We start from the raw sequence: 144,179 nt of genomic DNA, 5'->3' as shown, positions 1-144,179 counted from the left end.
CGGGTATGTTTGAATATCAGGAATCCGATAAAACATCAAATCTCCGACATCTCTGTAAGAACGGGATAAACGACGACTATACAGAATCGTTTAACGTGACAGAAGCGCAACCCGTCCACAAATTCTGCAGATTTCGGTGCTGTGCCATCAACAAGTGTCATTCAACTAAACATCATTGATATGGGCTTTCGGAGCCAAAGGCCCACTCGTGTACCCTTGGTGACTGCACGACACAAAGCTTTAAGCCTCGCCTAGGCCCGTCAACGCTGACATTGGACTGTTGACTGGAAACATGCCTCCTGGTCGGACGAGTCTCCTTTCAAATTGTATCGAGCGGATGGACGTGTACGGGTATGCAGACAACCTCTTAAATCCAAGGACCCTGCATGTCAGTAAGTGACTGTTCAAGCTGCTAGAGGCTATGTAATGGTGTGGTGCATGTGCAGGGGGAGCATATGGATCCCCTGATACGTCTAGATACGATTCTGACTGGTGACACGTACGTAAGCATCCTGCCAGATCATCTGCATCCATTCATGTCCATTGTGCATTCCGACGGACTTGGGCAATTCAAGCAGGACATTGCGACACTCCACACGTGCATAAGACGTGGCTCCAGGAACACTCTTCTGAGGTTTAACACTTCCGCTGGCCACCAAACGTCTCATACATGAACATAAATGAGCATATCTGGGCAGAAGAGATCTTAACCCCCTCGTACTCTTACAGACTTATGGACAGCCCTGGAGGATTCATAGTGTCAGTGCCCTCTAGCGCTACTTCAAACATCAGTCGAGTGCATGCCACGTCGTGTTGCGGCACTGCGTGCCCCTGTGGGCCCTACACGATATTAGGCAGATGTACCAATTTCTTTGGCTCTTCAGTGTACATCCGTGTGAGAAGTGGTACCCACACTTTCATGCTTAATGGATTCTTGGAGGCAAGATAGCACCACAAAGAAGTACATGTATTAGTGACAACTTTTAAATAATTGCAGAAGTTTCTGGATTTGAACCACTCAGCCTGGTCATGGCCTTCTAGATGCCATAAACACAATGCTAGTGCCAGAAGACATAAACACAACGGTATCTGTTTTTGAAGTATGTACAGCTGAAGTCTTAATTATTAAGAAGTGTGCAATTAGCACATTAATAAATTTAGTTAATAAGTAATGCTATCTTAGTAATAAAGTAATTAGCTGGAAACTAGTTCCCAAATACAATTGTAGAGTGATATTTATTATTCACAGTAGAAAGTTACAGGCTGCTTTATTTTCTTGGTATCAAATCCCTGCCTGAACCACCTACACATAAACGCATCATGGCCTGTATTAGTTAACACTGCTGTGAGTGTGTGTGTCTTCCGTACAAGAGATTTAGGCAATAACGCTTAATACATGACCCATTCTGCCGTTCACTGACAGTCCAACACAGACTTAACTTGTCAGTTGCAAGTGACTGACAAAAGTGAAGGTGAGTGATGTTGCTGAATCCTTGTTAAGGACTAGGTCCCGCCAAGAAAACTGCTTTGCTTCGTTTTTGGCACAATTTTTATTGCAACTGTAAATGCAGCTTTCTAAAAGAACTAAGTTTCAATAGTAATAGTAGTAGTAGTAGAAGAAGATTTATTCATAATGGGTCACTATTACAAGGCCATTTGATATGTTATGTTATTAAAATTAGAAAAACAAAAATAATACAGTTCACACCTACATGTCTAGTTTATGTGAGTTTGTACAGGTAGTAGACCATCACCGTGGCCATCCTGGAATTCGCCTAAAGTAATTTCGGGGACCTACAGAAAATCTAAATCAGAGTGTCGGATTGAAAATTGGGATCTCCATCGACCAGAGTAAAAAAACAATCTGTTTAAAATAGTGCTGTCTCCCTTGGTTTACCCCTAATGTACGAAACTGTTTTGCAAATACGTTATTTAATAATGTGAACAGTTAGTGCTACACCGTTCATTTATACTCTCAGCTGACATCGGGATCATTACGATTATGTTTGTTTGTATTTTGTGTACGGCTACATTTCATTTGCTAACTTGATAAAATTTTGTCAATACCATTCCACAAGAAGTGAGTCGCTGAGCATAATAAATGGATAAGGTTTTAGTGTTACACATTTGGAGTAAGATTTTCCAGAATAAAAAAAGACAGTGTGAAAGCGTTATGTGGAATGATACGTGCTCTATTTTTAATGTTATTATTCACTTCTATAACATCTTTTTAGCAAACCCATACTTTGTGTTTTCTAAGCAGTCTTTCGCTGCATAGAATATACTGCTCAAAAGATACTCTTTAACTGCATTTTTAAATAAGTTCGTTGTAGTAATCCCCTTAATCTCTTTTGTCAGTTTATTATAGTTTCATTCGTTGGTAGAAAACTCTGTTTTCAATGCTATATTTCTCCTTTATTGGCAAACTTAAGCTTAGTCTAAATCTTGTTGCGTGGTTATGGACAGAGTTGTGTATGCAGTAATTAACATAGTTGTTTTTATGTGCGTAACATATTGGTAGATAAGCTCGCATGATGTAGTTACAACCCCCAAAGTCTCCCTGTTACATCTTTTAGACTTCCATTACCTGCGCGCTCCTAACAACCACCTCCAGGATAGGTAATCTTGCACTGACTCCATCCTCCTTCATGCATGGAGACCTGTCTAGCAGTAATCACCGTCTTCCTGAGCATCAATAATGTCATCATTGAAGACATGATGACTGATGGCACTGTGACCTATTTAATGTGATGAAGAAAGACAGACACGGGCTGGGTCACTTTCCACGTTTATTCAAATTGCTAGTTTCGATCATTGAGACAGGTCATCCTTAGCTCCAGTGTCTAATTTCTGCAAAGAGCAGCTCATCAGTTGGGCGAAGATCTAATTGAAACTGATCTAACCCCGCTGACGAGCTGCGCTTCGTAGTAATTAGACACTGGAGCTAACGAAGACCTTCCATAAAGGTCGAAACTGATAATCCGAATAGACATAAGAAGTGAAAACGTGAGCTATAGACCTTCATGTCCGTCCGTCTTCATTAAAATTAATGACTATAACTTGAAAAGAGTTACATCACAATTAAAATCATCCTTACAGCCTTCCGTGTAAAACGAATAACGTGATCGAATCTCCATTTCCCTTTCGTACCGGCAACACATAGAAAATTGTTACGCAGATTTTAGCACTTGTTAATAAATAACTTACTCGTTAAGGAAAGTCTCGCATTTTAATTTAATTCCAATGTCTTTGAATTTCGGGAAAACATTTATATCAAAATCTGCACCGCTTTGAGTGTCACGCTACATTCTCATTCACTTTTGGCCTCTCTACGCTCGGAACACACGTGATTTCTATTAAAATCTTACTCTACGACTGCTCTTATAACAAGCCATGTAAAAAAGGTTAATGTTATCCATAATGGATACAAGGACGTGGTTGTTAAAATCAGTGTTGAAATGTAGGCCTTTTCAACGTGAAAACGTGACTGAATCTATATTTTAATATTATTATGAGCTGTATTAATAACGATTATTAAAACTGGGAATTAATTGTTCGAAACAAAACAAAAAATTCCATTAGCCTCCAAAAGTGTCTCTTTACTTGTCAGCTGATATCTGTAATATTCGTTCACATGCAACATGAGATGACTTTCACACTTCAGTCGTTTGCCAGAGGCCAATAATCACAAGAAATACTTCGCGCAAAAACGGGGTCGTTTTACTCGACGACCGATTGTTCCGTTCAGCATTCGATGCGAGCATGGTTTTTAAGTGGCTTTCCACTCTCATATTCCCCTCAGAAACACTACGTAAAAACAGATAAATACAAATGTCGACAGAAAAAAGTTACGTGCATCTTAGATATGTGGTGCCTACGCCTTTCATCCTCTTGTGTAGCAGACTATCGCGGCAGTGGGAACGGCACCTGGTAACAGGGTTAAAAACACCTTCCAAATAATGGATAACATTTTCCATCATTAGCGACCTTCCAACACTGTGATAACTGTAAAAAAGTAACATGAAGCTTCCCTTCCAAAATTCTGACACCAATATAGAATTGGGTGTTTTCTGTATCCGTACACATTATTACGCTGTCCGCTAAGCGGAGACTGCTGCGTCGTGGTTCAAAGAAAATTACCTGGATCTACCTGATTGTCCGAGCTAAGCCCTGGAACGTCTGCAGGTAATTTATAAATACGCGGGTCTGCAAAACTTCTGATTTCTCAACGTAGGTAGTTTCTAACATATGCAGTGGTGTTTCAAAATGGTGTTGAGTCTCAAATACAGATCACAAAACAAATATTTTCGTGATTCCTGCGAGAGTCTGTGATTTCGTCGAAAGAAGGTTACGGTTTAACGTCCCGTCGACGAAGACGTCATATCAGAAGGAGTTTCATCTCAATGAACAAGTGAGCTGTAACGGAAATCAGCATGTAACTTGGCAATTTTCTTTGTATTTTACACCTAAAATCTGCGATATCAGGAGACGTACCGAAGTGATTGAGACAGTTTATTCATATATTGTGGGATCGAGATGCGATTTTTAATTCTGCCGTTTAGACTTCCGTTTTCCCTCAATCACCACAGCTGAACACCCGGATGTCCCCTTTAAATAAATGTACAGTCGATATCCTCTGCAAACTTATCCAGCTGACAAAGGAGTTCTTCACTAACTTCGATTCTGATGGGGTGTCACTCAAGTAAATGTTCTTTCTATCTTCATAATTAGAATACAAAAATTTAAAATGTAGAATTGTAAAGGCACAAATACATAGTACATTCATACAGAGAGTATTTCAACAAATTTAATTAAATAGTTTTCGGTTTATGCTCGATTACAGTCACTCAGAAGTCATTATAAATGAATTTATTGTACACTCAAAGCATATACCGAACAATAGCGATACCTGTCTTCTGTTGGAAACATAAATTAATTAGAAACATAACCAATACCTTCAAACAGAGACTTATGTCGATACGCTGATTTTAAATACTTAAAGCTACTTTGTGTTCGAATAAATACCATGACGTTTTCTTGTGCAATTACAGTATTTTCCTTTCCTTTTGTTGGAACGCAGACGAGGTGTACTGCTTAACGCGAACACAATGACAGCCTTGGAAACAAAATGTTTCATTGCACATTTTCAACTTCGCATCACACAAATGGTGCTACAAATCCTTACCACTACTTAGAAAGCCATCATCATTGATTCGTATACGTTACATAATGACTCGTTACAACACGACTGCGACAGGTTACTGTTTAACGTAATCAAGACATATGACCATTTCTAAGAAGTCAAAACCTATTTCGATACCATTTGTGTGGCCTGAGGCTGAAAAACCAACCAAATAATTTTTTAAGACCAAATTATTGGGAACGTGGGCCTTTTCCCTAGTCTGACACTGCTATTTTTTGGGTTCCTGTGACATTAACAGAATTTTGACAAAGCGAACACTGGAATCAGGACCTTCCACGCACGACACTCATGATGCGGCAATCAACAGCTGTGTCATTAATCATCCCGCAGTGAAAGGCTAAACTGCAGTGCATTATAAATGCAAACCGCAACTTTTTTAATATCTGTCGCTGGAACGAAAATAAAACCCAGGACAAATCGTTCTCACCAGAACATGAAACAAAACACCGGAAAAAAAGTGATATCGCGGATTTATGTCCAACGCAGCAGACATGAATTACAATAGAGAAAGTAATTACAATTGAAAAGGGTCGACTCCCATTTAAAAACTAATTAACTCGCCATGCGACGCGTCCCCGGCTGAGTGACAGTATAGAATTGGTTACAGCCTAAACTGTCCATTGTCTCGTTGAACAACACTGATGAGGTCCTCAGTAGCGAAGTACGATTCTACTCTATTAATTCGTATGAAACATATAATTGCAATCGCAGTAAACCTCTTAAGAGCTTATTTTAGTACGTCGTAACTCGGACACTCTGATTATTGACACACATTCCTACGTGAATTTTTTCCCCAGAACTTTACTGTAGAAATGTTTCGATACATCCAGAAATATAACAAAAATGAAGTAGCTGTCAAAGCGACAATGCTTTTAGCATCAGTTAATCACAAGGCGTTCTTATAGCCAAGAAGAAATCTCTTTCCAATCATAATTTGTTACACGATCGGTTAATTACCATGGAACAAGAACCGTATGCAGATTAGTGTTTTCTCTCGCATTTCACAGAGTCTGTGTCCTAGGACTGATTCAAATCTTGCAAGTAATCCGGAAACTTCTGACATCAACAAAGAGCTGATTCTCAGTTTACTGTCTTGGCACTAAGAGCTTCTTTCAGTCTTCTCAGTCAATTATGGAGCACGTTATTTCTTCAATGAGCATTAACGTTTCCCCAGTTGCCACATCTTTCTCTATTCAGCATCCATCCGTCCTTTGTTCCATGTGTTGGATATGATTTTTTAATGGTTATAGATATTTGGGTGTAAACTCTGATATCCAACAGATTCCAACACTTTACGATGTGGCCTCCCTTACTCTGTCTCGTAGCCTTCCTTTTCACTGGGCCTGCAGTCCATGCTACTGGGTACGAAGTCCCGACAGTATATAACTGTGAAGTAATGTTTCAGGTTGCTCTTGAAGAAAAACAATACTTCTTTTATTATTTATTTTATTTATTTACTGATTTAATTATACTGGAAAGATCAAGGCCATCACACGTCCTCTTATATCTAAGCAGACATCCTGCAAGTCTTACATTATATTCGTTATGACAATTACGTTATAAGAAGTTTAGAAAAACTCGTGACACGTAGCTGCGTTAGAGCAATTTATTCATTACTGGTTTCGATCAAAGACCATTGTCTGATACTTACATCAACGTTTAGAAGACAAAAGTGACTACAGAACCACAAAATACAAAATGTTATATACACAACGATAACACAAAAGCACTACTTACGGAAAACTGGTCAATATAAATCACATGCCATTCATGTAGAAACGTAAAATCACGTTAACTAGCGGGCTCATGAACAATAGTAAGGTAGACAATGATTTTCGTACATCAGCAATTATCGTCATACACAAAAAAGTAGCGACACATATGTAGTCAGACATAACATGGGTATCATAGCACTTGTAAGCCCTAAGAAAGAACCAATAAGATGTCTTCGTTAATCCATTATGGACCATGGGACAATGGTTGGTATGTATTTCTTGGTGCAATAATTTACCAACAGCCGTATGTATTGTAGAAATTTATTTTATGAACTTCTTATGTGCTACGAGTTTCGGCATTACATTGATGCCATCTTCAGGCCCCATACGTCATAGTCGTAAAATCTCTATACACGGAAGGAGCCGTATAACTGTTTCCGTGAATCAAATCGTTATGCAACAGCTCTTGGTGGCCAGGCGACACAAGTTATATGGCTCCTTCCGGGTACAGCGATTTTACGACTATGACGTGTGGGGCCTGAAGATGGCATAAATGTAATAAGTTCATAAAATAAATTTCTACAGTACATACGGCTGTTGGTAAATTATTGTATGAAGAAAAACTAAGATGTCTAGTCGATATGAGCATTAGAACACAAGGGTCATTTTAAGATAAACAGCAACCCTTACAGTACAGTCATAAATAATATTGGTACCAAAACATAATAACTAGATGTCAAAATAATCACAGTTATCACAATAAAATTGTATGTATAAAATCGTGTTATATACATATAACAGTTTATTATCTGCCTAATAAAAGACTAACCGACAGGAAGATAAACCGTGACAAATGACTCTGAAGTATAATTAAAGCTAAGGTGTTAATAGTATTATTATACACAGTTATACATTAGATACAATTATACATGATTTTTATATATAAAAATATATTACGATAACTGTGATTAATGTGATATTTTATTATTCTGCTTTGGTACAATTATGACTGCACTGTAATAGTTGTTATTATGATTGTTTTATCTTAAAATTACCCTCGTGTGCTACTGCTCATATCGACTAGACATCTTCGTGGTTTTATTTTTGGTCTTACGAGTCCTATGGTACTATCTGACTACATATATTCAATTACTCCTTTGTGTATGGCGATGACTGCTGATATAGGAAAATGATTGTCTGCCTTACTACTGTCCGTGAGCTTGATAGTTAACGTTATTTTATGTTTCTATATGAATGAGATGTGATTTACATTGACCAATTTTTCGTGTGTAGTGCCTTTGTATTATCGTTGTTACATGACATTTTGTATTTTGACGTTCTGTAGTCACTTCTGTCTTCTTAACGTTGATATAAGTATTAGACGAACATCTTAATGCGAAACAGGCAGCAAATAAATTGATCTAACGAAGGTTTGTGTCGTAATCTTTCTGTAACATTGTCTGCTGATGATGATAGCCTGGAAGAAAATATTTGTTGTAAGACATATTACATTTACTGTCGAATCCAAGAGTTGGAAATAACTACGACAGGTATAAAGGAAACGGTAGTAAATGAATTAGAAAAACACAGTTTATATTCGTTCATGAAAAGTAGACAAACAAAGATAATTTATGTGGGGTGGACAAAAATATCGAAACACCAAAAACGAAACACATTTCAGTGCCTAATACAGTGTAGGAAACCCGTTGTAATTCAGAACATCAAAATATCATCCATTCGCTTCGGAATGGATAAATACAGGTCCTGTAGTGTTTTCAAGGGAATCTTACACTATTATTTCTGGGAAATATTGGCAAGTTAAGGTAATGATGATGGAGGTGGACAGCAATAACGCACTGTTCTCTCCAAGGTAGACCAAAAAGGTTCTATTATATTCAGATATGATGTCTATGATGGAAAAGGGATGTGCGAAAATTCATCCTCGAGCTCATAAAACAAGTCATCGAGGATGCGAGCTGTGGGAATAAGGGCCTTGTCGTCTTGGAACTCAGTATCACCAGTGAGGAACAAACATCGTACCATAGGATGGACCTGATCACCCAAAATGGTCACATAATCCTTGGCAATAATGCGACCTAGCAGAGTTCCCATGGGACCCAAGGAATACTACGATGTGGCTGCCCAAATCATCAGCAATTCCCCGCTCGCAAGTTGGAAACAGTGTGAAGCAAGACACTTCTAAACAAGTGACTTCCTTCCATTGTTCCGTAGTCGAAATTTAATGGCTTTAGCACCAAATTCTTCTTTAACCGGTATTTGCATCACTGACGAGAGGTCTTGTAATTTTAGATCACCCTGCAATTCCCTACTTTAGGAGCTCCTTTCGTGTCGTATTGGTGCTGACAGGGTTCGCACGTGCGACATTCAGTTCTGCAGTGATTCTAGCACCTGTCATTTTCTTATTTTTCGCCACAATGCTCTTCACTGACCGTCTGCCACAATCAATCGACACACTTAGCCGAAGACGTTTTTCCCCTTTTCCTGTATGCAGCATAAATCTTCTATACGTTGTCTCTTGAAACATCAAATATTTCGGTTGCCTTGGTTACGGAAGTACCCACCACACGTCCATCAACAATTTCCCCTTGCTAGAATTCACTTAGACACAGTGCACTTACATCTACACAGAACACTGTACTGTCCATGACTGTCACTTGCAACGTGTTGAGGACATTTTACAGGTGCCGTTCGTGGTCAAATACAACACCGCAACTGCAGGCCTGACTACCATCTGTATTTATGTTCAAGCCAGCATTTCTTCCGATGTTCCTGTATTTTTGCCCAACTCCTATACGTCAGAATTAAGTTGAGTGCGTTGAAGCGATAGACAGGTTTGATCAGTTGGTATGCCATTTGTGTCAAGTTACGACACGGATTAAGGTATCACTTTTTCATGTATACACTGCCGGAAAAAGCAAGGCAACGCCCTGAAGGAGTACGTTCAGTGGTTGCAGGGTATGGTAAGTGCACACTGTGTGTTATCGTGTTTGTGATTCTTTTGTTACGGTCACCGGCAGTCAGAGTACTCAGGAGGCCCCCCTGTGTTCCCTCTGTTTCGACTCTGCAGGCAGTAACTGTGCTGAATTTAAATGTGAACAGTTTGCAACATTCATACCACGGTACAACCGTGCCCCAGCGATGAATATGTACTCCTGCTAAACAGCTTCAGCTGTTTCAACAGGATCGGATTGTGGCCCTGCAGGAAGCTGGTTATATGTATCGACCAGCTGTTGCACATATTGAGCACGTTGTCTGGATGATATGTCGTCTCTTTCAGCAGTGATTTGTGGAACATTCAACACTTGTAGGCCAGGTTCAGGTTCTGAAAGTCTGCGTAGTACAGACGCACGTCAAGATCGAAGCACTGTGCAAGCAGCGGTGGCCGACCGAACACCATTCAAGGATGAAATTCGGGCACATCTTCGTCCTCCCGTGTCATCAGGGACCATTGGGTACCATCTACTATCTAGACTAAGACCAAATTTTCCTCTGGCCAGACTACCATTGACATCACGATACCGCCAAAAATGACTACTCTAGTGTCATGAAGGAGTTGACTGTTGTCTTCAGTGATGAAACAGGTTTTGTCCGCAGGTGTGTGACGAACATACACGTGTATGGCGTAGACCAGGTCATCAGCCTATTCCAGGAGCGCACTCGTCCCACGACACACAGGTTCCACACCAGGTTTCATGGTGTGGGAGGACATCAGTTCAAACTCGCGATCAGATTTGGTATTTCTGCAGGGTGAAGTAAACAGAGCCCTATATACTTCGCGTCCTTCTATTATTTGTTCGACAGGAAAGTGATGCGTTTTTTCAGCTGAACATTTCACGTGCACATACGGTTGCTGCGACCCAACGTGCTCTTCGTGGCACAAAACTACTGCGTTGGCTAGCAAGATCACCAGATCTCTCACCAATCTCCTGCCAATTGAATCCATATAGGACGTGGTGTAGCTAGAACTTACTCGTTCTCCAGGGCCTGTAAGAACCACTGCGAACTACAACAATAGGTGCAAGATGCTTGAGAAAATCTATCGCAGTATGGCATTCGGTACTTTTATGATCGCTTGCATAAGAATATAGACGCTTGCGTTGCCATCAGAGACGGGCATACATAGTGTTTTGAGGCTAGTGTATGAGCCTGCTTCACTGTGTTACGTGTATCGTTTGGTCTTAATTTGTTATCATGCACTCCTACAATGATGAACTACTTGTTACCTCTCTTGTCAATGCAATGACCTTGTCCTTGAGGGTGTTACATTTTTGTTTTCCAGCATTGTATTTTTTTAAGCGAATTTCATTGGCAAGTTGTCTTTTTTTGGCCGCTCAAAATGGAGGTAATTTCTTTTCTGTACCTTAATGAAATGTAATGGAAGTGAAATGCCTTAAACTATATAGGACGGAATGGAGTAGAAGTTAACATGAGTTTTATTTCGTTTTCATGCGGTAAACATTGGAGAGAGGGAGAGAAAAATACTCTTTAACCGATGAGAGTATTGCCAACCGTTGAGAATCGTGAGAAACTGATTAAGAGATCGTGGAACGAAGACGGGAGTGGCTTCTGTGACCGAGTGTATAACACGACATAGAACTGGAACAAAGAGATCTGAATGTGTGGCGGCAGCGGCGTAATTACGTAGAGGTACAATACGGGTATAATAAGAGGAGATGGCTCCACCAGCTTGCGCTATACATTGATTTGAAACACGCGTCACCAGTTGGATATCTCAAAACATTAGCTGATTACTGCTTATAGTTGTTTCTTGTTCTTAACTTCAATCATGTGCACGCAACAATTGCTTTAAATAGAAAATGTTACAGCACTTACGTGGATAACATGGTGTCAGGAGGGGATTTTCAGAAGTTTTGTCGTCTTAAATGCACTTTTGATCCAGTAATATGACGTATTTCAACTCTTTAATGTAACTTTCTTTTTGTTATATGTTTCGAATAACCCAAGAAGAGAATTGTGTGATGTGAAAAGATTGTTTTCCTAAGTCAACATTTTCCCTGATACCGACTGATGAGACCGATGTTCAGCCTGCCTGAAAATGTTGAAAACATCCTTCGTATGTTTGGTCGGTTTCCAGTTTCTTCATTTCTCAGCGGTCACCCCCCCCCCCCCCCCCCCAGAACATTTTGAGTTTGATCGATAAAAAGTAAACATTGATATAAAAATTCATGTGTATAAAAGAAAATATCGCCAGAATGAAACGATTTACAAATGAAGTAAGACTCCTTTATAGTTCAGAGTTTAGATTGTAATCAGAATGATTAGTACACCCGTAAATGACGCGAACTGGCAATTTTTATTACAACACTTCCACCAGAAGCTAATATTTTGGGGCGATTAACGTGCCGGATGTCCGGTTTAAGTTTATGACGTCATGACAACTTCTCGCATTAGATATCCTTGGCAATTATGAAAATTATAATTATTCGTTGCTTTAGCGACGGAACAATAGATGTAATTAAATTTTCGTGCTTTTGAGACTTGCGAAAGATTGTGGAATAGAGACGCTGGTCTGTGGACATCGAAGTGATTTTTATTACAACACTTCCACCAGAAGCTAATGTTTTGGGGCGATTAACGTGCCGGATGTCCGGTTTAAGTTTATGACGTCATGACAACTTCTCGCATTAGATATCCTTGGCAATTATGAAAATTATAATTATTCGTTGCTTTAGCGACGGAACAATAGATGTAATTAAATTTTCGTGCTTTTGAGAGTTGCGAAAGATTGTGGAATAGAGACGCTGGTCTGTGGACATCGAAGTGATTCTGGAATAAGTTGAGATATTAAAAACGGAAGTAATGCAAGAAAAGTTTTTTCAGATTATAAAGAGAGGACGACTTACAACTGTGAAACTCCTGTAATCGACTGGTTATTATAACGTAGTGAAATCTGAAATGTTTATATTCTTCCTCATTATTCAGGTTGCAGCCTGCATTTGCTTAAAAGATATCAATTACATCTTTTAGCGAGTGATAATTACGATACTTTGCTGTTGATGTAAGTCATTATTTTCTGATTTTATTTTCTGACATTATTTTCTGATTATACTACATTGCACATGACATGGGGGGTAGGTAGGTTGCAACCTTTTTTCACAGCGCTGCGTGACTCGACGTCTTATTCTCCAGTTACGTAAAAATGTAAAGCCATTTCACAAAAGTAACTTGCATTTTGGCATTTGGTGTCTGGTTTTCTTCTAAGATAACAGAAGTGAGAGTGTGCTAGCGGAATGATCTTCGTTAGATATCTCCTATCTCTTCTGTACATATGCAGTAGTTCTGGCCTCCCAGCGCATAACGCGGGAGATACAACACCACATTTTACTTCCGGATACAGGATTTTGACCCTGTATCCTGGCGATCGATTTTTTAAAATATTTATTACTTTAAATACTTCGCTTCACGGACGAAGTCCGAAACACGGTTTTTTGCGTTCTAGCAACAACGGCTCGAGTGTATCGTCCAATAGCCTGCGAAACGGAATTAAGTTTGGGTGTGCAAATAGAATCACGCAATTTGATAGCTCATCTGTTTAACTTGTTAAGTTCATTTCGAACAGCTAAAATCTACAGAATGCATCAAAATGACCAACTTACTTAAAAATAAAGAGAACTGTGAAGATATATTTTGATTTGCTAGATAAATTGGAGTAAGAATACATTCGTTGTTAGCCTGTGTAAGCATACAGCATACAACAGCAGATCAGGACGTTCTAAATGCAGTTTATTAGAAGCCCAGTGCACAGGTTCAATAATCCACACCAAAGGTTTCGAAATCTAGGATCTAAAGTACTGAGGTTGTTAAGGCACAAACTAGAGGTACTGAATAAACAGGGAGAAAGCTATTTCGGCTTTGATTAGAATCATTGCTCTGGTCTTCAGTTTATTTTACTGAAACCTACATAATGATTGTAGCGTAATCCGCTTGGAGCATAAATAATGTTTTACTTTCAAATTTTATCGTGTGAGAATTTCATTTTGATGCCTATAAATTCAAGACATCCAAGTCAAGCCAATCTTAAATACAGCTTAATTTTGTAAGGAAATAACTGGCTGGAAACAAATGTTTAAACTTTGTAAGTGTTGGTACTGTAGGCTACCACGGAAGTGGCATCAGTCACGTGGTGTACCAAGGAGAAGTGTGTTGCAAGCTGGCAGTCGTAGAAAACATGTAAACGAATTGGAAAATGCGTATGTTACACTGTGCACCTTGTCACCGCACGTCACGTACCTCCGTGTGTTTCACACATATTCATCATTCTCACGTTGCATTTTACGGCTACATTATTTACGGCGTGATTCTCTTCCCAGTTCCAACGATGATGTGATCCTCTTAACGTGGAAAACTTATAGCAGTATTGCCTCTTACATAGTGAGGGCAACTTGTAAACAATGATTATCACTTTACACTCTTCTCTCAGCATATATTTGTAAGATATCATGGATTAAGAAAATTACCATGAACATAAACGTCCACTCCCTATAACGAAGGGGAGGGAAAAAATAGAAATGAGTTACTCAAAGAGTGTATGCAAAGTATGCGTAAATTGTTGATAATATTAAAAACAGCAACTGTTTTATAGCAGAGGGTACATGAAATAAAATATATGACACGAAATCTACTTCGTGCGAGCGAGAGTTACAACCAGTAATTATGAAGATAAATAAATAAACACCGAGTGAATCACAGCTAACATATTTGAGATCCAGACGGCGTTTGTTAATTTTTTATTAAATACAGTAATAATAAAACTAAAAGTAGTAGAAGTTTTCAGGAGAGGTGAAGGTAAAATAATTAACTACCCACTCGATACATGCAGGAAATAAGATCAATTATTTTAGACTAGCTGAAGCCACCGGCGTTGCTGCATCCAACAACTCGTAGACGTGGAATTTATTTTAGGATGTCATTGATACTTTTCAAGTATTATGGTTTGGGACATGAATGAAGAGCTTGTCTGCTTTACTAACACCGGCGGGGCCACACCAGTGCTGGCTGTGCAAAAAGCAAACTGACACAGAGGTCCACCACGCCTGCAGCATGCAGCGTCTGACCTCGTGCTTGGTTTGTGCTCATGGCATAACATAAGCTCGCCAGCAATTGTACACATTCAAAGCAAAATGGCACGTTGTTAGGAATAGACGACATTCGGTTTATAAAAACTCGCTAGCCTGCACTGCTTCCTATCGAAATTACCGCTTCTACGATGATACGTTGGAGAGAAGTAACTTCAAGCCCCTGGGAGCGAAAGTTTCAGACGAGCGAGATAATGCATCACTTTCGCTATCAGAGTTACTTCGCATCTCGCTTTTGGCACGAGTTTCCAAAGAGCGAATTAGAGTCATGTTTTCGAGCTACAGCTAGTTTCGCCTCACGGTCTTCATTTCAATCCTGAGAGCGCATAGTCCTAGGTCGATTACAGTTTTTTTTCTATTCAGAAAGATTCGACCGTTTTCTAGGCATTTTTGTTCGTAAAGGAAACGAAATCAAAATGTAGACACCCTGATCACAAAACTAACTTATCAAATTCGTTTTGCCTAGCAGAGAATATAAATATAACCTATCGAAATAAGGAATGCAGTGTCGTTGAATTTTCACTACACGAAGCGGAATCAGAAAAATTCCTATATCCTAGTCAAGTAAATTCCCTTAGTTTGTATTCATAAAGATAAGATTGTGGCATTTAGCTCTGTCACTGACGTAAGCTTCCGAAAGAACACCTGCACGGAGTTAAAAATCTACCAGGGACAACGCCATATTTTGGTTCTTTGATGTACTGCGCCGTGGTGATAAACATACGAGATACTAGGCTGAGCAGGCGTTTTTAGATAAAACTCTAACCTACGAAATTTTTTGTGTTCCAATTTTGATCAAAAAAGCCTTTATGTTGTCCTAGGTACGCTCAAGTTACTTGTAAAATTCGTCGAGTAGTTTTGCAGATCAGTGTGTTCAAACGGACAAGCACGACGGCTTCAGCTGGTTCAACTGTACTATGGGACTTAACTTCTGAGGTCATCAGTCCCCTAGAACTTAGAACTACTTAAACTTTACTAACCTAATGACATCACACACATCCATGCCCGAGGCAGGATTCGAACCTGCGACCGTAGCAGTTGCGCGGTTCCGGACTGAAGCACCTACAACCTCTCGGCCTCCGTGGCCGGCACGACGGCTTCAGACAAAATTTTAGATCACGATTTTTTTTGTTGTTGTATGATTTTGATGAATTCAAGCCTATACAGGGTCTATCAAAAAGAATCATCAGATTTTTAAAAAATCGTAACTATTATGTTATTTGAAATATGTGTATGAACAACGTACTGTTGGAGAGAGCAAGGTATCAGAAGCTATTCCAGGTAATGATGAACCCTCAGCGCGAGTCGCAGCGCTGTTGGAACGTATGCAACAAACGAACGAGCTCATTATTCAGCGTTTACAGCCGATGTCCACCTTCCCCGTTGAGGTGCCTATGCAGGCGTCCCGCCCAACTTCCCCGCTTCTGGGCCTCCGTGCCACTCCCCCTGCGTTTCCCAAGTTCGACAAATCCGTTGAGCCTTGGGGCAACTACGTGGCTCCTCTGGAGCAACACTTTATTGCTGATGATGTCACTGGCGGCGTTCAGCGTCGCGCCCTTTTACTCGCCTATGTGGGCCCGGAAGTTTATCACCTTCTGCAACAGTTGCATTCCGATACAGAACCTCATGCTCTCTCCTACGAGGCGTTGACTCCTAGCCTATTGGATTAAATGGTTCAAATGGCTCTGAGCACTATGGGACTTAACATCTAAGGTCATTAGTCCCCTAGAACTTAGAACTACTTAAACCATACTAACCTAAGGACATCACACACATCCATGCCCGAGGCAGGATTCGAACCTGCGACCGTTGCGGTCGCGCGGTTCCAGACTGAAGTGCCTAGAACCGCTCGGCCACTCCGGCCTGCCCTATTGGATTATTTTGACTCTCAGGTCCACGTGGCGGCGGCACGTCACAAGTTCTCATGTTGTCAGAAGCTTCCCGCACAGTCATACAGGGAATGGATTGCTACGCTGCAAGGTTTCTCCCGTGACTGTCGTTTTTCTGTGGCAACCCCTATTGCAAGCGCTCTTATGGTTCGGCACTCATTCGTGATATGATTCTTGTCCACGCCGTCGATGATACCTTATTGACTGATCTTATGAAGCTGAAAGATCCCTCTTTAGACGCCTGTTTATCCTTATCAGGGCTCATGAGCAGTGCTTTCGCTCTGTTTCCACGCTGCAGTCCCCGGCGCAGGTCTTCACCACCCCCGTGTCGCCGATTCCCATCACCGCAGCCGCCACAGCGGCGCCAGGGGCCCCTCCTGAGGCCGCACCCGCCCTCCAGAACCAGGGCGCCGGTCTCCACCTACTCCAACGGCGGCCTCAGCGGCAGCAGCAACAGTGAAAATGGCTGCCCTCCTGTAGTCAGTGCTTTGTCACACATCAGAAGCAAGATTGCCGTTTACAGAGGGTGACCTGTTCGGCCTGCAGAATGCAGGGACACAGAGCCGAGATCTGTCTGTCGTCTTCGTTTATGCCCGTGGATCACACTGCTGTCGACGTCTCCGACTCCGTGGTGGATGAGACGGACCCGCTGCCGCCAATTCCCTTCGTGCAGTCGGTTTTTCCGTCCACGACGGTGGCGATAACTCTGACTGTGAGGTTGAATGGCGCTCCTCTCTCCTTTCAATTGGATACGGGGCCCTCTGTGGCCATTATTGATGGGGATTCCCACCATCAGTTGGGTTCACCGCCGCTTCGTCCATTCCATTCTTCTCTGAAGAGTTACAGCAAAGACGTCGTCCAACTACAGGAGTGGTTCTTGGCTTGGGTCCAGTACCTCACTCACGATGTCACAACCCAGGTTTTCGTCGTGGCCGCCCCCAAGGCCACCGACTTATTGGGAATGGATCTTTTTCCCTTACTGGGCCTCAAGATACAAGACTCGGGCCCAGCTATCCAGTCGTTGTTGACAAACAATCACTTCCAGCAACTTATGGGTGATTTCCGAGACGTGTTCTCTGACACATCTCCGGGGGTCTCCAGGTTCGAAGCCCATATTGAACTCCTCCCCTCAGCAATCCTGAAGTTCCAAAAGACTCGCTGAGTACCATTTGCCCTACATGACAAACTATAGGAGGAACTTCGTCACCTGGAGGCTGAGGGCATCCTGACCTGGTCCACCGTAGTCGTTGGGCTGTGCCTATTGTGGTGCTTGAGAAATCAAATAGATTTCTTCATGTTTGTGTGGATTTTAAGGCCATTGTCAATGCTCAGTCTGTTATTGACTCATATCCCACACCCAAGGTTGATGACATCCTGTCTCGATTGGCTGGCGGCAAAATGTTTGCCAAAATTGACCTGCTGGATGCCTAACTCCAGTCGCCTTTGGATGAGTCATTGAATATGATCTTGGTAATCAATACCCCTTTTGGGTTCAAAATGGTCCAAATGGCTCTGAGCACTATGGGACTTAATTTTTGAGGCCATCAGTCCCCTAGAACTGAAAACTACTTAAACCTAACTAACCTAAGAACGTCACACACATCCATGCTTGAGGCAGGATTCGAACCTGCGACCGTAGCAGTCATGTGGCTCCAGACTGTAGAGCCTAGAACTGCTCGGCCACTCCGGCCAGCCCCCTTTTGGGGTGTTCTGTTACAACTGCCTCCCATTCAGGGTCTCCAGTGTCCCAGCCCTCTTCCAGTGATATTTGGAAACACTGACAAGAGACATTCTGGGAATGGCTAACTACCTTGATGACATTTTAGTCACTGGCGTCTCAACTCCAGACTTGGCTCGGAACCTCCAGCGCCTCTTCCAGGTTCTTCAGGGTGCTGGCTTACGTTGCAACAAGGGGAAATGTCTTTTGTTTGTTCCTCAGGTGACCTACCTCAGCCATGCCTCGGGCATGGATGTGTGTGATGTCCTTAGGTTAGTTAGGTTTAAGTAGTTCTAAGTTCCAGGGGACTGATGACCTCAGAAGTTAAGTCCCATAGTGCTCAGAGCCATTTGAACCATTTTATTTGACCCAAAGTTCAATGCTGACCCAGTTGCCTGTTTCTACCTGAATGACGCCACTACCGATGCAGAAGCTGATTTGCCACTGGATGCCAATATAGTCATGTCACATCACAGACAATCTGACACTCCAGCTGCTGATGCATCACATTCAGCATGGGTGGCTGTCAGACCATCATCTGCTGCTGCAGCTGGAGGTCCAGGTGTACTGGTATCACTACCAGGACCTGTCTGTCAGAGATGGGGTCCTCCTTATCAAGCCGGCGGTGTGGCTGTGCGGTTCTAGGCGCTTCAGTCCGGAACCGCGTGACCGCTACGGTCGCAGGTTCGAATCCTGCCTCGGGAATGAATGTGTGTGATGTCCTTAGGTTAGTTAGGTTTAAGTAGTTCTAAGTTCTAGGGGACTGATGACCACAGATAGTCCCATAGTGCTCAGAGCCATTTGAACCATTTTTGAACCTCCTCATCATGGGTCATAATGATCGCTAGCAGGTGGTGCTGCCACCCTCCTTCCACCAGTGGGCCTTGGAGCTCCTGCGTGTTGGTCACTGGGGAATTGTCCTGACGAAATGGCATGTCTACTGGAGGGGGATGGACGCCGCCATCACCCGCATAGTGGCCGCATGTCCCTCTTGTAAACAGCACCACTCAGTGCCTTTTCGCCACCTGTTCCCATGGTCTCCTGCTCTTCTCCTTGGTCCCGTTTGCACTTGGATTTCGCGGGCCAGTTCCTCGACATCTCCTGGCTTATCCTTGTGAACGCCAGCAGTGGGTTTCCTTATGTCTCCCGCATGTCTTCCACGACCTCCACCCATACCATCCAAGCCCTTTTCCGCATATTTGCCATTAAGGGCCTTCCAGAGACATTGGTGGCCCTTTCACCGTACACTAACGGATTAGCTGAACAGTTTGTCCAGTCATTCAAAGTACACAGGTAGAAATTGCGTCCCCAGCACTCCCTAGACAACGCCCTTACCATCTTTCCTTCCTCCTACCGATCCACTGTTCAGGATGGATCATCTCCAGTTGAAAACCTTCACAGCTGTCCTCATCGGCCCTCTTGTCTCTCCTGTTTCTGTCTTCTCCCCACCCAGCTCCTCTGCATTTGACATGGCCCCATTATTCTCTACAGGATCCGGTCTGGGCGCTAGGGTTTACGCAGAATCATCCCCGGTGGGACCCCACCAGGGTCTCTCGTCACTCATTGGCTGCCCTATGGTGGCAGTCATCCTCAATGACGGCGTAGTGTGCTGGAAGTCTACCAACCAGTTTTTCCCCAGGTGTGGTCGACCACCACCACCTCTGCCGTCTCCTGGGCTGTCGGCCATTGGGGATGATGGTGCGCCTTTCCCCACCCGACCGCCACCTCCACCGCCTGCGCCGTTCACACCTCAGGCGAACCCTCCTGCAGAGGGCCCTATGCCCATGGAGGTGGATCCTGCACCTGCGACTGCCCCCAGTCTCCTGTTGCCCATGGCTCCAGGCCACGACATCAAGACTGGGGGGGAGGGGGTTGTGGTGGAGGCCTTCTGTGGTCGCAGACTTTGGACATAGTAGCGTCTACTGCATCGGCATCCTACTTTACGTCCAACCATCATGCAATGCCTGCATCACAGGTTTTATATTCACCAGGAAAACATACGTCGTATGTCTTTTCAAAACAAAGACTTACCGTCGTCCACAACACAGCCCACCACCAGGTATCCACCAAGGGACCGCTACCAGTTCCTAGACCCTGCAGAACAGCTTCACCAGAGGTGGCAGTTAGCCTAGGAACTACTTTGCTACGCCAGGCACGTTGACGCAAATAGTTTCGGCAGCTACATCCGCCAACGGACTTTATAATGCGGCGCACTGCCGGCAAAATGCAGTTCGACGCACCACTCGGAAGGATACAGAGCTGTCGCCCCGGCAGCCACGGCCGGACGCCTCTTCTAGCTGGCGATCACTTGGTTTAGTCTACAAACCTCTTGACGTTGTAGAACTGTGTCTGTTCGCTCCCCGTGAAGAGGTCCATGGACAAGACGTTTTCAATTGGTGAGAGATCTGGAGAATGTGTTGGCCAGGGCAGCATTCGAACATTTTCTGTATCCAGAAAGGCCCGCACAGGACCTGCAACATGCGGTCGTGCATTATCATGCTGAAATGTAGGGTTTCGCAGGGATCGAATGAAGGGTAGAGCCACGGGTCGTAACACATCTGAAATGTAACGTCCACTGTTCAAAGTGCCGTCAATGCGAACAAGAGGTGACCGAGACATGTAACCAATGGCACCCCATACCATTACGCCGGGTGATGACAACTACACGCTTCCAATGTGCGTTCACTGCGATGTCGCCAAACACGGATGCGACCATCATGATGCTGTAAACAGAACCTGGATTCATACGAAAAAATGACGTTTTGCCATTCCTTCACCCAGGTACGTCGTTGAGTACACCATCGCGGGCGCTCCTGTCTGTGATGCAGCGTCAAGGGTAACCGCAGCCATGGTCTCCGAGCTGATAGTCCATGTTGCTGCAAACGTCGTCGAACTGTTCGTGCAGATGGTTGTTGTCTTGCAAACGTCCCCATCTGTTGACTCAGGGATCGAGACGTGGCTGCACGATCCGTTACAGCCATGCTGATAAGATGCCTGTCATCTCGACTGCTAGTGATACGAGGCCGTTGGGATCCAGCACGGCGTTCCGTATTACCCTCCTGAACCCACCGATTCCATATTCTGCTAACAGTCATTGGATCTCAACCAACGCGAGCAGCAATGTCGCGATACGATAAACCGCAATCGCGATAGGCTACAATCCGACCTTTATCAAAGTCGGAAACGTGATGGTACGCATTTCTCCTCCTTACACGAGGCATCACAACAACGTTTCACCAGGCAACGCCGGTCAACTGCTGTTTGTGTGTGAGAAATCGGTTGGAAACTTTCCTCATCTCAGCACGTTGTAGGTGTCGCCACCGGCGCCAGCGTTGTGTGACTGCTCTGAAAAGCTAATCATTTGCATATTACTGCACCTTCGCATCTGTAGCACGTTATCTTCGTGGTGTAGCAATTTTAATGGCCAGTAGTGTATTATTATTTTTTATTTTTTGTTTGTGTAGGTCCGCAGATGGAATCGAGTCGGTTGTTCTTTTGGATATTACATTATTGTTTCGTTTTGGTGAGTCCAATAAATTATTTTCGGACTTTTGCTTTCCGCATTTCTATTCTGCTAGCGCAGATACTTCACACTAGGTCCATGTTTGTGTCCAGATACGCCATCATCCGGACAAAGGACTGTTCAAAACATACACCATGCCATGTGTCGAGGGTGGGGGAGGGAGGGACATTCACCACGGCTTTCGCGGGACTTCTGGTTGTAATTGAACGTACCGTACAACACAACCTGAAGCCCTTCGTGCGTGAGTCTTCATCAACGGCGATGTCATCTTCCAGCAGGATAATTGTCCGAGCACGGAATCGTGTTATAGTGCTGTGAGGATTGAGACAGTGAACTCCCGTTGATGTCTTAGTCACCAAATTCTCCTGATCTTAACCCCACAGAATACATATGGGATGTTGTGGGAAACAGATTCTCACCCACAAACCAATGGTCCTTGACTTACGGTAATTGCGTGACCTGTGCATAAATATGTGGTTTCACTTACCTCTGGAAAGCGTCTAAGGACTTTTTGAATACGTGCCGCGCAGAGTGGCTGCTGCAGTGCATACCAAAGGTGGGCCAACACACCGTTAAGTAGGCGGTAGTAAAGTTTTGAAGTTTTGTCAGAGTTTCTTCTTTCCATTTTGGCGACAGGTGTCTTTATTTCCGATGCAACAACGTACAGTTTCATCATATAGAAGCCAACTCGGTTTAGTTTGTGTTAACAATTCATTTACTTAGCTATTTTCTGGCACCTTTAAAATAATATACAGACGTAACGACACACTATTTCCTGAAAGAATTGTTTCGCACATCCTACTGAAACTCCACAAGTGTCACACATTTTTCACCTGATGATGTTCAATAAACACGACCGGTAGAGAAACTTTCTTTACAAATATCTTAAAGCATCAACAGCTGTGACAGCACAGGCTGACATTATTAAAGGTCACAATGCTCCACTCTTACTCGCTCAGTTTCGATGTTGCTGACTCCACAGTTAAAGTACTTTCATCTGCACTGGCATGAACAGGACACACACTGCATACTTCTGCCAATCTAGTCCACCTGTTTACACAATGAGTTGCGCAACTGCTACACGTAGAGCTGGTTGTGTCGCACACTTCGTTGGATATTATTCCATAGAGTAGAACAAATGTAATGGTAACCTTAGACTTGTACCAGATGATGCTGTTGAAACGGGATAGGATGCGAGGATCCGGGGAGTGGTTAGCGGGTGAGGCCACTCTTAGACAAAATTTCACAATTTTATTCGACACAAAAATTGACATAAGACACACGCTGGTAGACTGAACACGTTTAATTATCCAGTTAATCAATTGCAAATTATTATCAGACTGTCTAACGTACAACAAATGCCATTAATTTGAAAACACGCGAGCGGTTCTAGGCGCTTCAGTCCGGAACCGCGCTGCTGCTACGGTCGCAAGGTTCGAATCCTGCCTCGGGCATGGATGTGTGGGATGTCCTTAGGTTAGTTAGGTTTAAGTAGTTCTAAGTCTAGGGGACTGATGTCCTCAGATGTTAAGTCCCATAGGGCTTAGAGCCAATTGAACCATTTATTTTGAAAACGCTCGAACAAAAGATCGGATAGGGTGACAAAAAAAACAGTATTTAAAGCACCACTGATTAAAGTATCAACATCTAAACTCATTTAAGACTCCAAATATTTAATCATTCAGTTTAACTTCAAAATTACTTAACACGACGCAAGTAATTGGATCAAAAGTCGCTATTAACAAAATACTTTCAGACAACAATAAAAAGACAGTATGGCCTCAAAAAACATAAAAAGACGCCAAAGATAAAATTAGACAATGTACGAGTACTTTCAAAAAGTTATTTTAAAAAGCGCAATTAGCATCAAAGGACCTGGAAGGCGAAATTAAACAATGTAATATCGAAACTTATTTTACAGCTGCTAATAATTGCAATAAACGCTGCACCGTTTTGATTTCAACTTAGTACAGTGTCCCAATGACGCGGGTTAAATTACAAACCATGTTTTATGCCGATAAACAACGCGAGGGCCTCGCTCAGAAAGGTTGCCCAGCTGGCATTTACATTCAACACCAGTCGCAACCGGTCGTCACTGCAGTTTTACCCAGGTAGAATAAGAACAGTTAAGTTTTAGAGCCCTAAAACCGTTATTACACATACAATAGCATGTTAAAAAGAATCACATATCATTTGAAATAAGGAAATCGTTTTCCATATTTAGCATCCCTGAACTAGCCAGTACACTCAGCCATGAATAAAAAGTTACTGCACGGCCTCATTGGCCTAACAGAGCACATTTAAGCCAGTGCCAAAAGTCGTTTGTGAAAAAATACCGCGCGGGTGGTGTAATAGTTACGGGCACATTAAAAACATCCGAAACATATCGTTTCCGTGAAGTGTAACATAAATAAGGGTGGAAAAATTATTAATGATGTTTAATAATTTGCACGGCCCAGGAATGGAATGCAGGGCCTCTACATTCCATGCAAAGCAATCTACCAGAGAGTCGCACTGCCTATCAAAACTGTGGTCTTACTTTTGAGCGTTAAAGACGCTCGGAGAACTTCCACGTCGACTTTCTCGCGAATTTCTGAGAGTTGCATCCTACTGCTCCAATCGATTGATTTATTGAATTATGAACTTCACGTATCATAAAATGCAAAAGTCTGATTGCCGTGTGGTCCTTCTTCTCAGAGATGCTTAGTGCGGCGGTACGACAGGTCGAGCAACCGCAATGTCACCGTACGCATATTTGCAGCGTGAGTGTAGTGGGAGGACGCACGTTGATTGAGAGACAACAAGAGTGTAGCCACTGTCTTCTAATCAAGCAGCCTGTATACGGGACCACAGTAAATACGGCGGGGCGCGTGCCAGACCGCGTCCAAGCAACAGCCCTCTGAAGAAGCCCACCCAGCCACAGGTGGCCTTTTTGTTGTCTGTCGCTAAGGGGACATCTATTTCTTGCTATCGGTGTTTAACGACCTGTCGACAACCAAGATGAATTACTTCTGCATCGATTTAGCAAGGACAGGGTAGGAGACGGCAGAGGACTTGATGGAAAAATGCATGTAGGCTGCAGCTAAGTACCTACGTTCATATCAGAACACTACACCGACGTCGTCACCAAAAAAAACGTTTAAGCATACGGAGCGTCGAAAGCAAACTAACAGCTCAATGAGGATGCATCAGATAATAAATGCGTTTTCTGCCACCAGCCAGATGCAGATCTGAGGTCCGTGTCCTGGCACCTCTGACCGCCAGCTAGCCTAGTTTTTATGCCATTTCCATCTAGTTTAAACGTAGGCTTCCTTTGTAAGATTCATTTCAACACAATATGTAAAGGGTTTATTTGCCGCAGTGTGGATCTATTTCTAGCACACCAGTTGGTCATGGTTTGCAGCACTGGTGATGTTTTCGTTTCAGGCTGCTCTCTCCAATTGGGCGCTAGCACAAGGAGGTGGTCAGTATATGCAACTACTCCATCTGTCCAATCGCCTCCTTCCATTAATGGATCAGGTCGGGTTCAATAGTAATGTTCCAGTAAACAGTGCCACAAATCGATCCCTCTGGACATCACTTGGTGATGTATTTCATCACCTTGCGATTCGCCACTTACCACTTACCACTGTTTCTGCAGTATTCAAGAAGACTATTGCATACAGCCACCGGGAGCTGCAGGAAACACGTTTGCATGATTCCTGTCATATACATGGGCCAGAAATGAAACGTTAATCAACATATGAAAAGAGTTACAGAAAGTTCATGCAAGTTACTACATAAAATTGCAGTGAACAACAGATAACCGATGACTGTAATAAGAACGTATCACTGCACTGTCTTCGAGTCAACAATATGTTTTGCTGCCAGCATGTGACCGCATCGATTCTGCACCAAGGCTAATACCATGGTGGTAATACGCGGGCAGAGTAGTGGCTCCTGTGGCTATCGGGGACTTTTGGTACCACGTCGATGGGCACACAATGCGTGGTGCTCAGGATGTACCCCATAGACATAACCGTAAGCATGGGACGGCAATATATTGGCTGAAAACGGGCAGACCATACACACTAAGAGGCCTCTTAGGGAAGGAATTACAGACCTTGAGCGAGTTCAAAATATGGAGAGTTAATTCATGGCAAATGGAGAGGGACAACTGTGAAAAGGCCATCTTCTCCTCCGACGGAATCCTGTAGCCCAACGTAAAGGACCGACTGAGGATGAAACATGTCATTCCCAGCAGGGACATGCTTCATTTCTTAACTGGCCATAAACCACATCCTAAGCATTTGCTGCATGCAAACCTCGGTCAGCAAGCTGATTGTCCCTGTGGTGAGAGAGAGGAACCCCAGATCACATACTTGTATACTGTGACCATTGGTTGCAGGATAGACGACAAGCACACTGACATGAGCCACCACGGTGCTACGCAGACCACGTAATGCAGCACAGTGCCACATCTCCTGAGCCACCGTGCTCGCGGAACACAGACGACGTGGATCGACTGCCTCACATAACGAAGGCGCGCACCTGAAGCCGCTCTCAGCTTGTTGGAACAGAAATTTTTCATGAACGCCGTCTGTCTTAAGCAGCCACCTTCTCCTCCGACGGAATCCTGTAGCCTCGTCAACCCATCCAACTGACAACAGCTGGGTGGCAGAACCGAATGCCATCCTGCCAACCCGAAGAATGGCTCTTCCATCCTCCTTAGAAGTCACTGATCATCAGGCCGAAACAGTATGGAAAGGCACGCCAGGTGCTGGCTGGCCTGTACGCATTGACAACTGCAATCTATCGATGTTTGTCGACTCAGAGCGTCCGCACACAGTTGTGTTATAGTGCTTCTGCCTCTCTCTCTCTCTCTCTCTCTCTCTCTCTCTCTCTCTCTCTCTCTGCAACTTTTGTCATGCAGCAAGTTCAATAACCGTTTCTTTGAAGAGGGGTCTGCGCGGTCCATTCACATTAATGTGACCGCCACCTCTGTTCGTCGTAAGGCGGAAACAGCAATTTTCCTGAGATCCACAACGCATGATCATTGCCTTTCGAACCAAGAGCGAAAGCATTTCCGAAATGTCTAGGTTTGTAAATTGTTCGCGTGCCACCGTGGTTAAAGTATAACGCGCAGGGCAAATGGTGCTATCCAAAACCAATGACGAGACAACTGTGGTGCAAAACAGGCTATAGATGACAGAGGTAAACGACGGATGTATAGGTGTGTACGGGCGAGCAGATGTGCAACTGTTGAGCAACTGATCGCCCAGATGAACAAGGGGCTACCTATGGTGTCTCCTCAACTACTGTGCAGCGAGTGTTGCTGCATATGGGCCCCTGCAGCAGTTGCCTGGTTCATACACCCCCGTTCACTGCTGTTCATCAGCGACGACGGCTGGAATTTGCACGCAAATACCGCAAATACACGTCCACCCTGGCGAGAGGTGGCCGTTTTCAGACTAATCATGTTTTATGCTCCATTGGACACATGGTCGACACCCTGCAACAATCGTCAGTAGTGTCCAGGCTGGAGAAGGGAGCTTCATGGTCTGTGGAATGTTTCCCTGGCATTGCCTGAGTGATCTCATCATTGTGGAAGGCACAATGAATCAGCACAAGTATACCTATATTCTTCTGGATGATGTCCACTCCTACATGCAGTTCGTTTTTCATCGCCACGAAGGCAACTACCAGCAGGACAATACAACGTGTTACACAGCTCACTGTGTGCGTGTATGGTTCGAAGCGCCCCAGGGTGAGTTTAGCGTACTACTATGACTACCAATCTCCGCGGATTTAAACTCAATCGAGAATGTGTGTGACCATATCGATCGAGATGTTCGCGCCATGGACCGTTAACCGAAAAAAATCTAGTGCAGCTGGCCATGACACTGGAACCGGCATGGTTCCACGTCCTTGTCAGTACCTTTCAAAACCTCACTGACCTGTGCTGCACATCTCGCAGCTGTTCGCGCTTCAAAAGGTGGTTATTCGGGCTTTTGACAAGTGGTCACATTAATGTGACTGGATAGCGTAATTCAAAAAAAGTTAAACGCAGTTCTTTTTTAATCACTATTGTAAAATGCCCTCCAGTTTTTGCTAATACACCACTGGCCATTAAAATTGCTACACCACGAATATGACGTGCTACAGACGCGAAATTTAACCGACAGGAAGAAGATGCTATGATATGCAACTGATTAGCTTTTCAGAGCATTCACACAAGGTTGGCGCCGGTGGCGACACCTACAACGTGCTGAGATGAGGAAAGTTTCCAACCGATTTCTCATACACAAACAGCAGTTGACCGGCGTTGCCTGGTGAAACGTTGTGATGCCTCGTGTAAGGAGGAGAAATGCGTACCATCACGTTTCCGACTCTGATAAAGGTCGGATTGTAGCCTATCGCGATTGCGGTTTATCGTATCGCGACATTGCTGATCGCGTTGGTCGAGATCTAATGACTGTTAGCAGAATATGGAATCTGTGGGTTCAGGAGGGTAATACGGAACGCCGTGCTGGATACCGACGGCCTCGTATCACTAGCAGTCGAGATGACAGGCATCTTATCCGCATGGCTGTAACGGATCGTGCAGCACGTCTCGATCCCTGAGTCAACAGATGGAGACGTTTGTAAGACAACAATCATCTGCACGAACAGTTCGACGACGTTTGCAGCAGCATCGGCTATCAGCTCGGAGACCATCGCTGCGGTTACCCTTGACGCTGCATCACAGACAGGAGCGCCTGCGATGATGTACTCAACGACGAACCTGGGTGCACGAATGGCAAAACGACATTTTTTCGGATGAATCCAGGTTCTGTTTACAGCATCATGATGGTCGCATCCGTGTTTGGCGACATCGCGGTGATCGCACATTGGAAGCGTCTATTCGTCATCGCCATACCGGCGAATCACCCGGGTTGATGGTATGGGGTGCCATTGGTTACAAGTCTCGGTCGCCTCTTGTTCGCATTGACGGCACTTTGAACAGTGGACGTTACATTTCAGATGTGTTACGACCCGTGGCTCTACCTTTCATTCGATCCCTGCGAAACCCTACATTTCAGCAGGATAATGCACGACCGCATGTTGCAGGTCCTGTACGGGTCTTTCTGGATACAGAAAATGTTCGACTCCTGCTCTGGCCAACACTTTCTCCAAATCTCTCATCAACTGAAAACGTCTGGTCGATGGTGGCCAAGCAACTGGCTCGTCACAATACGCCAGTCACTACTCTTGATGAACTGTGGTATCGTGTTGAAGCTGCATGGGCAGCTGTACCTGTACACGCCATCCGAGCTCTGTTGGACTCAGTGCACAGGCGTATCAAGGCCGTTATTACGGCCAGAGGTGGTTGTTCTGGGTACTGATTTCTCAGGATCTATGCACCCAAATTGCGTGAAAATATTATCACATGTCGGTTCTAGTATAATATATTTTTCCAACGAATATCCCTTTATCATTTGCATTTCTTCTTGGTGTAACAATTTTAATGGCCAGTAGTGCATAAGTAAATATATTTTCTTCGTCTTCACTATGTAACGCGAGTTGCTCCGTATTCGTCTTTCACACTGCACACGATACGTGTTCAAATTGATTTGGTGGCGAAACACGAAAGAGGTCGGGAGGAGAGCGCGACAAGTGTTTGGGACACCACCGCCAAGGGCCGACAGGTAGCCGCGGCGGAGTGGGGAAAGTTGGGAGTTGGCCAATGGACGGAACACAACCAGCGGCTTGGAGTGCAAAGATTGCCTCCTGCAGAGATGAAGCAGAAAAGATGTGACGGAGCAGCCCAGCAGCCTGGCGTGCTGCCAAGGCTGATAGGCGTTTGTTGTCGACACGGGGCATCATTCCAGCTGGCGCAGCAGACGGTGCTGGGCTTCGTGGATAGAAAGAATGCAGCGCAGCCGTTTGTGAAGAGCAGGTTGCTGCGGCATGTTTTCGAATACGACGGTTAGAGGACTGAGTGCTTGCTGTAATGCAAACGATTTAGGCAGGGCAGGTCACTCAAACAGCCTATCGATTGCACAGTGAAAACAAGGACATTACTGTTCGGTCTAGCGTATTCGGCTGAAAGTGCGATAACTGAAAGGAGTGTGCCTAGTAAAATTAACTTGCCATTGCAGTTGGATTTCATTGCTTACCGTTCTGATATTCTGTGTGCAACAGAATGTACAGATAGTGGGTTCTACTGTGAATTTTGTCTCTCATGGTAGCCTGTTTTGCATGAAATAGGTGCTGGATTCGGTTGTGTATTTTTGGAATTCGGCTTTGCGATGAGAACAGATACTGAGTGTCGAGTATTCTTTCACTGTGCCTTGTTATTTATGCATCTTAATTCATGTCCTTGTGTATGGCCTGAATGAACTCAGAAGCTCTTATTTACGGGCATGTGCCTACTCCATTAGGTACCAGTGTGTTTGTATAGTCATTCGTGCCCCCATATTATAACATTGATTGATTCTAATGGGTCAAGTTAAAAGTTAACTCATAATTTTCTCGCCGGCCGGGGTGACCGAGCGGCTCTAGGCGCTACAGTCTGGAACCGCGCGACCGCTACGGTCGCAGGTTCGAATCCTGACTAGGGCATGAATGTGTGTGATGTCTTTAGGTTAGTTAGGTTTAATTAATTCTAAGTTCTAGGGGACTGATGACCTCAGAAGTTAAGTCCCATAATGCTCAGAGCCATTTGAACCATTTGAACCATAATTTTCTCCTTAAGCGCTGAGTTCTTTGGTCGTTGCTCATTCTGCATTCGCTCTGGATTGTTTGTACTTATTAATAAACTGATTTACATTTGCTTAAGAAGTTGCACCTAAATAATCTCAGCCACTTACCGCTCCCATTAATTGCCGCGCTACAGCTACAATGCTCATGGAGTTGCTGTATGCAACACCAGGATACTTCTGACAAAATGCCGTGGCTCCACTCCAGTATCAAGTGTTGTCATTAGGAGCACACTGTCAGAATACTTCTCTGTTTCTATATCATGGGAAGTTGCAACAGTTGTTGCATTTCTGAAAGTTCATCATGTACTGCCTATACAGATACTTATCTTCCTGCAAACATACCCATTTCTTGGCTTAAGGTATGTGTCATGGCTTTACACTCCTGCATAATAAGCTAACAATATTTCTGTCTTCTCATGCACTAACCACGCTGGTTCATTGAGATCATTCATGGTACAGAGCAGGGGCGGCCACGAATTCGGCTCACGAGCCATGTCCTGGCATGAGTGCCATAGCGGTCAGCCTTGGTGCACACTGCATTGTCTGAGCGCGAGGAGGGGGAAGAGGGGGAAACTGTGAATGCACTATATTTAGATGACGATGTGGTCATATTTCACATTTCTCAACAATACAGAACGCAAACAAAATCAGTTTTCATTGTTATTTAATTAATTTTGGTGCGCTGAAGACGTATTTTTTTCTGATGAAAACTGTTGGAGTATCAACAGATACAGGCAATTTCATAGCTTTTCGCACTCAGTTTGCCACGTGATCATGACTTATATAGTTTGATAATCGAAAAATATCTCTCACACGCTATGCTGATCGAAATATTGTAGCACTTTTGCAACCTCATTATGAAGATGTGGAAACTTTACCTGAAGGTTCAAATGTCTCTGGGCACTATTGGACTTAACATCTGAGGTCATCAGTCCCCTAGAACTTAGAAGTACTTAAACCTAACTAACCTAAGGACATCACACACATCGATGCCCGAGGCAGGATTCGAACCTGCGACTGTAGCGGTCGCTCGGCTCCAGACTGAAGCGCCTAGGGCCACTCGGCCACTCCGGCCGGCCTTACCAGAAGAAAGCAATGTAGAAGTCCTGGCCAGTTTCGATGCAAAAGGATTTGGCTTTAAAGCTGGAATAACTTTGGAGATGGGACCGTTACATCTACACATGCACAAGGGTGCTTTCAACTGAAACGGCAAACGGTCTTGAAAACAACTCTAAAACAGATGTAAGACTGGCAGTCTGCTCAAAAAGTTCATGAAATTAACCCTGTATTTTTTTTTTTCAAGATATCAATGAAGTCTTCAATCCTCGCGTTTTCTTTAACGCCAGTCAACTTAGGGAACTAGACTGTGTTTGTCAGAATGAGTCCATTCTACAACGCGATATTCGTATTAAATGCATCCCCATCAATTTATTTCCCACCTTGCAGTGTCTTACTGTGGGCAGTGTGCAGTCACGTCTATTCAAAATGCGAGGCCTGTAATCAATTTCGAATGTTCTAATTTACGTTCCTGCATTCCTTTTCCCTTTATAAATTCAAACTAGCGACTTTAAAAGAAAAACTGTTGCACGCATGCCCCTTTTCTTAACCAACGAACGTTGCACTAATGTATAAATTTCTCCATACTCTTCGTTCATTTTCTTCGAAAACAGTTGCAACTAACAGTAGAATAATACATGCGACTTCACAAATTTTGCTGTGCGTATCACCACTTTCGTCACAAACTTTACTGTGCGTACCACCACTTTCTTCTCGTGTTGCCTGCCTGCAAATCTGGCGCAAAGTGCTTCTTTATTTACAGAGAAATGAATCCCGTCTATTGATCGATGTAATTTTTGCCCTTTCGTTTTCAATTAAAGCTTTAAATTGTTTCTTTATGGTATTTTAATGCCATTTCGTAGCAAATTTCCAGTATCCGTAGCTTACGCCACTGCATAACATACACTGAGAATTCTCATCCTCATGTCATTCCAACTCATTTTTAAAGATTTGTGATGATAGATCGCTAGACTGCCTCTTTCTGTACAAACAGCCACTGAACCTGTGACCGTCCTTCATACCACGAATAAATAGCGAAGGATAAACAGCCCTGATACTGTGATTCTGCCGACCTGAAGCAAGATGGGCAGACCGTAAAATGCCGTGCCACAATACTAAATGAAGTCTCCTGTTGCACCGGATACTTCCGAGAAGTACCGAGAAAAGCTGAGACAGGCCCTCAAGCAGCATGCACACTTGGCCCACGTAAAGTCTGGCATGCCGTGGCTGGCCATGGGGTAAATTATGACCCTCTTGAAACTGTTGTTGTTGTTGTCTTCAGTCCTGAGACTGGTTTGATGCAGCTCTCCATGCTACTCTATCCTGTGCAAGTTTCTTCATCTTCCAGTACTTACTGCAACCTACATCCTTCTGAATCTGCTTAGTGTATTCATCTCTTGGTCTCCCTCTACGATTTTTACCCTCCACGCTGCCCTCCAACGCTAAATTTGTGATCCCTTGATGCCTCAGAACATGTCCTACCAACCGATCCCTTCTTCTTGTCAAGTTGTGCCACAAATTCCTCTTCTCCCCAATTCTATTCAATACCTCCTCATTAGTTATGTGATCTGTCCATCTAATCTTCAACATTCTTCTGTAGCACCACATTTCGAAAGCTTCTATTCTCTTCTTGTCCAAACTATTTATCGTCCATGTTTCACTTCCATACATGCCTACACTCCACACAAATACTTTCAGAAACGACTTCCTGACACGTAAATCTATACTCGATGTTAACAAGTCTCTCTTCTTCAGAAACGCTTTCCTTGCCATTTCCAGTCTCCATTTTATATCCTCTCTACTTCGACCATCATCAGTTATTTTGTTCCCCAAATAGCAAAATTCCTTTACTACTTTAAGTGTCTCATTTTCTACTCTAATTCCCTCGACATCACCCAACTTAATTCGACTACATTCCATGATCCTTGTTTTGCTTTTGTTGATGTTCATCTTATATCCTCCTTTCAAGACACTGTCCATTCCGTTCAGCTGCTATTCCAAGTCCTTTGCTGTCTCTGACAGAATTACAATGTCATCGGCGAACCTCAACGTTTTTATTTCTTCTCCATGGACTTTAATACCTACTCCGAATTTTTCTTTACTGCTTGCTCAATATACAGATTGAATAACATCGGGGACAGGCTACAACCCTGTCTCACTCCCTTCCCAACCACTGCTTCCCTTTCGTGCCTCTCTACTCTTATAACTGCCATCTGGTTTCCGTACAAATTGTAAATAGCCTTTCGCTCCCTGTATTTTACCCCCGCCGCCTTTAGAATTTGAAAGAGAGTATTCCAGTCAACATTGTCAAAAGCTTTCTCTAAGACTACAAATACTAGAAATGTAGATTTGTTTTTCCTTAATCTATTTTCTAAGATAAGTCGTAGAGTCAGTATTGCCTCACGTGTTCCAACATTTCTGCGGAATCCAAACTGATCTTCGCCGAGGTTGGCTTCTATCAGTTTTTCCATTCGTCTATAAAGAATTCGCGTTAGTATTTTGCAGCTGTGACTTATTAAACTGATAGTTCGGTAATTTTCACATCTGTCAACACCTGCTTTCTTTGGGATTGGAATTATTAAAATTATTCTTGAAGTCTGAGGGTATTTCACCTGTCTCATATATCTTGCTCACCAGATAGTAGAGTTATGTCAGGACTGGCTCTCCCAAGGCCATCAGTAGTTCCAATGGAATGTTGTCTACTCCGGGGGCCTTGTTTCGACTTAGGTCTTTCAGTGCTCTGTCAAACTCTTCACGCAGTATCTTATCTCCCATTTCATCTTCATCTACATCCTCTTCCATTTCCATAATATTGTCCTCAAGTACATCGCCCTTATATAGACCCTCTATATACTCCTTTCACCTTTCTGCCTTCTCTTCTTTGCTTAGAACTGGGTCTCCATCTGAGCTCTTGATATTCATAAAAGTGGCTCGCTTTTCTCCAAAGGTCTCTTTAATTTTCCTGTAGGCAGTATCTATCTTACCCCTAGTGAGATAAGCCTCTACATCCTTACATTTGTCCTCTAGCCATCCCTGCTTAGCCATTTTGCACTTCCTGTCGATCTCATTTTTGAGACGTTTTTATTCCTTTTTGCCTGCTTCGTTTACTGCGTTTTTATATTTTCTCCTTTCATTTATTAAATTCAATATTTCTTCTGTTACCCAAGGATTTCTACTAGCCCTCGCCTTTTTATCTACTTGATCCTCTGCTGCCTTCACTACTTCATCCCTCAGAGCTACCCATTCTTCTTCTACTGTATTTCTTTCCCCCATTCCTGTCAATTGTTCCCTTATGCTCTCCCTGAAACTCTGTACAACCTCTGGTTTAGTCAGTTTATTCAGGTCCCATCTCCTTAAATCCCCACCTTTTTGCAGTTTCTTCAGTTTTAATCTACAGTTCATAACCAATAGATTGTGGTCAGAGTCCACATCTGCCCTGGAAATGTCTTACAGTTTAAAACCTGGTTCCTAAATCTCTGTCTTACCATTATATAATCTATCTGATACCTTCTAGTATCTCCAGTGTTCTTCCATTTATACAACCTTCTTTCATGATTCTTGAACCAGGTGTTAGCTATGATTAAGTTATGCTCTGTGCAAAATTCTACCAGACGGCTTCCTCTTTCATTTCTCTCCCCCAAACCATATTCACCCACTATGTTTCCTTCTCTCCTTTTTCCTACTCTCGAATTCCAGTCACCCATGACTATTAAATTTTCGTCTCCCTTCACTACCTGAATAATTTCCTTTATCTCATCATACATTTCATCAATTTCTTCATCATCTGCAGAGCTAGTTGGCATATAAACTTGTACTACTGTAGTAGGCATGGGCTTCGTGTCTATCTTGGCCACAATAATACGTTCACTATGCTGTTTGTAGTGGCTTACCCGCACTCCTATTTTTTTATTCATTATTAAACCTACTCCTGCATTACCCCTATTTGATTTTGTATTTATAACCCTGTATTCACCTGACCAAAAGTCTTGTTCCTCCTGCCACTGAACTTCACTAATTCCCACTATATCTAACTTCAACCTATCCATTTCCCTTTTTAAATTTTCTAACCTACCTGCCCGATTAAGGGATCTGACATTCCACGCTCCGATCCGTAGAACGCCAGTTTTCTTTCTCCTGATAACGACGTCCTCCTGAGTAGTCCCAGCCCGGAGATCCGAATGGGGGACTATTTTACCTCCGGAATATTTTACCCAAGAGGACGCCATCATCATTTAACCATACAGTAAAACTGCATGCCCTCGGGAAAAATTACGGCTGTAGTTTCCCCTTGCTTTCAGCCGTTCGCAGTACCAGCACAGCAAGGCCGTTTTGGTTAGTGTTGCAAGGCCAGATCAGTCAATCATCCAGACTGTTGCCCCTGCAACTACTGAAAAGGCTGCTGCCCCTCTTAAGGAACCACACGTTTGTCTGGCCTCTCAACAGATACCCCTCCGTTGTGGTTGCACCTGCGGTACGGCCATCTGTATCGCTGAGGCACGCAAGCCTCCCCACCTTCGGCAAGGTCCATGGTTCACCTCTTGAAACTATAGTTTCCATATGCGCATGTTACTCGTGCGATCCCAAACAGTGTCATGATCAACATAGAGTATCGATAACTGTAGTGTCGATAGACAACAATCCTGCTACTGGCAAAATCCTACACATACTAGCAGACGCTTTTCTATTACCATGAAGGCACCAGCTTGATGTTTGTTGCATGTTGCCTTCACAACTTCGCAAGTTTGACGGCTATCCGAGTACATTTTCTTTTCACGTTCCAGTCATGCTTTTTTTAGGAAGTGCATGACACATTTTTCTATGTTATTATTACAACCGGTTTCGGTTATCAGAAATCTTCGTGGTATGAAATCTCATGTATTAATTACGTGTCATGCCAATCTTCGACATCTCAAGGTTATTAAAACAGTTTTCTATCTCATCGGAACTGAATAAGATGGATATCTCACAGCGAATCAGGTATAAAGAGGAATTACAATCACTGTTGTAATAACAACATTGTAGGAAAAATACGATAAATGTAGGCAGCTGCATGTCATCACCTCCCAAAATATGTAGCGGCTGTTCACAATCGCTTACAGAAAACGTTTAACCTTCCCTTCCTTGCTTAGTGCTGACTTTCATATGAGCTCGTCGCATTCACACAGCTCTTCTCTTTTTCAAAGACAGAGGTCTATTTATTGTCGGCAGCTCAGACGTAAGGTGAATAATTGTAACCCTTAGGAAAACGGCAGTAAGGGATGCGCTGATTGTGTATGCATGGAGGCCTCATTTAACATGTTGAAAAGTCTATTCCGGCAGCCATTGAGAAAACAGGTTGGAACCAACTGCAGATTCTGGCGAACAATGGCATAAACGGTACCTGTTGTCTGGAGTCTGAGGTCATACCTGGATCATTTCAGCGACTGGCACAGAGATTGAGAATACCAGCCTTGTTCACGTAGTTTCAATGACGCTCGCGATCTATAGCATTGTCCCCAGAACAGATTGTGGCCCCCAGGTTAAGAGTGAAGTGCAAGGCCAGAACTACAGATTTGACGTTTCTGTGACGAGGTAGGCTGTGACTTTGTAGACATACGCCGTAGGGTTGAGAACAGTAGGATCCCTCTATATCGGACAGACGTACACTACTTTTGAAATGCTCCTAAAAAGCGGTGAAGCTCATAGAATACTAGGTACAGAACGCTGGTTAAAACCTGATGTTGACAGCAGTGAGATTTTTGGGGAAATTTGCGTATATTTCGACAGGATGAGCTAATTGGAAATGAAGGAGTGTCACAGTAGACAAGAAACTCAAATCGACGGAGACAGAAATTAAAGTGGCATGCGAGACTGTTTGGTCAAGACTCAATATTAGTTGTGGGCATAAAATAATAGCTGGATCCTTCTGTAGAGCCATCAGACTAACCTTCTGACGTAACTGAAAACTGGGATAATCACAATTTTGTTAGTGGTGGTCAAAGACAAGACAGCCTATGAAACATTACTGTATGCCTTCTCTGAAAGCTACCTAGACCAGATAGTTCACAAGCTCACTCATCATGGAAATATGTTAGATCTAACAGCAAACGATAGAACTGACATTTTTGAGGAAGTTTATACTGAAACTGGTATCAGTAACCATAAGGTAGTTGCAGGAACAATGCACGAAGCACAAAGGGCAACTAAAACTAGTAGAAGGCTTTAAACGGCCAGTAGACTAGATAGAGAAGCAGCAGTTTCGTATCTTCGTGAAGAACAGCAATCTTTTAGCTCAGGACAGTAGCATATAGAGAAACTATGGCTCCAGTTGAAAGAATAATTCTATAGATATGTACCTAGTAGAACAAATCATGAAGGGACACAACGCCCACGGTATAAAGTCTGTTGTCCCCCCACGCTACTACTCCTGCCGGGTAGGCCTCCCCTTCATCTTATCGGTGTTCAGTGAGCATACATCGCAGTTAGACCAGGAGAGGTGCGATCTTCAGTGGTCGTCCAGAGGGCCATCGGCAGTGATGGAACTACACTCCTGGAAATTGAAATAAGAACACCGTGAATTCATTGTCCCAGGAAGGGGAAACTTTATTGACACATTCCTGGGGTCAGATACATCACATGATCACACTGACAGAACCACAGGCACATAGACACAGGCAACAGAGCATGCACAATGTCGGCACTAGTACAGTGTATATCCACCTTTCGCAGCAATGCAGGCTGCTATTCTCCCATGGAGACGATCGTAGAGATGCTGGATGTAGTCCTGTGGAACGGCTTGCCATGCCATTTCCACCTGGCGCCTCAGTTGGACCAGCGTTCGTGCTGGATGTGCAGACCGCGTGAGACGACGCTTCATCCAGTCCCAAACATGCTCAATGGGGGACAGATCCGGAGATCTTGCTGGCCAGGGTAGTTGACTTACACCTTCTAGAGCACGTTGGGTGGCACGGGATACATGCGGACGTGCATTGTCCTGTTGGAACAGCAAGTTCCCTTGCCGGTCTAGGAATGGTAGAACGATGGGTTCGATGACGGTTTGGATGTACCGTGAACTATTCAGTGTCCCCTCGACGATCACCAGTGGTGTACGGCCAGTGTAGGAGATCGCTCCCCACACCATGATGCCGGGTGTTGGCCCTGTGTGCCTCGGTCGTATGCAGTCCTGATTGTGGCGCTCACCTGCACGGCGCCAAACACGCATACGACCATCATTGGCACCAAGGCAGAAGCGACTCTCATCGCTGAAGACGACACGTCTCCATTCGTCCCTCCATTCACGCCTGTCGCGACACCACTGGAGGCGGGCTGCACGATGTTGGGGCGTGAGCGGAAGACGGCCTAACGGTGTGCGGGACCGTAGCCCAGCTTCATGGAGACGGTTGCGAATGGTCCTCGCCGATACCCCAGGAGCAACAGTGTCCCTAATTTGCTGGGAAGTGGCGGTGCGGTCCCCTACGGCACTGCGTAGGATCCTACGGTCTTGGCGTGCATCCGTGCGTCGCTGCAGTCCGGTCCCAGGTCGACGGGCACGTGCACCTTCCGCCGACCACTGGCGACAACATCGATGTACTGTGGAGACCTCACGCCCCACGTGTTGAGCAATTCGGCGGTACGTCCACCCGGCCTCCCGCATGCCCACTATACGCCCTCGCTCAAAGTCCGTCAACTGCACATACGGTTCACGTCCACGCTGTCGCGGCATGCTACCAGTGTTAAAGACTGCGATGGAGCTCCGTATGCCACGGCAAACTGGCTGACACTGACGGCGGCGGTGCACAAATGCTGCGCAGCTAGCGCCATTCGACGGCCAACACCGCGGTTCCTGGTGTGTCCGCTGTGCCGTGCGTGTGATCATTGCTTGTACAGCCCTCTCGCAGTGTCCGGAGCAAGTATGGTGGGTCTGACACACCGGTGTCAATGTGTTCTTTTTTCCATTTCCAGGAGTGTATTTTGCCATGCCCATCACGGGCTCCAACTAGACGCAGCAGTGACGTCATTCCGCTTGGAGAGCCAATGGCCGGGTAGCACATGATCTCCAGCACCGGCAGCGGCTGCCCGAGACCCGGCAGTCGGCAACACAGTCCTCAGCAAGAAATCTCTAGGAAGTTCTGTCTATGGCGATCAGCCAGTTCTCTTCAACGCGTTCCTTCGGAAGAGTTCATCTGAAATATTCAATCGTCATACAGGAATTATCTCTACCGTAAACAGCCCACAAGAACTGCAACGACCACAACCCATAGTGTAGCAAAATGTAGAATCAAAACATCTTTAGCCGTCTAAATTTCCAGCCTTATTTTATGTGTGCAGCCAGTTTCAACGTTACATTATTTCATCTTCAGGCCCTCTGACCGACGTGTAGGAAGAATTCCACCTCTTGTACAGTCGAAATAAAGGTGTGATTCCGTCTACACTCGGCCAGGAGCTTGAAGATGGCGTAATGTAACGCTGAAACTGTTTGTACAAATAAAATAAGACTGGAAATTTAGACAGCTGAAGGTGTTTTAATTCAACATTTTATACTGAACAGCCGATGTCCCGCAACCATATTATACAAGATGGGCTTACGGAGACTAGGTGCAGATATGTGACTAAGGACTTAGTTTCTGGGAAAGTTTTTACTACTTGAGTGATAATCAGTTCTCAGTCTGTACAGGTTAAATGAGTTGTATGTTGTTGTATGTTGACGTATTTGTGAGTTACAATAGACAATAAATAATTCACTTGTTGCGGTTGTAGACCTCTTGTACCGGCGCGGTCACTGGAACCAACCACATCTTTTGTACGATCGATAGTTTGATCGTTACAACACAGTCACTGTAAAGAATCATCTAAAGAAACAGACACTATTGCATAACTGATGTAAAACAAACACAGGATTGTAAATAGGGAGACGCTTCACGAAACGTGTTCAGCTGTCAGGAGAACAATGCGTAAAGACTTCGATGACTACTGTAGCAGAATACCGTTGAAAGGTTTTAACAAAACCCAAATACCTTCTGGTCAAATGTAAAGGCATCAAAGTTATTGTGCAGACACTCATGGACGAAACAGGAACTGAAATTTTACATAACAAAGCGAAATCAGAAATGCTTAACTAAGTTTTCAGAAGTTTCTTTACAAAGAAACACTCGTTCTACTGAAAAGATGGGCAAAATGGTTATGGGTGTCAGTGGCGTTCAGAAACAGCTGCAATCGTTAACACTGAATAAAGCTTACGGAATATCGGACCAGGTTTGTGATTGGATTCAGGATTTCCTAGAAGAAAGAACACAACATGTCATTCTTAACGGTTCAAAATCTGCAGATGTAGAGGTAATTTCGGGAGTACCGCAAGGAAGCGTGATAGGACCTTTATTGTTTACAATATACATAAATGACTTAGTTGACAACATCGGTAGCTCCGTGAGGCTATTTGCAGATGACACGGTTGTCTACAAGAAAGTAGCAACATCAGAAGACTCGTACGTACTCCAGGAAGACCTGCAGAGGATTAATGAATGGTGCGACAGCTGGCAGCTTTCCCTAAACGTAGATAAATGTAATATAATGCGCATACATAGGGGCAGAAATCCATTCCAGTACGATTATGCCATAGGTGGTAAATCATTGGAAGCGGTAACGACCGTAAAATACTTAGGAGTTACTATCCGGAGCGATCTGAAGTGGAATGATCACATAAAACAAATAGTGGGAAAAGCAGGCGCCAGGTTGAGATTCAAAGGAAGAATTCTAAGAAAATGTGACTCATCGACGAAAGAAGTAGCTTACAAAACGCTTGTTCGTCCGATTCTTGAGTATTGCTCATCAGTATGGGACCCTTACCAGGTTGGATTAATAGAAGAGATAGACATGATCCAGCGAAAAGCAGCGCGATTCGTCATGGGGACATTTAGTCAGCGCGAGAGCGTTACGGAGATGCTGAACAAGCTCCAGTGGCGGACACTTCAAGAAAGGCGTTACGCAATACGGAGAGGTTTATTATCGAAATTACGAGAGAGCACATTCCGGGAAGAGATGGGCAACATATTACTACCGCCCACATATATCTCGCGTAATGATCACAACGAAAAGATCCGAGAAATTAGAGCAAATACGGAGACTTACAAGCAGTCGTTCTTCCCACGCACAATTCGTGAATGGAACAGGGAAGGGGGATCAGATAGTGGTACAATAAGTACCCTCCGCCACACACCGTAAGGTGGCTCGCGGAGTGTAGATGTAGATGTAGATGTAGAAGCTCCAGGGGGAATCCCTATCAGATAATGTGCCGAAAACGAGGCTGAGTTAGCACCTCTTTTAACTACAACCTACCGTAGGTCATTAGAACAAGAAACTGTGCCTAGTAATTGGAAAGTCACATCTGCCTATAAGAAAGATAGCAAAAGTGATTTACAAAATTACTATCCACTGTCCTTGACATCCAGTTGTGAATCTTCGAACGTAATCTGAGTTCGAATGTAATGAGGTATCTGGAATAGAATGACCTCCTTCATGCCAACAAGCATGGATTCAAGTAACATCGATCATGTGAAACCCGGCTTGAACTTTTCTCATATGATATACTGAAATCTTAGGATCAAGGCTGTCAGGTAGATGCAGTATTTCTTGATTCGCAAGAAGCATTTGACTCAGTATCACATCTACGCTTATTATCAAAAGTATGATCGTATGGAGCATCAAGCAAACTTTCTGAATGAACTGATGCTTTTTTGGCAAGATGAACTCAGCAAATTATCTTAGACGGAGAGTCGTAACCTATGTGGAGGTAACTACAGATGTGACTCAGGAAAGTGTGTCGGGACGCCTATATCCTTTTCCGTGTTCAGTAGGAGGCAACAGTGCCTTAAAACACGCACGGATTTGTTACGCAAATTTCCTGTCTAAAGTTGTGTTCATTTCAAGGTGTGTGTCCTCTAACCGTGCACGGGTTTCAAAGGCAAACTATTCTTCCCAACACATGGTTGAGGCGATACTTGGAACTTATCCAAGATTCGTTAGTCAGTCACGTTTGTTTTCCATTGTGCAACGTTTGCGTTTTTGGTGTCGGTTAATATGGAACTTTTGAAGGACATATTTGGCGGTACTGTGGACAATTTTGATGGAGACAATGGTAGTTACCAACGTAAAATTCGATGCTCTTTATCTTGTAAAGGTAATTACGACGCAAAGTGCGGTATTTCTTCGGAGTGAACTCAAACAAATTTTATTACGATGAGACGTTGTCGCAGCAGGTACGACATGATTTTAGAAAAGTATATAACTGTCAACTTTCGGAACGAAACTAAAACAAAGACAAAAAGGAAGGTTCAAATAGATACTTTAATAGTAAAGCAAGAATAGAAATCAAGTTTTTAAAAGTAACTAAGAGTACCATAAAAAAGTCACCATTAAAGAGACGGGAACTGAATGTCCCAATAGAAAATAGCAATAATCTTTCCCATCGAGTCAGCGTCGCCCAACTATTGAACCTACTTCGTCGTTCTAAAGACGCTATAAAGCAATTTGAATCGTATTTTGAAGGAGGCGTGATGGCTGAAGCAGCTAAAGCTTATCATTAAATGGCTGTCATTAAGAAATGAGAGGAATTCGCTTACATTACGTTGTGTAATGCGCAAAAAATCCGTTTGACTGTCAAGCTACATATCCATACGAGCAATGGGATCATTGAACCTCCATACGAACAATGGGATCATTGAACCTACGGGACGCGAGAGATCATAATATTATCAACGTTTCAAAGCGGAAGAAGACTAAGTTATCGAACATAATGTATACAATTCTGTCAAAGAAGAACTAGCTGCGTTATAATAACACTTATACAATGAATGTTTATGGCTGGGTTGCCTGGTGAAATGATGTTTATTGATACAAGTGTATCCTGATGTCAAAGCAATGCCTGTGTTACATTAATATTTGCTGTAACGAAAAATTGTTTCGCCTTCGTCGCAAAAAAAGAGGTCTTCCACGAGGCCAAGTCTGAACTGATGAAAAGAAAACGTGTTCAGAAAATTACATCAAATAGTGATGACAAAGAAACTCTTGCTAAAAAATAGTCATTTTATACAAATACATTCTTGCAGTTTTATATGTACCTAGTTATGTAGATTGCGTGACATATTGTGTACATCTTAGAACATAGTTTTATTTCTATCCTATATAAAGACTTTGTGTTTTATTGCCCGTTCACCAAACACAAAACATGCCCCAACAAGGATTTGTAGTGCTCAATCAATGCGCATGATAATTATAATTCCGTGCACGATTGGAGGACGCGAGCCTCCATTTGAACACAAGTTTAGAAAGGGAATCAGCATTACCAACCCTAGCGTGTTTCGAGACACTGCTGCCTCCTATTGTGCACGAAAAGAAACTTCTCTGTCGAGACCCTAGCTGTTCATGCTGTATATTAATGATCTAGCGGACATTATTAATAGTAACATCAGACATTACGCATACGATGCAATTGTCTACACTGAAGTACTGTGCGAAAGAAGTTGCGCAAACATTTACTTAGATCTTGATAGATTTCAAAGATTGGCAACTTGCATTAAATGTTCAAAAAAGTAAAAGTGTGCCCTTCACAAAACGAAAACGCGTAATCTCCTATGACTATGATACCAGTGAGTCACAATCGGATCGGTCAATTCATACAATTTGCAAGCAAATTAAATGTAACGATCACATAGGCTTACTAGGAGGTAAAGCAGGAAACAGACTACTGTTCATTGTTAGGATATTACGGAAACGCAATCAATCTACAAAGGAGATTGCATACAAGTAACTAGTGCGACCCGTCTCGAATATTTCTCAAGTGTATGGGAGACGTACCAGAAAGGACTGACAGGGGATATTGAACGGATACACAGAGGTCCAGTACGAATGGTCACAGATTTGTTTGACCCGTGGGAGAGTGTCGCAGAGATTCTGAATGAACTGGACTGGGCAGGCGCTTGAAGATAGACGCAAACTGTCTTGTGAAAAGTTGTCAGGACCAACTTTGACGTTGATTCTAGGATTGTATTACTGACTGAAATGGGGCTGAAAGATAAGAATTTAAAGATATGTTACTTGGATAAAACAATACTGCACGCGCCCTATGTTTTTCGTTTTAAATATTGGAAGTATTTTCATAGTCACTAAAAACTGGCAATCACAAATTTTCAGAACTATCTGTATGCGGTTAGGAATTTAACTGGGGCTAAGAGAAATTATTCCATACTTTTTGTCCGATTTAAAAACATGATGTATTAAAAATCGACTTTTACTTACCGAATTATTTTCTACATTTTAGTCCTGTATGTGCGAAATTTTTCTGTCGATTTCAAACATTTTGATAAGATTACAACACACGCATTTGGTAAATTTCATATTTATTTCAGTTTCTCTTTGCCTGATTCAACCAATATATTGCTTCCTCCTGGGTATATCTCGTGCGAAGACCTTGAAAATAAAGGTTAGAAATATTCGAGTTCAAACGAAGGCTTATCAGCAATCGTTCTTCCCGCGAACCGTTCGCGACTGGGACAGGAAAAGGGGGAAATGTCAGGGCACACAAAGTAGCCCCCCTCTCACACCAGACACGAGTTAATATTGCATTATCATCCAGTTCTGACCTATGTTTAAAATTTGAAGTCTCTAGGTCATTGGGAATCCAGTTTAAAATCAATTGCAAAATTCGTACCGCACAGACAAGAAAACGAACTAATAAAACGTGGTAAAAATCACTGCAATAAGATAATCTGTCGATATGTGGCAGTGTACGGTGCAATATCACTAAAAATTAAATCTAAAGGCCACGTTAAAATGTTTAAATGTGTGTGAAATCTTGTGGGATCTAATCTGCTAAGGTCATCAGTCCCTAAGCTTACATACTACTTAACCTAAATTATCCTAAGGACAAAGACACACACCCATACCCGAGGGAGGACTCGAACCTCCACCGGGACCAGCCGCACAGTCCATGACTGCAGCGCCCTAGACCGCTCGGCTAACTAAAAGCCACGTGTTTTAATTTTTGCTGATCTACAGAAAGCACGAATAAACTGTAGATCTAACAGATATAGTACATCAGGAAATCTAAACTCAGGCACTGGCGAAAAAGGAAGCAGAAATTAAATTTTAAACATTCTTTCCATTCTCAAATCACATTTCTTCTAGCAATGCTCGAAATTACTGCCCCCCCCCCCCCCCCCGCCCCAAATGGCTAGAAGATTCTCATCGTGGAAGAAATTATTGGAACAGTGAGGCACAACAACTACATCTTACACTGTAGCGCCATAGTCGTACAAAACCGCACTGCTAGACACAGTCTGACAGATTCGCTTACCGGATTGGCTGTTGTTCAATGCTCATAACTCCGCAACGGTCCATTTACGACCTTTCGCTATTTGGGAAATTTTGCTCTATTCGATTTTTGATCGTTTGCTCAATAACATAAAATATCTAGCAGATAGGAAAGCAAGTTTTAAATCTAGATTAAAATCATTTGTCCAAAACTTGTTCTTAAGTATATTTGCATGAATAGGACTAATGCGTTAATTATTTTTATAACTAATCATATATACAAATCCTGTGAACTGACTCGTTCCACATCATTTCTATGAAGGAACCGTTCAGATGATCTATGGAACATGTAGATAACCATATATCTACCCTGCTAGAAGATTATCAAGTTGTTTTTCTCAACCCGTGTATTGGTGCGGCTATGGTGCTGAGCTGGGAGGAATTCCTGAACACAAATACAAAAATCACACTGAATGCAGATCACCCCTACTGCCGTTCCAACTACATCCCCATCTCTCACGCTGGGCCACAGTCTTGATGGAACGAAATGAGAATACAAACACCTCCCTCACCACTACTCTCCTTTATCATTACCGTTGTAACTTCTGTTGCTCGAGAGTGCTCTGTCTGCAGCTCTCGTGTCCAAGATTCATTGACAATGTAACCACAGTCTATGTTGAGCATACAGGCGCAACTACAAATTTCTACCGTGCTTTTTACTCTGGTATCCAAAAAGACGAAGCGTGGGATACGGATTTCGTATCTTCAAAACTGATGGAATGGTAAGGCTACGTTCCTCCATGGCTGAAATAGATGTGCTGTGTACTTTCAGCTCAGCGCTTGGATTGTCGGATGTGGTACAGATTTTATGCCCTTTGTAATTTTCGCTGCATCCAAATGTCACGCTGTTATAAAATTAAATTAAAAACATAAGGTCAAAGAGGAGTGGTGGCGCTGGGGGCAGTCTCTGTTTCCCTTCCATCCGTTATTTCAGCTTGGCGGCGAAGGGAAGAAGGGAGGATGAAATGTGCTGATTTCGTTGCCGATTTCCCGTCTTTGTGCATGAGGAATCTGCCGCTTATCTGGCGTCACTCCACCTTCAACAGGGCAAACTGTGGCAATGTAAGAAATATTCACCGGTCTTGACTGTCAGCTGTCTCCCAACGACGGTGGTACGTAAATCTTCGACAGCTCGAGGTTCTATTCAATTCTGAAATGGCTTGAACACCGAAAAAATTTTCTGAGAGCATATTCTCACGGAAAATCTCGACGTCATGTCGTTACGTGTGCAGCAGTCTGAAAACTGAATTTTCAACAGGCTTCAGTAGAAGTTAAGTGCTGATAGCTACAAAAAGATGTTCAATCACAGGTTGAAGCCATTGTTTTAAAACAGATTCCGTCTGTTCCTTACAAGAATGCTTTAGGTCCATATGATTCTGTTACATACATACGAGGGTTATTCGGAAAGTAAGGACTGATCAGTCACGAAACGGAAAATACAGAAAATCTGATGAAGCTTTGCAAAGATGCGTTGGGCGCTGTGTCTAGTACACCCATCGATCGCATCATGTCACTCTTTTCAGTTCTGAGCTCACAGTGAGCACGTAAAGATGGCTAGAGATTAGCGTCTCCCGCCAATTATGAGGGCCTGGCGAAAGATTTCACCTGAAGCTATGCAATCCACATAACGTAACTGTCATGCGGTTCGTTCTACACGACAATTCTCGGCCGCACTCTGCAGTGACAATGAAGATACTCCTGCAGCGTTTTCGATGGGAAGTGTTTCATCACCCACAATACAGCCCGTAATTGGCTACCCCTAAGTTTCATCTCTGCTCAAATGAACCGCTGGCTATGAAGACAATATTTTGACACAGACAATGAGCTGCAGTCCAGAGTAGAAAATTGTCGAAAAGCACTGGCGTCTGTCTTCTATAACGAGGGAATTGACAAGTTGGTACAACGCTACGGCATATGTCTAAGCCTGAGCGTCGACTGTGTACAAAAGTAGCTGGAAGGTGTAGCTAACCGTTGCAAATAAAACAGTTTTGATTTTCACTGTGGTTTCCATTTCGCTGTCTATTTTTCCTTACTTTCCGAATAGCCTTCGCATAATTTATAGACTTCAATTTAAAAACAGAAAATACTGTCAATGAATGAGTACTTCACGTTTGATCGACTATGTTGAAGCAATTGCAACTCTCAAAGCGTAATTGGAAAGCAGGAAACCCCGATCATTTCAAGAGTCTTCAGGTTTTTCTCCAAACCCATCCATTCCGATTAGGGTTTCCAAGATTTTCCTAAACAATTCCAGAGATGAATGCTGATGTGGTTCGTTGTGTACCGTTAACTTGCTCAAATAAAATAACTTGAAAAACATTAATTTTAAGGACGTAGATGTGTCCGTTGCCGCAATGAAAACAACACTTCAATTCCGCAAACTAGGGGCATATAATAATCAAAATACAGATATATTCCTCCGTTTTCACTGTGATTTTAGAAGAAAAAAAGTAACGTTACATTTATATGTTTAAATTAGTTCATTGTGCGATACGAACGTTAGCAGTGTTGCGTTTAACTTATCTTTAATGTATATTTGACGCTATAAGAGAGTGTTATAGGTCATTATTTTTCACTGAATATGGCCTAGTGGATAACGTCAAAAGTTCCATGAGGCTTTCCATGGATGATGATGTTATGTAGAGAGAAGTCGCAGTACCAGAAAATTGTAACGAAATGTTGGAGACACTGGAAAGGATCGACGCTTGCTGCAGGGTCTGGCAATTGACGCTCAAATACATGTAAAGCATTGCGCTTAAATAGGCAGAAATATCCACTGTTGTATGATTACGTGACAGCAGATCAGTCACTGGAAGCATTCACGTCCATAAAACATCTTGGGGTATGCGCACGGAGCGATTTAAAATGGATCAACCACACAAACCTGATCGCCGATAAGGCATCTGTCGGACTGAAACTCATTATCTTGGGTATTAATAACCGCTTCAGCTATATTTTGGTTCTTTATTACTGTACCACTACCGGTTTCGTGGCGTTAAAGCTACATCTTCAGGTGACATATGATTAAAACATTAGACCGGGAAAGCTCGGAATCTTTCTTTCAAACTTTCGTTGTCCATCAATACAAAACATCGCTAAAAGGCGGTACGTCATGGATTAAAAACTCCCAAATTCCAATATAATGGATGAGTCCAAAACAAATCGTATCATAGTGATCGCCTCTCCGATCTATATGGAACCGCGCAAAGGGGACGGGGCTGCGTGCTCTGTCACACTGACGGCAAGAAAGTAAACAGCTCCATTAGACGAATCCTCAGGCAGTGGAGACCATCTACAAAAGAGAACCGAGCGAGGTGGCGCAGTGGTTAGCACACTGGACTCGCATTCGGGAGGACGACGGTTCAATCCCGTCTCCGGCCATCCTGATTTAGGTTTTCCGTGATTTCCCTAAATCGTTTCAGGCAAATGCCGGGATGGTTCCTTTGAAAGGGCACGGCCGATTTCCTTCCCCATCCCTCCCTAACCTGAGCTTGCGCTCTGTCTCTAATGACCTCGTTGTCGACGGGACGTTAAACACCACTAACCTAACCTACAAAAGAGATAACTTACGAAATCACTTGTTCGATGTTCGCCAGTCTGTGATCCGTACCGGGTAGGGTTCATAGAGGGAATACAGAAGACTAAAAGAAGAGCAGCGCGTTTCTTACAGATTCATTTAGTAAGCGTAAGAATCCCGGAGGTACTCAGCGAACTTCCGTGGTAGACACTGTGACATTACAGCCTTTATCACTGCGATTTTTAACATGTAAAAGTTTTTTTTTTTTTTTTTTTTTGTATTCGCGTCAGTATGTGCGAACTTTTAACATATACCAATGAATGTTGTAACCAGATATCTTTGCCGCGCTCCTGAAAAGCGCAGAATATCACGATAGCTATAAACTGTTATACGCTGCTATCGATCAGTAAAAAAAAAAAATGATGCACCTATGTTTCAAAATAACAATTGCCAATTTTTACTTCTGCAGGGAGCCGCGCCGCTCTCTAGCTGTTCTTCTGTGAATGTGTTGCGAGTCGGACGCAAAAGTATTGTGCTCCATACTGATATAATCATTTTATTGTAAATTTAAGAGTTTAAGTGATTAAAAATATATGTAGCCACAAACAAGCGAGAATGTGTATCATGAAAATTCGCTCCACCGCCACATTGGGTGGCCATGTTAATGTAAGTTTCCGTTTCATAATATAATACTTGAAGCCATGAAGTTTATTTAATTTCAAAGAAAATCTCTCAACCTTATTTTCATTAATTATACTTGTGATAATCTTTTCTGTTTAAAAGATTTATGCAGCTTATGATCCAGCGTGTGTTCTGTCGGAACAGGAGGCTGTCGTGACGACATCGTTATAGTATTTATTCCAAGTTCTTTCAGTTCCGTTTATATGTTCGTACAAATCCAATTAGTTGGTCCCTTAGGTTTCTTTCATGTAACTTCTGTCTGTTTTCTCCGCGCGATCTTCCTCCGAAAAAAAATGTCTGTTCATTTTTTAGTAATTTTCGATATCGCGAATGAGAAAAGACAGCCGCCTCCTGCTCCGAACGGAACACCACGACTTTTCTAACGTCGGAGAGTACCGCACGAATTTTCCGCTAAAAGGTAATAGAATTTCTTAAAGCTGGATCAATTACACATGTTGCTGCTGTTCTCCGACAAATCTGGTGTGATTAATAGTAATTTATTCTGTCACGACAAAAAGAACCAATTTTATTTTTACCAAAGCAACGAAGCTTTCAATTAAATTACTAAAAAAAAAATCATACCAGAACACCAGAAGAGAGACATCCTCCATCACGATGTGGTCTACTGTTAAAGGTCCGAGACGGTACGCCCTTGGAAGTATCAATCAATATATTGCTTCCTCCAAAACATATCTCGCGGAAACGTCATGAAGGAAAAAGTAGAGAGATTCGAACCAACACGGAAGCTTACCAGCAAGCGTTCTTCTCGCGAACCATTCGAGATTGCAGCAGGAAAAGCGGGAAGTGACGTTGGCACACAAAGTACTCTCCACCACACACCCTAAGGTGACTTGCGGACTACAGATGTTGATTTAGACATAGGTGCGGGCATGCGTGTGGCACAGAGAGGAGCACTCATCATCTAAATTCGACATTTAGTCGCACAGACAGACTGCTCTTCAGCCTTGATCGAGCGAAAATGGAGTGAGACCTCAAATAATGAACAGAAACGATATAAGTGGTATTTGAATCGATTATTAATCTCTCATGGCACAAGAGGGCAGCAGTATTATTATCTCTGAACTTACTGCCTCTAACCATAGTCAGTCCTCCAGCCACAGTAACCCAAAGGGACCAAATGCTGAACTTAATAACAGGCTCTGCTGCTCCTTACTTTTCAGTAATGTCTCTATGTTTATGATCACGTTGTCGTGTGCAGTAAACGTGAATGTCCATCCATCCGACAGTACACTTGGCATTCACAGTTACGTTCTGTCACCAATGTATCCTGAGATAACTTATTACATACACCAGACAATGTAGTGAAGGAGATATGTGTGCAGTAATAGCACAATATATGATGCAGTCAGATTCATTAAACCTCTTAAAGTTTTGTGACCGCTTCAGTATTGAGAACTTGTTAGCCAAGAGTGGTATTTCTTTGTGTAACTGAAATTAGTTTCTGCAGAATAAATACCCTTAACAACAGAAACATCCGTTTTTCACCTTCCCGGATCGGAACTAGAGAATCTTAGATATAAAACAATTAGGGTTCAGCTGTGTGTGAGTGCTGTAACAGCGCTATTTCGCTGCCATTTCCAATACCGTGTAAATGTCCCATGACAGAGCTAGGATCCGCGTTGGCTCCTTGTACTATGTATATTCTCAGTTTCATTACAAACGTTAACCTGTTACAAGCTCACCAAAAAAATTAGTCATCTTCTTAAAAGAGCACACTGATACCTTTTGAAAACAGTAGATGAGTGTGAAAAGATATCAGGTGCTCATCACGCCCTACGGCTAACGTAAGTCACGGAGTAAGTTACGTAGTATTGTGTATGTGCCAGTCGGTTAAGTGGAATAAGAGTAGCAAAGTGAGGGACCATGTTGTTCGATTCGCTAGCATATCATTGCGGACTGTCCATCGGGTCTACATCGAATGCTGTAATATAGCTGAGCCGTGCGTGGCTCGTGTTCGCGCCATCTCTTATTTTACGTCCTGTTTGTTTTGTTTTTTTTACCGTACTGCCATCTCGTTATGTTAGTATCAATTTCTGTTGTCACTGAGTTGCTGCTTTGCCTGCTCGTGAGCGGCAGCAACAGCGCTTATCGATAAAGCCCTGCCGCATTATCTTTGCTGACTGCTATTACTTCCGGGTTGACGTCAGTCGTGTGTGTGTGGAGGGGGGGGGGGGGGTTGGAACGCGCCTGCAGTGCAGTTCGGACCTGGCAGTCGCACAGTTGGGATGCGGCGGAAGTCGATTGGGTTGGAGCAGTAGTGAAGCTTGGATAGCCATGACTCTCCCGACCGTCTCCGGCGCACATGACTTGAACTGGGGATGGTCTTGGTTGATCGTCAGTTGGTCGCATTACCGGACGACGTGTCTTTGCCCGCCGGTCGCTTATGGGTTGGCGGTGTGTGTCTCAACTCTACATCTACATCCATACTCCGCAAGCCACCTGACGGCGTGTGGCGGAGGGTACCTTCAGTACCTCTATCGGTTCTCCCTTCTATTCCAGTCTCGTATTGTTCGTGGAAAGAAAGATTGTCGGTATGCCTCTGTGTGGGCTCTAATCTCTCTGATTTTATCCTCATAGTCTCTTCGCGAGATATACGTAGGAGGGAGCAATATACTGCTTGACTCTTCGGTTAAGGTATGTTCTCGAAACTTCAACAAAAGCCCGTACCGAGCTACTGAGCGTCTCTCCTGCAGAGTCTCCCACTGGAGTTTATCTGTCATTTCCGTAACACTTTCGCGATTACTAAATGATCCTGTAACGAAGCGCGTTGCTCTCCGTTGGATCTTCTCTATCTTTTCTATCAACTCATGGTTCAGTCGTGTCATTGCTCGGTCACTGCTTGGTTGCGTTCTTCGTCCTAGTGTTTCTGAAATTGTGTGTAGCTTGTGATGTCGACTGCTCAGTTATTTTAGTGCCGTCTCCGTGCTGATGTGTGAGGAGTCGGTCGGTTGGCGTGGAGCAGCGAGGAAATCTCCGCGGGGCTTAGTTTGGCCGGGCCCGCTGGCGGTCTCTACACAGTGTCGGAGTGTGAGGCTGTTCCCATTGCTACGAGGTCCGTGGCTCACCGACCCTGGACACGAAAGTTGAGTTTGGATTTAATTTATCAGCAAGTCAAGACTGTTCACATTGTGCCATCTGGTTCTCGTTGTTGGCTGTTGGGACTATACCGCGAGCAACAACGTGTGTGTTCGAGATGGCGAAGGTTTAGCACACCGTCCAGTGGAGTCTAACTGTATTTGGTTATTTGCAATTGAAGTGCACCAGCGGAATTTTCTGCCTTGTGGCCGTTAACGTTCCGGTTATCTGTCCTGGCCGTTGACGTAAATTCAGGCAGTGTCCTTTCTTCGCAGTGTTGTCGCTGTCAAGCACGGTGTGTAGTTCGGCAGCTTAATGTATGATTCGTTGTGGGCGTCCATGCCTTCTACGTTTTGCATTGAACTCCCGGTTGTGTGCTGGTCGAGTGGAGCGCAAGTCACCTTGTCGGTTGGTCTGTTGACTGTCTGTTGGTTGGGTTGTCGTCGGATCGAGAATGGTTGGGCCGACTACCTGTCTCGCCTAAGTGATCGTTAGTATTTCAAGTGCTGGGCGACCCCCCGAAACTTCTGAGCGCCGTTAGCTGCACTGCCTTTTCTTATTTTCTGTTGTGTGTATGTATATGGCTCATAGCCGATGATTTTGAATTACAGTTGAATTGTTTTTAGTGGTGTTTTAAGTCATGTGCCTTCAGCCACTTTAATACTAAAATTCCTTGCTTGTCAAGTGTTAGATTGTTTGGGGCCTTCAGCCTAATTTAAGATAAGGCTTTGTTGTTTAAATTTATTTTACCTTGACTTTTAAGTCATGGGACCTTCGACCGTTTTTAAATTAAGGATCTTTTCTTTCGAGCATCAGACTGTTGGGGGCCTTCAGCATAATTGAAGATAAGGCCTTCTGCCTTGTGTTTTTTATTTAATTTTACCTTGATCCTTAAATCATCGGCCTTCAGCCGTTTTTAATTAAGGTTGTTGCTTTTCAAGTGTTAGATTTTTTGGACCATCAGCCAAATTATAGAACTTACTTAACGTGAGGCCTTCTGCCTTCTAAATATTTTCTTTGGCGTCTGAATGTTGAGTTAATGGCTTTTAACGTTTTTTTTCTTAATTAAAGTGGTTGTGCCCTTAAGGCATAAGATAGTGTGGCGTATTCAGTCGATATCTAAGTTGAAGAATTTGTACTGTAATGTTTGGTCAAATAAATAACGTTATATGTGTTCAGGTGTAACTGACAGCCGCTCATTTTGGCCCCTTTCCACATTTCCAACTACCTGTCCTGTCCTGCGGGCTCACTGGCAGCAGAGCGTGGTTATGCTTGTGCTTGCCATTCTAGTTGCTGTCAGTTTCACTCTTGTTTCTGTTTCTGTTTCTGTTTGGTGGTATCATATTGTTTTGGCTGTTGCTTGTTTCAGGTGCTTACCGTAATGGCAGTCAAACAGTGTCTGGGGATCAGCCTGCTCGGTAACGGCCATCTTGTTTATGAGTTGGCAACAAGGCACCAACCGGTTGAAGGAAGTGTTCCGGAACTGATAGCCCATTTGTGCACTGCCGTGCTTCAGCAGGTTGAGATCACGTCGGTGGTGGTGGGTGAGACAGGAGCGGCAACTGATTTTTTGTTTGAGGCTATTAAAGGCTGTAAGGACACTGTTCATGTTTTGGAAACGCACTCAACCTGCTGACAGTCAGTTGAATAGAGTGCGGGCAAAGTTAGTCCATTCTGAGTAGGTGGTCAACCTTCGATGCCCTTTAAATTCTTGTAGCTCCTTTTGGTTGTTCAGCTTCGAATTGTTCATCAGATTGGTCATCTTGTGACGCTTAGCTCGGTCCCTTCTTCAGTGTAGGGATGTCGGGTTGCCTGGGGCCATGATTCCTCATCATTGTTGAAGTCCGAGCGGGAATCTCGATATTTTTGTTGCTGACTTAGCAGTGGATTTGAATTCGTCGTCTTGAGGGACTTAGGTCGGTCCCTTTCCAGGGCAGGGATTTCGGGTAGCCAGTGGACGCGTTCCCTCTGCAGGAGGGGTCGGGGGGAGAGGGGTCCGAACGAGTGTTGCTAGTTGATTTCATTTCGCTTTGTGACCCCAGGTCTAATGCTTATGGGGAGGGGGGGAGGGGGGGAGGCCGGCTGTGTGTGGCTCATGTTCGCACCATCTCTTATTTTACATTGTGTCTTTTTTTTCCATACTGCCACCTCATTATGTAAGACCCAATTTCTGTTGTCAACGGGTTGCTGCTCTGCCAGCCCGTGAGCGGCAGCAGCAGCACTTATCGATATAGCCCTGCCATATTATCTTCGATGACTGCTGTTACTTCCCACTTGACGTCTGTCGTGGGGAGGGGGGGAGGGGGAGGTTGAAACGCGCCTAAAGAGCAGTTCGCGGACCTGGTTGGAGCACTAGTGAAGCTTGGATAGTCATGACTCGCCCGATCGTCGCCAGCACACATGACCTGAACCGATGACCTCGCTGTTTGGTCTCTTCCCCCAAACAACCCAATCTTTCAAGGCAGCCAGTAACATACCTAGTAATGTACGATGGATCACTTGGAACTTAATTCGCATACCTAGTAATGTGCGATAGATCACTTGGAACTTAATTCGCTTTATTTATGTTAATTTTTATACTGATTATTATTTTTCAAATATCCTGTTTTATTTCTACAGTAATATTACCAATGTTTTTTGTTAAAATGATTTACTAATATATACATATATAAAATATTGTATGTCATCATGATTAACGAGTATGTACGACGTGTTTAGAATTTCCAGATAACAGGTCTAAAATTCGTAGCAATATATTAGTCTGAAATTGAAACTGAAAAGTTTGGCTGGAAAGAGACACCTGAAGAAACTCGCAGACTCTTTTCTTCGCCGATTTGAGGCCATTTATGAATGCTAGACGCGCTCGACAGTACCAGCGTGATGAATCCTAGGGGGATTAATTTTTGGCCGGTGTGCTTATATTGTTCTACTAACTTAATCAAGCGCTCTCAAATGCAGTTGAGAACATACATATGTAATTTGAAAGTTTCTTCTACCACATATGGGACTTGTGATTATGCTACGATGTGGTCAGTAAAGATTATGTTTCACCAGTGGATCTGGATCAACTGACTGCAGTACTGGACTTGTGAAAGTGTTCTAATAAGTGGCATCAGCTTTAGTCTGGGCTCTGACGTAAGATCAATTAGTCTCTTCCCCTGTACTGCTAACTCGAGCCGTGTTTCTCTCTGATGGCACTCACAAAATATACTGCTCCATTTGTTAAACAGGATAATTCAAACAAATATAAATGCTGTCAGTTCAACTAAATACCTAGGAATTACAACTGTGAGCAACTTAAATTGGAACTATCACATAGATGACGTTGTGGGGAAGACCAATCAATGACTGTATTTAATTGGTAGAACACTTAGAAGATGCTACAGATCTACAAAAGAGACTACATACATTAAGCTTGTTCGTCCACTGCTAGAGTATTGCTGTGCTATCTTTAGCAGACAGCATTGACGGAAAATATCAGAAAGGTCCAAAGTAGGGCAGCGCGTTTGATTATCGTGAAATAGGGGAGAGAGTGTCACGAACATGCGAATATGATAAGCGATCTGCTGTGACAATCATTAAAACAAAGGTATTTCTCATTACAGTGAGATCTTTTCCAGAAAATTGAATAATCAGCTTCCTCCTCTGAATGTGAAAATATCTTACAGTTGCCAACCTACATAGGGAGAGGCAATCATCACAATGAAATAAGAGAAATCAGAGCTCGTACATAAAGATTTAAGTGTTTATTTCTTCCACTCACCTATACAGAGTTGAACGGTAGAGAAATAATCTGAAGATGGTTCAAAGAACCCATGGCCACTCATTTCAGTGTGAATAGCAGCCTAATCATGTAACTGTAGACCTACATGTATATAATGACTAAAACATTTGTCTACTATCATGAAAGTTAAACACATTAATTTCCATAGAAACTACACATTTTATCGTCACTCTAATCAAGTCTAGCTGTTGTGTACATAGCTCAAGAGATACACAGCAGTGCCACGGGAGGCCGCCATCAGCGAGTTCACCACTCGCCAGGCTCCTCCTCAGTTCGGAGGAACAGCGTCCAGATGGCGCTCGCCAACCGCAACTGCCTTCTGCTTCCGCAACACGTCCACCTGTGCGTCATATCCATCCGCCGATAGTGTTACCACGTGACACAGAGAGCGCTGTCGACCGTGGACTGCTTTGGCAAGTATTACACTATCATATATCTTTGTCAAAGTTGATACCGTATGTGAAATATTTATGTCAAAGAAATTGGGACCTTTGTCAAATCTTGCCTGTCGTCAAATAAACATGATCAAATCTAGGACCTCGCCATAGATTTGATCATAAAAGTCGTTCGTCTTCTGTTCACTGCAATCTTTTGGGGGGCGGGGGGGAGGGGGGGTGAGCAAGGGGCACAGTGCATACTATTAATTGTGTGTTGATGGGCAGGTGGAATATACTGCAGGCGACATATGTCCACAATGACAGCTACAGCCATCCTCCTCTACACCTGGAAACGTCCAGGCAGCTTTTCAGCAAGCCGGAATAGAGGAGGTGGTCACACTCCAAAATAAAAAAATTCTTTCTTAGCTTTCCATTCTACTTTGTCTATTTTTGAACTCTGGATGCCACAAGTTAAAATGCCCTTCATCTGTTACGTACTTTTTGTTAATTTTGTAGTTATTTGTTGGAATACTAATTCCATAAATTAACTTATTCGAAAATAAAAGTAGATCTTATTGGATATAGTGTACTAAACATTTATTTACGTTTACATATTTCCCCTACAGTGCTTCATAAATCGCTTCACACGTTTCTGGAATTAATTTCGTTGACATGCAATTTGATATTCGAGTGCTGTGTTGTAAACTAGAGTAGCTCTCTCCTATATCAAGAATTCCCGGTCTCACAGTTTTCCTGTCTTCTGGAAGTATAGCATTTCTCAGGAGAACATTCGGTTTTGTGATATGAGAAGCCACTTTACTGAGCAAATACTGAAATTCGTATATATATATATATATATATATATATATATATATATATATATATATATATATATATATATATATATATCAAATTTTGCTGAACGCTTTTATCATCTCGACGTAATACTTATGGCTTCATTCAAGTACGTTTCCTTTCTTCCGCCGCTTTTCTTCCAAATACAAACACAGTGAAACTGTAGTACTAGCAAATTCAGCGAATAACCACAAGCTGTTATCCGTCATCTTGAAATCTGACGAAAAATATGACGACATTGTAATATCTCTTTTTAGCGCCGCATTAGGGAACTTCGTCGAAGAAATTTGACGAATTTTTGCTCATATTCTTTGTCAAAGAAATACGATAGTGTAATACCGGCCTTTGTTTCAGCGAAATGCATGCACAGATGAAGATCCTTCTGCCAACAGGGACAAAAATCGACGCGCCATCGACAGTCACTCAGTTTCGTCACAGCTCCACCGCAGTTCCTGCAGTTACGATACGGAGCATAGTTCCGACAGTTCCATTCAGAAGCTACTACGGTTCCATGTATCTACAGACAGTCCCGAGGTTCTACAGTGGTACTAATTCCGACATAGCAGCCACTACTTACAGAGCAATAGGAACAGTTAACTACGAGTGTCCGAAAGTTAATTTCAGTCCAGGTGACTAGATTATAAATTGCCAGAGACAACAGAGTTTAACGGAACTTAATTCTCTGTTGCATTAGGCATAGAATTTCAAGTGCCACGCATAGAGCTACCGAACAATTAAGAACATTTATTTTAAATATTCCGTGTTAAAAATCATACTTCCACTGTTAAGTTTTATTGCCATATTTATGTTCTAGAGCTACCCTGTCACACCAGTGAACTTTAAGTATTGATAGAGAGCATATACTATCACTTTATAGAGAACAATAGTAGAAAATTCATTTTATGTTACTGTGGATATTTAGTTACACCAGCCCAACATGAGCTATAAAAATTGACACAGTGCTGCCGACGGGAAGTACCGCACAGATACAATAAGGTCAGATGAGTGTAGGGAACGTATAACTCTAGCAAAATCTCTCAGATGACCATAGGTAACAAACGCAACGCTCTAGAGCTGTGGCCAGGAAATGGTAGATAGTCAGCCACCAGGGCAGAGAAGTTAGAACCGCAAAAGAGCGGCTCGCAACGATTTTTGAGGCCGCAACACTCGTTCAGAAAACGGCAGCAATTGTCTAGTGTTTGTGCCAATCATATCTTTGATGGTATCAACTTTGTAGCGATGCCAGATAAAGAAATTTCAATCAGTTATTATAAAATAAATGTTAATTAAAACTAGCTGAGTACCTAGCCTTCACAGGTATGCATTTATTCCAATCTTCTATTATCTCACATCCTTCTTCCCCATCTCTCCGTCCATCTCTCCCTCTCCCTGTCCACCTCCTTCTCCCTCTCTCTCTCTCTCTCTGTCCACTTCCTACATCCACCCATTACTGTCTGCTCATTTCCTCCTGCTTCTCTCTCTTTCCATCTCCTCATTCTCCTCTCGCTGTTCATTTGCTTCTTCCCCTCTCTCTGTCCATCTGTTCCTTCCCCTCAATATGCTCCTCCCCATTGTATCCATCTGCTCCCCCCCTCCCCATCTCATTTTTCCCCTCTGTCATTTCCTCTCCCTTCTATCTCCTTCTCACTCCCTCCATGTCCACATACCCTATCTCTCTATTCATCTGCTCCTAACCCCTCTCTCTGTCCATCTACTCCTCGTCCCTCTCTGTGTCCATCTCCACCTCTTAGCTTTCCTTGCCCATCTCCTTCTCTCTCCTCTTTATGTTCATCTCTTCCTCGTCCCTTTCTGTCCGTTTTCTCTGTGTCCCTTACCTGTGTCCAACTTCTCCTTCCCCTTCTTCGTCTGTCCACCTCCTCCTCCCTTCTCTCCCACATTCTCATCAGCAACTCCAATAGAAGGCTACTGGTTGTCACGCCACAGCATTTCTTTTCAGACAGTAAGCACGATGGATATTCGGAAAGTAAGGTCCGATCGGTTGCGAAATGGAAACCACTGTGAAATTCAAAAATATTTTATCTGAAACAGTTTGCTAGACCTTCCATCTACTTCTCTACATGGTCGCCGCTCAGTCTTCGACGTTTGTCGTAGAATTGCATCAACTTTCCAATGCCGTCGTCGTAAAAGGCAGCCGCCTGTGCTTTCCGCCAGATCTCTACGCTGGTCTACAGCTCGTTGTCTATGCCAAAATGTTGTCTTCGTAGCCAGCGGTTCATGTGAGCAGAAACGAAACTCAGTGGGAGCCAATTACGGGCTGTATTGTTGGTAATCAAACACTTCCCATCGAAAAAATTGCAGGAGCATCTTCATTGCCCCTGCAGAGTGCGGGAGAGAATTGTCATGAAGAAGGAAACGCATGACAGTCATGTTATGTGGGTTGAATAGCTTCAGGCGAAATGTCTCACCAGACCCTCACACTTAGGGGAGACACTTTTTTCTAGGCACCTTCACGTGCTCAGTGTGCGCTCAAAATTGAAAAGCAACACATATGTGCGAAGTCTCACCGGATTTTCAGTGTCATTTCCATTTCGCGACTGATCGGACCTTACTTTCCGAATGGCCCTCGTAACAATTGTTCCAAGTTTGACTGAAATCGATTGAGTGGTATAGGAGGAGATAATTAGCTGCAGCTTTGATTATGTACACTCTTGTCACACATTTCGCGCATATTTAACACATTTTACTCAAATTTGTACACATATTTCGCTTCTATCTCTTGAGAATTTCGTCCTACAATTTTGCTTTCCTGCAGCTCGATGTTTATGACCTCATATCTCCTAAATTATGTGTCGTACAATGATGTAATTTTGCAAGTACATCAGTTGTATTTTTGAATACTGTCTGCAAAATGTGATGTGAATAGAATTAGCAATAAAGAAGTAATAAATTAAAACGTCATGCAGGCTGTGGCAGTTTTACTGCATGAAAAGCGGAAGTGCAGTAAGTGATACACTTACGGGGTGTCTGCGGGAAATAGTAGAAATAGTCTCGTAAAAGTTTGAAATATTGTGCAAAAATGCTGCGCAAAGTTTGTTGCAAGATGTAAGGGTCCGCCTATTGCCGACGTGTTATTACCTTTCACTTATCATTCTAGTGAAAGGATTGATTGAATGATTTAAGTCGCAAATGGACAACCAGTTGTATGTACATGGTCCAAGAGGCGGAATTTCCTTCTTTGAAATACGTTACAGAGTGGTAGCATACTTGTGGGCAACCACGATTGAGGGACTGAGTACTTGGCCATTGTCGGCGTATAACCAACAGCCGGTCGAGGATGCTACGACACCTAAATAAGGTTTATCGACGGCCGTCACGACATAGCAATTTCGAGATTTGCTTAACTGAACTTGGATTGAGGTTAACGATTTTCAGAGTAGTCAGGGATCTGACGGCGTACTTGTATGACTTACGTCAAAACATAACTGTGTTCTTACGAATTTCCTTTGAACATACTTTATAGTCTGAACAGTACTGATGTGATTCGATGAGCTGCGTGATTTCCTAAGTTAGGATTTTTCATTGCGGATCTAATTAATTTACCCATGAAAACTGAACTGGTGATTATCTTACAAATTATATTTGATTTATTCTGAGAAGGTGAATTATTTCTTGACTTCCGTAAATTTTTCGTCAAGTGTGGTTAAAATAGTATTACACCGGACTTCCTCTGATTAATCAGTGATAGTTAGTGCCTGTTCACAACTAGTAAAAATAATCGTTTGTGCGCAGTTGAACACAGTTTTGTTAGTGAGCCCCTGATTTGTGTAGGTTCCTCCTGAGGCGGCAATCGCTACTAGAAGCCCCCGGGTTTCAAGAAGGTCGGACTACTTCCGAATCAAATACAAAACCGACTGATAAAATGTGCCGTCATAAGACGTCACGCAGCCACAGCCCTTTAAACCAGCGCCACCAGTTCGGCGTGGATGGTCGAGTACCTCAGTGGCGGCACTGCGCCACTTCTAATGCGACACAGACGTCGTCGCGAGAACCTTCTGGAGAAGAGGAAGCAGTGGTGGAATCTTGTTTTGGAGAGCGAGCGAGTAACAAGCAGCGGACAGATACCAGTAGAGGAAACGGCCGTTGGATTTGACTGCACGCCGTTGCTATCGGGGCGGGATAGCGGCAACAAGGAAGAGCCTGCTGCCCGGATATTAGCGATACGACGAGACTGGGCGAAGTTCGCTTCAGGTTTATCTGGCTGGTCGTTTCCGAAGAAGAACTTGGAGATAGAGTTTTCCTGTGAGTGGTTGGATGTCTGTAAATGTTACAAGTTAGTGTGGGCTACTGTATATAATATGTGTAATTCAGCCTTGATCAGCACACGTTATATTACTAGTACTCGCTGCGACGCTTGGGTTGTTTTGTAAACTTTTTTCTATTAATTGATGCAGATTTGATCATTATTTCATCTTGTACTAGTTCTTCTTCTGGAAGGTAAAACTCTCTTAAAAAAATGCTTAAAATTGTACTGGATATACGAGCAAATCAATGTTGGGAACTTGTTTAAATAAAACAAAAATAATTTTATTAAGGGCAAGAACCACTCTCAGCTAATTTAGTCCTACCACTTCTTCTGCCGGCCGGTGTGGCCGAGCGGTTCTAGGCGCTATAGTCTGGAACCGCGCGACCGCTGCGGTCGCAGGTTCGAATCCTGCCTCGGGCATGGTGTGTGATGTCCTTAGGTTAGTTAGGTTTAAGTAGTTCTAAGTTCTAGGGGACTGATGATCTTAGAAGTTAAATCCCATAGTGCTCAGAGCCATTTGAACCACTCCCTCTAGCGGTATATAAAGGAATCTCCAAGAAATGATTAAGTGCTCGATACTGGATGAATATAGTCTTTCTATATGCCCGTCGTGAGCTACGACACTTCTTCATCCCCACCCCGTTCAACGGCAGGTGGTTCTTATCCACACAGTTCAAATGGCTCTGAGCACTATGGGACTCAACTGCTGTGGTCATCAGTCCCCTAGAACTTAGAACTACTTAAACCTAACTAACCTAAGGACATCACACACATCCATGCCCGAGGCAGGATTCGAACCTGCGATCGTAGCAGTCGCACGGTTCCGGACTGCGCGCCTAGATATCCACACAGTGGTTCGTTCCAGACATTAAATAGAAGTTTGGTTGAAATCGGTCCACCATCCCCTTTTATAATACAATCTACGACAAAAAAAAAGAAGAGCGACGCACGACGAAGGAATTATCTGAATGGGACGGTCATCGGTAGATGTGAAGTACACGTACAGACATACAAATGATTTCAGTTTCAGAAAAGTTGGATGGTTTAATCAGAGAAAGAGCTTCACAAACTGAGAGAGTCAACAAAGCGCTGGTACACCTCTGGTCCTTATACAAGGCGGGAGGACGACGGTTCAACCCCGCATCCGGCCATCCTGATTTAGGTTTTCCGTGATTTACCTAAATCGCTCCAGGCAAATGCCAGGATGGTTCCTTTGAAAGGGCATGGCCGTCTTCCTTCCCCATCCTTCCCTAATTCGATGAGACCGATGACCTCGCTGTTTGGTCTCCTCCCCCCAAACAAGCCAACCCAACCTTATACAAGGAGATTCGGCTTGACATTGATTGATAGAGTTGTTGGATGTCCTCCTGAAGGATATCGTGCCAAATTCTGTCCAATAGGAGCATTAGACCATTAAAATCCTGAGCTAACTGGAGGACCCTGTCCAAAATGCTGCAAAAGTTAGGGATAGGTCCGGCGACCTTGCTGGCAAAGGTAGGGTTTGGCAAGCACGAAGACAACCAGTAGAAACTCTCGCCTTGTGTGGGTGGGCGTACCTTGCTGAAATGTGAGCCCAGGATGGCTTGCCACAAGGGGCAACAAAACGAGGCGTAGAATATCGATGACGTACCGCTGGGGTGCCGCAGACGACAAACAAAGGGGTCCTGCTGTGAAGTAAAATGCCCCCCCCCCCCCCCAGGCTATCTTACCTTGTTATTGGGTCATATGGAGAGCTACAGTCAATCTGATATCCCACAGCTGTTTGGGGCGTCTCCAGACACGTCTTCGCTGGTCTTCGGCGCTCAGTTCGAAGCAGGACTCATCACTGAAGACATTTCTATTACAGTCAATGAGATTCCGGACCAAAGACGTGTAAGTAGAGGAAGCTGAAAGGTGGAAGGAATGTGTAGAAAGACTACAAGAGGGTAATGAATGTGAAAGCGTCTTATAGAAATGGAATGGGAAGTAGAAGCAGAATTACAGCAAGAAAAACAGGAATTTGTTAACGTTCACGGGGGTAGCCTCGTACGGAAGTGAAGTATGGATGAAAGCAGTTCAGAAAAGAATAGAACAGAAGTTTAGAAATTTACTGTTGCAGATGAATGCTGGTTAGTTCAAATAACCAATGAGGAGGTTCTGTATCGAATTGGGGAAAAAAGGAATTTATGGCACTATTTGACTAACGGAACTAATTGGTTGATAGGAAATTTCCCGAGTGACCAAGGAACCGTCAATCTGGTAGTCGAAGGAAGTGTAGAGGGATATCAACCACTCCATAAGTACATGGCTTGCCCTTCTCCAAAGAGTAGAAATAGTATCCCGTTATGGGCCAGGAGCCGGTTCGTCATTCATCAAAAGATATATTAAACTTTCTGGCAGATTAAAACTGTGTGCTGGACCGAGACTCGAACTCGGGACCTTTGCCTTTCGCGAGCAAGTGCTCTACCAACTGAGCTACCCAAGCACGACTCATGCCCCGTCCTCACAGCTTTACTTCTGCCAGTACCTCGTCTCCTACCTTCCAACTTAACAGAAGCTCTCCAGCGAACCTTGCAGAACTAGCACTCCTGAAATAAAGGATATTGCGGAGACATGGCTTAGCCACAACCTGGGGAATTCCAAACTGCATCAGGATCCACTGCAGGTACTATGATAGTTAGGCATGAGGTGAGAAAACTTGGATTTCATGGTCAAGCGGCTGCTCATAAGCCACACATCACGCCGGTGAATGCCAAGCGACGCCTCGCTTGGTAAGGAGCGTAAACATTCGACGAGCGAACAGTGAAAAAACGTTGTGTGGAGTGACGAATCACGGTACAAAATGTGGCGATCCGATGGCAACGTGTGGGAATGGCGAATGCCAGGTGAACGTCATCTGCCAGGGTGTGTAGTGCCAAGAGTAAAATTCGAGGCGGTGGTGTTATGGTGTGATCGTGTTTTTCATGGAGGGGGCTTGCACCCTTGTTGTTTTGCGCGGCATTATCACAGCACAATCCTACATTTATGTTTTAAGCACCTTCGCACTGCTGAGGTGCAATTCGGGGATGGCGATTACATCTTTCAACACTATCGAGCACGGCCTGTGGCCGTTACACGACATTAACATCCCTGTAATGGACTGGCCTGCGTAGAGTCCTGACCTGAATCCTGTAGAACACCTTTGGGATGTTTTGGAACGTCAACTTCCTGCCAGGCCTCGCCGACCGACATTGATACCTCTCCTCATTGTAACACTCCGTGAAGAATGAGCTGCCATTCCTCAAGAAACCTTCCAGCAGATGATTGAACGTATGCCTGCGAGGATGGAAGCTGTCATCAAGGCAAAGGGTGGGCCAACATCGTATTGAATCCCATCATTACCGATGGAGGGCGCCACGAACTTGCAAGTCGTTTTCAGCCAGATGTCCGGATACTTTTGATCACATAGTGAACATCTCCCACCACAGCCACAGGTGCTGCACATCTCCCCCGGTTGTAATTACAGTCTTGTTGCTTAGGAGCAAGAAAAATATTTCTCCTGGATCTCTCATATCTCTGCCTCAGACTTCCGGGTTTGGCGCTCTCAGTTAGAAGATAATCGAGTGTCTAAAAATTGCTCAGAGGGGTATTAACATCAAGTAGAGCATTAAATTGTCTATGGTAGTTGTATGGATACCGTGGCAGGCGGTATTAAACGACAAACTTAACTAAGTCAAAGAATGGTCTCACCTTTTCTCGGCCTCAAAGTGCTAAATCATCAGCGCCGGTTTCAGATTGCAGTTTACCAGTTCTTAAGATGAGGGTTGGTGAGAGTAAGGCGTTGTGTTCACATGCCAGAACCCAATACTTAAACAGAAACCCCAAAACACCCGTTACGTGAATATGCGAACATTATTATTGACCCCTCCTATAGGAAGCCAGAAATTTGCAAATCTCATAGGTAAATGTTAAATGCTCCACTCCACAGTAATAGCTTTTCTCGGCAGGAACCAAACAAATCTGGCAAATGCGTCCACTGCAACAAAGGCATATCCGTTGCCGTTCTTAGTGTGCGGATGGGGGCCCAGTTAGTCGATGAACAATTTTTCCATTGGCTTAAATCTATAGTGGAATACAAAAATCCCTTTTTAGCACTTGAATCGGGTTTGCACAACTTGCACTCTCGGCATTTGACTACTAATGCCGGATATCAGGAACCATTCCTTTCCAATTATTCTTTAATTTTCATTTTAGTCTTGTGCACACTCAGGTGTCAACCGCACAAGGATTGGTTTAAACAGGCTAAGGCCACAGGCGCATCGTACTTAGTTCAATAAAACAAAAGTCCCCATTCCAAGGAGTACCTTTCCACAAAACGGCCTTCCTCCAAGTTCATCAAGACCTCGCCCAACTCCTCGGTTCTGCGCTGCTCCTCCGCCAGTTACAACAATGGGCTGGAATCTCAGTTATTATGGCATCGGCCAAGCCGCCACGCGACCCCTTACCTACCGCAGCGCGTTGGTGCCACAGGTACATTCTCATTCGTCTCCTCCACCATCTCCTCACGCAAATATGTTGAGCTGCTATTGGTTAAGTTAAATAAGTCATTCACAGGCAAGTAAGAAATGAATTTTAGCGAGTGACGCCCAGCGGGAAGTCGCCAGCTTCCAAACAAATTTAACAAACATTGTGTTTAGCATGATGGTAAGAAACTCAATAAAATCAGAACGTATTACAGAATGAGCTTTTCCAACCCCTCACTAAATACGCACGTACATAAGTTGATAGCAACTGTTCTGAAGCTGGGTAAGGGCTTAAAGCACCGTTAAGGTAAGTTTCCGCAGCACCGACGGGCTACAGGGGCCCCACTGATACGTACGACCTCAGCACTCAATCTTTGCCTGTTTCCTCACACCCTTACATCGTGCCCCCGCTTAATACTAAGCAGTTTTCACAGGATTCTACAACAGAGGAAAAGACGCATACTCTAATAATTTCACCTTGTTCAAATGGCACTCACATCCCCTTTTTAAAAACACCACACAATTGGGTACGTTCAATTCGAAATCATAACGAAGTCCAGTGCACAAGTTCATGGGTGAATCCCGTCATTTCAGTCACGAGCAGACAGCAGCGCAACAACCTGCCCATTCACGAGCGACCTTACACACCAACGACCCATTCCAGAACTGTGCGTGATGACTGGGTGTTGTGTGATGTCCTTAGGTTAGTTAGGTTTAAGTAGTTCTAAGTTATAGGGGACTGATGACCATAGATGTTAAGTCCCATAGTGCTCAGAGCCATTTTGAACCAGAACTGTGCCTGCTTGAAAACACGGGCCCAGAGATCCACCATGTGAACTCAGAAACACCAAACTGCTTGCTGCCGAACTTACGATCAACGCAGGCTGTGTCCTGCTGCTGCTCTTGCTTGATCGGCGACGCCTTAAGAAGTTTTCGCGGGGATGTGCAAGCATACCAACTGGCAGGAGGCTAAAATCTGTGCATTAGCGACGCGCTACTGGCAGGTATCAGTACGGCTATATTGGTTTTTGTCCTTTAAATTAATAAATATATGAAACTTATGTTTTCTTTTAGTTTTTCTCTCCACACTTTTACAGTTAAACCTATCATAATGAATAGCACTGTATCAGCTGTCAAGAAGACATTTCAAGTTGATGAATTTGTAAAAATTTTATATGTGAAAGGCTGGGATGTACCCCAGACAGACGCAAACACGGAGACGGCGGGGAGGTAGAGCTATGACATTAATGCACAAGTTGGAACAGTTGTTATTGACTCTCGACAGGACGGAAGAATGCAAGCGGCAGAGCTTTCATGGCCTGACAGCATATTCTCCGGCGATCAGGTAAGCAACACAAAATAGCGTGCTTGGTATTTAGCTAAATTCTTGTGGAAGAAGAAGTTTGGCGTCGTCATATCGCTGGAGGGCTGGTTTTTGGCGCACTTTCTGCCCTATGCGAGGTTGAATCTGGTTGGATCTTCCCTCTTGGACATGCAGTTCGGAGCTTAAACTTTGTTGCAAATTATTTTGATTGGGAGCTGCACCTTGCTTCAGCCCAGCTATTGGTCGGGGATGTGGTGAGACGGGTCTGCGCTGAAGCTGGTTGGAGAGCAGCAGATTTGAAGTAGCATCCAAATGGTTCAAATGGCTCTGAGCACTATGGGACATCAGTCTATGGGAGGTCATCAGTCCCCTACAACTTAGAACTACTTAAACCTAACTAACCTAAGGACATGACACACATCCATGCGCGAGGCAGGATTCGAACCTGCGACCGTAGCGGTCACGCGGGTCCAAACTCAAGCGCCTAGAACCGCTCAGCCACTTCGGCCGGCAGTGGCATACATTCGGCGAATAGTTATATTAGACATCGTACTCAAGTGTTCGAAGTTCGGTAACTATTCGGTGCACGTTTTTCGAAGAGGACGGACTCGGTGTTCGATCCCCGATCGACTCCGGTATGGATACTTTTGGTGGACGAAGGAAACAGACTGAAGGAGCACGAAATTTGCGTTAGTTACAGGCACGTGAGTCGAAGGCGAGAGTCGCAGCCGCACCCCGACGCCTACTGCCACAACCAGCAAGCCTACCATGGTAAATACTGCGCCGTTCGACGGTTTGGGTGCACGTTGGAAGGAATAGAGAGGTGTTCCAGGTTAGACAACGTCGGACAATTAACTGTAATATGGTAACGTGGGAACCCGAACCCAGACAAGTGGCGTTAATCTCTTTCTTTCATTTCTTGCTCTTTCAGCTAATTGGTCGCTCATTTAATGAATTAGACTTGCAAGATTGTGTCCCATGATGTTTGAAGCGACAATACTGTTTCACTTCCTTCATTCATCCACAGTGTTTTCTCCGCTAGTTTCGAATCAATGTCAATTTGTAGCTGTTTCTCTCCATTATTAAGTATATATGATTTCTTGTATTAAGGCTTTGAGATTGATTCTTCATTCAAGCTTGTGACGCTTGTGGCGATCTCAAATTTTGTACAACGTGACAGAATAAGAATAATAATCTGGATCATGCTTCTTCGTTCAGTATTTTTCGTATCACCTATATTACCGCAGCTTCGTTACCATCTACCATAACCTATTCGTTACGGCCATTACGAATTAATAATTAATTTGCACAGTACTAACTTGGTAGCGTTTTCTCTTGAATAACAGACCTGTGACCACTAAGTTCATGGCAGACCCCTGTATCACTGGCTCTAGAGTGACAAAGATTGAGACTAATACATTGTCTTATGTCGTGGTCCCAAGGCTAGCGCCTCTCTCCTTTCTATATCTGAGCTTAAATGTTGTAAGACTTTACAAGTGTCACTGTGGCAGGCACAGCATTGCTGGTGATGCAGCATGTGTTTTCTCCTTCGCCAATCTACAGTAACAGTATAATACAGCTCTTCCTTTGTAAGTTGTACAGAGTTTCAGATTTTCGCATTGCCTAATATCGCATAATATGAACCCAACATGCATGCAACCGTTTAACGTTCCTGGCACGACTGCTCCGCAACGCGGCAAGTTTGCCGTTTCCCAAATTTCCAGTTAATAGGGGGGAAACTGCCATAGGTCGATCTCTGATACAGCCGAAACTTGGCATGTTGTAACAAGGGTGAGTATAAAGGGGTACTTACTTCGGCTGGGGTGCCAACACTCAGTAGTTTCCGAGAAAATGACGGTCACACTTTCGACGCTACTGGAGCATCGTAATACCAAGTAAGTTGGCAACGTAACAGCTGAGAGCACAGTTTCGAAATTTCGTGCCGATGTGTAGAAGTCGAGTCTTATGTTTTTTCTTTTGTTGTCGCGGAAGTACTTTACATCTTTATTTTTTGTCACATAGTAAATTACAATGGAACTATTGATAAAAGAATAAGCATTTTAAATATACTTAAAAATAGATTATATGAGAACTATTCGGAAAGTAAGGTCCGATCGTACGCGAAATGGAAACCACAGTGAAAATCCGATTAAGCTTTGCACAGATGTGTTGTGTAGTATCTCTAGTATTCCCGTCCATTGCGCCACGTCGCTTTTTCCAGTTCCGAGCGCACACTGAGAACGTAAAGATGCCTAGAAAATAGTTCCTCCCGCCAAGTATGAGGGGCCTGCCGGGAGATTTCGCCTAATTCCATGCAACCCAAGTAACGTAAATTTCATGCAGTTCCTTCTTCATGACAATTCGCGGCTGCTCTCTGCAGGGGCAATGAAGATGCTCCTGCAGCGTTTTAGATAGGAAATGTTTTATCACCCACAAAATAGCCCGTAATGGCTACCCCTGAGTTTCGTCTCTGTTCACAAGAATTGTTGCCTACGAAGACAGCGTTTTGGCACAGACGACGAGTTGTAGACCAGCAAGGAGAGTTAGCGGAAAGCCCAGGCGACTGCATTCTGTTACGAGGGTATTGGAAAGTTGGGACAACATTACGACAAATATCAAAGATGGAGCGGCGGCTATGTAAATCAGTAGCTGGAAGGAGTAGGTAACTACTGCAAATAAAAGAATTTTCATTTTCCATTTCCATTTCGCGGTCGATAGGACCTTAACCGAATAGTCCTCGTATCATCACAAACTTACATAAGCTTCTATAACTAACGGTAATTGTAAATTAAAACATAAAAATACTACTGTTTCAATTTTAGCTTTGTATTTTACTTTTACGCTTCAAGAAAACAACTGCATTCATAAAAACACCAGAAACATGAAAATTCGGAGCACCAACAGGCACATGTACCACAGTGAATTTTGTGTGAGTATCATTACTAAAATTATCTTGCGATCTGGCGATAATTTCGTGATAAACCACGCATAGCGAAGAATTTTCGAAAGTAGGAATCTGCAACTGATTATGGATCAAGATGTGTATTTGAATTGTATCGCTTTTATTTGTGATTTCACCTTGCTGTGCTGTGAGAATAGAGCACTTCTATTATAGGAGAACGTAATTCTTCACTTGTCAGTAAAAGTGCACGTCGCAGGGTTCAGATTACGACGTGCACTTTGCCAGAATTACTTTAAATGGATATGTCGGCTTTCGGATTTCATCTACAAACAGCCCATCATATAGGGAGGCATCTTATTGCCCACCCCACTTGTAAATAATGTACAGAAACGGATGCATTTTTGCATAAGGTCGAAAAACTTTGTCGATATAGTGATAATTCGTTTCTTTTGTGAGCCTTACATCTCTTTTGGTTGTTGCATGTACATTAAGATGTCGTTCTATTACTTGGTTCATGTCTTGATGGGCTCGAGGAACAAATTTATCAATAACGTCTTGGAGTCAAGGGAAAATTGTTGGTTGCAGATTTCTGGGAGGTGTTGAACCGTAGCCGGCCTCTGTGACCGAGAGGTTCTAGGCGCTTCAGTCCGGAACCGCGCTGCTGCTACGGTCGCAGGTTTGCATCCAGTAGTTCTAAGTCTACGGGACTGATGACCTCAGATGTTAAGTTCCATAGGGCTTAGAGCCATGTGAACCATTTGCTGAACCGTATCAGTTGTGATGGTAATACCTGCTTTTACTGAGATTTGAAATTTTTATTTCTTTTGCCGGTAATTCCATTGCATTTCACGGCATCATAAAAAATATGGATGTAACACACGAGAGGTGTTCAATAAGTAACGTAATGTAGTTTATTTCTAGACCAATTTCGGTTCAACAAACGCGAAGTTTGTTATGGAACATCATGGAATATTTTCGCTTCAGCCCTATAGTATCATGAAGTTCTCATAGGTGCCGGAGCTATGTATAGCCTTCAAAATAGCGTCAGTAACGAAGATGCTTCCCAACCAGACAGCCGTCATTGAATTTCTTTTGGCAGGAAACCAGAGCATCGCAGTTATTCACAGGCGCTTGCAGGATGTCTACGGAGACTTGACAGTGAACGAAAGTACAGTGACTCGCTGGGCGAGACGTCTCCCATCATCGCAGCAAGGTAGCGCAATCCATGTAGTGGCGCCGCACCATCCTCCTCCGAAGAACAAAGTCTCACCCTCAGCCGCTGAAGTCTTCGCGATGGTCTTCTGGAACTCCGAAAGAGTTTGATGTCCTCCCTCATGGTACAATGATCAACTCTGGAGTATATTTTGCTACCCACAGGGAATTGAGGGAAAGACTTCGTCGCTACAAAAATGCAAACGAACTTCTTTTTCTCCATGACAACGCAAGGTCTCACACAAAGCTAGGTACCCGGGAGGAGCTCACAAAACTTTATCGGACTGTTCCATATACCCCACAGTCCGGATCTCGCACATTCCGACTTTCACCTGTTTGGGCCAACGAAGGATGAACTCCACAGTGGTTGGTGGAATTGTTATTGTTGGAAGAAGACGTTGGCTCCAACGTCGATCAATTGAGTTGCACTATGTGGGCATACAGGCCTCTAAGCAAGGTGGCATAAGGCAGTCGGATTGGACGGAGCTCATATTGAAAAATAGGGTTCTGTTTATTTATTTATTTATTTATTTATTTATTGTTCCGTGGGACCACATTTAGGAGAAGTCTCCATGGTCATGGAACGAGTCAATACATGAAATTATAACACGATTGTAGAAACAGAATGAAATGAAATATAAGAAACATATTCAGGCGACAAGTCGTTAGTTTAAATAAAGAAAATCAAGAATGTAACACTGGAATTTGCTTAATTTTTTAGCTCTTCCAGGAGCTCCTCGACAGAATAGAAGGAGTGAGCCATGAGGAAACTCTTCAGTTTAGACTTAAAAGTGTTTGGGCTACTGCTAAGGTTTTTGAGTTCTTGTGGTAGCTTATTGAAAATGGATGCAGCAGAATACTGCACTCCTTTCTGCACAAGAGTCAAGGAAGTGCATTCCACATGCAGATTTGATTTCTGCCTAGTATTAACTGAGTGAAAGCTGCTAACTCTTGGGAATAAGCTAATATTGCTAACAACAAACCACATTAAAGAAAATACATACTGTGAGGGCAATGTCAAAATTCCCAGACTATTGAATAGGGGTCGACAAGAGGTTTTCGAACTTACACCATACATAGCTCGAACAGCCAGTTTTTGAGCCAAAAATACCCTTTTTGAGTCAGAAGAATTACCCCAAAAAATAATACCATATGACATAAGCGTATGAAAATATGCGAAGTATACTACTTTTCGTGTTGAAATGTCACTTATTTCAGATACTGTTCTAATGGTAAATAAAGCGGCATTTAGTTTCTGAACAAGATCCTGAACATGGGCTTTCCACAACAACTTACTATCTATCCATACGCCTAGGAACTTGAACTGTTCCGTCTCGCTTATAACATGCCCATTCTGTCTGATTTAAATGTACATTTTAACGATGTATCCTCTATACAGGGTGGTCCATTGATAGTGACCGGGCCAAATATCTCACGAAATAAGCATCAAACGAAAAAACTACAAAGAACGAAACTTGTCTAGCTTGAAGGGGGAAACCAGATGGCGCTATGGTTGGCCCGCCAGATGGCGCTGCCATAGGTCAAACGGATATCAACTGCGTTTTTTTTTTAAATAGGAACCCCCATTTTTTATTACATATTCGTGTAGTACGTAAACAAATATGAATGTTTTAATTGTTGTAGCCAAAAGAGTGTCGAATAATATAGTATACTGGAATCTTGAATAAAATTAACCTGCTGAAAGATAAACAGTGTTGCATTAGTTAGTAAGCGCCCTCGAACTTCCGCGATAACAAGAGAAAAAGTTAGATTAGATTTGAACACGGGATGCAGAATTTCCAAACTGTCCTCGTAGCCACTGTGCCACCAACGCATACGGTTTAATGCCGCGAGAGTAGCCTGATGAGATCGCGTCAAAACTTTGACCGTCGTTGTCTCGGAAGCTACTGCATATTGACACCTAAGCCAAAATAGGTATTTTCACACACCCTGAAAAGTTTCGACTGTGTCAGAGAGCTACCTGTGGCGGGTTCACCTTGTAAGAGCGACGCGTTGTCCTGGAGGAGGAATACAATCAGACGACAGAGATCCGCACGCGTGCGAGAGCTCCGCATGCGTTCCGAGTTCTTGGTCGCCTCTGATTTACTTCAAAAAACAGACTGTCCAGTCGCGCCTTGTATTTATTGGAACTGCAGAGTCCTCCTTCTGGTTTACTGCAGAGTGTAAAACTTCATCCAACTCTGAGCGATTAACGTGCTCCGCGTCTCTTCAGCGAGCGCGCAGTACGGGCGCCCCGACTTGTAATTAGCTGGCGAGAGCCGCGAGTATTTAGCAGGTCCTCGCGACCCGCCCGCTCTAAGGAGGCCGGTCCTCCACGCTAATAAGCAGCTCGCCATGTAATGACGTCGTTATGACGTCGTCCGGCGCGGGGGCACAGCACACGGGGCTCGTGGTCCTCTGCGTACGCTCACCGCTCACTCGTAAGCCTCGTAAACCACTGAAAACTTTGGATCATAGACTGACGGAAAACTAAACATAAACATTTTGAAGCAACGATGCAAAGTGACTGACATTTTATTCATTTAAGAGGTTGTGTAGCACCTCAAAAAACAGAAGCTGTGACAGCACATTTTAACGATGTGTCCTCTATACAGGGTGGTCCATTGATAGTGACCGGGCCAAATATCTCACGAAATAAGCATCAAACGAAAAAACTACAAAGAACGAAACTCGTCTAGCTTGAAGGGGGAAACCAGATGGCGCTATGGTTGGCCCGCCAGATGGCGCTGCCATAGGTCAAACGGATATCAACTGCGTTTTTTTTTTAAATAGGAACCCCCATTTTTTTATTACATATTCGTGTAGTACGTAAACAAATATGAATGTTTTAATTGGACCACTTTTTTCGCTTTGTGATATATAGCGCTGTAATAGTCACAAACCTATAAGTACGTGGTATCACGTAACATTCCGCCAGTGCGGACGGTATTTGCTTCGTCATACATAACCCTTGTTAAAATTGTAACAACTAAAACGGCTTCTGATACCAAATGTAACAGTTGTGTTACTAAATGTGACACTTCTGTCACTAAATGTAACTGGGTTTTCTCTTTTGATGCAAGTCAATTGACAGGATGAGCATTCTACAGCATTCTGTCAGGGTGAAAATATTAAATAAATTAACTTTTCTCTCTTAACAACATGTGGGCAGGGTGGGTTCTTCCTTGGCTCGGGTATGAGGTCGAATGAAACATCATTTTTACATAAGATAACTTTTATAGAAGATTTGTACAACTGTATCTTACGGGATGTTCTGGTTCGGAGAGCGGCAGCTGTGTCGTTTGTGAAGTCTTCTGCTGCGGCAGAGGCGGCGGCGGCGGCGGCGTCTGATTACGCGTAGCGGTGTGTATCTCGTGTCGCCGTCTCGCCCAGCTGACTGGAGACGCGCAGCGCGAGGTGGCCCGTTTAATTACTGCGAGCGAAATCGTGCATCGGATGATACCTTGGGTGTCGCGTCCCAGTGTTTCTCTTCTCTAAGCGGCCGCGTGTGTTCTGCGTCGGCCAGCGGAGCGGCGCGGCGGGGGAAGGCCAGTGTGGCGGACTCGAACCACGGACTCCCGCTTGCCAGTCTTCGGCTGTCAGGTCTTCATCCCAGCTCACAGGTGACTACTGATGTGAGGCCGTCTCCTTCCCGTCCGCACGAGTCACCCGGGTATGTAAAAACCAGACTTCAAATACATTTTAACTTCTGCCTTCTGGCGCCCCGGCTGCTGCTTGCTATTCCATTACAGCGGCGGACTTGGTGCGTCTGTGCATGATGCAGTCTCTTCTTGCACGACAGTCTTCAGCACCGAAACTGACTGAAAACGAATGCTACTTCTTCGTCTTCTTCGTCTCCATCTCCGTCTCCGTCTCCGTCTCCGTCTTCGTCTTAATCTCCGTCTTCGTCTTAATCTCCGTCTTCATCTGTCTCCGTCTTCATCTGTCTGGCCCACTGCGTCTCGCGTATTTATTCACTTCAGTTTACTGGAGGTGAACGACTTCACGGTCATTGCCTCGTCTGTCACGTTGAAAAGCTTCTCGAAGAATCTTCTTAACGTCGGTCGTTGGCTCTTGGAATGTAGGTGAGGGCCTTTGATCACATGTGACGACTGAGAAACACGTGAGCCGGTCATTGCCTCTTCTGTCACGTTGAAAAGCTTCTCGAAGAATCTTCTTAACGTCGGTCATTGGCTCTTGGGATGTAGGCGAGGGCCTTTGCTCACATACGACAACTGAGAAACACGTGAGCCGGTCGGGCGATGCCCTGACGGCTGAATCGACAGCGCCCGCTTATGTGGAACTTGCTGACTTCATGGTCATTGTCTCTTCTGTTCTGCTGTTTTGCCCGCTGAATGCCAGTATGTAACTCTCTAAACTAAACCAAGTTTTTCATTTATATCCTAATTTCTAGTTCACTTTGATTTCACTGATTTATTTACTTAAGTACCACTCAACAAAATAGACCGTTTACCAATTGCGGAAAAGGTTGATATCGTGTTGATGTGTGGCTATTGTGATCAAAATGCCCAACGGGCGTGTGCTATGTATGCTGCTCGGAATCCTGAACGACATCATCCATGTGTCTGGACATTTCGCCGCATAGTTACGTTATTTAAGGGAACAGGAAGTGTTCAGCCACATGTGAAACGTCAACCACGACCTGCAACAAATTATGACGCCCAAGTAGGTGTTTTAGCTAATGTCGCGGCTAATCCGCGCATCAGTAGCAGACAAATTGCGCGAGAATCGGGAATCTCAAAAACGTCGGTGTTGAGAATGCTACATCAACATCGATTGCACCCGTACCATGTTTCTATGCACCAGGAATTGCATGGCGACGACTTTGAAAGTCGTGTACAGTTCTGCTACTGGGCACAAGAGAAATTACGGAACGATGACAAATTTTTTGCACGCGTTCTATTTGGCGATGAAGCGTCATTCACCAACAGCGGTAACGTAAACCGGCACAATATCCACTATTGGTCAACGGAAAATCCACGATGGCTGCGACAAGTGGAACATCAGCGACCTTGGCAGGTTAATGTGTGGTGCGGCATTATGGGAGGAAGGATAATTGGCCCCCATTTTATCGGTGGCAATCTAAATTGTGCAATGTATGCTGATTTTCTACGTAATGTTCTACCGATGTTACTACAAGATGTTTCAATGCATGACAGAATGGTGATGTACTTCCAATATGATGGATGTCCGGCACATAGCTCGCGTGCGGTTGAAGTGGTACTGAACAGCATATTTCATGACAGGTGGATTGGTCGTCGAAGCACCATACCATGTCCCTCACGTTCACCGGATCTGACGTCCCCGGATTTCTTTCTGTGGGGAAAGTTGAAGGATATTTACTATCGTGATCCACCGACAACGCCTGACAACATGCGTCAGCGCATTGTCAATGCATGTGTCAACATTACGGAATGCGAACTACTCGCTGTTGAGAGGAATGTCGTTACACGTACTGCCAAATGCATTGAGGTTGACAGACATCATTTTGAGCATTTATTGCATTAATGTGGTATTTACAGGTAATCACGCTGTAACAGCATGCGTTCTCAGAAATGATAAGTTCACAAAGGTACATGTATCACATTGGTACAACCGAAATAAAAAGTTCAAACGTACCTACGTTCTGTATTTTAATGTAAAAAACCTACCTGTTACCAACTGTTCGTCTAAAATTGTGAGCCATATGTTTGTGACTATTACAGCGCCATCTATCACAAAGCGAAAAAAGTGGTCCAACTAAAACATTCATATTTCTTTACGTACTACTCGAATATGTAATAAAAAATGGGGGTTCCTATTTAAAAAAAAACGCAGTTGATATCCGTTTGACCTATGGCAGCGCCATCTAGCGGGCCAACCATAGCGCCATCTGGTTTCCCCCTTCAAGCTAGACAAGTTTCGTTCTTTGTAGTTTTTTTGTTTGACGCTTATTTCGGAGATATTTGGCCCGGTCACGATCAATGAACCACTCTGTATATTCACCCTTCAACACAACACCCTTTACCCAACGATGGATAACTTGATGGAGACAATGGTTGGAGAAGCATCCGTTTTGACTGTTAAGGAAAAGTTCCATCTCTAAAATCAGCTCGAAGTCTCTCTGTACTTGCTTGTGACGCACTGGTTTCTTCATCCGTTGAAGGAGGAACAAATCAGTGGGTCATCTCATCTCAAGACAGTGTGGGTGGTGAGGCATGATTGGAAATCCTAAAGAAGCAAAATATCAAACTCTGTCCCTTGCAGATGAGATGGGACGTACTGGAGCAAAATCCTTTGGACAGCTTCCCGCCTCTCTTCGTCGTAACAGCCTCCGTAACCAATTCAGGAGATTTCGATAGTATGCTCCTGTGAAGGTTTGCTATGAGGGCCTCTCTAAAAGTGGAGAACGTTTTGATCTGACGAATGGCGCAATTATCTCCCCACCCCCGCCGCCGCTCAGTGGGCCATCTCGCTTCAGTGCTTGGACACAATAGAAGTACTAGGAGCGTTCGGCAAGTAATGCAACACATTTTTTTATCGTCCATTTTCCGTTGAAAAAAAATGCGAAATTTGTTGCGGGACATCATGAGATTTTTTCGGGTCACCCCCTACAGTTTCATGAAGTTTCAGTATGTGGTGGGGCTATATGTAGCTTTGAAAATGGCGTCTTTAACGGAGGTGTGTTCCAATCAGAGAGCTGTCACTGAATTTCTTTTGGGCGAAAACAAGAGCATCGCAGATATTCATACGCGCTTGCAGAATGTTTACGGTTACCTGGCAATGAGCAAAAACAAAGGTGAGCCGTTGGGCGAGGCGTCTATCGTCATCGCAACAAGGTCGCGCAGACCAGTCCGATTTCCCGGGTACCGACCGGTCGTACAGAACTGCGACTATTGCAATGTTTGAAGGTGCAGACACTCTCTTTCGAGATGATCGACGAATCGCGAACACCTGGCTGCTCAACTGGATGTCTCTGTTCCTAGTGTTGACACCCTCGTTCACCAATTAGGGTTCAATTGAGTGCACTTTACGAGACTGATCGTGACAATTTTTGTCGAATATCATCACAGGCGGTAAGACACGGGTTAATCACTTCGAACATGAAAATAAACGGCAACTTATCAAGTGGCGCCACACCACCTCTCCTCCGAAGTAAAAGTTCAAAGCCTCGCCCTCAGTCGGTAAGTTCATGGCGACGGACCTCTAGTCATTTTGTACGATTTGCTCCATCACAGTGCACCTCTGAAGTGTATTGTGCTACTCTCAGGAAGTTGAAGAAACGACTTCTGCGTGTTCGTTGCCATAAAAATGCAAACGAGCTTCTCCTTCTCGAAGACCACGCAGGGCCTCCCACAAGTCTGCGCACCCGAGATGAGGTCACAAAACTTCACTGGACCGTTCTTCTTCATACACCCTCCAGCCTGGGTCTCGCAAATTCCGACTTCCATCTGTTTAGCTCAATGAAGGATGCACTCTGCAGGAAGCAGTAAGTGGATGATGTGGAGGTTTCTGATGCAGCGAGTCGTTGGCTCCGACGTCGACCAGTAGAGTAATACCATGCGGGCATACAGGCACTCCCAATTAGATAGCGTAAGGCTACCACAATGAACGAAGATTACGTTGAGAAACAGAGTTTTGTAACCGAAAGAGAGAGGAATAATATGGTGTACTGGAATAACGAATAGAACCAACCTGCATTCGGAGAAAAAGGCGCTGCATTATTTATTGAAAGCCGCCCATAGAAAAAGATTCTCGTCCGACTAAGGTTTCGCAAAATCTTGTTTAGGTTGTACTGGTGCATACTTTTCCAACGCTGCGGTGGCATTCCAATCACAAGTTGATACGATGTGCCCCTGACAGTATCAGTAAACAGTGAACCGGACAACCATATATTTTTCAGATATTGTTTGATGGCCTGTTGAGTATGTGACAGCATTCCTGCCCAGTTGTCAGGATGAGTAGCGCTCCAAAGGGTATTTTTATGATTATGGCATTTTTGACCGGTACAATTACATGTATTGACTTAAAATTAAGATATTCCCGATATTATCCGAAATCGTTGGCTACAAAAGTTCCTCTGTGTGGCTCCACTTTTGAAAATGGCTCTTCTACTACCTTAACACCCTGCTACAGAACTGAACGATCACTTTTTCGAAATTCCGTAATTGTCTCCCATCGCGGCGCATAAGCTTCAAATTTATCTCAAAGGTGCGTACAACCTTCCTCTCTTAATGATACAAAAGCATGGCTCTCTGGGACGACACCCTCCGACTTGACGAGGCTTCCGACAGCAAGGGGTCGACACATGCATAAAATGGCCACACCACCAAATGGGTAGCCTTATCCTCAGGCACTAGACCAGCCGCGAGGCTTAATTTATGTCGAAGTTTCAGACAGGTACATTTTTAACGAGCTCAACTAAGATGTGTGGGTGGCACCGAGTTTGTTGCCTATCTTGGGTGTCTTAGAGGAACCTTTTGCTGTTTCATTCACGCACATCTTAGTGTTGCACCTCCTCTTCCCCATCCGGTGATCACACCGAGAAAGCAGGGCTGAAAATGCATAATTAGCTATAAATGAAGGGAGTATCTGTTCCCGAAAGAACAGATACCATTGATGACCGTGCAGCGTCTCTAAAATGAAATGATAATTAAATCGACACCCTACCTACAAACAGGTATTGATATACATCATTGGGGACATGTTGAAAATGTGTGTTCCGACCGAGACTCGAACCCGGGATCTCCTGCTTCCATGGCAGGCGCTCTATCCATCTGAGCCACCGAGGGCACAGAGGATAGCGCGCCTGCTGGGACTTATCCCTTGCACGCTCCCCGTGAGATCCACATTCCGAACATGTCCACACCACTAAAAAAATGGTTCAAATGCCTCTAAGCACTGTGGGACTTAACTTCTGAGGTCATCAGTCCACTAGACTTAGAATTACTTAAACCTAACGAACTTAAGGACATCACAGACACATCCATGCCCGAGGCAGAATTCGAAGCTGCGACCTTTGCAGCAGCGCAGTTCCGGACTGAAGCGCCTAGAATCGCTCGGTCACAGCGGCCGGCTCCACAACACTACATTCTTAGTGCGCCTAATAGCTTTCTGCGGCGAATCACGTACAAGTTTCGTCGAATGGTTTCTAACTGTCCCTTGTGGTTCAGACCTGTACACGAGAGCAGAAATTGCGGTCTTGGTTCAAATGGCTCTGAGCACTATGGGACTTAACATCTATGGTCATCAGTCCCCTAGAACTTAGAACTCCTTAAACCTAACTAACCTAAGGACATCACACAACACCCAGTCATCACGAGGCAGAGAAAATCAATTGCGGTCTCACGAACTCCAAAAGATATGCAGCCCCACGTTCTTAGAGAAGAGATGAAAGCTCCAAGAGTGTCAACAGGGTCAAGAACGTCTTCATATTGCTCATTTCACTGCGAACTATCTTTTTTGACCGCGCAGTGTGCGGAAATCAACGCCTCAGGGAGAGAGGGATGGTTTCATTGACGCATTTTATGCCAAACCCTGAAGCCTTCTCTTGCCGATTCTGAGAGTCAACATATTTGTAATGTTTTCCTCGGCCACTCACAAGAAAACAGTGTGATTTCAACACTAGGAGTGGCGGTTTTAATCCCCATCGCAGAGGCGGCAAAAGAAGAGGCGAAATGGGGTTAAGAGGGGCTGTGACGCCCTTCCCATTGTGTGATACGTCCACGTGGCTTTGATCAAAACTGTGGTAAAGTGTGGTTGCAACTGACTTCATGAACCATTAGAGAGGGAAACAGTACGCACAAGCCAAATTTCAAACTTATGCATGGCAGTGCATGGGAATTACTGGGTTTCGAAAAATTGATCCTTTAACTTTGTTGCGGTTAGGATAGGTTAGTGGTGTTTAACGTCCCGTCGACAACGAGGTCATTAGAGACGGAGCGCAAGCTCGGGTTAGGGAAGGATGGGGAAGGAAATCGGCCGTGCCCTTTCAAAGGAACCATCCCGGCATTTGCCTGAAACGATTTAGGGAAATCACGGAAAACCTAAATCAGGATGGCCGGAGACGGGATTGAACCGTCGTCCTCCCGAATGCGAGTCCAGTGTGCTAAACTTTGTTGCGCGTTGTACGAGTAGTATAGTTAGTGAGTTCAAATGTCTTCGCATGCACGTATTTGCGCGTTTTCAGTAAACGGTCATTTACCTACCGTGTGCCGATACCACACGGTAAACTATCGTTGTGCAATAATGCGCACCATCCTGCAATAATACCCGATGCCGATGCCTGTCCATATAGTTTTGATGCACGGATATGCCACAATCGAAGTTGCTGGTTTGCCAATTGATCGGCTATTTGAAGATGCGCAGGAATCTCGGAATAAGGTTATCCGGCATTACCGAGAAGATTTTACGAACAAATATTAGTGTGAGAAAACGATATAAGGCGTATTCCATCGACTTCTGGCATCTTCACATCCACCATCTCGAGTTTCATAAAATGGTAGTTGAAGAAGATAAATAGATGCCACCGGTGGCAAAATATCTACTACGATTTCAAGTAAAGAAAGTAAAAATCAAATAAAACATTTCAGTACGCCAATTTCGACTTCTAATTCGTTATCAGTCATCTTAAAATACTTCATACACAAAGTTTGACTCGAATCCGCTAAATTTATAATTTCTGTTTCGCCGAATTGAATTTTGTAATTCCGCCATCGGATTCATAATTAGCGATCACAGAAATAAAAAGAAATATTTCTTTTACGTCCACGTTTCGAACCGAGTTGGCCCACTGTGCGCCGTATCATAGATCTTCCTAATCGTTGGTGCCAGTATGACGCTAACAACATGAGAAATGACCGTTTAATGTTTACAAGCCAATTTTAAAACGAGTCGCAAAATTTACAATCCAACCAGCTGTGAGGTTCACAGTGAAATACGGTTTCTGAACGCAGAAAAACGTCCGCCCTATCGATATTTACAAATACAAAAAAGTCTACGAAAATGTGATGAATGCCTACAACACGCCTGTCCATCCCCTCCTAGAGTATTGCTGACCGGCATGGAAATCTTGCCAGATAGGATTGGCGGAGGCTATCGGGAATGTTCAAAGCAGCTTCTTCTGTGTCATCAGTCAGTGTCAGTTAGACCGTCAGCGAGAGCGCATCGCTAGCTCCTGCTACTACTAAGGCGAGTACACCGTTTGCTTCTTACATATTTTACAAACAGCAGCGACTTATTTTCAGTTATCTGTGTAATTACTAGTTTATTTTTGTAATTTCTTGCGTGTTCGAGTGCTTACTAGGTAGAACCTTTTATTTCAATAACAGTGTTTTTGTACTTATTTGCTGCGCTTAGCTTTTAAATAGTTTTTCTGGGAAAACCTAGCGTAGTTTTCGCGTCTCGTATTTCAGTGAGTGTTTCTTGATTATCAGAGTAGCTCATCAGAAGATTATCTTGGGAATTTGTCACCGTATAGAGTAGGGTAAACATAGTCATGTGTAGGGACTGTGGTTGTTGTGAGCGGACGCAAGGAGAATTGGCCACTCTTCGGGGACAGGTGGAGGCTTTGTCTGTTAGGCTCATCGAGCTCGAGGCGCAGGCGTCGGCTCGTAGTGGCGTTGGGGCAACTGTGGTGAGACCTATGCCTACTTCGGTGGCCTTGGAATCACATGGAACCCCTGATGTCGCTGCGTCTTCCGGCAGTGAGCATCTTACCGGTCAGCCATCACTCCAGGGTGAATGGCGGACAGTGGTGGGCTCGCGCGTGCCTGGCCGAAAGGCGAAGGTGGGATCTGGCCGCGTGGCGGCTGCCTTACCCCTTTCCAACAGGTACGGGGTGCTTCCTAGTGGTGATGACATCGTTTCCGAGCCACCACAGGATGCCTCGCCTGTTGGGCCAGTGGCCGATTCTCCGGCAAGGTCCCGACAGTCACAGAGGGCGGGCCTATTAGTTATAGGGAGCTCCAACGTTAGGCGGGTTATGGAGCCCCTCAGGAAAATAGCGGGTAGGTCGGGGAAGAATGCCAGTGTGCACTCGGTGTGCTTGCCGGGGGGTCTCGTCCGTAATGTGGAGGAGGCCCTTCCGGCAGCTATTGAACGCACTGGGTGTGACCGGCTGCAGATAGTAGCACATGTCGGAACGAATGACGCCTGCCGCTTGGGTTCTGAGGCCATCCTTGGTTCCTTCCGGCGGCTGGCTGATTTGGTGAAGACAACCAGCATCGCACGCGGAGTGCAAGCTGAGCTTAATATCTGCAGCATAGTGCCCAGAGTCGATCGCGGTCCTCTGGTTTGGAGCCGTGTGGAGGGTCTAAACCAGAGGCTCAGACGACTCTGCGACTATAATGGTTGCAAATTCATCGACCTCCGTTATTGGGTGGAGAACTGTAGGGCCCCCCTAGACAGGTCAGGCGTGCACTACACACCGGAAGCAGCTACTAGGGTAGCAGAGTACGTGTGGCGTGCACACGGGGGTTTTTTAGGTTAGAGGGACCCCCCCTTGGGCGAAACGATAAAATACCTGACGGCTTACCAGAGAGAACATTATCATCGTTGATAAAGAACGTCCGTCCTCAGAGACCAAAAACAGGAAAAGTTAACGTAATATTGGTAAACTGCAGGAGTATCCAGGGCAAGGTTCCTGAATTAGTATCTCTTATTGAAGGAAATAGTGCGCATATAGTATTAGGAACGGAAAGTTGGTTAAAACCGGAAGTGAACAGTAACGAAATCCTAGACACAGAATGGAATATATACCGCAAGGATAGGATAAACGCCAATGGTGGAGGAGTATTTATAGCAGTAAAGAATTCAATAATATCCAGTGAAGTTATTAGCGAATGCGAATGTGAAATAATCTGGGTTAAGTTAAGTATCAAAGGTGGGTCAGATATGATAGTCGGATGCTTCTATAGGCCACCTGCATCAGCAACCGTAGTAGTTGAGCGCCTCAGAGAGAACCTGCAGAACGTCGTGAAGAAGTTTCGTGATCATACTATTGTAATAGGGGGAGACTTCAATCTACCAGGTATAGAATGGGATAGTCACACAATCAGAACTGGAGCCAGGGACAGAGACTCTTGTGACATTATCCTGACTGCCTTGTCCGAGAATTACTTCGAGCAGATAGTTAGAGAACCAACTCGTGAAGCTAACGTTTTAGACCTCATAGCAACAAATAGACCGGAACTTTTCGACTCCGTGAATGTAGAAGAGGGTATCAGTGATCATAAGTCAGTGGTTGCATCAATGACTACAAGTGTAATAAGAAATGCCAAGAAAGGAAGGAAAATCTATTTGCTTAACAAGAGTGATAGGGCACAAATCGCAGAATATCTGAGTGACCACCATCAAACGTTCATTTCTGAGGAAGAGGATGTGGAACAAAAATGGAAAAAATTCAGAAACATCGTCCAGTACGCCTTAGATAAGTTCGTACCGACTAAGGTCCAAAGCGAGGGGAAAGATCCACCGTGGTATAACAATCATGTACGAAAGGTACTACGGAAACAAAGAAAGCTTCACCATAGGTTTAAGAGTAGTCGAATCATAGCTGATAAGGAAAAGCTGAACGAAGCGAAAAAGAGCGTAAAGAGAGCAATGAGAGAAGCATTCAACGAATTCGAACATAAAACATTGGCAAACAATCTAAACAAGAACCCTAAAAAGTTTTGGTCATATGTAAAATCGGTAAGCGGATCTAAATCCCCTATTCAGTCACTCGTTGACCACGATGGCACCGAAACAGAGGACGACCGAAGAAAGGCAGAAATACTGAATTCAGTGTTCCGAAACTGTTTCACTGCGGAAAATCGTAACACGGTCCCTGACTTCAGCCGTCGCACGGACGCCAAAATGGAAAATATTGAAATAAACGATATCGGAATTGAAAAACAACTGCTATCACTTAGTAGCGGAAAAGCATCCGGACCAGACGAGATACCCTTAAGATTCTACAGTGATTATGCTAAAGAACTTGCCCCCTTTCTATCAGCAATTTATCGTAGATCTCTGGAAGAACGTAAAGTACCTAGCGACTGGAAGAAAGCACAGGTCGTTCCCATTTTCAAGAAGGGTCATAAATCAGATGCGAATAATTATAGGCCTATTTCACTTACGTCAATCTGTTGTAGAATAATGGAACATGTTTTGTGTTCTCGTATTATGACGTTCTTAGATAATACAAATCTCCTTCATCATAACCAACATGGATTCCGCAAACAGAGATCATGTGAAACCCAGCTCGCCCTATTTGCCCAAGAAATTCACAGTGCCGTAGACACTGGCGAGCAGATTGATGCCGTATTCCTGGACTTCAGGAAGGCATTTGATACGGTTCCGCACTTACGTTTAGTGAAAAAAATACGTGCTTACGGAATATCGGACCAGGTTTGTGATTGGATTCAGGATTTCCTAGAAGAAAGAACACAACATGTCATTCTTAACGGTTCAAAATCTGCAGATGTAGAGGTAATTTCGGGAGTACCGCAAGGAAGCGTGATAGGACCTTTATTGTTTACAATATACATAAATGACTTAGTTGACAACATCGGTAGCTCCGTGAGGCTATTTGCAGATGACACGGTTGTCTACAAGAAAGTAGCAACATCAGAAGACTCGTACGTACTCCAGGAAGACCTGCAGAGGATTAATGAATGGTGCGACAGCTGGCAGCTTTCCCTAAACGTAGATAAATGTAATATAATGCGCATACATAGGGGCAGAAATCCATTCCAGTACGATTATGCCATAGGTGGTAAATCATTGGAAGCGGTAACGACCGTAAAATACTTAGGAGTTACTATCCGGAGCGATCTGAAGTGGAATGATCACATAAAACAAATAGTGGGAAAAGCAGGCGCCAGGTTGAGATTCATAGGAAGAATTCTAAGAAAATGTGACTCATCGACGAAAGAAGTAGCTTACAAAACGCTTGTTCGTCCGATTCTTGAGTATTGCTCATCAGTATGGGACCCTTACCAGGTTGGATTAATAGAAGAGATAGACATGATCCAGCGAAAAGCAGCGCGATTCGTCATGGGGACATTTAGTCAGCGCGAGAGCGTTACGGAGATGCTTAACAAGCTCCAGTGGCGGACACTTCAAGAAAGGCGTTACGCAATACGGAGAGGTTTATTATCGAAATTACGAGAGAGCACATTCCGGGAAGAGATGGGCAACATATTACTACCGCCCACATATATCTCGCGTAATGATCACAACGAAAAGATCCGAGAAATTAGAGCAAATACGGAGACTTACAAGCAGTCGTTCTTCCCACGCACAATTCGTGAATGGAACAGGGAAGGGGGGATCAGATAGTGGTACAATAAGTACCCTCCGCCACACACCGTAAGGTGGCTCGCGGAGTATAGATGTAGATGTAGATGTAGATGTAATTAGGCGAGAGATATGATACGCGAGTTGGGGTGACAGTCAAACAAAGGTTTTTTTTTGCAGCAATATTTTTTCACGAAATTTTAGTCACCAACTTCCTCCTCCGAATGCGAAAAGATTTTGTTGCCAGGCATCTACATAAAGAAAAATGGTCACTGTTATAGAATAAGATCAATCAGAGTTCCCACGGAAAGATTGAAGTGTTCATTTTTTCCATGCGCTATTCGAGAGTGGGAACGTTAGAGATATAGACTGAAAGCGATTCCATGAACCCTCTTCCAGGCATTTAAATGTGTATTGCAGTGTACGTATTTAGATGTAAAGGAATGATCAGGCTGACCTTCACTTATGACTGACAAACTGAAATCAAGCACTGAGGAAAATATTCAACTATATAAACCCTCACTATTGATCAACTAAGTTTGAGCATTCCTTAAATTGCAGATTCAGTTCTTTTTCAAACTGAATGTGGTGATTTGGATTTTCTGAGTGTGCCAGTAAAGTTTCACGATTCTTGACGTATGAACACAAAACAAATAGGATGGGGCTGTACTGGTTGATTTTTCTCGCTCGGTATAAGGATGATGAGGGTTTTTGAAACATATTGCTACTGGTGACGAGACCTGAAATTCGCATAAAAGTCCAGAGAAAAATCGCCAGTGTCTGGAATGGCATCATTCACGATCCCCAGCAGAACCAAAAATAGCCAAATAAATTCAGAGAACCATAACGGTTATGAGCGCAGTGTCTTGGGATCAAAGGAGCGTCCTACTCATCCACTCTACGCCTAGAGGAGATACCATAACACAGCGGCCCATCATTCAAAAGAACCAGCATGGCTTGTTGTCAAAAATGGTTCAAATGGCTCTGAGCACTATGGGACTTAACTTCTGGACGGCCGGTGTGGCCGTGCGGTTCTAGGCACTTCAGTCTGGAACCGCGTGACCGCTACGGTCGCAGGTTCGAATCCTGCCTCGGGCATGGATGTGTTCAAAAATGGCTCTGAGCACTATGGGACTCAACTGCTGAGGTCATTAGTCCCCTAGAACTTAGAACTAGTTAAACCTAACTAACCTAAGGACATCACAAACATCCATGCCCGAGGCAGGATTCGAACCTGCGACCGTAGCGGTCTTGCGGTTCCAGACTGCAGCGCCTTTAACCGCACGGCCACTTCCATGGATGTGTGTGATGTCCTTAAGTTCGTTAGGTTTAAGTAGTTCTAAGTTCTAGGGGGCTGATGACCACAGATGTTAAGTCCCATAGTGCTCAGAGCCATTTGAACCATTTTGAACTTAACTTCTGAGGTCATCAGTCCCCTAGAACTTAGAACTACTTAAACCTAACTAACCTAAGGACATCACACACATCCATGCCCGAGGCAGGATTCGAACCTGCGACCGTAGCAGTCGCGCGGTTCCAGCGCCTAGAACCGCTCGGCCACCCAGGCCGGCTTTCTCTAAGTCTACAAATGCTAGGAACGTAGGTTTGCCTTTCCTTAATCTATCTTCTAAGATAAGTCGTAGGGTCAGTATTGTCTCACGTGTTCCAACATTTCTATGGAATCCAAACTGATCTTCCCCGAGGTCAGCTTCTACCAGTTTTTCCATTCGTCTGTAAAGAATTCGCGGTAATTTTCACACCTGTTAACACCTGCTTTCCTTGGGATTGGAATTATTATATTCTTCTTCAAGTCTGAGGGTATTTCGCCTGTCTCATATATCTCGCTCACCAGATGGTATGTTTTGTCAGGGCTGGCTCTCCAAAGGCTATCAGTAGTTCTAATGGAATGTTATCTACTCCAGGGGCCTTGTTTCGACTCAGGTCTTTCAGTGCTCTGTCCAGCTCTTCACGCAGTATATCTCCGTGCCCGCCAGGTTGACCGTGCGGTCTAACGCACGGCTTTCCGGGCGGGAAGGAGCGCCGGTCCCCGGCACGATTCCACCCGGCGGATTTGTGTCGAGGTCCGGTGAGCCGGCGAGTCTGCGGATGGTTTCTAGGCGGTTTTCCATCTGCCTCAGCGAATGCGGGCTGGTTCCCCTTATTCCGCCTCAGCTACACTATGTCGGCGATTGCTGCGCAAACAAGTTCTCCACGTACGCGTACACCACCATTACTCTACCACGCAAACATAGGGGTTACACTCGTTTGGTGTGAGACGTTGCCTGGGGAGTCCACCGGGGGACGAACTGCACAATAACCCTGGGTTCGGTGTGGGGCGGCGGAGGGGTGAAGTGGACTGCGGTAGTCGTCGTGGTGTTGCGGACCACTGCGGCTGCGGCGGGGACGGAGCCTCTCCGTCGTTTCTAGGTCCCCGGTTAACATAACATAACATAACATAACATAACATCATATCTCCCATTTCATCTTCATTTACGTTCTCTTCCATTTTCATAATATTGCCCTCCTGTACATGGCCTTTGTATAGACCCTCTATATACTCCATCCAACTTTCTGCTTTCCCTTCTTTGCTTAGAACTGGTTTTCCATTTGAGCTCTTGATATTCATACAAGTGGTTCTCTTTTCTCCTAAGGTCTCCTTAATTTTCCTGTTGGCAGTATCCATCTTACCCCTAGTGATATATGCCTCTACATCCTTACATTTGTCCTCTAGTCATCCCTGATTAGCCATTTTGCACTTCCTGTTGATCTAATTTTTGAGACTTTTGTATTCCTTTTTGCCTGCTCCATTTTCTGCATTTTTATATTTTCTCCTTTCATCGATTAAATTCATATACGCAGTTATTAATACTGCGGATAACATCACGGAGTGCTGTAGGTCAAGTCAAGTATTCAAGTTGCACTAAAACATCGAAACATGTATATCCTTAATCAGCTCACCTAGAAGCAATTAACTACTGCTGGATACACACGCTATCTGATCGAAGTATCCAGTAACGCTTAATTGACCACTAGATGTCACGAGTGTCGGACCTGCCAGTATAAAAGAAGGCAGAGAGTGTTGTATTTTCTGTAAAGAAGCAGTAACGGCAGAATGGATCGCTCAGGCGAACACAGTGACTTATAAAGTGGAATAGTCATATGATGTCACCTGTCCAAAAAATCCATCAGGGACATTTCAACGTTTCTAAAACTTCCCATATCAACAGCTGGTGATGTTACTGTGAAGCGGAAACGCAATCGAACAACCACAGCTAAATCAAGACTAAGCAGAACCCATGTACTGATGGAAAGGGATCGTCCCGTATTGCAGAGGTTGGTTGTAAAAAATCTCATGAAATCAGCGTAAGAAATTGCTCATGAGTTCCAGAGTGCTACGAGCAGTCAGGCTGGCACAATGACTGTTCGTCAGCAGTTAAGAAGAATCGGGTACAGCGGTCGAGCAGCTCCTCATAAGCCACACATTTCTGTAGTCAATACTAAGTGACGCTTGAGATGGCGTAAAGAGTGACGTCACTGGACAGTGGATCACTGGAAAAGCGTTATTTGGAGTGACGACTCACGCTATGCCCAGCGGAAATCCAGTGGAAGGGTATGGGTTTGGCGAATGCCTGGAGAACTTTAGCTGCCATCATGTGTGATGCCAACAGTGAAGTACAGTGGATGTAGTGTTACGGCTTGCGGGTGTTTATTCGTGACTAGAACGTGGTTCCCCTATTTCGCTTAAGAAAACGTTAAATACGTAAGGATAAGAACACATGTTACAGAATTCTGTACAGTGTACAGTAGGCGAACAGTTTGGAGATGATGAGTATTTGTACCAGGCTGACGGTTCACGCAGTTACAAACCAGCATCTGTGAGACAATTGTTTGTGGACAGTAACATTCTTGAAAGTGATTGGTCTGTTCACAGTCCCGACTTGAAACCTATGGAATACTTTAGGATTGATTTAGAAAGTCGAATGCGCTCCAGACCCAAGCGTCCAACGTCACTGTCTTCTCTGACATTCCTTCTCAGACATTAAGACACCTCACTGGTCGTCTCCCCAGCAGAGATTAAGTCGTCATAAGGGCGAAAGATGGACACTTCCCATATTATTATCCACTAATAGGTGTCCCGATACTTCTGAGCAGATAGTGTACATCGTTAGCAGAGAAGACACGCAAGTTTGTACAGAATATAGGAGAAGGTTATTTTATGTTTTCAAAGTGACCCCCATTAGCAGCACATAACGTCGAAGCCGTTGAACTGGTGACCGAACTACGGCTGTCAGTATTGCAGGTGTGATAGCCGCACAGTACGCCTCGATGGTTTCTCGTAGCTCGTTCTGTGTAGCTGACTTCTGTTGATAAATTTCATTTTTCAAGGTCTCCCATAGGTAGAAGTCAAGAGGTGTAAGGTTGGGAGACTGTGGTGAGTACTCAACAGCTTCGACCTATCTACCGTCCAAGTTGATTTTCATCCAAGCAGGCTGACATCTCCGTGGTAGTGAGGCGGAGCACCATCTCGTTGTTGGTAAAATCTTTCACTTCCAAACACCTCTCGGATGGCAGGTAAAATCGATATGTTTGCAGGGTATGAAGACAGACCTCACCAGTTGCGTTACCTTCAAAGAAGAAAGAGTCAAACAAACCGCACAATGACAGACCACACCACACCGCACATTAACACCCAGTGGGTTAACATGTTCGTTCACGTGAACATGAGGATTTTCAGAAGCCCAGTACACATAGCTGTGGCGATTTACAATACCGTTAAGTTCTAATCGTTGTTGTCAGACCAGATAATCATGTCTGCAAACCGTTCACCCTCGAGAAGCATGCCTTAAAACCACTCACAGCACTCAATCCTTCGATCCGGGTTGTCCTCATTCATAGCGTGCAGCGATCTTGGAATGTACACTTTCCACTTTGCAGTCTTCAGAATTCGTCGTACGCTCGATAGGCTTACCCCTCTTTCACGGGCACCTTGCTTCACAGATTTCTGAGGTGACCTAGTAAAATGTTGCAAAACAGCAGCACTGCAAGCTGGACTTGATATTTCTGGTCGGCCACAACTTCCGTTGCGCACATCCTGAACAGTACCGTGGGCTTCAAAATTTATCCCAAATACGATAAATTGTTATATGTGTTGGTGGCTGAGTTCCGTATACATTACGCTATTGCCGTTGTACTTCATGTTTTCGTACTTCCAGTACCACTTCAATGCGGCCTTGCGTTGTTCAAACGTCAATCTTACTTCATTCATTGCTGCACTGTCGTTTGCTGGATAACGCGTGCCAAGATCTGCTGATAATACAATAGACTACGCTACTGCACAAAGTTGCAACGGTATGTAATTTTGTTCCAAAAATATTAACTATCAAAGAGTGTTTACATTTTTCTGGACCCTTCTGTATACCGCAAGCAACTGACGGGTTAAAAGGGTAGGTGTTGTGCTATTAGCATGCATGTGTTAGCCGATTTCTGTAGTAAATCACCATAAAGAAATGCAGTTTTGATGATACGTGATGAAGTTTTAAAAGTCGAACTGTTAACATTTTATATGAGCACAAAACGTTACATGTTCCTGGAATTTTGGCTTACAGTATTTCATAGAATTACGCCGTATGTTGACATAATATCAGCTGCAGAAAAAGAGCAATGACGCTAGAAAACTAAAAGATATTATTTTCATAATCCCTCCATGAGATATATGATGGTGGCAGAAGAATGGTCGCACAGTCTTCTTCAAATACAGATTCTGTAATTTATCCAGCAGCATTTCTCGCGAGCTCTGTAGCTTTTCCCACTCAAGTTCCCTGAGCACTTGTGTTCCACTTACGTATGAGCTGTACCAATGTGTTATGGTCCTAACACCATGTCTCTCAATTCGTTCAAAGTGTTGGCGCTGAGGGCTGGCCCTGACATGGCCTATGTAACTCACTTCTGTCAGTGCAAATTGACACTTTTCAATATACTTAATGTTAAGTGTGCCAAACGAAATCTTTTAAACGCTTCTTCCAGCCGCTGTATATGCTTCTTCAGACCCTTAGAGAAACAAATGATATTGTCTAAATAGACCACACACTGGTGTCCTGGTGTCGTTTTAACCCCCTAAACACATACCCAACAACCGCTGAATTGTGGGAAGTGTACTCTTAAGTCCAGGAGGCTTCGGCTGATATTGGTGATGACTCTATGGGATGGTAAATGCGGTGAGCAGCCGGTCCTCTAACATTACTTAAAACTGGTGGTAACCACGTTTCAGGTCCTTTAGTGAAAACTGCTTGTCCAATATTTCCATGATAGTTGGTATATGATATGCATCCATAACAGCTCTGGCACTTAAATAATGGCAGTTGGGATGGAACCTGTGTTCCCCATCCTGTCCAATGTTTTTTTTAGAGCGAGATGATAACGGATGTGACCCAGCAGCTGCAGTCAAAATACTATCCATCGACTGCTGCTTGATGAACTTCATTATTGGTTGCAGGTGATAAGGTATTTTGTACAGATTCTTATAGATAGGAGGGGTGTCACTGGTAACGGCTGAGTAGAACTGAACAAACACACAAACTGTACCAACAGCGCTTCTAGAGCTGCCCTATCTTTTCAAGTCTTTCATGTAACGCAGATACATAGATGGTTTGCTTATGGCAAAGGTCAATACTTGACCTATCTAAATCATCCTCATCCAGAACATCCAAATTAGCAATTATAGCCACTTGAGCAGAGCCTCTTTAACTGCGGCAAAATTATCCACTCTACTCAGAACAATTATTCTCCATTCACTTCCTACACATGTGCCAAACTCCTATGCATAAAACAATCTGGCGTATCGAAATCATCACTGTATTCCAATGGCTCTATAACTCACGAGATGTCATTCGGTAGGGCAGTACCTACACTTACCCAGAGTGGTTATCCTGTGCCTTTTGGCACTTAAGCATTCGAACAGAGCTTTAATGATTGTGTACACATCTTGACTGGTTCGACCTTCATTCTAGAAGAACGTTGCAACAGCGTATAATTTGGAGTGATCTCTCCCAGTTGAAACAATGTTCCACTGATTTCGACAGTGTGCAGAGTATGATAATTTTTGTGTGATGTTTACTCAAGAAATCCAATCCAAGGAATGCATAGTACCCCTTACCAACAAGCGGAAACACTTCCTTATGCTCTTGAAAATTCCTTGCTCGTATACAAATGTTGAGCAATGTTGAACCCAGTGGTGCCACTGCATTGTCCCTACTCCCTGTAATCTATAATGTGGAGAATTCAGTCTCTTCCTACTCAAGAGGTCCGGACTTGCTACCGACACATGAGCCATACGGTCACTAAAAATTATGTTCCAAACAGTTTCTCATACCAACTAAGCAACACTCTGTCTCTATACACGTCTGTTAGCAATGAATTACATTGGGAACACCGTTCAGCGGTTGTAGAAACCCTGTCGGTGTTTACCGACCCTATCCCATCCTGTTTCTTATTCCTACGATCCCGAGCAGGATGTCCTACCATTACTCATTCACATCGCTGCGGATAGCACATTGCTTCCAAATGTGGCCTACAAGTACACAACTATAACAGTTTTTTTCGAGGAAAAATCATTTCACTTATCCTGCACTCGTGTTGCTGCATCAACCTCGTCCAGCTGCATGTCAACTTTAACGTCAGCAGCTAGATCTATCGGGTTTCACATGTGCAGTGTCTTTGGTATGTCAGGTGCAAGTCCCCTCAAAAAAAAAACATCTAGCGCTCTTTGTTCCATCTCTTGCAGGTAAGGTTTTTTCCGCCGTCTCATTCTGCGGTGACTCATAAAACTGCGCATTTACTTTCCTTACCCTATCCGAAAAAGTTTCCATTAACGGGGATACTCCATTGAGATGGTCCATAAAAAAATCTTGTACTGTTCTGCTTGCGGTGGTGCTGAATGAGTCCGTTTTTGGGTTTCTGAAATGTATGTGGCTTATTCAGTCCCTTATGGTACATTACGTATATCTTTGCCTCACCTGTTAACTGTAATTTGACCATATCTAACCATGTGCGAACATACTTAGATCAACAAACTATCCAGACTCGTGGCAACTTCAAAATTATCAACAGTCGTTTTATCCAAAAAAGGGGTCACTAGATTAGATGCAGCCAAATTCAACGAAAGAGTGTGTATACTGAATTAAGCTTTTGTTTCTACTGCCCCCACTAGTTCCCCTTTGCTGGATGTGTTGTCTACTGTCAAAGTGTCCACTCGTCTTTGCAAAGCAGCATTACTCTGTTTCATCTCAGATACCTCTTTCACCAAGGATTCCACCGCTTCCTGCCGGCCGAAGTGGCCGTGCGGTTCTAGGCGCTGCAGTCTGGAACCGCGAGACCGCTACGGTCGCAAGTTCGAATCCTGCCTCGGGCATGGATGTGTGTGATGTCCTTAGTTAGGTTTAACTAGTTCTAAGTTCTAGGGGACTAATGACGTCAGAAGTTGAGTCCCATAGTGCTCAGAGCCATTTTGAACTACCGCTTCCTGAGTCGTCTTTGTTCATGTTTGTGACTCCTGGCGTTTGTTGAAACTCAGTCCACACAAAAATTTAAAGATAACCACTAAAACCCTCAGCACAACAACAACAAGAAATTTTTTGAGTCCTTAAAGCGCATAGCTAACCAGCTCGATTTCATAGACTGATGTACCACGTGCCGCTAACTTCAGCAAACATTACATGTTGCTAGCACTGACTACATACAAGACAACTCGTAGCCCACCAAATTACACTGCTGGTATCTCACTGGACGTAAATAGTGTTCCCTGTAGTTCCTATTATAGTGAAGCAAAGACAGAGGTCGTTCTGGTTTCACAACTTGCAGCCGCATTCCATAATACTGATATTATGGGAGGTAGCTATTAAGTTTTAACATCACCTCGAAACAAAGTATTTTATTGTTTATTTGCTTTTTAGTATCTACAGTACCGGTATACATTTAAATCTCTGTACCACAAAAGTAAAAATCGTATGGCCCTAAACTTCTATGCCGGCCGGAGTGGCCGAGCGGTTCTAGGCGCTTCAGTCTGGAACTGCGCGACCGATACGGTCGCAGGTTCGAATTCTGCCTCGGGCATGGATGTGTGTGATGTCCTTAGGTTATTTAGGCTTAAGTAGTTCTAAGTTCTAGGGGACTGATGACCTCAGATGTTAAGTCCCATAGTGCTCAGAGCCATTTGAACCATTTGAATTTTAAACATCTATATTTTATCAGTGGACTGTGTACCAGAACTGCAGACGTGTACCTGCAGACATAGAAATATTGATAACATAACTATTTTTTTTCGTGGAAACAATTAAAACTTTATCACTATCTCTTGTACGATTAGTCTTATATCATATTGTTCCTTCGTGCTATACTGAATACGTACACAATACGGACGCTCTACGAGGGCGTAAATGGGCTGGGGCAAACAGGGCATTGTCCTGGAACCCTAAGATTGAGACACCCCCAGCACCTGGAAAAAGAAAACAAATAAAGGAAAAATTAATAGTGAAAAATCAGTAAAATTGTCAGTGAAGTGAAATCTTATCCTCCATTACACTTACCAAAATTTGTTTTGAAAATCATTCTGATGTAAACAAATAAAAATCATTTAGAAAACATTTCCTAACAGACGATACAGTGTTCAGTGCGCCCATGTATTCGTAAACAAAAGCAGACTTAAGACGTGGAGTTAAAAATCACAGAAATTTTATATGTAATTGAATTTTAAATGGTTAAATGCGTTAACACGTTCAGTGAAGGTACTCTTTGCGCACATTTATGAAAGCTAAGATTGTTAGTGGCCCTAAACAACTGAACATCACTCTAAAGTCACACACAGTCGGTCGGCTTATCTCCAAACAGCTGGTAGCGTCTGCAGCTGCACAGAGTCTTCTTAGAGTGAAAGATTAATACTTCTTCTGTCAGATCATGAGGCATACAATGGCTTCAGATTTCACATACAAATGATATTCACTGTTACAAATCACTTCTCACTGAAATGAAATAAATCATTAAACCATTTTGACTATAGTGTCAGGCTATTTGAACGCCAAAGACGGCACCGAGATGGATCAACATATTAACACCTCGAATTGCAGCGACCTAAAAGCCAAGGAAATTTGGGCGCACGGCTCTTTGATTGAGGATACGAACTCCACTGGTACAAAGACGACAACTGACACACCCTATTTAATAATACGTTGGCAGAAACAGCAGTTACAAATAGCATTTCGTTCAGTTTGTAAGGCTCCTGTGATTTGAAAGACAGTTTATAACTCTACCGGCTACTATTAAATTAGTGATATGCCGAAAAAGTGATTCCTGTGACAGGATTTTTATTGAGTAGCCATGACGGTATGTAATGGTAAGGTATCAGACAAATTTTGTTTCCCTAAAGATTTCTGTCGAAAGGAAGCAGTAGCAAGATAAACGGGAATCGAACCAAGGTTCGAAAGTTAGCTATTGGGATTGACTTTACCTGCTATTTAACTTCTGTTTTGCTGAAAAGATACAAGACAGTAGGACAATTTAGCAACTGCTGTACCAGTGATCTGACCTAACTACACAGGAGGAGTATTAACGCGTTTGGGCAACAACTGACTCTCAATAACGCTTACTATCTCTACATTACAGTAGGAAGCTAATGATAATTATAGGTAAATTATTACTAATGGTGCACCACTACGGACTCTGGCAAGAGGTTCTTTTGTTCAGTTCAGTTATAGGAAACTGCTACTACTGAAATAGTTATGAAATAATTGCATATTTTTTATTGATTATTATTTGCATTCTGAAGAAATATTCATTTCCTTACACAATTTACCTCAAGTGGACCACGTGATATATGGATCTAACATAGTGTGAAAATTTGGGGCCAGTTTCTTATTCTTGATTGCTGTGATTGTAGTATGAGCTTTAAATCTGGCACAACTATTAGCCAGGAGACTCAGAAACATATCTATCGTTAGACTCAGATCGAGGCTTAACACTATAGTCCCAACACAATATGGGAAACACTGTTAACTAAATATTACATGAAATTGTAAACACAATTATTTCAATAAGAAAAATCTCTGAACTGAATACTTTAAATCTTTTCTTAGTAATTGTACTTTGATGAAATTTTAACTGTCCATTTATGAAAATTACGTGGAATATATCAAAACTTATGCTCACTACACAATTATGAAGTTTTCAACTACACAAATTTTATTAACTTTTTTTAAAGAAGATAACTGTTTCCAGTTTGGTAAAGTAGGATAAGCACGTTTAAAGTGCCACTTATGATCCTGTCTAGGTAAACGACTAAGGATAAAGTACGATGGCTCAATACGAAGTTTACAGAACATATAGTTATTATTGAAAATGGTTCAAATGGCTCTAAGCAATATGGGACTTAACATCTGAGGTCATCAGTCCCCTAGACGTAGAACTACTTAAACCTAAATAACCTAAGGACATCACACATATTCATGCCCAAGGCAGGATTCGCACCTGCGACCGAAGCAGCAGCGCGGTTCCGAACTAAAGCGCCTAGAACCGCTCGGCCACAGAGGCCGGCAGTTATTATTGAAAACTAACCCACATAACTGTTCCATGCAATTATATAGTACTCAACTGATAATTTGAGATGAAGGTGGTGGCAGCGTCGATCTCCTTAGCTTTTCACAAAAGGAGACACACGCATCCATGGCTCTTCCTGTGTAACAGGCTCTCAAAATATTTTCTTAGCGTCGGATTTTCGTAGGACCGGGATAACCAGAGTATGCAATGAATAATAAGCCGAATTCCTTTCGCATCCGAGGTTATATTATATAATCGTGTAGGTCTCTGGCCTCTTTCAGTTCACAAGATGCTCATGCTTTGCCCGCTAGCCACCGACTGACTCATGCTACATAGGAGCCCTGCAGTTCGACCGTCAGATCCACCTTTTCTATTCCTCCCTAGCCAGTTCCGTTGCTCAGGGCTTCCCTCCAGTTTTACACGATTACATACCTACTTTCCCTATGCTTGAATCACTATAACAATTAAAGTTTCAAGTTTTACGTTCTCTTATAGCACATTACCTTTAAATTACATCCACAGATTAATTACAGTTACATAAGTTATCATAAATAATGAGTAAAACATTTACATCGATGATACATCAAAGAGCGTGTTTATACAGAAATCACGTTAACTAAAAGCAGACAAATGAGTTAGATAGAACCAGTGTAGGTAATATTGATAATAGTGTTACAAGCTCAGTGTTTGAAATTCGTCTATAATCATTATAAAATCTTTTAAAAATCTGTTATTTCTTATGGAAAATGTGTGTTTCAAGGCAGATTTCTGACACGCTCAAATTGTCCGACAATGACTATATGAGTGGACACAGAATTCACTTGACGAGGAAACTGCACAGGAAAATGTATAATTTGTAGTATTCCGATTTTCCTGTAGGTACAAGATTTGTAAAATTCCATCTTCCCAAAATAAACTGCCTCAGACAAATCTTGATAAACCCTGAATGACTCTTTGCAAAATCACTCTGAATATAATTGCAGTGTCGAAGATCCCCACATTCATTAGCAGTACACGCTCATGACAATTTATATTACCGCGCCCGCAAAAAGGTGCAGTCGATTGACTCCTATGTTTTTGGTGCGACGGACTGTCGGAACTCAGATGTTCACCTTCTGACTGATACCATTTCTTCATGTTCTTACAGCATTTCACTTTTTTCCTAACATTTTGCTGACTCGCGGTGGACACTTTCACGTTGTTCACCAGTCACCTCCTGTCAGTCTGATGCTAAGAAACGGCGAGGGCCGCTGCAAAGATCCCTGTACTGCTGAGAACTGCGTCACGTCGCGATACGTTTTTCACTTTAAGAGGCTGTGCGGGAGTGTAATCACCGCATAGTTAACTGTTCAGCGATAACAGTGGGGCGCAACAAGGTGAGATGACCAGGCAATGCAACCGAGAATAAGGTACCTCTGGTATATTTTCAAAAAAATAGGTAAAAATGAGGAAAAATTTGTATTTGTTGTGCTTCGGTGTGTAGAAGTGCACAAGACGAAAAGTGTCTACACATAGCAGTAATATTGCTGACATTTCTCTATTCTTTGCCTTTTGATAACTAATCGCTTACCGATTTTCTCGTGACTGAATTCTCAGATTGTAGTGTATACACACGTATGCAGTCAACTGTATTGCAACATTTAATTGCATGCGGGGATCATGTCAGTATCGTAAATCCATTAATGGCAAAGAGCTGACAATCATCTCTACTAGGGCGAGGCAAGTGGGTTGGGTATGACTACACGTCCGCGCGTGTATCTATCAAGAACTAAAGGTTTGTGTGAAGATTGGTGACAACCAGTCGCGGCTGCTGTTCGGAAAGCCAGTCGCTGTCATTATCTACTTCCTATTGCGTTTCCCGTTTCACATGGAGGATTGCATTTCTGCTCTTAAGAAACAAACATCCTGTGGTACCAGCAAAGTTTCATTGATAAAGGCGATCGGCTGCGTTCCTCGGTGAGCAGTGTCGTTGAGGTCGACGAATGGAATGCAATGTTTGTAGGGCAGCATCTGACGCCGTATGCTCTGCGATTTGCGCCTTTTGTGATGCAAAGCAGAGTCTGACTGTGAGCCAACAGTTACTATCATTGCAGATGAGTACATCTCTGCTATGTGATATGCGGTGCATCTATGTCTCCGACGCATACTACAAGAATCTCTAGTGTATTCATGTGTCACCACATAAAGTAGTTTTAGTGCGAATTTGAGGCAGTGGATTGACACCATACCAGTAATAATATTGTCCAACGTGAAGCAATAAAGTATGCTGGGCCGGCATGGGTACAAGAGTTGCCGAAACGGTGTGCTCAGCGGTACTACGAGTAACACTTGCCGCAAACCGCCATCGAAACCAGCGCACTAACGCTAGCCTAATGTAACCACGTGACTTAAAGAGGCGCGTTCGCGAAATTTATCCACACTGCCGAGTATAAATAGGATTTAGTCATATAATACCGGTGTCTTTAGTGACACAACTCTCTTAGACGACGGTGCTGTATTACACCGGCCGGCCGAAGTGGCCGTGCGGTTAAAGGCGCTGCAGTCTGGAACCGCAAGTCCACTACGGTCGCAGGTTCGAATCCTGCCTCGGGCATGGATGTTTGTGATGTCCTTAGGTTAGTTAGGTTTAACTAGTTCTAAGTTCTAGGGGACTAATAACCTCAGCAGTTGAGTCCCATAGTGCTCAGAGCCATTTGAACCATTTTTTTGTTACACCGGCGGCCACATGATGCTTCCGACGGAGGACCACAATTTCAGTCTGTGACGGTTCCACGGTTCGACCTTCTGAGTTCGCAGGGGATCCGGAGCCAGTCTGCAGGTGACCAGGCCTTCCAGCAGCACCGTCGACTCCTGACCGGGGGCAGGAGTTCGCATCCCGGCTGCTGCAGAGGACAACCACCCACCAGCATGAGGCTTCCGCAGTTGCGGAGAGCAGGTCAACGTGGCGCGAGTGCCACTTGTTACCGGAGACTGCCGCGCGGCCGTCGTCGACGGGTTCGCTGCTGGGTTAGCGTGCCTCGCCGTGGCACGGGTAACGGGTAACGGGGCTGCGTCACCAGCAAAGCAGAGCGACCAAATCGCCGGGATTGCCAAATTCGATGTGAAGGGAACGGAAACCTGTTCCGCCCGACGCAAAGGAAAATAAAATGTCTGCAGATAGCTTCAGGGTGTCTGTGCAGCATGAGCTGCTCTGTGCTCCGTCCGACAGCTTGCATTCCAGCATCCCCGTACCCCTGGTGACTTCATATGTGTCTGGAGAGAGATGTCACAAACAGACGTTTCTCAGGATGTCCTCGTTAACGGCACTGCTTGCTAACATCCGTAGCCGGGGCAGCAATTGCGAGGGAGTGTTATCTCCTAACTCCTCTACCCGCAACAACTTCTCTAGACGCTTTGCCTCGGATGCGAAAGGTGAGCGATAAGGTGCTCGGTCGTGAGGCCAAGATATCGTGCACCTCGATAGCCATATCTTCACGTAGCGCGGCAAAAACTTAGCTGTACTTCATTTCGTCAGCCGTGACGTTGGCAAGCACAAATTGGCTTTAGTGCAGCGTCTAACAATACCACCACTTGCAAAGTAGGTTAGAAATCAGATTAATAATGTTGCTCACGCAACATATGTTCGCTTTATCGGGCAACAACAAAGTTATTGGCTGTGGATGGTATCGTCAGAATGGAAATACTGAAGTCACTGTAAAAAAAGTCATTAATTTTGGCACTTATCTTGAATGTATTCCCACGTAGATTTCGTCAAAGTTGTTATGGCTCATCTTGATTCTAGGGTGATTCCACTTCGACTGCTAGAAGGTCCAGATCTGTATTTTAGAAATATTTGAAGACCTAACAAATGCGTTTTTCAGGAAATTCTTAATGATCAAACAATCCCAGATCAGAACAATGGTATTGTTTGTTGTGGTCTTCAGTCCTGAGACTGGTTTGATGCAGCTCTCCATGCTACTCTATCCTGTGCAAGCTTCTTCATCTCCCAGTACCTACTGCAACCTACATCCTTCTGAATCTGTTTAGTGTATTCATCTCTTGGTCTCCCCCTACGATTTTTACCCTCCACGCTGCCCTCTAATACTAAATTGGTGATCCCTTGATGCCTCAGAACATGTCCTACCAACCGATCCCTTCTTCTGGTCAAGTTGTGCCACAAACTTCTCTTCTCCCCAATCCTATTCAGTATCTCCTCATTAGTTATGTGATCTACCCATCTAATCTTCAGCAATCTTCTGTAGCACCACATTTCGAAACCTTCTATTCTCTTCTTGTCCAAACTATTTACCGTCCATGTTTCACTTCCATTCACGGCTACACTCCATACAAATACTTTCAGAAATGACTTCCTGACACTTAAATCTATACTCGATGTTAACAAATTTCTCTTCTTCAGAAACGCTTTCCTTGCCATTGCCAGTCTACATTTTATATCCTCTCTACTTCGACCATCATCAGTTATTTTCTCCCCAAATAGCAAAACTCCTTTACTACTTTAAGTGTCTCATTTCCTAATCTAATACCCTCAACATCACACGACTTAATTCGACTACATTCCATTATCCTCGTTTTGCTTTTGTTGATGTTCATCCATTCCGTTCAACTGCTCTTCCAAGTCCTTTGCTGTCTCTGACAGAATTACAATGTCATCGGCGAACCTCAAAGTTTTTATTTCTTCTCCATGGATTTTAATACCTACTCCGAATTTTTCTTTTGTTTCCTTTATTGCTTGCTCAATATACAGATTGAATAGCATCGGGGAGAGGCTACAATCCTGTCTCACTCCCTTCCCAACCACTGCTTCCCTTTCATGTCCCTCGACTCTTATAACTGCCATCTGGTTTCTGTACAAATTGTAAATAGCCTGTCGCTCCCTGTATTTTACCTCTGCCACCTTTAGAATTTGAAAGAGAGTATTCCAGTCAACATTGTCAAAAGCTTTCTCTAAGTCTACAAATGCAAGAAACGTAGGTTTGCCTTTCCTTAATCTTTCTTCTAAGATAAGTCGTAAGGTCAGTACTGCCTCACGTGTTCCAGTATTTCTACGGAATCCAAACTGATCTTTCCCGAGGTCGGCTTCTACTAGTTTTTCCATTCGTCTGTAAAGAATTCGTGTTAGTATTTTGCAGCTGTGGCTTATTAAACTGATTGTTCGGTAATTCTCACATCTGTCAACACCTGCTTTCTTTGGGATTGGAATTATTATATTCTTCTTGAAGTCTCAGGGTATTTCGCCTGTTTCATACATCTTGCTCACCAGATGGTAGAGTTTTGTCAGGACTGGCTCTCCCAAGGCCGTCAGTAGTTCCAATGGAATGTTGTCTACTCCGGGGGCCTTGTTTGGACTCAGGTCTTTCAGTGCTCTGTCAAACTCTTCACGCAGTATCATATCTCCCATTTCATCTTCATCTACATCCTCTTCCATTTCCATAATATTGTCCTCAAGTACATCGCCCTTGTATAAACCCTCTATATACTCCTTCCACCTTCATGCTTTCCCTTCTTTGCTTAGAACTGGGTTGCCATCTGAGCTCTTGATGTTCATACAAGTGGTTCTCTTTTCTCCAAAGGTCTCTTTAATTTTCCTGTAGGCGGTATCTATCTTACCCCTAGTGAGACAAGCCTCTACATCCTTACATTTGTCCTCTAGCCATCCCTGCTCAGCCATTTTGCACTTCCTGTCGATATCATTTTTGAGACGTTTGTATTCCTTTTTGCCTGCTTCATTTACTGCATTTTTATATTTTCTCCTTTCATCAATTAAATTCAATATTTCTTCTGTTACCCAAGGATTTCTATTAGCCCTCGTCTTTTTACCTACTTGATCCTGTGCTGCCTTCACTACTTCATCCCTCAAAGCTACCCATTCTTCTTCTACCGTATTTCTTTCCCCCATTCCTGTCAATTGTTCCCTTATGCTCTCCCTGAAACTCTGTACAATCTTTGGTTCTTTCAGTTTATCCAGGTCCCATCCCCTTAAATAGTAGTAAATGGTATAGTAGAAATAATTTTTGACCTGGTGTTCACGATCCACATTTTTATTAAACTTCTTATAAATTCACATATACTTCTTCTTAATTGTCACATCATCAAGAAAACAGTTTTTTATCAATCTTCATATATTTAATTTCCACTTTAACCAAACACAAGACTTGACTGTTCTTTTACAAAGCGAAATAACAACTTAGCTTCTACAAAGTGAAACAAAGACTACCCTGTGCGCATTCGCTCCAAAACGGTTACAAGTAAGTCAAAGACTATGACAGTCTCACAGAAATGAATACACACAAGAACCATATCACTATAATAAATCGATACATCGGAGTGAATATTGTCAGAAAAATATATCTGTTACTTCGCAGAAAATAGAACGATATTACTGGTATCGAGAACTGGGGTTGAAGTGCCGTAATGGTAACGTAAATAAAGAACCATTACAAGCGCGAACCACAGAACTGGGTTCTGTTGCCAGAAGCAGTGTGGCTTAACTGTGACTTGGTTTATTGAAGCGTTCGAGACACGTCGACTGACGGCGTCGGGTCCGACATTGCTGCCACTGAATACGCGGATGGCGCACGGAGCGGCTGGCGCGGTTGTTTTGCACTTGATACTGGGAACCGAACAGATATCACGTCACTTGAAGTCGGTTGTCGCCTGAGATTACAACAGTTGCTAAAATCACGGTGGAGTCACCAAAATGTTTCAGTTCAGAATAAATTAACTTTACTGGAACATTTAATTGCATATGTGCGTGTACATCTGAATCTGAGACTTCAGTCATGAGAAGAGCAGCAATAGAACAGATATCAATAGACGAAGAACGGAGCAATGTCAGCGATATTACTGCTAAGTGCAAATGCTTTATGTCTGGCACACATCTACACATCGATGCACAACGACAACAAATTGAAATTGGGAGGAAAAGCTCAAAGTTTAGTAAAATCAGACAGTTATGAAAATTCTTTCGCTATGTCAAAATAATGGGATATTGAAATCATTTTACGCAGAGTTATCCAAATCGATCTTCTCCTTTACCCAGGTCAAAGATCAGTCTGCATCAGTATGTGAGCATCAGTTAACTAAATATATAGAACGACAGGAACTAGACATAAGCAAGCGTTTCGGTCAACACTATGACGGAGCATACATCAAGTGTAATGTATACAATGGTGTGCAAAAAAGAATCAAATCAAAATTTAAATTTAGTCCGTAAATATAGACTAAGAAGCTAATCAAGAAACAGCTCTGTATTTCGACGTAGTTGAGAACACGGATACTACACTGAAACGCCAAAGAAACTGGCATAGGCGTGCGTATTCAAATACAGAGATATGTAAGCAGGCAGAATACGGCACTGTGGTCCACAACGCTTATACAGGGTGAGTCACTAACTATTGCCACTAAGAATAATTCCGAAAGTATTAGCTCCTATAATGGGACAAACGTTGCACGGGACAACGGGAGCCATAATATGACGTTGGTTTTATGTTGCCATGTGGGGTCAGAATTGTAAAAGCATGTGCTTCGATAAGTGCGGAAGTGATAAGGCATACCACTCAATCCATGATAAGAATTTTTCGGCACTGCATTGCTACCAATGGTCATCACTTCGAACACCTTCTTTAAATGGACTTGACCTTCGTTGACCTTCAAAGACCATACTATTACTCATCACTAGATTCGTCTCGACAGCCGCTATCAGAAAATAAGTATCAAACTATAGCATCCCATTTAAAAAAGCAAAGTCGACCTTCATAACTCTGACAAGACCCCACAGAGCAGCAAAAAACCAACGTCATATTATGGCCCCCGTTGTCCCACGCAACATTTGTCGCACAAACTTTTCAGCTACTATCATACTTTCGGAGTTATTCTAGATGGCAACAGTTAGTGACTCACTCTGTATAAGACACCAAGTGTTTGGCGCAGTTGTTACATCGATTATTGCTGCTACAATGACAGGTAATGAAGATTTCAGTGTGTTTGAACGTGGTGCTATAGTCCGCGCACGGGCGGTAGGACACAGCATCTCCGAGGTAGCGATGAAGAGGGGATTTTCCCGTACGACCATTTCACGAGTATACCGTGAATATGAGGAATCCTGAAAAACATCAAATATCCGACATCGCTGCGGCCGCAAAACGATCCTGCAATAACGGGACCAACGAGGACTGAAGAGAATCTTTCAACGTGACAGAAGTGCATCCCTCCCTCAAATTTCTGCAGATTTCAGTGCTGGGCCATCAACAAGTGTCAGCGTGCGAACCAGTCACCGAAACATCATCGATATGGGCTTTCGGAGCCGACGACCTACTCGTGCACCCTTGATGACTAAACGACAAAAAGCTTTACGCCTATCCTGGGCGACATTGGACTACTGATGACTGGAAACATGTTGCCTGATCGGACTAGTCTCATTTCAAATTGTATCGACCTGATGGACGTAACGAGTATGGAGGCAACCTCATGAATCCATCTCGACAGGGAACTGTTCAAGCTGGTGGAGGCCCTGTAATGGTGTGGGGCATGTGCAGTTGGAGTGATATGGGACCCCTGATACGCCTAGATACGACTCTGATAGGTGACTCGCACGTAAGCATCCTGTCTGATCACCTGCATCAATTTATGTCCATTACGCATTCCGACGGATGGTGAGGCGTTGTCAAGTTGATTAATCAGGTTTCTGTCGGTTATTCGCCTCTTCCCTGCATGATATTTCATCTGTATGACTCACAGTCTTCTTCAGGTGCTGTCTGATACTGATTCCAGTGTGGAACGAGTCCGATATTCATGGCTATGTTGTGTTAGGCGTTCCCTCTGCGGTCCGCACCGCGTCCGACGCTCTGTCCGTGGTTTGCGCCGACCAATAGCAGCGGCTGTAGCGTTTTCTTCTAGCCGCGGTTGTTCTGGAAGCTGTGCGCATATTTTGTGGTTATTATTCGTTGTCAATATTTCTGAATTAAGTTACTAATGACATCCTAGCCGTGATAGACGTTTTATCTGCCGATTGTCGTCATTTGAATCTTTCTGTGCCGTGTTAGGCGCTCCGTCCGAAGTACTTTCCCCCGCCCCCAGCATCGGCTGCTGTGTTATTTTCAGGCAAATTGTATTGAAATTGCCGCTCGTGACTCGGAAGAACGTCCTCAGATACTGTGTCTATTGTCTGATGTACCGTTTCACGTACGTCCGTTGTTATATGTCCTGGGCTGTTATCTCTAATTCCATCTTCACACTTGTGTACCTCGGGGTCTGGCTGTTGCCTCCGTTGCGTCTTCAGAAGATCGAGTGCTGGGTTCCAAGCCGAGCTCAGCTGGAAACGGATGTTGCAGTTAATGAGATTCTCCGCGACCTTAATCTCAATAGATTCTTTGATGACGCTGTCCCAGTATCTCGATGTTTGTGTTAAAATCTTGGCATCATTATACTTCATAGAATGATTGAGTCCTAAAAAATTATTGGAAATAGCTGGCTTGGATGCCTGGCTCCATCTGGTGAGCCGTAGGTGCTACCGGATGTCAACGGTCCTCGTCGTCTGGCCGATGTGTGCCATACCACATCCACATGGTACTTGGTAAACGCCCGGCTTCTGTAGACGCAGGTCATCCTTCACACTCCTTAACAGAGCCTTAATCTTGGAGGGTGGATAGAAAACGCTTTTAATATTATGCTTGAGGAGAATTCTGCTGATTTTGGCAAAAATCGGCCCAACATATGGCAAATATGCAACCTTCTGCAATTCCTCTCGTACCTCTTCAGGAATCTCTGGTGGGGAAACAGGGCGCAGTCCCTTTTGAGCATCTCGAGAAGAGTATCCATTTTTGTAGAACACAGATTTTAGATGTTCTACCTCCATCGCCAAAGTATCAGGATCTGACAGATTTCGTGCGTGGTATACCAGAGTTCTGAGTGCACCATTTTTCTGTGCCGGGGTGGTAGCAACTACTGGCTTGCAGGTACAAGTCGGTGTGTGTGGGTTTGCGGTACACACTGTGACTGAAGGTCCCTCTGCCTTCCTCTTAACTAGGGAGTAGTCCATTCTTCTCCGGATCCATGGGCCGGCCGAAGTGGCCGAGCGGGTCTAGGCGCTACAGTCTGTAACCGCGTGACCGCTACGGCCGCAGGGTCGAATCCTGCCTCGGGCATGGATGTGTGTAATGTCCTAAGGTTAGTTAGGTTTAAGTAGTTCTAAGTTCTAGGGGACTGATGACCTCAGAAGTTAAGTCCCATAGTGCTCAGAGCCATTTGAGCCAGATCCATGGTGAATTTAATGTTTAGGTAGCGTAAGCTTTAGAAGAGTTTTTTGAAGAGGATGCACTTACATCGGCCCCAGATCAACCGAAATGCTTTTATAGGAACGTGGATGACACCTTTGTCACATGGCCCCACAGGAGGGAAAAACTCGATATTTTCGTGGACCACCTCAACGAAGGAATCCTTATTACCAATCGCAGTTATTTCACACTTATTTATCATCTCTTTCAAACCGCATAATGACTTCAACGATACACTGTAGAAATACGCAGTTTGCACATATTACAGGCGAGAAGATACGAAGGCGTGCTAGCAAGTAATGCCTCCGAATTTCGTATGTAAAATCTCTTAAAGCTTATTAAATACAACAAACTTTATTTTTCATATCAGTATACACTACTGGCCATTAAAATTGCTACACCGAGAAGAAATGCAGATGATGAACGGCTATCCATTGGACAAATATATTATACTAGAACTGACATGTGATTACATTTTCACGCCATTTGGGTGCATAGATCCTGAGAAATCAGTACCCAGAACAACCACCTCTGGCCGTAATAACGGCCTTGATACGCCTGGGCATTGAGTCAAACAGAGCTTGGATGGCGTGTACAAGTACAGCTGCCCATGCAGCTTCAACACCATAGCACAGTTCATCAAGAGTAGTGACTGGCGTATTTTAACGAGCCAGTTGCTCGGCCACCATTGACCAGGCGTTTTCAATTGGTGAGAGATCGGGAGAATGTGCTGGCCAGGGCAGCAGTCGACCTTTTTCTGTATCCAGAAAGGCCCGTATAGGACGTGCAACATGCGGTCGTGCATTATCCTGCTTAAATGTAGGGTTTCGCAGGGATCGAATGAAGGGTAGAGCCACGGGTCGTAACACGTCTGAAATCTAACGTCCACTGTTCAAAGCGCCGCCAATGCGAAGAAGAGGTGACCGAGACGTGTAACCAATGGCACCCCATACTATCACGCAGGGTTATACGCCAGTATGGCGATGACGAATACACGCTTCCAATGTGCGTTCACTGCGATGTCGCCAAACACGGATGGTACCGTCATGATGCTGTAACCAGAACCTGGATTCATCCGAAAAAATGACGTTTTGCGATTCGTGCACCCATGTTCGTCATTGAGTACACCATCGCAGGCGCTCCTGTCTGTGATGCAGCGTCAAGGGTAGCCGCAGCCATGGTCTCCGAGCTGATAGTCCATACTGCTGCAAACGTCGTCGAACTGTTCGTGCACATAGTTGTTGTCTTACAAACGACCCCATCTGTTGACTCAGGGATCGAGACGTGGCTGCACGATCCGTTACAGTCATGCGGATAAGATGCCTGTCATCTCGACTGCTAGTGATACGAGGCCGTTGAATCCAGTACGGCGGTCCGTATTACCCTCCTGAACACACCGATTCCATATTCTGCTAACAGTCATTGGATCTCGACCAACGCGAGCAGCAATGTCACGATACGATAAACCGCAATCGCGATAGGCTACAATCCGATCTTTATCAAAGTCGGAAACGTGATGGTACACATTTCTCCTCCTTACACGAGGCATCACAACAACGTTCCACCAGGCAACGCCGGTCAACTGCTGTTTGTGTATGAGAAATCGGTTGGAAACTTTCCTCATGTCAGCACGTTGTAGGTGTCGCCACCGGCGCCATCCTTGTGTGAATGCTCTGAAAAGCTAATCATTTGCATATCACAGCATTTTCTTCCTGTCGGTTAAATTTCACGTCTGTAGCACGTCATCTTCGTAGTGTAACAATTACAATGGCCAGTAGTGTATTTATTTCTCGACAACACATTTCTCCCAACGAGAGACCAGGTTGTTGATACAGTCACTGTAGAATTTTTGACTTCGTTGACAGGGCCACAACCTCACCTCTGATGCGCTGCTTCGTCACTATCAAAGTGAAGTGCCCCAAGTTCTGTAAGGAAGTGAAAATCGGATGGGACCAGGTAGGGACCGAATGGAAGACGATCGATGACAGTGAACCCAAGGCTCCGGATTGTTGCAGATGTCGTAGCGCTCGTGTGTGGCGTGGCATCGTCGTGCTGAATGGGGGGGGGGGGGGGGGGGGGTACTCCATATGTGGACGAACTCTTCGAATTCTGAACTCGATTACAGCTGTTTCTCATGCACCGACATAGTTCCATTACACACTGAATTGTGACACCTCGCGTCTTCCTAGACTGACTTTGTGAGCACGAGGATAAATTGTACAACCTCCCCTGCTCACTACAGTCACAATATCTCAATATTATTGTGCCTTTGTGGTCTACTTTTGAGGGAAGTTTGCGTGATCGGTATCCACCTCCATCATCGTTACCTGAACTTGGTGCATTTTGCAGGAAGAGTAGTGTAAGAGTCCCCAGAAAACCATTCCCATTCCGAGACGACTGGAAGCTGTTTTGAATGCCAACAGTTTTCCTACACCGTGTTAGGCACGGTAATGTGTTGCGCTTTTGGTGTTCTCATAATTTTGTCCGCCCCCTGTACCAGTTAGCAGGTACACTTGCCAATATCTGTTAGTTGTTACTTGTGATCAATCACTGCGTAACAACTACGGTGATAAATAACAGAAGTAGCATTTTAACGTTGGTAGAGCGCGAAGGAACAGCCCCGGATCTACGATGTTTGCGAACTGGGACGAAAACTTGATGATAGTGGCGCTTCCCCCCCCCCCTCCCCCTTCCCCCTCGAGCGTTTGAGAGAGGATGTCAAAAATTTCAAACACAGAATTTTCAGAAATATGTTCAGTTTTTAATTCACATCATTCTGAAGAGTTTGATATGTAAAAAATATATGTTCGAGGAAATATAAGCCATATTATTTGGTCTTAAGCGTGCCAAAGTGCAGTGCCACGCCTCTTCACATAGCCTTCTTCTGTTGCACGTCTGTATTTCGCTCTGTGGAATTCATACGTGTATACTATGTGATGGAAGCCATCAAACCTACATTCAGGACAGTGGAAAATAAAATGTCGTGAGGAGTCTCTTCTGCTTCCAGGAAGCCGGTTTGATATCCTACCAAGCTTCCTTAAAAAGAAATTTTAAAAAATATTGAGTAGGATTATTTTTGACCGGGAGAGTAACTCTTCAGAAAATTTGCATTTTCAATGCTTATTACTTAACAACTTTCTCTTTTGTGTGACATAAAATTAAATACAGGAACCGTAAAAGCAGTAAAGATATGACCGACAAGACAGTACGCATTTCTTCGATCCTTAGGTCCCAGCATTTTTTTCTCTCTAATCATGCTACAGCTTTATAAGGCGTGCTGTCCTTTCTGCGAAAGAATCTGTTACCTCATCAAAGTTCGTCAAACATTTTGCTTCATGAAAAATCAAAGTACGGAAAAAGCTGTTAATATAGACCGTACCCAAGACTGGTGTGGTTTGTCGATGTTGTTACGGCTATTTTGTTTCTGGCTGCTACATAAAACGAAATAGGCCGCTCTAATATTGAAGCAATTGTGACAGATAAGCGTGATTATTTTGGCACAAACGGTCATTTTTATCTACTTCATTTACATAAATGACAGGGTAGAATATTCACGAAGCATAAAATACCTATTGGGCCTACTACAAGCAAAATGTTTTGTGTTAGTAAACAGTTCCAATTTTCATTTATCTGCTCCACTTTCTCAAGCATGTGATCGAAAAGTAGTAGTTACACTACTGGCCATTAAAATTGGCACACCACGAAGATGATGTGCTACAGACGTGATATTTAACCGACAGGAAGAAGACGCTGTGATATGCAAATGATTAGCTTCTCAGAGCATTCACACAAGATTTTCGTCGGTGACGAACCTACAATGTGCTACATGAGGAAAGTTTCCAACCAATTTCTCATACACAAATAGCAGTTGACCGGCGTTGCCTGGTGAACCGTTGTTATGATGCCTCGTGTAAGGAGAAGAAATGCGTACCATCACGTTTCCGACTTTGATAACGCTCGGATTGTAGCCTATCGCGATTGCGGTTTATCGTATCGCGACATTACTGCTCGCGTTGGTCGAGATCTAATGACTGTCACCAGAATATGGAATTGTGGGTTCATGAGGGTAATACGAAACCCCGTGCTGGATCCCAACGGCCTCGTATCACTAGCAGTCGAGATAGGCATCTTATCCGCATGGCTGTAACGGATTGTGCAGCCACGTCTCGATCCCTGAGTAAACAGATGGGGACGTTTGCAAGACAACAACCATCTGCACGAACAGTTCGACGACGTTTGCAGCAGCATGGACTATCAGCTCGGAGACCATGGTTGAATTTACCCCTGACGCTGCATCACAGACAGGAGCGCCTGCGATGGTCTACTCAACGACGAACCTAGGTGCACGAATAGCAAAACGTCATTTTTTCGGATGAATCCAGGTTCTGTTTACAGCATCATGATGGTCGCATCCGTGTTCGGCGACATCGCGCACGTTGGAAGCGTCTATTCGTCATCGCAATACTGGCGTATCACCCAGTGTGATGGAATGGGGTGCCATTGGTTACAATTCTCGGTCACCTCTTGTTCGCATTGACGGCGCTTTGAACAGTGGACGTTACATTTCAGATGTGTTACGACCCGTGGCTCTCCCTTCATTCAATCCCTGCGAAACCCTACATTTCAGCAGGATAATGCACGATCGCATGTTGCAGGTACTGTACGGGCCTTTACGCATACAGAAAATGTTCGACTGCTGCCCTGGCCAGAACATTCTCCAGATCTCTCACCAACTGAAAACGTCTGGTCAATGGTGACCTGTACACGCCATCCAAGCTCTGTTTGACTCAATGCCCAGGCGTATCAAGGCCGTTATTACGGCCAGAGGTGATTGTTCTGGGTACTGATTTCTCATGAACTATGCACCCAAATTGCGTGAAAATGCAATCACATGTCAGTTCTAGTATAATATTGTCCAATGAATACCCGTTTATCATCTGCATTTCTTCTTGGTGTAGCAATTTTAATGGCCAGTAGTGTAACTTCGCTAACCCTGGCAGAATCACTGGTTTAGATATCCCGCGCTTATTCCCCGGTTATGAGTTATTACTTGTCCGTACAATGCGCTTTCCGCGATATTCCGAGAACAGAATTAAGCAGCTGCTAACCAGAAACTGTACAACTGGCCCTTGGTAGTGTAGCGATCTGGCAAAAATTTTCTGTGAAAATTTAATTTTCTTGGATACAACGAGAAGCTAAAACACTGAAGGTACAACGAAACTGGTACACCTGTCTAATATCATGTATCGCCCCCGCGAACACGCAGAACTGCCGCAACACGAAGTGGCATGGACTCAACTAATGTTTGAAGTAGTGCTGGAGGGAGCTGACACGATGAATCCTGCAGGGCTGCCCGTAAATCCATAAGAGTACGAGGGGGTGGAGATCTCTTCTGAACAGCACGTTCCAAGACATCCCATACATGCTCAATAAAGTTCATGTCTGTGGAGTTTGGTGTCACTCTGAAGCAATTCTGTATGTGTGGGGTGTCGCATTGTACTGCTGGAATTGCCATGTCCGTCGGAACGTACAATGGATACGAATGGATGCAAGTGATCACAAAGGACGCTTACGTCCGTGTCACCTGTCAGAATCATATCTTGACGTATCAGGGGTCCCACATCTCTCCAACTGCACACGCCCCACACCATTACAGAGCCTCTACCAGCCTGAACAGTCCCCCTACTGACATGTAGGCTCCAGGCATTCATGAAGTTGTCTCCATACCCGTACACGTCCATCCGCTCGATTCAATTTGAAACGAGCCTCGTCCGACCAGGCAACATGTTTCCAGCAATCAGTCGGTGTTGGTGGGCCCAGGTGAGGCGTAAAGCTTTGTGTCATGGAATCATATAGAGTACGAGATTGGGCCTTGGGCTCCGAATCGATGGTTCGCACGCTGATACTTGTTGCACTGAAATCTGCAGCAATTAGCGGAAGGGTTACACTTCTGTCACACTCAACGATTCTCTTCAGTCGTCGTTGGTCCCATTCTTGCAGGATCTTTTTCCGGCCGCAGCGATGTCAGAGATTTGATGTTTTATCAGATTCCTGAAATTCACGGTACACTCGTGAAATGGTCGTACGGGAAAATCCGCACTTCATTGCTACCTCGCAGATGCTGTGTCCTACCGCTCGTGCGCGGACTATAGCACCACGTTCTGACTCACTCAAATCTTGATAAGTTGCAATTGTAGCAGCAGTAAACGATCTAACAACTGCGCCAGACACTTGTCTTACATAGAGACTGCCGACCGCAGTGCCGTATTCTGCCTGTTTACATATCTCTTTTGAAAAAGGAAACCTATACCAGTTTCTTTGGCGCTTCAATTTACGTAATCTTTCTCACCTGTTATTGCTGTTAGTCGTTTATTTCCATTCTGGAAGTCTGAATCTATGGATTGCGCTAGTAATTATAACAACCTTTATCATTTGCACACACAATCAACCATATATACAAACAGCGATTGGCATTCATCAGTTCGTGTTTATACAGATCAATTCGTATGGCCCAGTCCCCTTTTGTCTGATGGAAAGATTTTCATTTCTAGATGTAATGGGGATTCCCCTGGTACAGACATTACGTACGCTATGCACTCATTCAAAAATCAACTTATGATTCGTTCAGATATCAACTTAGAACGTGTTCAAAATCCAGCAGGGACGCGTTTCAAAATTTCAAAACGGCCTTGCTGTGCTGGTGCTGCGAACGGCTGAAAGCAAGGGGAAACTACAGCCGTAATTTTTCCCGAGGACATGCAGCTTTACTGTATGATTAAACGATGATGGCGTCCTCTTGGATAAAACATTCCGGAGGTAAAATAGTCCATGAACCATGGACCTTGCCGTTGGTGGGGAGGCTTGCGTGCCTCAGCGATACAGATGGCCGTACCGTAGGTGCAACTACAACGGAGGGGTATCTGTTGAGAGGCCAGACAAACGTGTGGTTCCTTAAGAGGGGCAGCAGCCTTTTCAGTAGTTGCAGGGGCAACAGTCTGGATGATTGACTGATCTGGCCTTGTAACACTAACCAAAACGGCCTTGCTGTGCTGGTACTGCGAACGGCTGAAAGCAAGGGGAAACTACAGCCGTAATTTTTCCCGACGACATGCAGCTTTACTGTAGGATTAAATGATGATGGCGTCCTCTTGGGTAAAACATTCCGGAGGTAAAATAGTCCCCCATTCGGATCTCCGGGCGGGGACTACTCAGGAGGACGTCGTTATCAGGAGAAAGAAAACTGGCGTTCTACGGATCGGAGCGTGGAATGTCAGATCCCTTAATCGGGCAGGTAGGTTAGAAAATTTAAAAAGGGAAATGGATAGGTTAAAGTTAGATATAGTGGGAATTAGTGAAGTTCGGTGGCAGGAGGAACAAGACTTTTGGTCAGGTGATTACAGGGTTATAAATACAAAATCAAATAGGGGTAATGCAGGAGTAGGTTTAATAATGAATAAAAAAATAGGAGTTCGGGTTAGCTACTACAAACAGCATAGTGAACGCATTATTGTGGCCAAGACAGACACAAAGCCCATGCCTACTACAGTAGTACAAGTTTATATGCCAACTAGCTCTGCAGATGATGAAGAAATTGATGAAATGTATGACGAGATAAAAGAAATTATTCAGGTAGTGAAGGGAGACCAAAATTTAATAGTCATGGGTGACTGGAATTCGTCAGTAGGAAAAGGGAGAGAAGGAAACATAGTAGGTGAATATGGATTGGGGGGAAGAAATGAAAGAGGAAGCCGCCTTGTAGAATTTTGCACAGAGCATAACTTAATCATAGCTAACACTTGGTTCAAGAATCATAAAAGAAGGTTGTATACCTGGAAGAATCCTGGAGATACTAAAAGGTATCAGATAGATTATATAATGGTAAGACAGAGATTTAGGAACCAGGTTTTAAATTGTAAGACATTTCCAGGGGCAGATGTGGATTCTGACCACAATCTATTGGTTATGAACTGCAGATTGAAACTGAAGAAACTGCAAAAAGGTGGGAATTTAAGGAGATGGGACCTGGATAAACTGAAAGAACCAGAGGTTGTAGAGAGTTTCAGGGAGAGCATAAGGGAACAATTGACAGGAATGGGGGAAAGAAATACGGTAGAAGAAGAATGGGTAGCTCTGAGGGATGAAGTAGTGAAGGCAGCAGAGGAAATCCTTGGGTAACAGAAGAAATATTGAATTTAATTGATGAAAGGAGAAAATATAAAAATGCAGTAAATGAAGCAGGCAAAAAGGAATACAAACGTCTCAAAAATGAGATCGACAGGAAGTGCAAAATGGCTAAGCAGGCATGGCTAGAGGACAAATGGAAGGATGTAGAGGCTTGTCTCACTAGGGATAAGATAGATACTGCCTACAGGAAAATTAAAGAGACCTTTGGAGAAAAGAGAACCACTTGTATGAACATCAAGAGCTCAGATGGCAACCCAGTTCTAAGCAAAGAAGGGAAAGCATAAAGGTGGAAGGAGTATATAGAGGGTTTATACAAGGGCGATGTACTTGAGGACAATATTATGGAAATGGAAGAGGATGTAGATGAAGATGAAATGGGAGATAAGATACTGCGTGAAGAGTTTGACAGAGCACTAAGAGACCTGAGTCGAAACAAGGCCCCGGGAGTAGACAACATTTCATTACAACTACTGATGGCCTTGGGAGAACCAGTCATGACAAAACTCTACCATCTGGTGAGCAAGATGTATGAGACAGGCGAAATACCCACAGACTTCAAGAAGAATATAATAATTCCAATCCCAAAGAAAGCAGGTGTTGACAGATGTGAAAATTACCGAACTATCAGCTTAATAAGTCACAGCTGCAAAACCCTAACGCGAATTATTTACAGACGAATGGAAAAACTGGTAGAAGCGGAGCTCGGGGAAGATCAGTTTGGATTCCGTAGAAATGTTGGAACACGTGAGGCAATACTAACCTTACGACTTATCTTAGAAGAAAGATTAAGAAAAGGCAAACCTATGTTTCTAGCATTTGTAGACTTAGAGAAAGCTTTTGACAATGTTAACTGGAATACTCTCTTTCAAATTCTGAAGGTGGCAGGGGTAAAATACAAGGAGCGAAAGGCTATTTACAATTTGTACAGAAACCAGATGGCAGTTATAAGAGTCGAGGGACATGAAAGGGAAGCAGTGGTTGGGAAAGGAGTGAGACAGAATTGTAGACTCTTCCCGATGTTATTCAATCTGTATATTGAGCAAGCAGTAAAGGAAACAAAAGAAAAATTCGGAGTAGGTATTAAAATTCATGGAGAAGAAGTAAAAACTTTGAGGTTCGCCGATGACATTGTAATTCTGTCAGAGACAGCAAAGGACTTGGAAGAGCAGTTGAACGGAATGGACAGTGTCTTGAAAGGAGGATATAAGATGAACATCAACAAAAGCAAAACGAGGATAATGGAATGTAGTCAAATTAAATCGGGTGATGCTGAGGGGATTAGACTAGGAAATGAGACACTTAAAGTAGTAAAGGAGTTTTGCTATTTAGGGAGTAAAATAACTGATGATGGTCGAAGTAGAGAGGATATAAAATGTAGAGTGGCAATGGCAAGGAAATCGTTTCTAAAGAAGAGAAATTTGTTAACATCGAGTATAGATTTAAGTGTCAGGAAGTCGTTTCTGAAAGTATTTGTATGGAGTGTAGCCATGTATGGAAGTGAAACATGGACGATAACCAGTTTGGACAAGAAAAGAATAGAAGCTTTCGAAATGTGGTGCTACAGAAGAATGCTGAAGATAAGGTGGGTAGATCACGTAACTAATGAGGAGGTATTGAATAGGATTGGGGAGAAGAGAAGTTTGTGGCACAACTTGACTAGAAGAAGGGATCGGTTGGTAGGACATGTTTTGAGGCATCAAGGGATCACAAATTTAGCATTGGAGGGCAGCGTGGAGGGTAAAAATCGTAGAGGGAGACCAAGAGATCAGTGCACTAAGCAAATTCAGAAGGATGTAGGTTGCAGTAGGTACTGGGAGATGAAGAAGATTGCACAGGATAGAGTAGCATGGAGAGCTGCATCAAACCAGTCTCAGGACTGAAGACCACAACAACAACACATGAACAATCGACACTCCAACGTGCGCTGGATGGTAGGCGCTTTGTGAAACGAGGTTTTCTTCTTCAAGAATATTAATTTAGCGCCCTCTGAAATTTCCGCCTGGGGCAGATATTTCCCCTCCCCCCCCCCCCTGGATCCGGGCCTGCGGAGGGATACAAGTTGTGGATTCGTAAAATGTGATTTTAAACTGTGACAAAACGCTACTAAAAATACCAGTTACCGAAAAGCAGCACTCACAGATATCACTGGTACCGGAATGTAACAGTATGCTACTACCTGCAGCGGCGTCGCAGCATCACGTCGCCTGTTTCTGGACTGTAGTGCTGCTCCAGCCCGCCGCGCGGCGCCGCTGCTAGCAGCGGTCGCCGGTCGGCCCCGAAAGCTTTGCTCTGCTCATGAATAATGCGTCGCGCGCGGCGGTGGAGGGGCGTCGGGCTTGCCGCGACCATCGCCCGTGGCGTGCTGCGGACGGACGCGGCGGTACGTGCCGCCAAGGAGATGGGGATGCTGTGAAACCTGCGGCCGCCCCGTTGCCAGGTGCGGTGCGCCGCGGCATACGTGAGAGAACCCCTCGGTGGCGCAGCCATGCCTTAAAGACGAGGCCCTCCCCACCAGGGATACGTCTCTTTGGCGCACAGGGCGGAATAAAAAAAGCCACGCGGTAAATGGTATCCCCTCTGTGCATCAGCTTCGAAACTTTACCTCCAACAGGAACGCGAGTCGAAAGCTAAACTCTTTTCCTTGTGGCTTCCACGAATTGGCATCGAAGGTATCGAAATATCCACTACATGTAGTCAGTACTTCTAAATAACAGAAGCTGGCCGGGGTGGCCGAGCGGTTCTAGGCGCTACAGTCTGGAACCGCGCGACCGCTACGGTCACAGGTTCGAATCCTGCCTCGGGCATGGATGTGTGTGATGTCCTTAGGTTAGTGAGGTTTAAGTAGTTCTAAGTTCTAGGGGACTGATGACCTCAGAAGTTAAGTCCCATAGTGCTCAGAGCCATTTGAACCCTTTAAATAACAGAAGCTTAGAAGTACTACATATATGGAGACACGGTGAACACAAAATTCTCCAGAGTGTAACGACCCAAGTCCTATCGGAACTTCTACTCAGTTAACGAACTAAACGATATCACCTAAATTCTGACCAGATGTGAACTGGTTTTGATATATAAATTGTATGTTTCATACATGTGAATGATTATGGAGTATTCCAGTTGCAGCTGCATTTTTCTCGTAAATATAATTTTCCACTTATATTTCGAAATATTCTGAAACTTCGATCTGACCCTACGAAAATTAGTTGCCACATAATCAACAGCACATGCTCCAAAAACAAATCTACATTAATTTTGTTAGTCTTATCTTTCAGTTTCAATTTGAAATAAAACATATATTCCTATTCACATTTTTACTTTTTTTTATTGGCGCAAGGGAGAACGTCATGGAACAAAAAAAGAAAAAACTAAAAATTTACTAACTGAAAGCGCTGTAATCCTCTTAACGTAAGTGCGGTCGGCTACAAATGACAGCTGAATCGCAATACGACGACTATGGTTTGAGTTGCACATTACAGCCTCCGTATTGTTTATTGTGCATCACTGCTGAAGTTTGGCAAGCAACGGTTATGGCACTGTTAGTTAGGTAGGCCCATCCACTACGACAAGGTCACATCGCTTTATAACACTACCGTCCGCTACTGTTATACTATTAAGTCAAAGCTGGAGGCAGTTCGTATAGTGAAATTATTTTTATTAAAGCAATTACAGTATAAAGAAGCAGAGCAGTGTTACCCTCTGAAAGGAATTTTGTTGTGTTGACCGTGATGTACCTAACGGAGGTGGCTTATCGGAAGTGAAAGTCAGAATTACGTAAATAATTAAACAGTATTAAACAATGTTTTACCTATCCGCACTTCAAAGAATAAAGAAAACGGTCGCCAGCCCAATTAGGCAAGAGAATGATTAACGTTCTTGTTCAAGAAAATAGGTATGAGTAACTTTAACGGACAAACTCGACCTATACTTTGCCACACGAGAGTGCAATGAACTCTGGCATCTGCATATGTTAACGTTAAGGTTGGAGCTGACAGACCAGAACAAACTATTTGCATAAATATAACAGATAACGATACACACTACTGTCTTCAGGGCTTAGTCAAATTTAATGGTCTCAATAATATTACTATCAATATTCACTGTAGAATCATAAAATGGACATAGGTTTAGTATTTCTTTTACCAATTACTTTTCTAACTGACATCGTACCACGCTTTCTTAAAAGAAATAAAAAAATTCACTAGCAAGCTATTTCTCACTGTCCTCTGAATAATAGATGTTACTGTTTTCATGGAAAGTGGTCTTTCTGTTAATTGTTATCTATCATGAGCACAATGTACAAACTGTGGATCCTGTTACACTATTAATATGTACTTTCAAAACAGAGAAACAAGTACTTAACAAGCATGAGTATATAACTTTCCACAATCGCAGTTTTCAACTTTTACTGCAGTGAGACACAAAATTGACATATTTGTAAGATACTGACTCACCTTTTGCGATTTACAACAGGCAGCAGTATGATCTATTACTAAGCAAAACTTTCATAACCCTCAGTTTTAAGAACTTTTAATTTTGAAGTTGACAACAACCTATTATAATATCTGTTTGTACTACTTTATTACTTTAAATTCTATTTTGCACTTCAGTTTTTTTTGTTTTTTTTTTCTTTTTTAGTAAGCCCACAAACTTTTAATAAGCAGTTATAATTGCAAAATTACTTTCAGCAAATATTACTTACTTTAGCTCACTCTTTTGCCACAATAACATTAACTTTCTTTTTACTATGTTCAAGAGACATTAACACTGGGCTTTAATGTTCTTTCAATAAGGACACTCGGTAATCACTTTAGCTTGGGATGGATCCTAAAGTGGAAAAGTGACAGAGGATAAATCAAGGTAAGTTTTCATAAATAGTCTTTTGGTTTACCTTATAATTGAAAACAAATAAATCATCCACATGAGCTGATCCTTCACTGTACATTTCTACAATTCCATGGTTCCTTTTCAGTGACTGCGCAACGTGATGGCGAGTGCATGTCAGAGGAAGGATTTGCAGACGGAAATGCTGCTTCTGTTATTTCTTGGTGGCGATGATAGATACCAATTCCAGAATAGTTCCAGCTCTTTATCCATCAATCCGAGGCATTAGCACCTTGGAAAACGACACCAAAAGCCTCTCTCGGCACCAGCACAATACACAACTTTTACATGTGCAGTTGATTGTTTGGTAGCTCGTCCCCGACTGTCTCTTGGTTCCACCTTTCTATCCATGCCCACCACATTTTGCGCGCGCTACACATTTCCGTTCCCAAGGGGAACCACACCACCTTTTACTTACAAAATAACTAAGAACCCTAGGTGAAGGTCAGCAGTTTACATAACGACAAGTAGTTACTTTAAACAAAACATATCGTTTGCACATGTTGGTATTTCTATAAAAATTATTTAAACAAAATTATTCAGTTTTAAAGATAACCGAAGAGATTATATGAGAAAGACAAAACATATAATTTTCTCATATTGTACATATTACAGAGATTACACTTCCTACACTCTAAAAGACATCAAATTTTTAGCAGAGAAAAGTATACACACTCTCATGGTATCGATTCAATCCAACAACATTTACAGAAACTCAACGTTATAACATTAAACAAAACAAAAGACAAAATAAATCACTACAGCATTAGAGCTATGGTGTTACAACTTCGGATGGGAGAAATCGGTTTTTAACTGTCATGAGGCCAAAAACCACATATAAAGCACAATGATATTGGTTTCTAATTGTCATGAGATTGGCGCAAGACATGTTCGATATGCCGTCCACCCTTTTCTGCCACAAATTGAAATCGAGAAAAGGCATGTTTCACAACAGACCGGAGTGTCTCAGAGGACTCGTTCAGAATTCGTTACGCAATGCGTGCCTTCATTTCGGCTACGTTCTTAATTAGAGCACTGTACACAACATCTTTCAGATAACCCCACAGCTAGGAGTCATACGGATTAAGCTCAGATGATCCGGACGGCCAAGCAGTAGGGAAACGACGGCTATTAGTTCCAGTATTATCGAAATACCTCTGCAGCAGCCCCTTCACTGACTATGCAGTGTGTGAAGGAGCGCCAGATTGCATAAAAATGGTCCTACACACACATTCACGCTGTTGAAAGATTGGCCGCGCGGAGTGGCCGATTGGTTAGAGGCGCCATGTCACTGACTGCGCGGCCCTTCCCGCCGGAGGTTCGAGTCGTCCCTCGGGCATGGGTGTGTGTGTGTGTGTGTGTGTGTGTGTGTGTGTGTGTGGGTGGGTGGGTGGGTGGGTGGGTGGGTGGGTGTGTTGTTCTTAGCATAGGTTAGTTTAAGTTAGTTTACGTAGTGTGTAAGTCTAGATTCAAATGGCTCTAAGCAATATGGGACTTAACATCTGAGGTCATCAGTCCCCTAGAACTTAGAACTACTTAAACCCAACTATCCTAAGGACATCACACATATCCATGCCAGAGGCAGGAGTCGAACCTGCGACCGTAGAGGTCGTGCGGTTGCAGACTGAAGCGCCTAGAACCGCTCGGCCACACCGGCGGGCCTGTAAGTCTAGAGACCGATGACCTCTGCAGTTTGGTCCCTTGAGAACTCACACACATTTGAAGATTTTTTGTTGAAAGGTTGGAAAGACGTTGGTGCACAAAATACTCTCACTGCTTTGTCAGTGATGGTACAGTTAACAGGACCTGCAGGACTCATTTCCTCGAAAAACTACGTCCCTACTATAAATCATATCAACCGCACCACACAGTCACCTTTGCAAAATGAAACGGTTCCGATTGATGTGCATGAGGATTTTCAGTGGTCCATTTTCTGCAATTCTGCGTATTGATATCTCCTTGGAGATGGAAATGCGCTTCTCTCTCCACAAAATGTTCGATGGCCACCCACTGTCCACTTACATGAGACCAATAAATTCCAGAGCGAACGTCTGTCTTGCTGGCAGGTCAGTGGAAAGCAACTTCTGAACATGTGTGATTTTTTATGGATAGCAGTGCAGAATGTTTCGAAGGATTTTATGGACGGTGTTCACAGGCATGTCCAACTTCGGGCAGTTACCCGTGCACTGCATGTTTGCACAGCTCTGCTCCACCCCATCTGCAGTACTGTGGCGACGTCTTCGACAGACGACGGGTCAACTGCTTTTCTTTCTCTACAACACTGCAATTAAAAAGAAACTGTGTTTTATAATTTTGTACCCAATTTCTTCAGACTCTTAGTAGACATCGGACCAACGCCTTTTTTCAGACCCTCGAGTGTCCGGAACTCATGCAGGACTCCTGGCGCACAGTCACATTTCTTGTAAGGGGATTTACCAGCAGCGCTCGATCCTTCTTGGAGACAATCATGTTAGGCGTCTCGAACGCGAACTGAGTAACAGTCGTCCGCCGCGCCTCTGTTGGTTGTGCCCTCATTCTGACACTTACAGAGTCATCTATAGGTCAAAATTATGTTTGTTTTTTTTTTCTCATGGTGTCCCCCCTCCCCTTGCATCAGTCATAAGTCGTTCAAATTTGGCGTCGTTGGGTGGTTGATTTGGGATAGGGGACCAAACAGCGAGGTCATCGGCTCCATCGGGTTAGGGAAGGATGGGGAAGGAAATCAGCAGTGTCCTCTCAAAGGAATCATCCCGGCATGTGCCTGAAACGATTTAGCAAAATCACGGGAAACCTATATCAGAAAGGTCGAACGCGGGTTTGAACTGTCGTCCTCCCGAATACGAGTCCTGTGTGCAAGTAGTGAATATAAGCACCCCTCCTGCCAGCCTTCGCAGCGCAGAATGGCTCAGCATACGGACTTGCCTGCACATCTCACATATCACAAGACTCTGAATTGTACTGCATGTCGCCATTCGTTTGTGACAACATTTTGTAGATACAAGTTAAGTATTGTCAATCTGCTTTATAGAAATGAAACTACTAATGATATTTGCTTCAGTTGTTGTACAGCACTCCGAGAACGCAGCATCCTTTAGGCACCCTGGAAGTATTGTCCATCTGCTTTATAGAAATAAAACCACTAATGTTATTTGCTTGAATTGTTGTATAGCATTCCAGGAACACAGCATCCTCTAGGCACCCTGTAAGTATTGTCCATCTGCTTTATAGAAATAAAACTACTAATGTTATTTGCTTCAATTGTTGTATAGGATTCCAGGAACACAGCATCCCTTAGGCACCCTAGAAGCGACGAGTGGGCCCGATCCAGCAACTGGCGACGAGGTGTTGCAGACGAACTCCGTGCCGTCGGCCACAGATATACACTCCTGGAAATTGAAATAAGAACACCGTGAATTCATAGTCCCAGGAAGGGGAAACTTTATTGACACATTCCTGGGGTCAGATACATCACATGATCACACTGACAGAACCACAGGCACATAGACACAGGCAACAGAGCATGCACAATGTCGGCACTAGTACAGTGTATATCCACCTTTCGCAGCAATGCAGGCTGCTATTCTCCCATGGAGACGATCGTAGAGATGCTGGATGTAGTCCTGTGGAACGGCTTGCCATGTCATTTCCACCTGGCGCCTCAGTTGGACCAGCGTTCGTGCTGGACGTGCAGACCGCGTGAGACGACGCTTCATCCAGTCCCAAACATGCTCAATGGGGGACAGATCCGGAGATCTTGCTGGCCAGGGTAGTTGACTTACACCTTCTAGAGCACGTTGGGTGGCACGGGATACATGCGGACGTGCATTGTCCTGTTGGAACAGCAAGTTCCCTTGCCGGTCTAGGAATGGTAGAACGATGGGTTCGATGACGGTTTGGATGTACCGTGCACTATTCAGTGTCCCCTCGACGATCACCAGTGGTGTACGGCCAGTGTAGGAGGTCGCTCCCCACACCATGATGCCGGGTGTTGGCCCTGTGTGCCTCGGTCGTATGCAGTCCTGATTGTGGCGCTCACCTGCACGGCGCCAAAAACGCATACGACCATCATTGGCACCAAGGCAGAAGCGACTCTCATCGCTGAAGACGACACGTCTCCATTCGTCCCTCCATTCACGCCTGTCGCGACACCACTGGAGGCGGGCTGCACGATGTTGGGGCGTGAGCGGAAGACGGCCTAACGGTGTGCGGGACCGTAGCCCAGCTTCATGGAGACGGTTGCGAATGGTCCTCGCCGATACCCCAGGAGCAACAGTGTCCCTAATTTGCTGGGAAGTGGCGGTGCGGTCCCCTACGGCACTGCGTAGGATCCTACGGTCTTGGCGTGCATCCGTGCGTCGCTGCGGTCCGGTCCCAGGTCGACGGGCACGTGCACCTTCCGCCGACCACTGGCGACAACATCGATGTACTGTGGAGACCTCACGCCCCACGTGTTGAGCAATTCGGCGGTACGTCCACCCGGCCTCCCGCATGCCCACTATACGCCCTCGCTCAAAGTCCGTCAACTGCACATACGGTTCACGTCCACGCTGTCGCGGCATGCTACCAGTGTTAAAGACTGCGATGGAGCTCCGTATGCCACGGCAAACTGGCTGACACTGACGGCGGCGGTGCACAAATGCTGCGCAGCTAGCGCCATTCGACGGCCAACACCGCGGTTCCTGGTGTGTCCGCTGTGCCGTGCGTGTGATCATTGCTTGTACAGCCCTCTCGCAGTGTCCGGAGCAAGTATGGTGGGTCTGACACACCGGTGTCAATGTGTTCTTTTTTCCATTTCCAGGAGTGTATTTGTGCTGGCGCCTAAATTTTCTCTTGTTTTTACGCTGCAGAGGCGTTCGCTTAGCTTTTTGCTAATCATTATTTTCGGGTGGGCGTTGCGAAAACTTTCTTTGCTCTTGCCATTATTTTAGTCTATTTTTTGCATTTGTGTCTTCCAACATGCCCACCAATCCTGCCCCGCTCCCTGCTCCGGCGCCACAGCCGTAAGCGTTCGATGCAACACAGCCAATGCACATGTTTCAGTTCCAGACTCAACAAATCTCCACGTTACTCAACATGGAGCAGCAGCTACTGGCCAACGCTGCGCGTCCGCCGGAGCAAGTACTGCCTAATACAGCTGCTATATCACCTTTTCGACAGCTTCGTGAACAAGAAGAAAAATGGTACGATTGGTTATCCCACACGTCATTGCCCACAATGTGCCAGGTACTGTGAAACTTCTCTATGTATTATCAACAGTAGGAAGTGCAGAGTTCAGATTAATTCGGAAACTCTTTCCTAAAGCCACTCCGAGTGAACTTGCTTATGACGCAGTGGCAGACTCACTAACAAACTATTATGATCAACAAGTGAATGTGGTAGCACCTAGATATCAATACTTTAATTGCAAAAAACAGTCAGAACAAACTTACCGTGAGTGGGTAACAGATTTGCAGGGTATGACAATGAAATACAAATTCAAATGTGCTTGTGGTGCTTTATATTAAGATGTTATGTTGCGTGATGCGATCGTGTTCGATATGTCTGATGTCAAACTCAGAGAACAGATTTTCAGACAGTTCGATCCATCATTTCAGCAGGTAGTGCAAATGCTAGATCAGTGCGATTCCAGTTCCTTGTCGGCTCTTACATTTGAGCAGCCAGTTATGTTTGCAACGGAGCAAACATCAGAATTCGGTCCACACACAAAAATCTCGTCACAATGCCCATGTCGTTAATGCAGTATATTCCAAGTAAGCAACTAAGCCATGAGAGACTTGCCAGTTCCTCGCAATATCACAGAATTGCAGTCAATCTTAGGGAAAATGAACTATTATATTCGGCTCATACCGAATGCTGCACAAATAGCGGCGCCATTGCATCGCTTGCGTCGCAAGAGTGTCCCCTTTGTTTGAAAAGATGAGTGAGTGCCAAGTAGCTTTTAAAAACTTAAAGATGTATTGCTCAGTGATCGATGCTTAGTTCGCTTTGATCCTGATAAGCCAGTTTTATTGCAAGTTGGCACTTCCTCTTACGGAATCGGTGCAGTGCTTTCGCTCAGAATTGGTGATAAAGATAGACCTATTGCCTTCGCGTCAAAAGTGTTGCCCAAAGCTCAGGGTAACTATTCACAAATCGAAAAAGAGGCTTTATCTGTTGCGTTTGGTGTCACCAGATTCCACCACTATTTGTATGGCAGAAAATTCTGCTTACAAGGGAACCTCCCCATCGCACCCCCGTCAGATTTAGTTATACGTTGGCACAGTGGATAGGCCTTGAAAAACTGAACACAGATCAACCGAGAAAACAGGAAGAAGTTGTGTGGAACTATGACAAAAATAAGCAAAATATACAAACTGAGTAGTCCATGTGCAAGATAAGCAACATCAAAGAGCGTGCGAACTCAAGAGCGCCGTGGTCCCGTGGTTAGTGTGAGTAGCTCTGGAACGAGGGGTCCTTGGTTCAAGTCTTCCCTCGGGTGAAAAGTTTAATTTTTTATTTTCAGACATTTATTATCTACAGTCCATCCGTCCGATGCGAGGTAACTGCGCCGTAGTATGGGGACGCTACACCTAAACAAACATCGAAACACACGTCGGTCGACTACAGCGCAAAAACGTTAAAAACATATGTTTTGACAGAGCACAGGGAAAACTGTGTGACTGTGAAACTGTTGCATTCATTTGTTGCAGTTTATGTGACAACCTCTTATGTTTTCACCACTTTTTTTGAAGTGATTATCACATCCACAAGAAAACCTAAATCGGGCAAGGTAGAAGAATCTTTTTAACCATTCGCCAAGTGTACCAGTTAGGTGGGTCGACAACAATTTCCTTTCATACGTCGCATCGGACGGACGGACTGTAGATAATAATTGTCTGAAAATAAAAAATTAAACTTTTCACTCAAGGGAAGACTTGAACCATGGACCTCCCGTTCCGCAGCTGCTCACACTAACCACAGGACCACGGCGCTCCTGAGTTCGCACGCTCCTTGATGTTGCCTGTCTTGCACATGGACTACTCAGTTTGTATATTTTACTTATTTTTTTCATATTTCCACACAACTTCTTCCTGTTTCCTCGATTGATCTGTGTTCAGTTTTTCAAGGCCTATCCACTGTGCCAACTTATAACTAAATCTGAGGGGGGTGCGATGGGGAGGTTCTCTTGTTAGTAACGGATCACAAGCCTTTGCAATCCTTGTTTCATCCTACAAAACCGGTCCCTGTACGAACTATTCAAAAACTGCAAAGATGGGCTTTGCTGTTGTCTCAATACCAGTAAGAGATAATGTATCGTCCAACAGCTCAACATGGAAATGCGGACGCACTTTCACGTCTTCGGGTTGGCCCTGCCGCAGACTTACACGCTTCTGCTGCATCTTGATGTCACATAGATGCTCAGGATTATGAACTGCTTCTGTTTCTTCCGCTGAACTATAAGAAAATTGCACAGGCCACGGAAGCTGATCCAGATTTGAACGTTTTGCTAACATACATTCGCACATCTTGGTCTCGTTCCTTACACTGCATAAAGAACTCTGTAGTGCACCAGGACTTTGGACGTCGGCGTAGCCTCGCTGTACAGATAGATGTGATTCTTGTTCAATATGACAACGGACAGTCACGTGTGTTGATCCCTAAAGCTTTGCAAAAGGAAGTGCTGCAGTTACTTCACCAAAGACACTGGGAGATTGTTCGTACGAAACAGTGGAATTGGACCACGCCACGACAGGAGCGCCCCCTGCAAGAAGTGAATATAAGCGCCGGTCCTGCCAGCCTCAGCCGCTCAGATCGGCTCAGGATAAGGACCATTATCAACTCTGAATTATATTGCATGTCGCCCCTCGTTTGCGACAACATTTTGTAGATAAAAGTTACGCATCGTCAATCTGCTTTATAGAAATAAAACTGAGCTGTTGTATAGCATTCAGAGAACGCAGCGTCCTGTAGGCACCCTATATGCGACGAGTGGGCAAGGTCCAACAGGCACAGCAAAAGGAAACTTGCTATAAGATTCTACTACAATCAATCAACGAGTGTTTCAAAAGCGTCCCGCGAAATCTATATGCAGGTGTTACCATGGTGATTGCGACTTGGCCAAGCAGAGAATGTTTGTGGCGGAGCGGAATGGATATCAAAAGTGTTGTGCCTTTTGTTGCAATAAAGGTGGCATAAGGACCTTAAGTCTTCCACTGTGCATGTTGATAGGTTAAAACTAGAATAATACTTCGAAATATATTTCCTTACATTTTTCCGCACAGTCATTTCGCTTTACCTTCCCTGCACTTCCCATTGATATTCTCTGTAAGTCCATCTGTTCTATTTAGGTGTCCATACCCTGCCAAGTATAGTGGAATTCTTAATGCGCTCATAATGTTGTCTCCTTTGATTTAATATTACAAAATATTGTTTCTATTGTGTCTTGCCAACTCGTCGAATATGGGGTATCTAGGAAAACTGCTTTCTCGGATGGCTAGACAACAATTCGAGCAAATCATAATAATGAATTTTTGTTACAGTAAGATAAATGACAATACTTAACTTTGAGAGTAAAAGAAAGGGAAAAAAAAGAAAAATTCGGAGTAGGTATTAAAATCCATGGAGAAGAAATAAAAACTTTGAGGTTCGAAGATGACATTGTAATTCTGTCAGAGACAGCAAAGGACTTGGAAGAACAGTTGAACGGAATGGACAGTGTCTTGAAAGGATGATATAAGATGAACATCAACAAAAGCTAAACGAGGATAATGGAAAGGAGTCGAATTAAGTCAGCTGATGCAGAGGGAATTAGATTAGGAATGAGACACTTAAAGTAGTAAACGAGTTTTGTTATTTTGGGAGCAAAATAACTGATGATGGTCGAATTAGAGAGGATATAAAATGTAGACTGGTAATGTCAAGGAAAGCGTTTCTGAAGAAGAGAAATTTGTTAACATCGAGTATAGATTTAAGTGTCAGGAAGTCGTTTCTGAAAGTATTTGTATGGAGTGTAGCCATGTATGGAAGTGAAACATGGACAATAAATAGTTTGGACAAGAAGAAAATAGAAGCTTTCGAAATGTGGTTCTACAGAAGAATGCTGAAGATTAGATGGGTAGATCACATAACTAATGAGAAGGTATTGAATAGAATTGGGGAGAAGAGGAGTTTGTGGCACAACTTGACAAGAAGAAGGGACCGGTTGGTAGGACATGTTGTGAGGCATCAAGGGATCACCAATTTAGTATTGGAGGGCAGCATGGAGGGTAAAAATCGCAGGAGACCAAGAGATGAATACACTAAGCAGATTCAGAAGGATGTAGGTTGCAGCAAGTACTGGGAGATGGAGAAGCTTGCACAGGATAGGGTAGCATGGAGAGCTGCATCAAACCAGTCTCAGGACTGAAGACAACAACAACAACAACAACTTTGAGAATGTATAATGGTGTGCCACAAACAATGGGAAAATAATAAAATCTCTTCAGTATACACAATCGTAATACAATTGATACAATACAGTTCCTAAGTCACTACTGCAGAGCTCGTAGAACGGCTAGTCTTCAACTGGGCCGCGGCCAGGCAATGCGGCACTTGTGTTCGTGTCGTCCTAGAGAGGGGTCGGTCAGGGTACTATTGGCTGAAGAATTCTTCACAGCCCTCTATGCTCTACCGTTCCTGTCCGTCGTGCCAGCACTTGACTTTTATGCCAAAACAGTTTCAACTTTTCAGCATGCGCAGTGTGGCCATCAGTCGAGCATTTCCCTTACATTTTTCCGCACAGTCATTTCGCTTTACCTTCCCTGCACTTCCAATTGATATTCTCTGTAAGTCCATCTTTATACAGAAGGTTGAGGGACCTCGGTTGTTCAGTATCAAATGTTGAATCAAAACACCTTCAGCTATCTAAATTTCTAGTTGTTATTTTATTTGAGCAACCAGTTTCAGCGCTACGTTAAGCCATCTTCAGGGTCCCCTGACTGACGTGTAGGAAGAATCCCATCTCGGATCCAGTCAAACTAGGGGCCAGCATTCAGGGACTGATATCCATAGATTTTTTGACACAGAATCCCTTTGATCATCATTTGCCAGCTAGCCCACATTCTCCTCACTCGCCGGATTGTCTGAACTATAGAAGGAAAGGAGAATTCAATACTCTCGACCGTCTATCCTACTCTGAGGCCCATCAGAAATTTTATCGTCTCCATCCAGTATCTACAACGTCTACATTTGCTTCTGTTGCGTCCGTTTCTCCTCCTCCTCCTCCTCCTCCTCCTCCTCCTCCTCCTTCCTCTGTACCTCCATCCTCTCTGTCTCCCTCTCTTCCCTTTCTTCCTCCCTAGCGGTCCCTGTTCCCACCCCTGACAGAGACGCTCCTTCTCCACAACCAGGGAAGAAACCTCCATCTCTGGCGCCCATAAGGGATGGGGCTTCCTCCAGGAGATTCCCCCCCTCCCCCCTCCCACAGCCCTGGCGTCTCCAGGACAAGAGGCCTCTTACTTCAAGTCGTACATGGGACCCACACTCTCGTTCTCTTTCAGGTCCTGATATTGCTGCAACTTGCTCTCTCCTCAACGACATCTCCTCTAGTCCTCCAAAGAAACAGAAGAAAAGAATATATCTGAATCTTGGGACAAACTCCAACCCCCTCACCCCACCCCCCCACCCCAACAACCCCCGCATTCGCAGCCAGGGATTGATCTTACATTCATGGATGTCACTTTGTTCTTACCAGTGACAGACACTGACTTGTCACAATGACCAATTTGGCCCATTTGATGTCCATCCAGCCCCTTGTACTACTCTCGTCCAATGGAATTATAATGGTCATTATCAGCATCTACTAGAACTGCCAATTTCTCTTTCTCTACACTGTAGCTTGTGTTGTATTGCAGGACTCTCGTTTTGTGGATACTCATTTGACCACTCTTCATGGATTCCAAGTCTTCTGCTGGAAATGGGTTAGCCCTTTGTGAGCCTCCAATGGTGTCTGTCCACTGGACCCTATGGAAATTGTTAGTTCCTGGGTTCCTCTTCCATCTCCACTGTAAGTGGTGGCTGTTCGGATCCATTTACACTCTGTAGTAACAATATGCAACCTTTATCTCCCCTCAACCAGCCTCCTACACTTCCTGTTCTTCTTGCCCTCCTTTGACAGCTCCCTTCCCTTTTTATTCAGCTTAGCGATCTTAACCCCCATAACCCTCTGTGGCGTCATACTGTGAACACTTATAAGGGCAAAATTGTTGAAGACCTGCTTGTAGGGCTTGATCTCTGTCTCCTCAACACTGGAACACCCACACACTTTATTGTGGCACAGAGCACCTTCTCAGACATTGATCTTCCCATCTGCAGCCCTCGATTCGTTCACTCCACTCAATGGCGAGTTCATTATGATTTGTGTCACAGTGATCTCTTCTGATCATGTTACCTTTTCTCCAGCATCAGTAGCCCACGTGCCCTCCTATGCAGGCCTTTAGTAATGTAGATCAGGATGCCTTTTCGTTGGCTGCCATCCGAATCGCTCCACCACATAATGGCATTAATGAATCCATATGGAGTTTGACCAATGCCATGCTTTTGGCAGCTGCTTCAGCGAATCCTTCTTCCTCGGATTCTTCCCGAAGGAAGACAGACCTTTGGTGGACCACCAAAATTGCTGCTGCTATTAAAGAATGCGGTCGTGCCCACCCATGCTACAAACAACATCCATGTCTCAGTCACCTCCTGGCATTTAAATAGGAACAGATTTGTTGGGAATGATGCTGCCATAGGGCCACATACTCCCTCTTCACAGATACAAGCAAAGATCAGTCACATTTTTGGCGTCTGTTAAACTTACAGGTCTCTGGGACTTTCCCCGAATAGTGTAATCCTCACCAGCCTGAAAGTAGTCGAGCAAGGGGATTTCTGGGGCGTTTTGTTAGTGCACGTTTCATAAATTCAGGAGCAAAATTATAGGATGTTTTGCTAGTGCGGATTGAGTACATTCAGAGGCAAGATTATGGGGCGTTCTGTTACTGAGAGTTGCATAAATTCATGGGCAAAATTATGGGGTGTTTTGCTAGTGCAAATTGCATACATTTATGGGCAAGATTATGGGCCGTTTTATTAGTACAAGTTGCATACATTCAGAGGCTAAATTCTGAGGCGCTTTGTTAGTGTGGGTTTTCAGGGGCAAACCTATTGTTATGCTAATTGGGGATACTGCTCCCTTAACGTATTTTTGTTCCATATCAACCCTTCACCTCCTCTTAACCAACTGTTCCCCTTAACCTATACTCCAGTTCTGGTACACTTTCACCCCTTGCCCTCCCCACTCCCTCCCCCCTCCCCTTGGGGAAATTCCCAGCCTTCATCACTCACTATCTCATATTCTGTCATTGAACACAAGGCACTTCCAGTCAGACCTAAGTTATTTATTTTTGAAAATTATGGGTGTTATCCTGTTGGAAAATTTTCTTGAAATTGGTGGGAAAAGCTCTGTGTGTGCTCGCTTTGCATGCAGGGACTGACTGAGCTAGTGCACAACGCCAGCACCAGAGGACATCCCTGCCCCCACCCATAGCCCTCCCACAAAAAATTGATGGGAAAAGTTGCCGAGAAGGTGAACTGGAATGTCCAACAATACGAAACTGAGTCAGATTGAAGAGGACATAATAATAAAAATAATAATAATAATAATAATAATCTATTGTTTATTCATAAAATTCGATTTATCCATCAATTGGCAGGAAAAAGTCATCGTTCTCTGCTGCTTATTTAATTTTGGAAGATGCAGGTCATGTAAAGTACATTGAAGAAAGAGTAATTAAATATACAAATACATCACTCTTTTTCCGATTGCACAAGGAATACATCATGAAATCGGCAAACAACATTCACCTAATGTAATTATGCAGTTACATCTGCATCTGGCGAAAAATACACTCCTGGAAATGGAAAAAAGAACACATTGACACCGGTGTGTCAGACCCACCATACTTGCTCCGGACACTGCGAGAGGGCTGTACAAGCAATGATCACACGCACGGCACAGCGGACACACCAGGAACCGCGGTGTTGGCCGTCGAATGGCGCTAGCTGCGCAGCATTTGTGCACCGCCGCCGTCAGTGTCAGCCAGTTTGCCATGGCATACGGAGCTCCATCGCAGTCTTTAACACTGGTATCATGCCGCGACAGCGTGGACGTGAACCGTATGTGCAGTTGACGGACTTTGAGCGAGGGCGTATAGTGGGCATGCGGGAGGCCGGGTGGACGTACCGCCAAATTGCTCAACACGTGGGGCGTGAGGTCTCCACAGTACATCGATGTTGTCGCCAGTGGTCGGCGGAAAGTGCACGTGCCCGTCGACCTGGGACCGGACCGCAGCGACGCACGGATGCACGCCAAGACCGTAGGATCCTACGCAGTGCCGTAGGGGACCGCACCGCCACTTCCCAGCAAATTAGGGACACTGTTGCTCCTGGGGTATCGGCGAGGACCATTCGCAACCGTCTCCATGAAGCTGGGCTACGGTCCCGCACACCGTTAGGCCGTCTTACGCTCACGCCCCAACATCGTGCAGCCCGCCTCCAGTGGTGTCGCGACAGGCGTGAATGGAGGGACGAATGGAGACGTGTCGTCTTCAGCGATGAGAGTCGCTTCTGCCTTGGTGCCAATGATGGTCGTATGCGTGTTTGGCGCCGTGCAGGTGAGCGCCACAATCAGGACTGCATACGACCGAGGCACACAGGGCCAACACCCGGCATCATGGTGTGGGGAGCGATCTCCTACACTGGCCGTACACCACTGGTGATCGTCGAGGGGACACTGAATAGTGCACGGTACATCCAAACCGTCATCGAACCCATCGTTCTACCATTCCTAGACCGGCAAGGGAACTTGCTGTTCCAACAGGACAATGCACGTCCGCATGTATCCCGTGCCACCCAACGTGCTCTAGAAGGTGTAAGTCAACTACCCTGGCCAGCAAGATCTCCGGATCTGTCCCCCATTGAGCATGTTTGGGACTGGATGAAGCGTCGTCTCACGCGGTCTGCACGTCCAGCACGAACGCTGGTCCAGCTGAGGCGCCAGGTGGAAATGGCATGGCAAGCCGTTCCACAGGACTACATCCAGCATCTCTACGATCGTCTCCATGGGAGAATAGCAGCCTGCATTGCTGCGAAAGGTGGATATACACTGTACTAGTGCCGACAATGTGCATGCTCTGTTGCCTGTGTCTATGTGCCTGTGGTTCTGTCAGTGTGATCATGTGATGTATCTGACCCCAGGAATGTGTCAATAAAGTTTCCCCTTCCTGGGACAATGAATTCACGGTGTTCTTATTTCAATTTCCAGGAGTGTAGCTTTCCGATTGCATACATTTGTTTGTTCTCATGAGCCACCTGTAGACTACTGGGTGATGATGGGGTCATGGCCACACACATGTTGAACACTGAGCAGCGACTGTAGGAGTAGCAACCCCCAGATGGCTGCTACTTTATCCCTAAACAAAGAAGCAAGTGTGAACTTCCCATTAATACCAAAATCACTTTCTGTTTTGCTCCCAAACGCACACCTTCCATACCAGGTCAGTGGAAGCAGCTGCTCTATATGCTCGCTCTGCTGACTGAGTTAGTAAGACACTGCCTTAGTTAGTTCACAATACCACTGGCAGAAGACGCTCGGAGAAGCAACCTCCAATTGTCTTCTGCCTCCAATCCCCTCCTCCCCCATGCCTCCAGTTACTTCCTGTCGGATAAAGCAACAGATAGCAGCAACTCTTTGATATTGATACCTTGGAAATTCCTCTCTCTCTCTCTGTCTCTCAAGACATAGTGACCCTCTGTCTTCCATCTCAGGAAACCTATCCATTGTTGCACTCAAGATGGACTCCTGACCTCATTCGGCGATTGGTGTAATCCGCGATATCACGCCATAATTGCCCCAAAGATGTGTTTATTCTAGGCACATACCCCACCCCCCTCTTCTTTTTCTTTTTCTTCTTTTTCTTCCAGGAAATCATCTACAACAAAGAATATGCAACATATTACATATATAATGAATTTTTAAGAATATATCTAACAGCAACATACTACATATACACAGTGCTATGAGGAAGAAAATATATGTACTACTTCCGACGCTGTTGCTGCTGCTGTTGCTGCTTCTCAGCATCTAGCTGGTTAATTATCCACTTGCCAAATACTGAGACAATAAGAAGAAATGTATTCAGTACTACTGCTACGAATTTCTTAGTGAAAAAACTTACAGCTATCAGTTTTGATCCTCAAAAACGTCTACATTTGTAAAGTATGTGAAACACGTTACGTATACAATGAAATTTTTTTAGAAGGAAATTACATATACTACGAGGAGGAAGAAAAGATATACATACTTACAACAATATTGCTGCTGCTATTGCTTCACAGCATCCAGCATTTTAATTATCTGATGGACACATCCTGAAAAAATAAGATGATATGTATTTAGTACTACTTCTACAAGGTTCTTAGGGAAAAAGTTACAATTACCGATTTTGGTCCCTCAAAATAATCTACAACAGCAAAGAATGCCCAACAATTATTGAACTGTATTAAATAAAATCATCATAAGTTCTGAAAGGTTTGTGTTAGGGTGTTCAAACTGCACGATTGACTGTGGGACATTATTGGAATCAGTATCCATTGTATGTTTGGTTTAGCGATGAACTCCACTTTCATCTGGATGGATTCATCAATAAGCACAGTTGGCGCATCCGGGGGACTGTGGATTCGAATTTCGAAATCGAGAAGTCTCTTCACCCTCAACGGGCGACTGTGTAGTGTGCAATATCCAGTCACGGAATAATTAGTGCAATATTCCTAGATGGTGCGGTGACTATCGAACGGTATGTGAAGGTTTTGGAAGATGATTTCATCCCCATTACCCAAAGTGACCCTGATTTCGATAAGACGTGATTCATGCCAGATGGAGCTAGTCCCCGCCGAAGCAGGAGAGTGTTTGATGTCCTGGAGGAGCACTTTGGAGACCGCATTCTGGCTCTGGGGTACCCAGAGGCCACTGGCATGAGCTTCGACTGGCCACCATATTCTCCAGATCTGAACTCCTTTTTGTGGGGCTATATTAAAGACAAGATGTACATAAATAATCCCAAAAGCATTGCTGAGTTGAAAACAGCCATTCAGGATGTCATCGACAGCATCTATGTTCCGACACTTCAGCGGGTCATGCAGAATTTCGCTATTAGTCTGTGCCACATCATCGCCAATGATGGCAGGCGTTTCGAACATGTCATAACCTAAATATGAATATATGTAATGATGTGTACATGTTGAATAAATGTGCACGCCATTGTTTGTAACTAATTTACGTTTTTCCCATATAGTTCAATAATTTTCACCCTGTATTACGTACATAATGAAATTTTTTAGGAAGAAATTGCGTATATTACGAAGAGGAAGAAAAATATATATACTTACGACGATATTGCTGCCGCTGCTGTTGCTTCTCAGCATCCAGTTCGTCAATTATCCGCTGGATAAATGCTAGAACAAGGAGATGACATGTAATTAATAGTACTATTACGAAATTCTTAGTGACACAGTTACATCACGGACTCATTTTCAGCCTTTGTCTTCAGTTATTACATTTGTCCATTTGGCCCCTCTAAATCATCTACAGTAACCTCAGACACGTTGGCCACATGAAGAGGAAGAAAAAAATACATACTTACGATGATACTGATGCTGCTGTAGCTACCGCTGGTGCATCTGCCACTGCTCTTGCTGCAGTTGATGCATCTCAACATTTCATTCATCAGCTATTCGGTGGATATACGCTGAAACAATAAGATGACTTGTATTCAGTACTATGAAATTTTTAGTGAAAAAAGTTGCAGTTTTCGGTGTGAACCTGTACTTGCCAGGTAATTCTCCCTCCTCTTCTAAAGGTCTCTGCCGCTTGCAGCCACTGACACTGCTCCTGGTGCCTGATGCCATCGAACTCGTCATGTTAGATCGGAGATGAACCAAACTAAAGATTAATGCACACGAGCGACAACAAGACAATCGACCTCACACAATGACGAATGAAGGCAGAATGAGGCTGGGAGTGGAGGGTGTGGCATTTATTACTTTCGCTGATTCAGCGTCATCCAATAGGAACACAATATTCTGGAACACCAGTCTCAGCATTTGCCAGTAGGTGTGCTCTATTCTGGGACACTTCGGTCGGCTGGCTTGAGATGCAGGTGCTGCAACCGGAAGTGGCCAAAGTGGCTGGGAATTCTCCAGCAAAGGACGCCGCACCAAACAAGGAGATAGCAGCTGGTCGCCAGATGGCCATAAAAAAAATGTAGATTGCATTTGCTGTTGCAGGCAGCAGAGCTCTCTTGGCGCCCATTATGTATTGTGTAATTTCAATATTGATCGAAGTCATCATATTCTTGCACATGAAACAAACAAAATCTTTGTGTGATGTTCTAAGAGGCCCTTTTTTTTTTTTTTTTTTTTTTTGTTACAAACTCAATTTTGCCAGCTGCAAAGATCCATCTTGAGGTGTTTCTCCTCCAAAGTGTTAAATAGGTACGGTGCTTAGCAAGAGGAACTTCAAATTTGCTTAGACTCTATACAGAAATTTTGTAATAACATGATGGTAAGTAAACATTTCTCTTCCTATTTGCTTGGCTGTACAAAATTAATCCTGAATGGCTATAGCCTAGTATATTGCACTCCCAGTGATGTCTTAGTCAAGAAATTTGTATCATCTGGGTGTCAGGTCCATGATAGTTATGCGTGTAAACGTGACATAAGGCTCAAATGCACGGCGGTCTAAGTATATACAATGCCTCTGTGTTGGCTGGATTTACAAGTATCAAAAATACGAAAAGATTTCGTGGAAGCGGCAAAATCGAGAAAATAAAAGACACACGGGCTTTTTTAATTGTAATTACACCCTTTATTTCTTGACAATATGGCGGGAGGGTTTTGCTACTGGGCAGTGTGAAATGATACCCATCTGGTGTGCGTGCGTGTGTGTGTGTGTGTGTGTGTGTGTGTGTGGATATACCATATTGTTTCGGACACTATACGCACAAATAAACGATGATCGAAAATGTTATGCTATTGGACTGTAAAATTATATGGTCAGTATTCCAAAAGAAAATTACAAGGAAGTGACTGTGTCCGGTTGAAGGAAAGTATGGACTGGATGTGGAAAACAGTGATTTCACTGCTTCAGTAGCCGTAGGGGATAGGAAAGATTTTGCATGGAAAATTGTGTCAGTCATAAGGAGAATATAGATTTACACGGTGTAAGAGGTATATTGCTCCTGCAATATGCAAGGTATAAGGAAATCTCTGACCAGAGAGCAGTGTTGACTGCAGTAGGAACTGTGTAGCTGTAGCAGTAAGTTGTGGCTAGTCTGGAGTCTGCTCTGGGTATCGCGGCTGGCCCGGTCGCGGTGCAGCGATGTCGGAGCCTGAGTATTAATGTAAGTCCCATGTAAATGTTTTAAAAAATTTCGTAATAGTAATCTTTCTCATAAAAAGTAACTTTTAACAACCATTCATTTCAATTTAAAGAATTTATTAATTTCTCCCATCCATGATCATCCCGATTATTGCAATAGAAAAATCAGTTGTTTCCTTTCATAAATGACAGATAGGTCGGCCAGCATTGCACAGAGCTGTGCCGGAAAAATTTATTGTAAGAGCAGATATATCCGGCGACTTCATGGAGGTAAGAATTTTTTCTTTTTTTATTCAGAATGATCTTTCAGGGCCATGACGCAGCACTGCTGTCGTCCAAAATTTACCAGGTTAAATTCACAGTGAATTATTGAAATGTCATAAGTGAGTGACAATTTGATTGAGAGGTTAGTTACATTGTTTTATTACCAGGTTACTGAATTCATTTTTTACTGGGACGTTACACTGAATGTGAACGACATAATTATAATTTTTACTGTTAAGAGGTTTAGGAATTTTTCTGTTTTGAGGTTATGTTAAATGTGAATGAATTTTGAGCTTAGATTAAATCAGAAAGAATTTTGTGTGGAGGTTAATGTGAAAAGAATTTTGTAGGGAGGTTACAAAAGAGAAGGTATACTGTTGGGAGGTTACACTTGGCGACAACCGGCCAGGATGGTATTTTCTTTGTGAATTTCTGAGAAGTAGTCATATATCTGCTTTTATTTACTTAAATGTAGTTTGCATCTGGCGCAACGCATTTACTAATTTGTCACTCTTTCCTTCACAGATCATCGGCAATTTATTGCTCCTTGTTGTAATTGTATTTGTTCCATTTTTGCTATGTCTTTGTTTCATTTTGTGCTTAATTTTGATTAGTGAAAATGCCGCGAAAAACTGTTAACAGTACATCGCGATGTGCAATGAGTGAAATAGCCGACTCTAATAATTTGACCGATAATTTTTGCGACAGTCAGTGTAATAGTGATAATCCTCGAATTACGGATAATCAGTGCCTGCCGATCACTAGTAATGATTTTAATTCTAATGATGAGCAAGCAAATGCAATTATGTCCACAGTAAATGTAACAATATATGACGCAGCACGTTCCGATACAATGAACGCTGCCCAGTTTGACACACCCGTTTTGCAAAATTTGAATTGTGAACAGATAAATTTTTCTCACGAAGATGAACAATGTAGACAGAATACGTCAGATTTATTTGATTCCGGTGTAGTGACCAACAGTGCACATCCAGTTGGCGAACCTTTTCAAGAATCAGAAAATGACCAAATGGTTACACAAAACGCGACAAATGCAGATACACCAACACACACCATAGAAAATACAGCAGCTAATTTTGGCATGGATCAAGTTATGGCAGTATTGCTACAACTTAATAAAAAACTAGACAACAATTCCAAACAATTGAATGAAAAGAACGAACAACTTAGTGAACAAATTACAGCCGTTGCCGTGCAATGTCATGGTACTAAAGAACAATTACGTGAGGAAATTAAGGCTTGTGCTAGGAGCAGTAGTGAAGAAATTAGATCTGTGGCTCAAGAATAAAGTAATACACATGCAGCCACAACTAAATTACTTAGAGATGAAATTAGTGCAGTCGCTAAACAATGTTCTGAAAACGCAACACAGTTACGCGACGAGTTTAAATTAATGTCAGCAGAACTTTCACGCACGCCGGATGCGAAAGTAGACGCGAAGTTTGACCAACAGAACAGCCAAATTGACGAACGTTTTAATCACCACCTACAAAACAGTGAAACGCGTTACCGTAAATTTATACAGGAACAGAATAAAGGGAAGCAACAAGTCATGGAAACAATTGCTGCACAGAGACAGGAAGATAAGCGTAAATTGTTTACGAAAGCAAAAACATACGTAGACAACAATATTGCTACAGTATCAGACGAAATCAAACAGTTGAACACCGAATTGCATAATGAAATTTCCGATCTTAAAACAAAAACAGATACACACACATTAGACTTTCAGACAATGACCAACAGACTTGAAAAGTTGGAACTAATACAGGATCCCGATGCCATCAAAGCAGACGTTAAGAAACTGAACAAAACCACACGTAAAATACAAAAACAAATTAATGCTTGTGATACTAAGAAAGATGGTCAGGTAAAAGCACTGACTGATTGGTTCAAATGGCTCTGAGCACTATGGGACTCAACTGCTGAGGTCATTAGTCCCCTAGAACTTAGAACTAGTTAAACCTAACTAACCTAAGGACATCATAAACATCCATGCCCGAGGCAGGATTCGAACCTGCGACCGTAGCGGTCTTGCGGTTCCAGACTGCAGCGCCTTTAACCGCACGGCCACTTCGGCCGGCGCACTGACTGAAAAATATGATGAATTGGCCAGTCGTATTGATGTTATCGAAAATAATAATGACACCAAATCAGACGATACGTCACCAGTTTCGCTTAATCAAACACCTGAATTCCAAAATTTACAGCAGACGATAATCTTAGCAAATCACACTTTGGCAAAACTTCTATAAAATTTCTTGGACATGTAATTTCAGCAGAAGGCATTGCGCCTGACATGGAAAAACTTCAAGCTTTACGTGACAATACTGTACCTACGACGAAGAAACAACTACGCAGCTTTTTGGGTTTAATTAACTTTTTTCGTAAATTTATTCATTACTCTGCTTTAGACACCCCTAGATTATGTCAATTGACGGGTAAAAACGCTATTTGGTCCTGGGATAGCCAAGCACATTC

Source organism: Schistocerca nitens, chromosome 4, assembly GCF_023898315.1.
Source record: "Schistocerca nitens isolate TAMUIC-IGC-003100 chromosome 4, iqSchNite1.1, whole genome shotgun sequence".
In the NCBI taxonomy this organism is placed as follows: domain Eukaryota; kingdom Metazoa; phylum Arthropoda; class Insecta; order Orthoptera; family Acrididae; genus Schistocerca; species Schistocerca nitens.
The sequence above is the reverse complement of the archived record's forward strand: the minus strand, read 5'-3'. Positions refer to the sequence as shown.